The following is a 118,660-nucleotide window of genomic DNA, read 5'->3' on the forward strand; positions in this document are numbered from 1 at the left end:
GCCATATCTAAGGAATTCATTTTTTCAGTGTAATAGTATAATTTTATACCAAAAGAGTGAACCACCGCGCTAGTCTAAAACCGTCGGTTCTTGCAGGAATCGCGGCATATCCGCAACCGGAGGTCTCGCGGTGATGGTGGTGGTGGGCACCAAAAAAAAAAGAAAAAACCAGGTACGACTTAAGCTTAAGACGTTCACCCACTCACGTGCGCATGTCAACTGCGATGCCAAAAGTGAACGGAATTTTACTTCTTCGCGGTTTTCTGCTGACAGTTTCGCTTTGGAGTGCGACAGATCGTCAATAATAAGCGACGTACGTGTGGGAAAAAGTGACGGCTATGGGGAAATAGTTTGACTTATCCGTTGACGTAACGTTATTATAGTACGATCCGGGCCAAGTTTCACTTTTTTTTTCATAAATTAAAAAGTGATGTGCGAAATTATGATTTTTCAAGTGTAGATTTTAATGTTGTGGATATTTTAATAGAAATTATTAGGTAAGTTGACCTGTGTGCTTTCTTTTTATATCTAGGCCACCCTGTATAATTTCAGCATGAACTACACAGAACTGTATTTAAAATAAGATGTACAGGGTGTTTCTTTATGATTTTATCGAAACTAGAGGATAACTTTGAGGCGCTTAAATATTATTACATGAAATTTTATGAAATTTATAGGGTCACATTAGACTGGGCCAAAAAATCAGACTATTTTTTTTTTAAAGATCTCTCAAAAATATGGTCAAGGTGATAAAAAAAAATATCGTGAAAGTTTTCGATTTTTTATATGTTTTCATTTTTGCGGCAAAGCTGTCAAACTATCGAGGTAAAAAAATGTGCTGTACATATATTACGTGAGTATTTATACATTTATGTAACATTTACTTTTTCCCTTTTGTACATGATATCATCACATTGTTCAAAATATCAATGTTTAAAAATTGAGTGCCAGCTCACTTTGCTGTACAAGTATAGGAGGATTTTTCAAATTATAGCAGTATTTGAAATCATTCAAAACAAGTGTCAAATTTTTAATCAAGTCTGCAGAAATCATGCGCGACGTTTAAATCAGTATATTCAGGTTGAAGGGAGAAATTTTGAACAATTATTGTGATTATATCATGTACAAATGGTAAAAATTAAACGCATTAAATCCTATTTAGGCAATTTATTGTTCTTTTACATTTAAACGCGTCTTAGGGCACTAGTGCCGTAGTCACACTTTTCCGGAAAATGGGTCCCTATACTCAAATGTTTTCAAATATTCAATCAACGATGTTGTATATTTATGAAATATCTATCTATAGGTCAGAAAATGACAGTGGTCTACATTTTAAATGTGCAAGAGATATGGAATTTTTTGCATTAATTTACGTTGACGACTTACTTATTTTAAGAACTGATGTAAAAAAAAAGTAGAAAACTTAAAAATAACATAAAAAAAGAATCTACTCAAATAAGTCAACAAGCTTTTTTTAAATTTGTTTTAAAACCATTTGTTATATAAATCTGTGAGTACTCAAATAGATGTTAGTGCTGAAATTAATTTTAAAAATTGATACTAAGCTATGATTAATTGGTAGTCTAATGTATGCGGTTCAGGGTTCAAGACCAGATCCTTATCAGGGTGTGAGTCTGTTAAGTAGGTACCGGAATAAGGCCAACTCCAATCTAGTAATTGCTCTTAGAATAAAGCTGAGGTATGTAAAAGGTACTAAAATTACCTTGACACTCCAGCTAATTTTATATGTGGGTTTGTAGATTTTGATTGGGGTGGAGATATTCAGGATAGGAAGTCTACAATGAACTATACATTTAAAGTGTTAGATGGTAGAATATCATGGCTAAGCGAAGAAGCAAGGATATATTTCAATTTGTTTAAAAAAATAGAGTATCTGCTTTTAAGCTTATCCGTGACTTAAGTTGTTAGGTAAAGAAGTTAAAGTCCAGTGCAACGATATATTAAAATGGTCACCCATCAAAACACCAGCATTTTACTTCTCAAACAATGTAAATAGAAGGTGGATGACATTGTTTGGTAGGTGGAATGCTGGTTTTTTGACGGGTGACCATTCTAATATATCGTTGCACTGGACTTTCATTAATGATCCATTCATAAAATTATTCGAAGATAGCCAATCAGTTAATAGGATCGCATATAACCCTGAAAATAATAAAATATTTAAGCATTATACCGACAATAATGTAGGTAGTAACATAAACGGTTCGAGGATAACAAAAGAGAAGATCTTTGAGCAGATAGTTAAACTTCCCTCGAAGCTTTCTCTACCTAACTATTTTTTAAAGCAATGTGTTTGCACAACTACCTTGCCATTGTATGTTCTCTTTAAATAAATCATTGGAAATTTCAGCGTTTCCTGATAAGACAAAGAGATAAAGACAAAATTAATAATTATTGCAGCGTCTGTATTCAGTCAGCCGTTCCTAAGCTTTTTAATTCTCTAGTTGCTCAAAAGCTTTGCTAAAAACAAATCTACTCTTACAAATTTGATTACAATCAAATGCATTAATTGATAGAGTATAGTATAAATAGAGTATAGTTAAAAAGAGTATAGATGGGCATGATCTGCTAGACTATATTATCTATATTGACGTCTCTAAGGCATTCGACCGGTTTAACCTTTGTATCATATTGGGGAAGTTGGTGGAACTGGGTTGTTATTGGCAATTAAGGTTGATCACTTAAATCCTCTAATGTTCTCAGAAACTATTAAAAACCCTTAAAAATGTGGGCTTCAATCCAGGCAGTTGATTTTGTAAACCTTCTGAACTTCTTAGAAACTATCAAGAAACTTTGGCTTTAACTGCTTGGAAGAATATTGTTTTTATTACATGTAAACCTTATGATCTTTGCAGAAACTATTAAAAAACTTTAGGTTTATCTACCTGAAAAAATTTCGTCTTTATTCCAAGCAGCTGATCGATCAAATCTTCTGATCTTCTCAGAAACTATTAGAAAATCTTGGCTTTAACTGCCTGGAAGAATTTTTTTCTTTATTCCAGGCAGTTGTTCATCTAACCCTTCGGATATCCTTAGAAAATATTAAGAAACCTTGACTCTAATTGCTTGGAAAAATTTTGTCTTTATTCCAGGCAGTTGATCGACTAAATCTTCTCAGAAACTATTAGAAAATCTTGGCTACAACTGCCTGGAAAAAAGTTTTTTCATAATTCCAGGCATTTGTTAATCTAACCAAGTTCAAGATTAAATAACAGACATTTTCGCCAAGCCTACAATAAATAAAGTATTGGATACCAAAACTAAGCTTTTTTCCTTCATTTCTTTTAGGAAAATATTTATAAAAATATGTAATTAAGTATATTATTATAATATAGCAATTTTTTTGCTTATTCGATCACAAAATTCCGCAAAAATAATGTATGCAAAAATGAAGATAGTGTCTGGTCAATATCCAGCAATCAAAGTCGATAACGCAGCATATGGAGTTTGTCAGCAACATATGTATAGTCCGCGTCCACTTTTATTTAATCAATATAATGCCTGTATCTCCTGAAATTGCAAAGGAGTTTTAATAATTTTCTGTCTAGATATTAACAATGAATGACTAAATCGGTTTATAGTGGGTATGAACCTCGACAAACTAAGGATTTTTTGCGAAAATTAATTAAAAGGTTAACTTTTAACGGAATCGAATTAAACTTTTTTCTATAATATATAATAAATATCTAAACGGATTTGAGAAGATTGCAAATTTCTACACAAGATTTGTTAAGTTGTTAGATATTATAAACGGCCATAACTGCCAAAGGATATGGATAAAACTTTTCTTTATAGCCGTTAGGACTTATAGCCCTTTATAATTTTTAACACCTAACAATTCAATAATGTTTTGCCAAAAAACTTTTGTTTGTAGAGGTTTGCAATCACATCAGATGCGTTTAGATATTTATTATACAGGGTGTTTTTTATATATTGCGACAAAATTCAGGAACGTGTTCTTTGGACAAAAATTCGCAAAAAAGGTCCTATAAACATAGGTCCTAAACCTTTTGGATTTTGAGCTACAGGGTGGTAAAGTTTTAACAAAAAAATACTCCTGTAGATATTTGTGCAAAGATTGGTATGCAGGGTCTGTGTATCCAGAGCCAACATACTTTTAACTTTTTATGTTCTCCAGTGGCGTGTGTGCGGGTTTTGCGCTAAATACTTTTATAAAGAAAAATGGTACGCCACTGGTTTTTCTTGTATTAAAAAATATTTTTAAATTCCCCGTTTTATTTGAAACATTATTGATCCCTTGGACTTTGTCCGTTAGATGCACGGTTTTCGCACAAAAAATTAAAAACCATGGACATGTGGCTCAGATTTGATTAGACTTTCTTTATTCTAGTAATTATTCGTTTTTTTTTAGTTTATTGCAATTTTAATAATAAATAATAAAATTTTTAATAATTAATTTAGTACAAAAGCCAGCCCAATTTAATAAAATTGTAATTGAGGATTTAAAACTTTTGCTTCTACAATCTTTAATTTAAAATACAAGTTTTTAAGTGATAAAAAATATTTAATTTTTTATTATTTATTTAAGTAATATTTCTATTTTTACAAAAGTTGTTCAAAGTGGGCTCCTCCAACATCAATACAAGCATCTAATCGACGTCGCATTGATTGGCGGACGCGTTCAAAAATTCCTGGTGTCTGCCTAATTATGTCACAAGACGTTATAATGCGATTACGCAATTCCTCCACATTATCAATAGGATTTCTACAAACCAGTGATTTAAGGTGGCCCCACAAAAAAAATCCAGCGGATTTAAGTCGGGAGACCGTGGGGGCCAAGGGTGAATACTTCCCCGACCTATCCAACGATTTGGATACGTAATATCCAAATACTGCCGAGCCACTAAACTAAAATGGGCTGGAGCACCGTCATGTAAAAAAAACATTTGCTGTCTCAGCTGAATGGGGACATCTTCTAGCATCGCTGGTAATTCATTTTCAAGAAATTTTTGATACACTTGTCCAGTCAACCTTGCTGGTCAAAAAAATGGACCGATGAGAAAGTTTTCAATAATGCCGACCCATACATTAAGTGAAAACTGGTGCTGATGACGGTTTTCTGCCACAGCATGTGGGTTCTCATAATGCCATATATGTGGTTATTGTGGAAGTTCATAATTGCGTCCCTGGAGAAATTAGCCTCATCGGTGAAAAGTATTTTTCTTATAAACGGTGCATCTTGCCTTATGCGTTCTTGCATCAATAGACACAAAGCCGTTCTTTTCGGAAAATCGCCTGGCAAAAGTGCCTGCATCCGCTGAATATGATACGGGTATAAAAGGTTTCTTTTAAGAATATTCCAAACTGTAAAGTTACTAATGTGTACCGTCTGAGCAATTTTCCTAGTGCTTGTGGTGGGATCTTCCTCGAATTCATTGAGCACCTGTTCTTCAATTTAAGGAGTAAATGTTTGGGGATGTCCGTTTTCAGCGGTGAGTTTTTTAAAGCTGCCGGTTTCACTTAGACGTTGGTGTAAACGCGTAAACATGGAGTGATGAGGAATAACACGATTCGGGTAACGATAACGATAGGGCTTCTCGTGCGTTTCCGTTAGCCAGTGCATAAATGAAGTGCATATCGCACATTTCATTATTTGTGTAATTGTTAGCCATTTTTTTAACAAAGTAATTTTGTCAACTGGCGGACAGTAATAGTATATGATTTAGAATTTAGTAGACTATATGATTTAAAATTTAAAATATCACAAAATCTTGCAAATGTCAAGTTTATCGTGGGCAGAAGAAGAATGTGGGAAAAAGATTAAACTCTTAAACAAGAATGTGAATATCGTCGCGGCGGCGTTGTCCGTAGTTACGTTAAAAAAAATTATGTTCACAGGCTACTTCGCGATTTTGGAAGCGTTAAATATTAACACATTACTCATATGTCACTTTTTTTAACATATTAAATAAAGTGACTATATATTATGATTATGAACTACAATGAAATTTTAAATAAAATTTAAAAAAAAACTTACTTTTTATAACGATCATAGAAAAAATAAATTTTAGCGATCAATCAAAGTAGAAAAATGTTTTCTAATTTTTTGTGCAAAAACCGTGCATCTAACGGACAAAGTCCAAGGGATCAAAAATGTTGCAAATAAAACTGGAAAACATAAAAATGTTAAAAGTATGTTGGTAAATGGCTCTGGATACACAGACCCTGCATACCAATCTTTGGACAAATATCTACAGGGATATTTAAGTTATCGAAAAAAAATCATTTTTTGTTAAAACTTTACCACCCTGTAGCTCAAAATCTAAAAGGTTTAGGACCTTTGTTTATAAGAACTTTTTTGCGAATTTTTGTCCAAAGAACACGTTCCTGAATTTTGTCGCAATATATAAAAAAACACCCTGTATATTTAAAAAAAAGGATTAATTCAAATCCTTTGGAAGCCTTTTTCATTTCTTTAACATTCAACTTTAATTAATTTTCACAAAAAAGAAAGTTTGTAGAGGTTTATAACCACTATAAATCAATTAGATATTGATTGTTAATATCTGGACAAAAAATTAATAAAATTCCTTGGAAATATCAGGAGATACGGGCATTATATCGATTAAATAACAGCGGGCAACATCGGATACTTGTATTGTAAACATAGAGGTATTCTATGTTGCCAAGTTGCTTTTTTTTATTAACTTTTTTGTTAAGAATCTTTTTTTGTTCTGAAAAATTTGATGAGTACTCTCAAAGTATATATTAGTTAGCAAATAAACGAAACTTTTAAAGAGTGCATTTTTTACTTGTTACAAATTAAAACACATTAGAAAATGTTGAGTGTATTAAGAAAAATATATATTAAATGAAAAATTGGAAAGTTGATTTAACATTATTGTCCGAGAGATGGTGAACTCAAACAACCTGGCCTGTAGTTTGCAGCTAAGGCTTACTCTAGGCATTCAATGTTCTAAGGCTTTATGCAAAATAAGAAATTATCCATTTATATCACAATTTTATCATTGAAATATTATTTCATTTTTTATGTTGTTGGTCCTTCCACCATTTTGTCATTAAAAAACATTTACAGGCGGATATGAGCTATACTCAAAATAAGAAATTATCCATTTCTTTTACCATTTTGTCATTAAAACGAGGTTAAACCTTAAACACAAAATTGTTAACTCCGAAACTATTTATCATCCAGGTTTGAAATTTTGTACACAGATTCTTTCACTGAATTCATTAAACACCTGTTTCACCATTTATTTTTAAATTAATAAAAAAAATATTTTTGAGGCAGATATTTTTTTAATAGGAAATTTATAAAATGCTCATAGCACTGAAATTATCCAACAAATAGATTTGAGAACTTGGACAAATATTCTTTATTTAAATTTATTGGCTCTTATGTTATATTTCATTTTTTTTTAAATTAATAAAAGAACTTATCTAGACTTACATTAAAAAATAAATAGATTTGGATAGGAAATGAGTCTTTTAGATCTGAACAACTATGGTTAAAATGTCCTGAAGATTTCTCTAATTAGTAAGCAAAATGTCGGCATTAGGATGGATTTTAAGACTTTTAGATATTTACTGAAAATTAGATTTTTTCCGGAACGAGAAAATGTCCTGAGGATGACTGTAATTAAGAAATCTAATAGTACAGTGAATGCAACATGAATAACATTTTAGAGAATGGTTTTATAGATTTAAAAAAAAAATTATAATGCGACTAAATAATAAATTTTGCTTAACGCCACACTTATGTACCAAGATACTTATTGCATTATAAAAATATTTTATTAAACTGTTACATGCAACTTTGCTATAAAATATTATTTCTAAAATTAATGGTTCTATTAGTTTGAATAATTCTTGTAATGAACATTTTTTTAAATATCATCATGCTTTTTGTTTAATGGGAATACTTCTATATTTTCTTTTTTAAATAAGTCTTGATGGAGTGGCCACTTTCAAGTTAAATTTACCATATTCATAAATGATTTTTTTTTAATATTTACAGAAAAAAAATACAAAATAGTTTTCTAAATGCTAGTTTATTTTAATAAATGTGATACGTATCATAAAAAAAACATTTTGGATGGGCTACATGATCTAAAAGTGTTTTTTTGTATGATATATTTCAAAACAGGGAACTATACAAAGTGCTACATCACAAGTTGGACACATATATCTTGATTCGCGTCTTCTTTTATTTTTTGTACAAACGACACATCGTTTTGTAGTGGACTTCTTTTGGGCAGTGGATGGAATGAAATTTGCAAAATGTCTTTCAGTTAGACGTAATTCCGAGTTTTCATCTAAAACTCTGCGACCTACCGTACGAGTGAAAACTGGTGTGAAATTTCGCGATAATTTGTTCATCAGTATCAGTATATTTGTTAATCAGCATTAGATGAAAATATTCAATTGATACATAATGCACGGTATTGCATTTATATAATTGGTAGGCATTTAAAACCGTGCAATCTAATAATTAGAAAATTCTTTTTTGTACCATTTCACTGATTTGCGAACGGAATCTACAGAAGAAAGGAGCATATCTGATTTATCGACGGCACCCATGTGTTGATTATAATCAACAATGCAGCTGGGTTTCATGATCCTTCTTCCTGTTTGATGGTCTGTCTTTCCTGTCTCCTCGACGTCAGATTTATGGCAACTTGACAACATGTTAACTTCCCTTTTATCTTGCCATCTTACTGCTTTCATCTCACCCTTTTGTAACTTCTCTGTGAATTTTGGCATGTTTTTCCTAGTTTTCTTCACAGTACCACAAGCGGTTGTCTTGCTTTTATACAACGACTCAAACAAATTGGGGCTAGTGTACCAGTTATCCACGAATAAGGTGTGACCCTTTTCTAGGTAAGGCTCAAGTCCTATCTTTATTTTAATTTAGCAAAAGATGAAATTGTAGGCTGGGAGGATATTGGAAAAAATGACAATAATAATATCATAGCATAAAATGTTGCTGCTATTATGGTTCGCGGACTTTTTCATAACTGGAAGCAACCACTGGCTTATTTTTTTGTAAACTCCCAACTTAAAGCTTCAGATATTTTAAAAATATTAACTGAATGCGTTAAAAAATTATCAGCTGCTGGTTTATTTATCCAAGGCATAGTGTTGCGAGTGGAATGAATACATATATGACTTTAGGAGCACTTCCTGTAGATGCTTTACCTACAATTGAAATTATAGATAAATTTAATACTTTGTTTGATTTGTTTAATTCTACAGATACGTCCCACCCGAATAAATTTAAAAATGCATATCAGGATCTTGATTATCAAGTTGAGTTTTAAATCACATGTGGCTATTTTTGAAAAACCTTGAAATATGCAATAATAAGGAAAAAATTTGACAAAAAAGTGTAAATTTCGTTTATGTTGGATGATATCGATGTATGGATTGAATTTGTTTTTAGCCATTACATAAAAGGGAGACATTTTGTGAAATTTTTACTTGAACTTGTTTGAAACTGAAACGATAATCGTAGAGAATATTCTTGGAAATGTTATACTTTTTGTTTAGTAAAAATAGTCCCTTAAGATTTTGAGATATAAGAATTTGAATGGAGTAATCACTTTTAAGTTGATAGATTGTTTTTAGACAAAATTACTAAAAAAGAGTAAAATTCTTACTTGGACTTGTTTTAAACTTTATAGATCGGAGATCGGATTATTTAAATAAAAGCCGTTAAGTAAGATAACTAATATAAAATAATTTTGTTCAGTAGTAGATTTTATGTGCTACTTAGGCTTAAAAGGAAAAAATTGCATTCACAACCATCTATGAAACGTTTTAATGAGGTAAAACTACTAAAAAATCACTCCATTCACATTAAGCCTTATGGTCCTAGACTTAAAATATTCCTTAATTCTATTATAGAGGGCGACATGCAACATTCTGATACTCATCTGACTGGTATCATGAACTTTCAAAATGGCGAACATATACTATCTTGGTAAAAACTAATTAAAAACACAATGACGGCTTTTGAAACTATTTTGAAGTAATCAGATATTTTCCAAATTGACGCTCAGCCACCATTTGGAAAAGTGTGTTAAATTTTATTTAAAAAATGTGCCTGAAATTGGCAGTGGGTATGGAGTATAACTTTAAAAAAACTTTTTTAATAATTTGGCTTAAAAAGTGGTAATTTTTCACTAATTATATCTGGAAAACTATTTTCCCAAAACATAGGAAATTTTTTTTCCCAAATTTAATGGAATTTCACGTAGAATTCAAAAATGATTAAACTAAAGTAATTGTGTGGTAGGTAAATTTTGATTTGATGTAAAAATGTCAGTTTGAACTTTAAAAATGACGGTCATATACCATTTTGAGTGCCCCGGGAGGCGGGGGGGAGCTGATGGGGATTCTTGACGATGGATGAACGCGATATTTTGCAGGAAGACGACATGCGTAGCGCCCTGGTTGATGATAATTTTATCGGGATTAATAATTTTGTTGCTGCTCATTTGAACGTAAGGTCCTTAAGCACAGGCCTTGATGAATTTAAAAATTATGTATTTTCTTATGCGTTTGATATTCTAGGCCTTTCGGAAACTTGGTTGTCTTCAAATTGTGATAGTAATTTTTATAATATACCGGGCTATAATTTCGTGAGAGAGGATAGAGTTGGCAATTGGCATTGGAGGGGGAGTTGGATTTTATATAAAAAAATCTTTACAATTTTCTCGAATAATATTCGACAATGTCAATTCTCCAGATTTTGAACATATGAGTGTTGGGTTTGAAGTGAGTGGTAAGCGGGTTTTGGCCCTTACTATATATAGACCACCTTCTGGAAATACCGTCACTTTTTTTGATACGTTAGAAAATGTACTGGCGCAAGCAATGACGCTTTGCGATTATATTTTGTTACTTGGTGATATAAATATTAATTTACTAAATGAAAATGTGAATACAAGAAACCTTAAAAATGTTTTAAATGTCTTCAACTTAAAACACCATACCTTACACACCATAATTTATTGACAAATAGGTCAAGTCTTATTGATGTGATTATTTCAAGTTAAGAACTTGAAGTGATAAAAGCCGTTTCTACACCTGTGTCAAGAAGCTTAACCGACCACAATTTAGTATACGCCATATTAAATTTTCCAAAAATACAAAACAAAGTAAAACATTTAAATTACCGTAATTATAAAAACATTAGTCCTGAGGATTTTCGCAGAGATGCTGAGCAAATAGAGTGGAACGGAATTTATTTCACAAACAATATTGATACAAAATTAGATATTTTTAATACAAATATATTAAATTTAATAAATAAATACGCTCCACTTCAACAAAAATTAGTTAAAAATGTTATGCCCTGGATAACTGATAGCATAAAACTTTTAATGCGTTTAAGGGATAAGGCACACAAGAAATATTTAAAAAACAAAACTTTGGGTAACTTAGAATATTATAGACAGTTAAGAAATTTGCTATTACACGGGAGAAAACTACTTATTTTAACCAATTTTCTTCAAAAAAAGAAAAAAAATTATGGGACAATGCTAAAAAATTAAATATATCATCCAATAAGACAGTTGAAATTCCCAATGAATTATGTGATCCAGAACAGATTTGCAACTTTTTTTCATCTACTTTTCAAGCTCCTAACTCTGCGTCAGATGACAAAATCTTTTTTTATTGTTCAAATGTCCATCCCAATGTTAATATCAAACTAAATTTTACGCTTATAGACGAGAATTCCCTGTTAAAGATTCTGAATCGTATATCCACTGGGGCAATTGGCGATTATGGTATATCAGTGAGGGATATTAAACTTTGCTTGCCATACTGCATTCCACCCTTATTAAATAAATTAAATAAATTCCTGTATTTTAGAAAGTTATTTTCCATTTTCATGGAAAAAAGCAATCGTGAAACCGCTAGCTAAAAATACGAATCCTAAAGGACTAAAGGATATAAGACCGATCAGTATTCTTTCGGTAGTTTCTAAACTTCTTGAAAAACATATTAATAAACAATTGTACGACTTCCCAAACACACAAATTTTATCCCATCGTGCCGGTCAGGATTCCGATCTGGTTACAGCACCTCTACTTGTTTAGTTTATCTTTTAAATGATGTTCGTCACAGTGAAGATAACAAACTAATAACTTGCCTAGCATTTCTCGATTTCAGCAAAGCATTCGATACGATTAGCCACAATATGCTATTAGCCAAGCTTCATTACTATGGACTTTCTGATAATTCTGTAAAATTTTTCGAACAATATTTAATAGATAGATCCTTTTGTGTGGAAATTGTGAGAGATTTTCAAAGCGTTCGATCTGAATTTGTACCAATTGCCACAGGTGTGCCTCAAGGCTCAATTTTGGGCCCTCTGTTGTTTTCCATATATGTTGCAGATATGAGCAATTCTATGGAAAACTCGAAAATTCAACAATATGCTGATGATTCTCAAATATACACTTAATTTTCTTTAGATTATGTAAACGAAAATATTGACAAATTTAACACGGACTTGAATAATTTAAAAAAAATCTCCGATGATCATAATTTAAAACTAAACTCCTCTAAATCCTATTTTTTAATGCTAAATATCAGATTGAGAGAATTAGGCAATTATTTGTTCTACAAATAGATAATATGCCTTTGGCCTCAGTTTCAGAGGTGAAAAATTTGGGTATACTTTTTGATGATTCGCTAACATTTCAAGCACATATTCATAATAAATTAAAAATTGCTTATATAAGTTTGAAAAAACTTAATTATTTAAAAAAATGGCTACCATGCTAAATAAAGTATCAATTATGTGACAGTTTAATATTATCGCTATTCGACTACGGTGATGTGGTTTATGGTTCATCTTTGACGATGAAATTAGCACACCAAATACAAAACAGCTGTATGCGTTTTTCTTACAATATTCCATTTAGAGAACATATTAAAAGAACATATTAAACCTCATTTAAATAATAAAAATATCCTTAACATGAGTTACCGTAGAAAACTTCATTTTTATACTTTTTTACATAGAATCTTAAAAACTGGACAAGCCTTATACCTTGCAGCGTTATTTAATCCATTTTCACATCAGCATCATACAAGATTTGTTAATAAATACGGGGTACCTCTACATCGCACTGCAGCTTTTCAGAAATCTTTTACATTTATAGGGATTAAATTGTGGAATGATTTACCAGATGAAGTAAAGAAATTTACTTATAAAAGATTCCTAAAATACGCTAAGCAATTTCTTATTAATGGGCAAAAATAACCTACATTTATCCAAACCATGCGTGCTGTGCTGTTGTCAAATTTTTCCGCAAAAATAAAATAAAATAAGATAGGATAACCCACAGATGTAAATAGCTCCGCACAGATGTAAATAGTGCGGAGCTATTTACATCTGTGGGATAACCTGTAAAATTAATACATTTACTGTTAGCTTCTCTTGTTTTGTCTCGCGCACGCCTTTCGCCCTTTTTTTTCTGCCATTTGCTGTTCCATTGAAAATCTTATTATTTACTTATTTATGTATAGTTTACGTGATACAGGGTTACCGCGCACAAATTCACATGATTTGTGTATTTTGTGTTATCGGCCACTATGGTCGCGCTGTAGTCCTTTTTGTCCTCGGGCTATATAGTATATAGTTGTAAAATTGATTGTGTATAATTTGTATATGTATATATTGGGCAAATAAAGAACTTTGATTTGATTTGATTTTGTAAAATCTTTGTAAATTTAAATCAAAATTTTTTTCAAGATGGCGCCCACCTCCCATTTTGAAAATTCGTAAATTTTAGTTAGTGTGGAGGACAATTTTAAAAACACTTTTTTTTTTAATAATTTGGCTTGAAAAATGGTAATTTTTTACTAATTATATCTGGAAAGCTTTGTTCCCAAAGTATAGCTTGTGACCCATCAAAGTTTATAGAATGCCAAGGAAATTTTTAAATTGTAACTAAATTATAAATTTTAAGATTTCTAAGTTGTGGGGGGTGGTAGGTAAATTTTCGTTTAACGTAAAAAATTATACTTTAAATTTTTAAAATGGCGGCCATCATATAAATTCAAATTTAGAACAAAATGGCGGCTTTTAAATATTCTAAAAAAATACTTTTTTTTAATTATTTGGCTTAAAAAGTTATTATTTTTAACTGATTATGTTTGAAAGACTATTATCCCAAAAAATGGCTTATGACCTATCAAATTTCACAGAGATCCCAAAAATGTGACTGATTTTTTTTCAGAAAGAAATGTGTGATTTTTTATAAATTTGGGCGTGGCAGGTTAATTTCAGTTTGATGTAAAAAGGACAGTTCAAACTTTTAAAATAACGCAAAAATGCCATATTGGCAAAAATCTAACTTTAAAAAAAGGGCGTAAAGTATATAGCGCAAATTTTAAAAAAATACTTTCTGTTTAAATAATTTGGCTCGAAAAATGGTAATTTTTAACTGAATATATAATCTGAAAAACTATTTTCCCAAAGTATAGCATATAACCCATCCAACTTCATGAAATTTCACCTAGAATCTAAAAATAAATCTAAATTCTAAATTTGCAGATTTTTTTTTTAATTTGGGCCTGGCAGGCAAAATTTTCGTTGCAGGTAAGAGTGTTAAACTTAAACTTTTAAAATGGCGAACAAATGCTATCTTGTTACAATCTAATTCACATCAAAATTTGACGCCTTTTTGAAATTATAGTTTTTTTTTGACGCTCATCCATTATTTTGAAAATTCGAAAATTTTAGTTAAAAAAATGTTTCTGAAGTTAGAAGGGGATTTGAAGGAGAATAAAAATATATTTTTTTTTAATATTTGGTTTGAAAAGTTTATCCAAAAATGTAATAGTATACAAGGTGTCTTATTAAACATAACGAAGTTTGGCACAGTAAAATAAAAAGAATGTGCACCAAACGCTTCACTACTCGCATTCAAACCAAAAATGACGCCTAAAAGTTATTTCCAAGAAACGGAAACGAATTAATGTAATGGGGTTGAATTAGGGCTCATTATATACTTCTCCATATACGTAAATCACTAAATATAATACAATAACCCACGCCGTAACAAAATTAAAAATATATTTAGTTCCTCGTTATGTAAATAAGCTTTCACGTCAATTAAGTAGTTGGGTCACGTCGTTACGGGGTAATAATGGGAAACAAATGAATGGGTACTGTTTGTTTCAGGAAACGCTTGTACCAGAAGTCTTTGACTGTAAAACGACGCTTTTTACACTGTTTTTTGTTAAATTAAAAAAAGAATCAAAAAATAAATTATATTTGGCTTCAAATTATGTATATTAGTACCACGCAAGGGATAATCATAAAATGCGCATCACATGATCTCAAAGGAATCTATAAACACCTGGACGTGAAACAATATCAACTTAATGACCGCTCGAGTAATACGAAAACTGACCTAAAAAACCGATGCACCGTAAGCACAACACAACACAGATTTTATACGAGGATCGTACACGGGCTTTCGACACCGTTATGTAGGTTTAATTTTATATAATCATAATTGTTACGATGATCTCGAGGCAACATTCTTTCAAAGCATCATTCATCGTTCGAAATAACCGTTGTGTATTATTAATAATGTTTTTTTTGTGTGGTTATGTATACGTTTTGGTGTAATATAATATATTCTTCAAGTGTTATTTATACAGTGTGGTGACTTTAACTGGAATAAATTCAGTTAAAACTAATCAAAATTTATCTCGCAAAATTCCTGAGACCCGTCGATTTTTGTTTATTTTTTTTCACATTTCAAGATAGTTTTTGTATTTTTTCACCTACAGAGGGAGTCCAAAATAACCCCAACTTTTTTTTTCTAATGGAAAGCCACTTTTTTTAAACTCTCATTGAAAAGAGCCTTTTTTCTTGATTATATTGCCCTATTTACTTTTCTGATTATCTAAAGGAGAAATTCGAAAAAAAAAATAAAAACCATTAAATTATTAAAAGTTGCATTTAATGTATAAGATGCTCAAAATGAGCACTACTTACTTATTGGCAAAGCCCAAGACGGTAATAAAATTTGTTTCTGACATTTTCTAACATTTCTGGAGATATTTGTCGGATTTCTTGCCTAATACGTTCTTTGAGTTCGTCTTGGTTTCCTGGTTTGCTCATATAAATTTGACTTTTCAAATGTCCCCACAGAAAAAAATCAAGTGGGGTGAGATCGGGAAAACGTGCCGGACACTCGATTGCACCCCTTCTACCAATCCATCTGTTTGAAAAATTGTCATCTAAATACTGGCGTACATTACGGGCATAATGTGGGAGAGCACCATCTTGTTGCATCCAGATTCTTTCATCATACAAATCTGGATTGAACTGACTCGGATATAAGGCACGTAAGACTGGAACTAGTTCATGTTCAAGAAATTCTAGATATCTTTCCCCAGTTAAAGTATCATTGAAGAATATGGGCCCTATAACTTGCCTGCCAATTATGCCAGCCCAAGCATTAGTTTTCTGGGGATATTGTGTATTAGTTTCCCTTACCCAGTGTGGGTTCTCGTCAGTACCGACAGTTCTGCTTATTAACATGGCCATTTAGGGTGAATGTAGCCTCATCAGAAAAAAGGATCCACTCCGAAGATATGCGATTTTCGTCAATGGCGTTCATCATTAATTCACAGAACTGAACTCTGCGATCTGGATCGTCTTCCAATAACTCTTGAACGGGTTGCATTTTATAACGTCGTTTGTTTGCACTTTTTAACATTTTTAGCACAGATTTATGATGAATAGAGTTTTCGCGAGCTACTCTTCTGGCTGCAGTTACCAGATTTTCTTCCATCGCTAACAATACATTTAATTGGGTGTTTTCATCGATTTTAGAAGAACTTTGTCTTGAAACATCCCCCACGTGCCCAACTTCTCGAAATCTGCTTTCGATTTTACTAACCGTACCTTGGTTAATAGGTGGCAAATCTGGATATTTCTGCCTGAATAAGTGGACAACCTCTAGCTGAGTACGACTTCTGTCCCCATAACCAATCATCATTAAGATTTCAATTTTTTCAATATAAGTTAACTTATTTAACAACTGGTTGAAATTCACTTTAACAGTGACACTACAACAATGTCAGGAAATGTCTCGATACCAATAAAATAAACAAATACGCCAAAAATTTACCAACACAAAATATTTCGAGACTTTCAATAATTTAATGGTTTTTTTTTCGCAATTCTCCTTTAGATAATCACAAAAGTAAATAGGGCAATTTAATCAGGAAAAAGGGCTCTTTTCAATGAGAGTTTAAAAAAAGTGGCTTTCCATTTGAAAAAAAAAGTTTAGGTTAATTTGGACTCCCCCTGTAGGTGAAAAAATGCAAAAACTATCTTGAAATGTGAAAAAAAATAAACAAAAATCGACGGGTCTCAGGAATTTTGCGAGATAAAATTTGATTAGTTTTAACTGAGTTTATTCCAGTTACTACACTTTATATATCTTAGACAACTGGGAATGGGAAAAAAGTAGACAAAAGTGATAAACTGATGTGGAAGCTAATACGGTTAAAAATGTTGATTTTGGGCATCTAAATGTCCGATCACTGTTTACAGGCTTTGATCATCTTGTAAACTTAATTACGTTAACCAATACTGACATGTGTATTTCTGAAAGCTGGCTGAGCGATTCTGAGGCTGCTAATTTTCTGATACCGAACTACAAATTATTTGTAAAAAATCAACGTGGTAGGGATGGGGGCGTGGCTGTCTATGTACGACAGATTTTTGAAAGCTCTTTGGTTTTTACTGGCATTGACTTTTCTGATGATTTAGAGTATTTATTTATTAAAGTAAATAGAGGCAAAATAATTATTCTTGTTGGAACAGTCTATAGACCACCAAGGTCAGATTTAGGGCGTTGTGTTAAATGTTTTGATGATATATTATCACATGCATGTCTACAGTATGAGAATATTATTATCCTGGGTAATGTTAATGTTAATCATTTAACAAATAATATTTTACTTGATTGTCTTACAGCTTATTATTTTACTCAGTTAATAAATGAGCCTACTCGTATTGCTGGTATGGCACAAACACTCATTGATGTTATCTATTTTAATAAACCCTCAAATGTTACAAGTACAGCAGTACTTAACGCTGATTTAATTAGTGACCATCAAGCTATATTCTGTAGTATCGACATTGAGGCACAGAGTAGGGAGATAAAAACGAAACTCTATCGTAATTTTAAACATTTTATTAAAGATGATTTTTAAAGGACCTGAATAAAGTTGTGTGGGATAATGTGTACTATATCAATAGACAATAATCTAGACGAAAAAATTCAGTATCTTACTATAATATTTCTTATTATTTGATAGACATGCACCCTTTGCGACGATAAAATTCCTTATACCCGGTGGATAACCGCAAATGTGCAGCTTTTTATAAAAGAAAAAAATAAGGCATTGTCAAGTTTTAAAAAGTCTAAAAATTTGGCGAATTGGGCATATTATAGAGAGATGCGTAATCTTGTGGTGGGAATGATTAGGCGAGAAAAAAGAAATTAGCTGCAATTTCATCAGAACATCAGAGATAGTAAGCAGTTATGGAGAGCTATTAATAATCTAAGTCTAAAAAAATTCTCTAATCGTTCTATTCCTTTAAATCTCCGAGATCCAAACAAAATTAATGACTATTTTGCTTCAATTTATAGCCCGTTAGGTAGTTGCCCGGAAGAAGTTGCTAATTTTCAAAATAAGCAATTTAAGCACGATCTAAATTTTTCATTTCGATTAGCCAAAGTTGAGGAAATGTCTAAAATAGTCTTAAACCTAAAATCAAATGCACACGGTTGTGATTCATTCTCAGCGTCAATTTTGCAACACTGTATTCCAAAGCTCTGCACATATTACAAATCTCCACATATTACGTATATTATAAACTGTTGCCTAGAAACTGGGTATTTCCCTGGTATGTGGAAAACTTCTCTCTTAACACTGTTGGCTAAAGTTAATAATCCAACTAATTTCTGCGACCTTAAACTAATTTCAATTATCCCGGTCATCGCTAAAGTTTTGGAAAAGTTTATACAGCCGCAAATTTATGACTTTCTCACCTCCAATAATATTATTCCGCTTAAACAATCTGGGTTTAGAAAACAACATAGCGCGACATCTGTCTTACTAAACGTTACCCAAGAGATAATTTCTGCAATGGATAAATGACTCCACAGCACTTATAATGCTTGACTTTTCCAAAGCATTTGACACCTTGGATCATCATTTGCTTTTAGCAAAATTGGCTTATTATGACTTTGATAATGTTTCTCAAATGTTTTTTAAATGCTACTTATCCAACAGAAGGCAAATGGTGGTCTTGGAAGATCAGACTTTTTCAAATACCAAATATATAACATCAGGAGTACCTCAGGGATCTGTTTTGGGACCAGTCTTATTTCTGATGTATGTTTCTGATTTGTTTAAAGTTGTAAAATACTGCTAGATCCAGAGGTTCGCAGATGATATGCATATTTATCATTCTTTTAAAGCTGAATCTGTATTAGAGGCATCAAATAAAATAAACGACGATCTTTCTAGAATTTCCTTCTTTTCCTCTCAAAATAATTTAAAAACTCAATCCTTCAAAGTGTTGTGTTATGTGCTTTACCTCTAAGAACAAAAAAAGATTTGCATTGGACGGTTTAAAGCTTTTTGTGGGAGGTAATCAGCTCAGTATGGTTAAATGTGCAAAAAATCTTGGATTGCTTTTGGATTATGAATTGCGCTTTAAGTTACACGTTTCTAATGTCATTAAGAGGCCATACTATTCTTTAAAGCCATTGTATGCAAACAGAGATATAATTAATTTTAAAGTAAAGAAAAAACTGTGTGAGTCTTTAGTACTACTTATTATGAATTACTGCAATTGTTTATTTTCCATGTTTAGACAAAATCACTGCGTACAGTTTGCAAAAGCTGCAAAATCAATGCTGCAGATTTATTTATGAGAAAATGGACTGAGAAAGTATGATAGAGTTTCTGCAAGGCTATGTGAACTTTGGCGGTTTTTGTGCATAGACTGCTAGCGTCTTCTACTCCTCCCTACCTTCGCAAAAAACTTGCTTTTCGGAAAAATTTACATGAAGCAAATCTAAGATTTATAAATAAGTTGTCAATTCCTAGATATCAAACAGCATTCTTTCGTCGTAGTTTTTTGTATAATGCTGTGGCAATTTACAATGACTTTGTTCCGAATCCTATAAAAGAAATGTCAGTAGCGGGTTTCAAGAAAAAACTAAAGCTGCATTTTTTAACGAAACAGAATAGCTAAATTGTCAGTAGGTATTTCCTATTTTATAATTTTTGATTTTTATGGACCAATGGGTGTATATTTCTTTATTTTTATATTACTATTAGTGTTACCATTATTTTTTTTTTGCTTACATTTTTTAATTAGCCTTTGGCTAGACTTCGCCTATGTACACTATTGAAAAGTACAAATAAAGCCATTATTTATTTATTTATTTATTTATTTAAAATTGGAGTAGAAACAGCGGTGGCCGACTTAAGAATGGCGGGGAATGAGCTGGGAAGGGTAGTTGCATGTTCAGTGTACTTTTCTCTTATTGAGTCCCATCTTCGTTATGGCTTGCCTTTTTGGGTTTTAAGCAACAAGGGATTATTAAACATAATTTTTGTGATTCAAAAAAAGGCAGTTAGATACCTATGTTCCGCTGGGTTAAGAGATTCTTGTAAACCTCTTTTTATATCTCAAAAAATCCTAACTCTTTTTTCTCTTTTTATCTTAGAAACAGCTACTCTTATTCATAAATGTCCTAAACCTCTCTCTAACACAGATCATATGACTCGCCAGGTTAACGATTTTCCCTTACCAATCCCTACATCCTCCCTCACCAAGAACTCACTTATATACCTTAGCAAAAAAATTTACAACCATGGTCCTCTATGTATCAGACAAATTTTAGAAGTTAAGAAATTCAAAAAGAAATTAAAATCACTTTTATTATCCAGGGCATATTATAGCCTTGACGATTTTTTTAATGATACCTTTTGATCTGTGTTAAATTCTGTTTTATTGACAGCTTTACTTATTTTTTAATCAAATTTATCTAAAGGATGCTTTTTTTTAATTTTTCAATCTGTTTTGTTATAATTAATTTTGGTAATGTGTGTAAATTTTATAGTAATGTGTTTTATATGTTATGTTTGTTTGAAATTTGAAACTTAAAGTGAATTTGGAATTTTTTAGTTTTTAGGATGCTTGTACACAAAATTTTGTTTTATCTTACGTAATATAGCAAATTTTCTTTCTTTCTCTATAATATCCAAAAATAGAGATCAAGAATGAAAAACAGACAAAGGATTTTTAATGAATTTTTAATTGATATTTAATGTTGTGGTATTTGATGTAAATGGCTTTAAAGAATTAGGCTTTAAAAGCCCCAATTAAACCCGTTGCAGCAATATTCCTGTTTATGTATATGGTAAATCATACAACAAATCTTTACATTAGAAAATATTTGAGATAGATTATGAATAGTTACAAAATATATAGGTCTTATAATTAGTTCTCTTTTAATTAAATGTTCTTGGAATATGCCCTTTAGAATGACTATAAATAATTTAAGAATGTTTATATTATGCTTTTGTACCAAAATACCTTTATTTATCTGTGGTATCTATAAATAGACTCATCTAGTTTGACTAAAGAATCAAATTATTCTTCTTTCTTATTTTTTTTACGTTTATTTGTAATATTAAATGTAACGAAAAGTTGTAGATAATAAAAATATAATAAACACAGGAAAAAATCGAAAATTAGGAAATCGTATCAAGCATTCGCCACTATTCTTCTGATATAAAATAATTAATTAACAGAAATGCATGATGTGTTCCTTCTAACCTTGCAAAATATCTATTCAGTCATAAATTACACCATTATGCTTTTACCATTTACAAGAAAAGAAAATAAGATCGGATGAGTAATTTGTTATTACACAACTTAATGAGTAAATGACGATTTGTGAGGAAAGGTAATGTAAAGCATACAGAACCTTACCCTTTCGAAAAACTTAAACTAATGATTATTAGGCTAATTAGATGAAGACAAATTGTAAAATTATTTAAAAGAAAGCGAAATTACATTTAATATGGTATTTGGAATTTAAACCAGAGACATGTAATTTATTTTACATTATAAAGAATCACTTTCGAATCACAAATTACTGTAATTTGATTTAATGATATTTTTGAATAGTTTTAGGTCTAAAATTGTCTTTTGAAGATCCTATATTGATCAATGGCTTATATTTCCCAGATATTTATACAGTAATGCCCGGATTGCACGAGGCTAGTTTTTCAAGCTAGGATAGCAACCTAGATATCCCGGTGTCCTAGCCTGAGTTACTGTCCTGGCTTGGCGCATGCTAGAACGGTTTACATGTGGCTAGAAATTTTAAGCCATTAGCTAGTACTATTGCGAGATCAACCGAGCAACAAATTCACACATTCATTGAAAATGGTAAATATTTCTAAAAAAAACAATGTTCGTTCAGTTACTTCGAAAACTGTGTCAAATTGCACTGGATGAATTAACAGAAGTTTTATTGGAAAAACGCGTTTGGACAAGACCATTGATTTTAAGAAGGAATGAACGTGGATCATCCGCACTGGTTTTAGAAGAACTTCGCAATGAAGACTTAAAAGAGTATATCAGTATTTTACGAATGGTGCCAGGTGTGTTTGATATTCTGTTGAGTCTTGTGATGCCAAAAATTCAACGACAGCATACTATTATGAGAGAGGCTTTACCAGCAAGAGTAAAGTTGGAGATCACTTTAGATTTTCTTTCATCCGGCATTAGTTACAGAAGACTGAGTTACTTTTATCGGGTTTTAAGGTGTTCCATATCTAAATTCATACCAGAGGTATATAAAGGAATCTTCAAGGCATTGAAAGAAAACATAAAGGTTAGTACTAATAATAACTTTATATTTGTATTTATCATAATATTACAAATACCTAAGGTAATAAAAAAATTATGCATTGCGGAATGCTATAGCAATAGGATTCTCATTGTCTTGGCGTAAAAAATCTAAATTAATCTCGTCGATTGGATTTTGTCATTGTTAATTATTAGCTTCATTTTCTGTAATTATTGACCAATCCGACTCTCTGATGTAAGTGGTAATGGTACAGTATTAATTGTTGTGTATGAATCTGAAGAGCAATGACTACTAGGCGTCTGGTATGTAAATGTTGTGTTTACGCAGTTCAGATCTTCCATGCGAGACTGAGATAATATGGATTGATTTTGTCCCGAGCAGTAGCATAGCTCGTGCAGTAGATAACATTTTCAGTTGGCTACTCACAAAAGTTCCAAAAATATCATGCTCATTTTTTGTGCTGTAGAATGCTCACCGGTATATGTACTATTTAAATTATCCTTTATCGACTTTATTTCCTTAACCAAAGATGCCACTTCTGCAATTTTTCTCTTTTTCGGAGTTGGAGCTGACATTTTATAATTTGATTTACTAGTAGTTTTCGCAGTTGGCGTCGCAGACTCGTTGCGTTGTGGTTTATTATCTGTCTCAGATGTAGAGGGCCGTGATGAACAATTTTCAGAATTTGAAACGTCTTCACTGTCATCACTATTGTCATTGCAGCTGTTATTAATATTATTTTCTTTGCTAGTTTCAATGTTGGCTTGGCTCACTTGGCTGTTATCTTGCTCTTCATCTATTGCTGATTCTTGACTGTCCTACAACAACAAAAAAAGAAACACTTTAGTAATAATTATTATAATAAATGGGTATATTATTATTTTTTGCAGATACCAAATAATGCTGAAGAATGGGCGGAAATAGAAAATGGATTTAGAAAGAGATGGAACTTTCCTTTGTGCTATGGTGCCATTGATGGAAAACATATTCAAATAATTGCTCCTGCTAATAGTGGAAGTATGTACTTCAATTATAAAAAAGTATTTAGTATTATTCTTATGGCGTTAGTAAATGATGACTATTGCTTTCGTTATGTTGATGTTGGGGCTTGTGGAATGGCATCAGATGGAAGTGTATTTAAAAATTGCTCCATAGATAATAAACTAGAGAATAATCTTTAACCAGAGGGTGGAGTGATTGTTGCGGATGCCGCATTTCCATTAAAAAGTTATATTATGAAGCCTTACCCTGGTGGCAATTTAACACTGGAACAGAAAGTTTACAACTACCGACTATCCAGAGCGAGATGAATAGTGGAAAATGCCTTTGGTATATTGGTAAGTCGATTTCGTGTATTCCAGAAACCAATTGCAACCAATGTAGAAACAGTCGACAAAATTGTATTTAATCAGAAGTGATGTCGACCGGAAAGATATTGATGCAGGAAACACCTCCCATGGCTCTTGGAGAACAGAAACTGCAGGACTTGAAGGTTTATGTGTCAACAAGGGAGTAATCATTCTTCCATGTCAGCAATGGCGAGAAGAGAGACTTTTAAAACCTACTTTAACAATGATGGTGCGGTGCCTTGGCAATTAAAAATGATTTCTTGACTGTTTATTTACGTGCGCGCCGCAGAGAAAACGCGCTTCTTTTCAAAGTTTCCCTGTGTGTTGACACCCATTATCGTTATTATAAATAAATAAATAATGCAATCTTACTTGCCATTGTTTTCCTTTTCATTGGTACACATTTAATAATGTGAATTTCATCGCACCAGTTTAATTTTGACTTATACTCGTCCTTAGAACCTGCTCCAGACAGTTCTAAGACAGTATTAAGTTGATTTTTCAATTTTTGACAGTTCCTGACAGTAAGTGGCTCGTAAATTTTTTATCTTCATTTTTATGTCTTTGATAGATATTTCTATGCCGAGTTCTAATAATTTACCACTTATTTTTTGTAGGGCTGAATCACGAATAGACTTATCTTTATATGATGGAATAGTGGCGTTCCACAGACATTCTTCCTCACGATACATTTGTACAAACTTTAAATTAATCTCGGCACTTAATTTTGGCATGTTAGTTTTAGAAGCACGCGGTTATCTCTTTCTATCTATTTCGCACTTACCTTCGAAAACCATTCTAAAAATTTCGCACTTACCGTTCGAAAACACTAGCTTTGCCGGCCAGACGAGGGTGGTACAGAAGCCAGGATGTAAAACCAGTAGAGGAAGACGCTAGTAGCTTAACAAAATAGAACTCCATGCTATTAAACTATCCTAGCTTAAGACACTGGCGTACTGTTTTTCTCACTAACTTACTAGCCTACACGCGAAACTAGTTTTGTATACATGAAGCTAGTAATACTAACTTGCTAGTTTAAAAGCGCTAGCTTGAAAAACTAGCCTCGTATAATCCGGTCATTCGGAGTGAATGTTCATCCAAACTTCTTTCCTTTTGACATGAATATACCAAGCACATTTGACTAAAGCAGTAAAATTAATTTCTTACAGGCAGTTGAATATAGTTTAAAATGGGAAAAAAAAGTATATTTTTTAGGGAGTTAAATCTACTTTAACATAGAAGGTTTCTTTGCTGATATGTCCTCAAAACATACCAGGAAAGACGAAGAAATAACTTCAAGTAACTGCCAGAAAAACAAATTTGCTTATCCACTCATACTTTGTCTGCCATAAATTATCTTTTACAGGTCTTTACGTACACACTTAAAAAACTACTGGAGGCAATTTTTCCGCAAAATCGCTACAATTCAAGCAAAATTGTTATTTAAAATTTTGACCCAATTTCGACAACTTTCTCAAATCTCAAGGGGGTTTGAAAAGAAGACGTCAACAGGTAATTAGGTGACTAACCCACCCGGAGCATTAACGTTATGTCAAGGCAACGAAAACGACAAAATCTTAAAATATTATTACGAAACGTATTGATGAGTAAGAAATTATCTGTGCCAATATAACCTTTACAGTTTGAATTTTACTTAATTTACATAACATGTCTTCAACTGAATGTAAAAATAAATATCAAACGCATTTCTAAGGAACGTCATAATACCCGTAACCTAACCGGTAATTAAAGTTAAAAAGATCACAATCTTAATAAAACTTAATCATTATTTAATAACCTTGTAGAGTAGATCCATCTTCGGATGCCATATTAATATTAAAATGGGATATGTGGCAATATAGTTTTTTTCTGTTTATTATATTCAAGGTATAACTTACATCCTGTATGTATTTATTAAGATGATAATAGTACAAAACTAGCTTACGAGTGACAAATTTAATTTTAATAAATAGGCACGATTTGGGGCTTACTATATATACTTAAATTTTTTTTTTTATTATTTTAAGATTTACCAAATATATTTAATACACTAAAATGTAAGTTTTACTAAACCTGTCTACTCGCCGTCCTAATAATATTCATGATTTTTTGTAAAATACTTGGAATTTTGTAATATTTCCACAAGATATTAAAAATTCCACTGAACTTTGACTTTTTTGCACACAAGCTATACTAATAACCAAATATTATTTAAATTTATTGCCAAATTATGTATAGCATGTTTGAGCTTAGAAATTATTACAAATCATTGTTGGCTCACAATACATAAACTATCAAAAGATTAATGGGAATTTAATAATTTTCTCATCAACAAAATCATAAATAAATAATTAAATTTGTTGTTAATTCAAGAAGAACATTTGAAACAATGGGTGAACAATTTTTTGTTATTCTCGGTAATTTTGATGGTCTGATTCACACGACGCAACTTTAAGTTCGAAAACTGGTTCATTTAGTTAAGACATTGTCATATTGTAATAATAATTTATGATTCAAAATACTTATAGGCTGAGGATACGTGTGAACAGAAACATACAATTTTTGTAAAAAAATATTCGTAAATTGAATGGACACAAATTCTCAGTTTTACTAAATTAGTGCATAATTTAAGTGAATGCGATGGTTATTTATTTATTACGCGTTCGTAATCAGGGCACTTTTTATGGTTATATTGAATATAGAATTAAATTTAGCAAGCTTTGAAGTCTTATATTTTTTTGGTGCTAACGTTTTGGTCAATATTTAGCATTCTCAGGATTGTACAATTATTTTATTTTATTTTATTTATTTACTTACATCACTCAACAGAGAAACTCCAATAATAGAGTGGAAACGATGTATATAAACATGAAATCCTCTTATCAAAATAAAATTAATATTACAGATATGATAAATTATTAATAAATATATAAAAAGAAGAAAACAAGATACACCAAGAGACTTTTCGGTCATTTGACCTATTTTACCAGTGTAAATCTGGAATTGATATACGTATTCTGAATTTTCGGAACGAATCCAAACTTTATAACCACGTTTTACTGGTTTCTTTGGCATATACTGTTTTAGGGAGCTTCGTCCTTTGAATCGGATCATCGACTCATCAATAGCTTGATATTGACTTGGTTTCAAAGCATTTTTATATGTATCAGATAATACATCTAACAAAGGCCGTAATTTGTAAAGCTTATCAAAGTTTTGGTGATCACGGCCAGGCTGTAAAGAGTTGTCGTTTAGGTGCAGGTTGGCTAACATCCATGAAAACCTGTCTCTTGAAATTATTGAACTTATGAATAGATCTCTCATTTCTAATCGTGAGGACCAGTAATCCTTGTAGCTGGGTAGCTTTTTTATGCCCATTATCAAATTTATTGCAATAAAACCCTTTATTTACTTTACATTAGTAGGCGTAAATGCATGACTATTACCTCCGTTTCTTTGCAAGGCATATAAGTTAGTTTGAAAAGGTATGTGGTCTAACAGATGCTCAGGGAATCTATGCAAAAACATGTCGGTAGGGGTTTCTATATCGGTGGGAATGTTTGGTCTTATTTCTTCTCCAAATTCTTTAAAATTTCGAACACAGTGTGAGTTGGAGTTAGTCCATATAGTTTTTTTGGGCTCGTATTAGTGACAAAGGTAGCTCATCCTCACTGCTCCATTCGGCTAAGTCAGCATCAGCGTCTTGGGACAAAGTATCATTCCCAAATATAATAGGCATATTTTCTATGTCAAACAAATCAATTGCTGGCGACGCCGCTGCCGTTGGGCCTACTATTTCTGCGTCCCCTTCAATCTCATCTTCACTAACATCTCCTAACTCGCTAATGTTGTCACAAGGAATTTCTTCCAAATAATCATACAGGTCATTGGAGTTGACATTTATAAGCTTGTTATAAAATTTATCTGTAAATAAAAATAAAATCCTATAAAAAAACCGTTAAAATGAAATTTTGAGAAAATTATTTGCCTAAGAGACTGGTGTTACCGCCCTGAGCACACCATATATTTTCTATAAAACTAATACTTTTTTCTCAAAATTGCATTCTAGCGATAACATAAATATCATCCTAGATATTTTATTTCTAATATAAAACCAAATGTTACCACCCATGGTCCCAAAAACTGCTCTAACAAACAAAAAACAGGCAAACTTGTTACCACAACAATACCACGTGCGAAAATTAATATGCAAACTGTCCAAATAATACTCGACTCTTATTGGCGCTTAAATTTAGAGGAGCGACACGCTTCCGCATACGTTATCAATGATATCTTCGCTGTAAGCACACCAGGACCGTCAGTAAAAATTAATTTGTAAGTGTCCTCCCCGCAGACACACTAGCACACAAAGGGTTAATTTAATTTTTAGCTTAGAACTGTTTGGAAAAATTTTAAATATAAAAAATTTTTCTAAATTATTATATATATATTATCAGGTGTAAAGGTACATGTTTCGATCCTCAAAGAACATCATCAGACCAACCAGAAATGACATTTTTTTTTGGTAACTTTTGGCTAAGTTAGTGCATAATTTAAATGTATAGGATTATTATTAACGTATTACGTGTCTGTAATCAAGCCAACTATTATTGTCTTACAAATATAAAGTTAAAATGTCGCCATTTCGTCATATTTAACCATCCTCAGGACTTATTTTAACATTTTAACAGAATGAGACTTCTCTGTAGTTGAAAAATTTAATCTCTGCTTTATAAAATGAATGAGTAGAAACACGTAATAGAGAGAGATATTCAATTTTTTATACTTTTAATTTTTTTGGTATTTTTTTATAAAAATTATGCACAATTTAAATGAGTTTTGGTAAACGTTTGTATATTAATCGCAAAATGAAAATATTTATCATAAGCTAAGATCATACATGTTTTGGCCCTTTAGGAACATAGTCGAATCAACAACAAACAAAAATTATATATTTTGCAATTTTTACTAAATTAGTGGCTAAAATAAACGTTTTCTTATTTTTCATTTAAAGTGAAAATGTAATTTTTTTTTAATTTACGTGTTTCTACCAAAAGTGTCTTAAGACCAACTAAAAATAAACTATAAATTAATTAACAATAGGATAGATAATATGATGAAGAGTATTTAAATTGTTAGAAGTAAATTGAAATAAAAAAAAAAACATTTAAATTTAGCAAAGGGAAAATATTTATTATTATATTTTTAACAATAATATGATAAGCCAGTAAATAACTTTTCGGTCTATATTAGACCCTGTTCAGAAAGGCAGATTGTGATAATTGTTTATTATTGCTAAAAATTCCAAAAAAAAATATTTAAATTTTACAATTTAACATATTTCTTAGTTCTTTTAAGAAAAAGTCGTTTTCTACATATGGCTGCATGCAGTAGGTCAATAAACTGTTGGTATTTATTTATTAAAAATCTCTTGAATTTATTATTTTTTCTTGCAAACTTTGAAAGACAAACTTAATAACCCAAAGCAGGAAGAGAAAAAGAGAGAAAAGAGGAATGTAAAATCAACGATCAACGCCTTCGAGTATTAGCCAACAGGAGTGGCTTAAGCACAAACTACGTAATTATCTTGTTTGTATCGAATCGTTTCAACAAATTCTTGTATATTAAGACAATAATAGTTTAACATACTTAACGGATTTTGCAAACATTTTTCCTGCTCACTGACGTTTCGAATCTAATAAAGTCCATCCTCGCAGCTCACCAAATAGAGCAAAAAAGTTGGCAATAGCGTAAACTAAATTGCAACACCTTTTTAGATATAAAAGGTATTTTAAAGCTTAAATATCGAAAATATCTGTTAAGTATGTTCAGCCAATGCCTTTAAGGTGGGGCAACTAGCAACTAGAGTGAGTTTCCTTGAAAGAATTGCAAGAATAAGACCAGTCACGTTTTGGTCCGGTTACTTTTCTTTGTTGTCTCGTAATACCAAAGCATGTGTGCACGAAGGGGGAAATTTAAAACAATATCAGTATTTTCATATAATTTATTATGGTTATTTAATAGCTTGGTTCTCGGTTATAACAATTTTCGATAATATCTCTCTTTATCCTTCGTGATCTATAATCTTCATACAAGTATTATTTATTATGTTTCCTAATTATCGTATTTCTTTGTTTCCTTATTCTACTATGTAGTTTATATCTCTCACTATTTATTGCTTCTATCAACTTCTTTCTCCTCATTTTTTAGAAATGAATTTCTATAAAAAGCTCTATTTCTATAAAGTGACCGTCATTATAGTTTTGTGCTATTTTTACTTTTCTTATATCCCATTCTATTTAATTGCCTATTTCTGTTGTTTGGTCATCATTGTTTCTTCTTCATTTCTATCTTTTATGTCAATTTTATTATTATCGATTATTCAATGGTATCATTATCCTTATTTGATCCAATCAAGTTTCTATTGAACTTTCTAGCATTTCTCTTTTTCGAGGTATCTTTTTCATGTATCTCCATTTCAATCAGGATGAAACATGAACGATGGCTATAAAATGACGGTTCTTGTCTAAAAAGAGAATTACGACATAAGAAAAATAAATTGTTCAGGTGATTTAGGAGTGAAGAAATTGACTGAATTTTAAATAAGTGGGAAATTCAAATTCACTCACTCTCTTTGTCTTACTTTAGATCTTAATGCCTTCTTTCTTCATCTAAACTTCTTAGGCGTAAATAGAAATAAATTGTACACCAAATCCTTGACTTCTGCTGGCGGTTGTGGTTAATTCTTTATCCAGATTTTTCTGCTTAGCTTTTTAGAGTTTCCTATATTTTTCTTTTTTATTACAAATCAAATATTGAACAAATCAATTTGACTTAATAACTGCTAACTTAACCAATATAAATATGAAACACAACATTATTGCTAACAGCAGTGAAAGTAGGTTACTTTGCCATAGACATTTCGTTTGGTTGTTTGGTTATACCACATTTACCAGCTGGTGCGTAATGGTGGTATTCGTGACAAGAACTGATGTCTGGTTGGCTTGTTTCTTTTTTTGTTTTATCGATGAAGAAGTATTATGCAATTTTGGGCGTTTTTCTATCTTTGATCTTTTTTTTTTCATTAATTAGTTTTAATAATTAACAACAAATTATTACAGTACATTATATATGGTGGTAATTTAATAACGCATAAGTTTTTTTTAAGAACTACTCGTCAATTTTATTTTTGGATTGGGCATATTTTGACATCAAATGTGAATATGCAGGGAATCGCAAAAAAGTATAAGTAAGAGATTTTTTTTTAATCTAATGTATAATATTTTATACCTTTATTTAATTGTTCACTAAATAATGATGCTTAAATAATAATTATTATATTTACCGTAAAAAGAGTTGATAAAATAAACCTAACGCGAAAATTTCAAAAAGGCGTTACAACATTTTTTTTTTATTTTCTTATTGTTGAATCTCGAAAAAACAAAATATATATCAATTCTTGGATCTTAAAATTTCAATTTTTAGGATATTTTATTGAGAGGTGAAAATTAGGATTGGTAGACATAAAAAATCAGTGACTAATAAACTAATAAACTTGTGTATGAATAAAATGGGAGAAATTATGCAATTTTTCTTCAGCTCACTAAAATCTATTTAAAAAAATCTAATTAAATTTAGCGTGTTATTTAAAAAAAAATAATAATGTATGTTGATTTAGAAGGATCAGTTGCTATAATATATACTTTTTTTATTTAATCAATACACGGGATCAACCCCTTTACAAAAATTATAAATATTTCTGAAAAAGAAATAAAAGCTAGACTGCCTAACCACTAATTATTAATTAACAATAATTATCAGACTTAATCTTAATACCAAGGATAATTAAACTATTTTACAAGTAGTAATAATAATCTCTCAAAATCTGAACAATTAATAATGCAAAATTAGCTAAGAAAAAACAAAAAATATTATTATCAATGACAATGATCAAATGTACTTCAAATTATTTATCATGGAGCAAAATTATTTCCAAAAACAAAATCCTACAAATTCTTAATAATTAAAATTTTAATTAATAAATGATTTAGCCCAGCCCTTATGATTTCCAACAAGTTTTATAAAAATCAATTTTTCTCAAATGTAGATCTTTTGAAATACTTAAATATAATATCTTTTTTTTTCGAAAATTTCATAATTTTGCATACCTCTAGTTATTTTTTTTTAATTAGATTTTTTTCCTCGCTTTCCTATAAAAATAGAAAATTTTATTAAACCTTTTTTCATTGCACCTTTATGCTTGATACATGCCAAAAAAAATGCTTGGAACCCGCCAACTTGTAAAAGCACAATTTTTAAAGTATAGAGTCATGTACCAAGAATTGCACAAAATAATTAGTAAAACTTTCTTCACTCATAATTCATTCTGCGTACCATTTAAAAAGTAGGTTTTCTAATAACACTTTAAAATGTACAATAATTAGCCCGATCGTTGCCATGGTTTCTTTTTTAGAAGCATTAATAGTTGTACAAAAAACAGCTTTAGAGCGGCATAAAGTCATGTATCGAGACTTTACAAATGTACAATAATTCGGTTGTTCCTTACCATTGTTTTTTTTTCAAGAAGCAGTAAAAATTGTACAAAAAGCGACTAAGGCCTTGAAAATGTACAATCGTTTCCTTGTTCGTTGCCACTATTTCGTTTTTTTATAAGCATTTAAAATCATACAAAAAGCAACTTTAGAAAAGCATAAGGCTTATGGACTTGAATTGTACAACAATGTACCGAAAAATTTACAATAATCGACTTATACATTTTTAGTGCAACACATTACCAACACATTAAACTTTCCTTCAAAAAATGAACAACAGTCGGCTTTCTATTAAAATCTTATTTTTCTATTAAAAAAGTTTGGATTATAAGTATAGAATCATATTTTAAAAATTATTTACAACATTAAATATAAATTATACCAAGAATCGTATAAAAAATTCAACAAATTTAGCAAAAATGTACTAAAATAACTTGTAAATTATTCAAGGAAACCAGTATACTCTACAGGTTTTATGATGAGTAATTTTGTATAAAAGTTTGAAAATTTTTTATAAGCATTTAAAATGGTACAAAAACCAACTTTAGAAAAATGTAACTAGGTACAAGAATATAGTACGAAAATGTACGCAAAAATGTATTACAGTTTTATTGTTTTGTGCATTTATACTGGAACACACGACAAACATAGTATTCACTTACAAAAATGTACAAAATATTGTTCGAAAGTCCGGTTTTATTAAAGTGTTATTATTTTATTAAAAGGACAATTTTAAGTATAGGTATATGTACTAAAAATTGTAGAATCATATAATTCATAAATGTAAAATTTTATAAATCGGTTCGCTGACCAAACCCTTGAAATTGTACAGAATGCAACTTTAGAGCAGCATAAAGTCATATACCATGCCTTTAAAAATGTACAATAATTCAGTTGTTCCTTACCATTGCTTTTTTTTCTAGAAGCATTAAAAATTGTACAAAATGTGACTAAGGCCATGAAAATCTACATTTCATGGCCACACATCATTTCCTTGTTCGTTGCCACTAGGTCGTTTTTTTATAAGCATTTAGAATTATACAAAAAGCAACTTTAGAACAACATAAGGTTTATAGACTTGAATTGTACAAAAATGTACCGAAAAATTTACAAATTCGACTTATACATTTTTAGTGGAATACATTACCAACACACTAAACTTTCCTTCACAAAAATGAACAAAAATCGGCCTTCTATTAAAATTTTATTTTTCTATTAAAAAAGTTCGATTATAAGTATAGAATCATAAAAATTATTTACAACTTTAAATATAGATTGTACAAAAATAGTAAAAATTTACTAAAATAACTTGTAAATTATTAAAGGAAACCAGTATACCAAACAGGCTTTATAATAAGTCATTTTGTATAAAACTTTGAAAGTTTTTTTTTGAAGCATTTAAAATGCTACAAAAAGCAACTTTAGAAAAATATAAAAGGTACAAGAATATTGTACAAAAATGTACGCAAAAACTTTTAATAGTTTCATTGTTTTGTGCATTTAAACTGGAACACACGACAAACATAGTATTCGTTCACAAAAATGTACAAAACATTTTACGAAAGTCCGGTTTTATTAAAGTGTTATTATTTTATTGAAAAAGAAAAATTTTAAGTATAGGTATATGTTCCAAAAATTGTAGCATCATATAATTCATAAATATAAAATGTTATAAATCGGTTTGTTGACCAAACCCTTGAAATTGTACGGAAAGCAACTTTAGAGCAGCATAAAGTCATGTACCGAGTCTTAAAAAATGTACAATAATTAAGTTCTTCATCGTTCCCTTGTTCGTTGCCACTATTTCGTTTTTTTATAAGCATTTAAAAGTATACGAAAAGCAACTTTACAACAACATGGACTTGAATTGTACAAAAATGTAGCGTAAAATTTACAAAAATCGACTTATACATTTTTAGTGGAACACATTATCAATACTACCAACACACTAAATTTTTCTTTACAAATATTGACAAAAATTGGCTTTTTATCAACATTTTATTTTTCTATTAAAAAAGTTTGATTATAAGTATAAAATTATATTTTAAAAATTATTTACCACTTTAAATATACATTGTGAGTCATTTTGTGTAAAAGTTTTTAGTTTTTTTTTGAAGCATTTAAAATGGTACAAAAAGCATACTTTAGAAAAATATAACTAATTTTTTTCTGCCATTTGCTATTCCATTAGAAATCTTATTGAATAATTTATATATAATTTAGGTTATACGATACCCCTGTTACCATGCACAAATACACATGATTTGTGTATTTTGTATAATCGGCCACTATGGTCGCGCTGTAGTCCTTTTTGTCCTCGAGTTATATAGTATATAGTTGTAAAATTGATTGTGTATAATTTGTATATTTATAAATTGGCCAAATAAATAAATTTTAAAATTTGTAGGTACAAGAATATAATACGAAAATGTACGCAAAAATGTATAACAGCTTTATTGTTTTGTGCATTTCTACTGGAACACACGACATACAAAGTATTCGTTTACATAGATGAACAAAACATTATACGAAAGTTCGGTTTAATTAAAGTGTTATTATTTTATTACCAAAAAATTATTATTTTAGTACCAAAAATTGTAGCATCGGTTTGCTGATCAAACCCTTGAAATTGTACAGAAATCAACTTTAGAGCAGCATAAAGTCATGTATATGTACAAAATAACAGCATAAAGTCATATATATGTACCAAAAATTATATACCCATATAACTCATAAATGTAAAATTTTATAAATCGGTTTGCTGACCAAACCTTTAAAATTGTACAGAAAGCAACTTTAGAACAGCATACGATCATGGACCAATGTACAAACATTTTTAGTGGACCACACTACACTAACAAAGTTTTTCTTCCAAACATGTACAAAACATTATACAAAGATCGACCGTTTAGAGTTTTATTATTCTATTAAGAAAGTGCATGTAAAATGTACAATAAGCGATTTGTACTTTTTCGGCCTAATAGACTATACCAACATACTTTTGGGTTAAAAAAATTAACTTTTTTTACAATTTTATTTTTCTATTAAAAAAGTACATAATAATGTTATGAGTAATGGTGCAACCTATAGTTATACATATGTGTAAGTATAGGTTGCACCAAGAATTATATAAAATTTAGGATAATTTAGCCTTTTAAAATGTACAATAATTAACTTGTTCAATACCCCTTTTCGTTCGTTTTTTTTATCAAAAATATCAAAATTGTACAATAAGTATAGTGTTATGCAAAACGGATTGTGCATAAATGTTCACAAAAATGTACAAGATTCAACTAGTTCCAACATAGTTCTCTTCTACTAAAAGATTATGTATCAAGAAATCACGCTTTTTACTTTGATTTGAATTATTCTGTTAATAAATTAAATTTTATTATGATTTTTATTTGAGGTAATTAATTATGATTGATTGTCCAACCTTCTACTACTGTAAGAAAAACTCTTTGTAATTAAAAATAATTTTCTACTTTTTACCTCGATTAGCCATAAAAGCGTGTTTTTCTTAGTTTTTTTTAACTATTATTTATTTAATTCATATTCGTTTATTGTACTTTAATCAATAAAACTGTATGTATTAAAAAATATTGTGATCACGATAAATTCCTTATTTACTTGTCAAATTTTGTTCCGTAAAATAATTTCGAAATTTATGTTCTGCTTATTTTGTTGTAATTAATAAGAAGCCTTTGTAAATCACGGTTATTATATTACATCTTATATAAATATTAATTAAAATAACCTGCGTTTATGAGACTTAATAGTACCCACACATGTGTAAGGAATAAACAAGGTGAGAATGTAACTACCCTAAAGACATTTTGGTCTTCGTTGTGCAGGCATGCGTAGAACATGCGCTAGCTCTATCTCTCTTACTTTCCTACAGAAGATCTAAAAAAAAGAAATTATTAATCCTGGCAGTTCTAATAAGGATAATGGGCAACTGTTATTAAATTATTGCACTATCATCCATCTCTGATACGTCTGCAAAGTTTCAAGTTGATCAGACTTTTAGAAACCAGTGAAAATTAGTTTTCCTTAATGTCCCCTCCCCCCTTATTTTTTGAACGGATCAATTCAAAATATTTAAACTTGAGGTAATACAATTGATGAATGAATACTATGTTTTAAAGCAAAATTGACAGATCAAAATTTCAAGATGGCTGCTGGGCGCCATCTTGGAATAACAAATTAAATGGAAAAAGTGGTCTTGTGGTACATCATTTTTAAGCTCCTAATGAGTACTTTATAATATCTACTTTATAATACTCCTAGAATATAAATTCAATACCTTTACCTACTACAAAATGGTGGTACATTTAATAATTACCTGAATACATTAACATTTAACTTGATATATCAAATAAATACATTGAGTTTAATCGAGAAGATGCTGGAAATGGTTGCCTTGAACTTCTTGACACAAGAACAGTCGGTCCAAAATTTTGGCACCGAACATTTTTTAATACACTAACCTCGATATTTCTACAAATATTTTTTATTGTCTATCGTAAATCCAATACTGAAGCAGGTTCAGTTTCGTACACCTTTTCCCTCAAATAGCCCCATAAAAAAAGTCTAGAGGTGTCAAATCCACACCTCGACGGGCAATCCAACGACCGGGAAATTGTTCCGATCTAAATAGCTCCGAACTTATTTGGAGTAGTGTGGTGGTGCTCCATCTTGCTGGAATACAATATCCATATCATTAGGATTCGTTTCAATTGAACTTTTGAATGTATTTATTCGATATAACATGTTAAATGTTAATGTATTCAGGTAATTATTAAATGAACCACCATTTTGTATTAAAGATATTGAAGTAAAGATAAATATATTGAATTTATATTCTAGACTTATAAAGTACTCGTTAGGAGCAAATTGATGTGCCACAAGACCACCCTTTCCATTAATTTTTTTTCCAAGATGGCGCGCAGCAGCCATCTTGAAATTTTCAGATGTCAATTTTGCTTTAAAATATAGTATTCATTCATCAATTACATTACCTCAAGTTTCAATATTTTTAATTGATCCGTTCAAAAAAGACTGATCAACCTGACGGACCTCAGATTTTAGGAACAAAAAGTCAATTTTACTCTTAAAACCAAAGGACGTCGTTTTATCTCTAAATATTAAAGAAAACATTGAGGGAGCAATACCTGAAGATGATATGTCGTGAACCGATGTGCCAAAAAAGCGCCTAAAACTCCATAATTTTGCAACTGATAATTAAAAAATCGTGAATGAAGACGATATACATTAACATCGTTACTCAGCACCGTTCGTCTCATGGTACCGTTAACTCGAATTAGGAAAAAATGGTGCAACAACGTGATCTTCCACTAATAAAACATTTAATTTGACTTTGACGACGAAAACGAGAGTAACTGTGCATCGAAAAATTCGGTTTCTTTTGCGGGAGTGATGAACTCGGTATTTTTCAATTTTAAGGTTGATGCACCCATGATTTATGAGGATGACCGAACACAATTGCTTTTTGTGCATTTATTTCATCAATCCGGAAACCTTAGAAAATTAATATTCAATAGGGCATCTGATAGGGGATACGCTTAACATATTCCCAATTGTCTTGCCACATTGCTAATGTATCTCCTTACCAGATCTTTAACAAGAGTACTGAGAATCTTTTGCAAAAGAGAAATCGAGATGCATTGTGATCGATCGTTTCATAATGGCGACGTTTACAATTGCTTCTTTTTTAAATGAGAATAGTCGGCTAATTGATGCAGTAGGAGGAGAAAATGAAGATCCGATAAATTTCTTAAATAAATCTTTTTTTTTTGTTAAATTACAGACATGACAGCGAACATACGAAACGACGCGAGCTACAGCGACGACAATTTTTCTGACGACGAAAGTTCTCCACTCACGGAAAACATCTATGGAGGAAGGTAAGTTTTCTTGACAGTACCAAACGTATGCCGATGACACCTGTCTTCAACGTATTTAGAATCAGTACTCACAGGCTGTTCGTTGAATAATTATAAACTATCCCAAGTGTTCTTTAGTATTATGATAATAATATAAGTACTATTCTTACTTGCTTCTGGTTAAGATCCAAGTGCTTTTTTAGGCGCTTCTCTTTGCTGATGACAGGCAGTTGCCGAATGCATTTGGTAGAGTAGAAGTTGTTCATATATGTACATCAACTTCTATGGAGAAGCCATTGCATGGATATATAGAAGTTCTCAGTTAATTTAATCAGTCATTCCAAATTCTCGTGCAGACTCTCTAGTAATTAAAATCATTCATATCTGACCTGCCAACAAATACTGCTGTGTAGTTCTATAACTAATTCTATATTACTAAGGCAAATATTTGATCTAAAAAATCAGCTGTAGCATTACGGGTGCTGCTGTTTTTTCATATTGGTCTATAATGTTTGATCCTACTAGTTATAAAGTATATTTTTATGGAGTCTGGCTATTTATATTAAAATCAATTTAAAATATAGTATACTTGACGTTGAATGAGGTTTAGAAAAATAAGAATAACACTGTGAAATAACTGGTATTCTGCTTAAGGATTATCCAGTTTAACTTATCACTCCTTACCATAAACTAAATGAAAAAAAAAATATATGTATAAATCTACAATAACTACTGAAGATTTTGATGTTCATTTCAATGAAAGATATGGAGAAGTTCTTTCAAAGTCTCGGCATTTAAGACAGTTGACTTACAGTTCCTCACTGCAATTGGCAGGCGCAAAGTTATTTAGACTCTCTTACAGGATCTTCAATACTAATCCAGTAACTAAAATAAGTCGTACCATTCCTAATTGCTATTGACTACTGATCAATGCCTCAAAATCATCTTATTCACGTTCATGATCAAATTCAGTCTATTTTCAATAATTCCTCAATAACTTGGAAGAGTTCAATCTAAATATAACTCTTCTTCTCTTCATCTTCTCTCACTATTAAAGATATAATATAATAGAATAACAAATGTTTGCTTAAACAGAAAGTTCTAGGCTATGTCTCAGGCCAAAAGGTTCACATCTAGAACACGTCGATATTAATGAATTAGATTAATGATTAGACTCTTGGATAACTATATCCAGAAATAAAAGTTTTTTCGTAGAAAACTTGAAACTCACGGATAGACAAATAAATGGTGCAGATATAGATACCAAAATGGGGATTCCAATTCACACAACTTTGGAATCAATGTCTGAATACAACTTTCAGTTCCTGAAATTGTCAAGAAGTCATTCAACAATTAGAAAATCTGGTTTTAATATGGCTTCGAGTGTCTTTAATGAAATCATTACTAAATCATTTTCTGTTTTTTTCTCTTTTTTTCTTTTTCCTTCTCTTCTTTTACTCCCTCTTTTTCCTTTTTTTTCTCTTCTTCGTCTTCTTCTTCCCATACAAAAAAAAAGAAGTTTCAATTTGTCTAATATTTTCTGGTCGGAATGTTTGCAGTCTTTACTTGTTTTAAGTCACTTTTTTTCTCTTTTTCCTCCTCTTCTTTTATTCCCTCTTTTTCCTTTTTCTTTCTCTTCTGCGTCTTCTTCTTCCTATACAAAAAAAAGAAACTTCAATTTGTCTAATAGCCTTTGGTGTTATAATTCCTTTTTGCTAGTAAGCTTCTTGGCGTTCCTGGAATATACATTTCAATAGAGAGTGTCCATAAGATGAGGAGGAGAATAAGAAGAAGTATTCTATATGATTGTACATAAGACATTCAGGATATTCCTGATAACTGTCTCTCAAGAAGTGACTTATATGAGCAAGGCACATATTCTGCTTTCTGAAGGAAAAAGATCACAACGCCTCTTCTCTATCTTACTCCTACTCATTCATTTTACTATGATGATTCCTTGGTAGCTGTTCTGGTTTCCCTTGGTGGATCTGTCATGAGAAAATTAATATTTTCTTAGGTTGCATCAACTATATTAACCCACTTTTTTATTATCAGTAATTTTACAAAAAAGTTTGGCCTGGAGCTTTCTAGTTATACGATTACACTTAAAGTCAGTTTTATTCTTAAGTACGTAAATGTAGTTTTAAGTCACTGACTTAGAATTTGAATAGCGACAAAAGTCATTCAGGCTGTTCTTAGTTACCCTATCATAATGAGTAATTTAACTGTTCTTACTTGTTTTACTTGGTCAAGAGCCTGTACATTCTTAAACGATTCGCTTTGCTGATGACACATAGTTTCTCAATGCATTTGTTAGAGTAGAGGTTTAAGAGCTTTTATAGGCAAACCATTGCAGACATTTCTAGAAGTTCTCAGTCAATCCAAGGAAAATTATTCTAGATTTTCTTACAGGCTCTCCAGTTATCGAAATCAGTCATATCTAGTTTAACTGCAATTAGGTTGAGCTTCAGATATTTCTTTTGCTTGTGACACGCAATTCCTTACTGCAATTTATAGGCAAACTCTTGCAGACTTCCTTACAGACCGTTTATACCCATTTTAACTGCTATTGACTACTGATCAACGCCTCAGGATAATCTTATTCTCCTCCAGGATCAGATACAATATGTTGATATAAGCCATTTTTTCTCTTTTTTCTTCTTCGTCTGCTTCACACACAAAAAGAACAAATTTCAAAATGTCTCTAGTTCTACTAGTGACCTATTGAAAGTGTTATATCTGTCCTTCTTGCTTGTAATTTTTCCCTGGTCCCTGGAATATTTTCTGTAATATGTCATTAAAGTATCTTAGTTTTTAAGTAGATTAACTTGAGACGGCTTTCTGGAAATCGAGATCCAGTAAGCCATCCAGAAGGTGAACACATTACTTTACTGAAGGGAGTCTAAGTGGTTTCTCTGGTCAGGATCCAAAAATTTGATCATTAGATCATGAATTTTAGTCGGCTGTCGAGAAGTGATTCTGTTCTTGATTATTTTATCTACCAGGATCTTTAGTGTTATATCAACAATGTTCTAAGTATCGTTCTTACTTGCTTTACTTGGTCAAGAGTTTGGCGGTTTCTTAGGCGTTTCTCTTCGGTCATAATACTACAATAGAAATAGTTGATATATACACAATCTTATGCCTATATTTGTAAAGGCTCGCAGTCAATTCAGTGAAAGTAAATTCAGATTTTCTTACAGGCTTCATCCAATACTGTTACAGTAACTAACATTTTTCATATTTAGTCTAACTTCTATTAGCTCTTGACAAACTTTCAATGCTTTAGACATTTGTTTTTCCGATGATTCCTCACAGTAATTAAAGGTTTTTTAGACTTTCTTAGTCAGGACCATTTTAGTCACTGGAAACGCTCGTACTTGTTCTAACTACTATTGACTCCTGATTAACGCCCTAAGATCATCTTATTCCCTTTCAGGATGAAATACAGTCTATTTTTATGTTCCTTGATAACTTGAAAGGATTCAACCTAATATAACTCCCCTCCTCTTTTCTGAAAAGTTAACCAAATATAACTCTTGGAAAATTCACGAATAATTGTTTGTTTAGATAGAAGGTTCTAGGCTATGTCTTAGTGGAAAAAGAAAGGTCCAAAAGGTTCACATCTAGAACACGTCGATATTAAAGAATTAAACTCTTGAATATCTGTATCCAGAAATAAAAGTTTTTGGTAGGAAACTCATGGGTAGACAAATAAATGGTGCAGATATAGATACCAAAATGGGGATTCCATTTCATACAACTTTGGAATCAATGTCTTGATACAACTTTCAGTTTCTGCAATTGTCAAGAAGTCATTCAACAATTAGAAAATCTGGTTCTAATATGGCTTCGAGTGTCTTTAATGAAGTCATCATCAATCGGAATCTTTGAAGTCTTTATTTGTTTTAAGTTACTTTTCTTTCTCTTTTTCCTCCTCTTCTTTTACTCCCTCTTTTTCCTTTTTCTTTCTCTTCTTCGTCTTCTTCTTCCCATACAAAAAAGTAACTTATATGAGCAAGGTCCATATGCTGCTTTCTGAAGGAAAAAGAGCGTTCTTCTCTATCTTGCTCCAACTCATTCATTTTACTATGATGATCCCTTGGTAGCTGTTCTGGTTCCCTTGGTGGATCTGTGATGAGAAAACTAGCATTATCTCAGGTTGCATCAACACATTAACCCACTTTTTTATTATTAGTAATTTTACAAAAAAGTTTGGCCTGGAGCTTTCTAGTTATACGATTACACTTAATGTCAGTTTTATTCTTAAGTACGTAAATGTAGTTTTAAGTCACTGACCTAGAATTTGAATAGCGACAAAAGTCGTTTAGGCTGTTCTCAGTTACCCTATCATAATGAGTAATGTAACTGTTCTTACTTGTTTTATTTGGTCAAGACCCTGTACTTTCCTAAACGATTCTCTTTGTTGATGACACATAGTTTCTCAATGCATTTGTTAGAGTAGAGGTTGTTCATATAGCCACATAAGCTTTTATAGGCAAACCACTGCAAGGATTTATAGGAAATCTCAATCAATCAAAGGAAAATTATTCTAGACTTTCTTACAGGCTCTCCAGTTATCGAAATAAGTTATATCTAGTTTAACTGCAATCAGGTCGAGATTCAGATATTCCTTTTGTTTATGATACGCAATTCCTTATTGCAATTTATAGGCAAACTTTCTTACAGACCGTTTATATTCATTTTAACTGCTATTGACTACTGATCAACGCCTCAGGATAATCTTATTCTCCTCCAGGATCAGATACAATATGTTGATAAAAGCCATTCTTTCTCTTTTTTCTTCTTTGTCTGCTTCACATACAAAAAGAACAAATTTCAGAATGTCTCTAGTTCTACTAGTGACATATTGAAAGTGTTACATCTGTACTTCTTGCTTGTAAATTTTTTAGTGTCCCTGGAATATTTTCTGTTACGTGTCATTAAAGTGTCTAAGTTTTTAAGTAAATTAAATTGAGACAGCTTTCTGGAAACCGAGATCCAGTAAGCCATCCAGAAAGTGAACACATTACTCTACTGAAGGGACTCTAAGTGATTTTTCTGGTCAGGATCCAAAAATTTTATCATTAGATCTTGAAGTGATTCTATTCTTAATTATTTTATCTACCAGGATCTTCAGTGTTATATCAACACTGTTCTAAGTATCGTTCTTACTTGCTTTACTTGGTCAAGAGTTTGGTGGTTTCTTAGGCGTTTCTCTTCGGTGATAACACTCAGTTCCTCTATGTATTTGGTAAAGTAGAAATTGCTGATATATACACAATCTTATGCCTATATTTGTAAAGGCTCGGAGTCAATCCAGTTAAAGTAAATTCAGATTTTCTTACAGGCTCTATCCAATACTTTTACAGTAACCAACATTTTTCATATCTGGTCTAACTTCTATTAGCTCTTGACAAACATTCAATGCTTTAGACATTTATTTTCCGATGATTCCTCACAGTAATTAAAGGTTTTTTAGACTTTCTTAGTCAGGACCATTTTAGTCACTGGAAACGCTCGTACTTGTTCTAACTACTATTGACTCCTGATTAACGCCTTAAGATCATCTTATTCCCTTTCAGGATGAAATACAGTCTATTTTTATGTTCCTTGATAACTTCAAAAGATTCAACCCAATATAACTCCCCTTCTCTTTCTGAAAAGTTAACCAAATATATCTCTTGGAAAATTCACGAATAATTGTTTGTTTAGATAGAAGGTTCTAGGCTAGTGTCAGTGGCTCAGTGGAAAAAGAAAGGACCAAAAGGTTCACATCTAGAACAAGTCGATATTAAAGAATTAGACTCTTGGATAACTGTATCAAGAAATAAAAGTTTTTTCGTATGAAACTTGAAACTCACGGGTATACAAATAAATGGTGCAGATATAGATACCAAAATAGGGATTTCAATTCACACAACTTTGGAATCAATGTCTAAATACAACTTTTAGTTTCTGCAATTGTCAAGAAGTCATTCAACAGTTAGAAGATCTGGTTCTAATATGGCTTCAAGTGTCTTTAATGAAGTCATCACTAAATCATTTTCTGGTCGAAATGTTTGCAGTCTTTGTAGATTACTTATTTTACTTATTTTACTATTACAGTACTTATTTTAAGTCACTTTTTTCTCCTCTTCTTTTATTCCCCTTTTTTTTTCCTTTTTCTTGGCGTTCCTTGAATATACATCTCAATAGATGAGTGTCCATCAGATGAGGAGGATGATAAGAAGTATTCTATATGATTGTACATAAGACATTCAGGGTATTCTTGATTACTGACTCTCAGGAAGTGACTTGTATGAGCAAGGCACATATTCTGCTTTCTGAAGGAAAAAGATCACAACGCCTCTTCTCTAACTCTTTTGCTCCAACTCATTCATTTTACTATGATGATCCTATGATATCCTTCTATGGGAGATCTGTGATGAGAAAACTTACATTTTCTGAGGTTTCATCAAGTTTATTAACCCACTTGTTTATTATCAGTAACTTTACAAAAAAGTTTGACCTGGAGCTTTCTAGTTAAGCACTTAAAGTCAGTCTTATTTCTAAGTACGTAAATGTCATTTAAAATCACTGAACTCACTGAACTAGAACTTGAATAACAACAAAAGTCATTTAGGCTGTTCTCAATTACTCTATCTACAGGGATCTTCAGTATTATATCAAGTAATGACACTGTTCTTACTTGTTTTACTTGGTCAAGAACGTGATTCTATTTGTTGATAACACACAGTTCATCAATGGCACTATTAGGGTAGATACACATTGCAGGGATTTGTGGAAGTTCTCAGTCAATCCATTGAAAGGTATTTCTGATTTTCTTATAGGCTTTCCAGTACTGTTGCAGTTACTCAGATTTTTCATATCTAGTCTAATTGCTATTAGCTATTGATTTGCGCTCGATGCTTCAGACATTTTTTGCTGATGACTCGCAATTCTTCGCAGTAATTGGCAAGCAAAGTTATTTTAGACCTGTTTACAGGATCTTTAGGACTATTTTAGTAACTGGCACCGTTCGTATATATTCTCACATCTATGGACTCCTAATCAATGCCTCAAAATCATATTATACTCTTTCAAGATTAAATACTGTCTATTTTTGTTAGTTGCTTGATAACCTGGAAAGATTGGATCCCAATAGTTAGAGATTTACCAAAGATAACTCTTAAAAAATTACGGAACAGCTGTTTCTTTAGACAGGTTATGTCCCAGTGGAAAATAATAGGGGTAGATATTATATTAGTAGGAAATTATTCAGAGACAATAGTTCACCAGACTTTGAAGTCTATATCTGGATTCAACTTTAAGTTTCTGGAAACAATTGTCAGGAAGTCATTTAATAGTTGGGCGATCTAGCATTTAGTACCGATATGGCTTTAATTAACCTTGCTGGAGTTTCTCAATAAATTCGTCAGTAAATAATTATCCGGTCAAGAACTTTGCAGTCTTTATTTGATATGAGCAATTTCTTTCTTTACTTTCTCGTTTTCTTTTTTCTTCGTCTTCTTCTTTCTCATAACAAACATTCAAAAACAAACTTCAATTTGTCTAATAGTAACTGTTATATCTGTTCTTGTTCCTTGTGAGGTTCTTGAATAGAATATCTTGAGACAGCTTTATAGAAATCGAGATCCAGCTTTAAGTGAATAAATTTTCGGGTCAGAAACTGTATTTCTTGAGTTTCCTAAAGTAGATCAGATTCCTAAGGTTAGGTTATTTATAACTATTGAGACTGTTCTTGGTTACTTTATCCCGTAAGACAAATATTAAAAATACGTAATCTGCTTTCTGAAGAAATATCATAATGCCTTTATCCAGCTTGCTCCTACATTTCATTGTGATGACCTTAATAGCTGACCTGATACTCCTTGGTGATTTCATGAAAATCTAAAGAAAATTGTCTATTTTCTTAGGGTTTATCACATGGATTAACCAAAACTTCTTTATCATCTAAAATTCTACAAAAAAAAAGTTTGGCCTCCAGTTATACAATTGCACTTAAAGTCACTTTTTCACACTGAAGCACATAAATGTCGTTTTAAATCACGTATATTTAATTTGAATGGCAGCGTTTAATGGCCTCTTAAAAACCCTTAAACCATGAGTAGTCTAATTGAATTCTACCTCTCTCGAACAAACAGTGGATGACCTTTAAATGGGTCCATTTGGGTGGGTAACGACCTTGATAACAATAAGTTGCGGGGTAATACCACTTTATCGGGTCCTTCAGTGGTGCTTGATCGGTACCACCTTCTAAAAGGTTCTCATTGAAATCAGGATGTATTCGCGAATCTGCGAAAGGCTTTTGACTTTTTAAGAGTCCGGAACCCGATGAGGGTTTTACAGTTTAAGATTTAAATAAAAGGAGTGAAAAGAATCAAGATACGATTTTTCATTGGCGTGGGTAATTTCATATCTCGCGATAACATTGTTAATTAAACGTGGTACCTGGTCGTTGCTCAATTGTTGTTTAATGTACGACCGCGTGCGCCAAGGACGTCGTGTGTTCTGTGAAAGTTGAAAATTATTAAAATTGGATTAGCGTAATTGGTTTGTCGATATAGAGACGTTTTAAGACGGGCTTTTTATCGTCGATTTTATGCATTATAAGCCATTTCAGATCCAAATGTCATTGTGAATTACAATAAAATGATTCTGTTTATACGAGGTTTTGATCAGTCATTTTGTCAAGACAGTTGAATTGTTCTTCTTCTTCCTCATGCTAATCTACAAATAATTAAAAAATGTAGATCAGTTTCTTAGTTATTTCATTCAGAGAGTTAAAGTCATTTCTCTTTTTTTAGCTTCTTTTTCTTTTTTGTTTTTTTGCTCTTTTGCTCCTTTTTATTATATATTTTATTTTTCATTTAATTTAATATTCTTTTCCTCCTTCTAATTAAAATTATTTTGTATTTATTTCGCCCAGGCAGTTAAATTAATTTCTCTTCGTATTTTCCCCTTTCCTCTTTCTGCTTCTTTTCTTGTCCCTTTTCTCTTTCTAGTCGTTGTGTTCAGTTTCAGTTCACTCTTTCTTTATCGTATTCTTTACCTTATCCTTTTTCTTCTTCTCTCATTTGTCTTCATCTCGTCATCTCATTCTCATAGATAAGAATGAGTAAAACTAAACCCTATGAAACTTTAATCAAAAAATGCAAAAAATTGTTTTATTGATTTTAAAACTTGTACATCCAGTCAGGAATTGATTAAATAAATCTTGATCAGCTAAGAATTGATTATATAATTATCTTATTGCCTATATAATTTTTTTGCCAGAAATAGGTAAAATCATGTTTATGATTTAGGTAAGCTGGTAATGAATTAAATAATAATATTATTAATGAAAAAAATTTATTAATCTGGAATAAAGAAACCATTTACTTTGACTGAAATAAGTTTCGTTTAGATGAGAATTGATTAGGTCATTATCTTATTGATTACCTCAGTTCTTTGATCAAAAATGGGTGAAAGCATGTATATAATTTAGGTAAGCCCTGGTAAACCTGGAATTGATTAAAACATTTGTTATTATTAAATAAAAGGTTCTTTGTACAGATTAAGATTTGCGTAAACCCTGGTAAGCATGTAACTTATGGGCTTTATTGATTATGAAGGTAAGCAATAAAATAAAAGCATTGATCAACTACGCGTTCATAGCATAATCAACTTAGTGATTTTAATTGATTAAATAAATTGATTGTCATAATAAACATTGATCAGCTATTGCTTATTCTTTTCTCACCTTTTACATGTTTTTCACCTTGTTCTTTTTCGTTTCATCCTCACCAAAAAAATCTTTATTTTTTTTTATTATTATTTTTTTTTAATTACTATTTTTTTTTCTTTTAATTTTTTTCTTTTTCTGTTTTATCTTATCACTCTTATTTCTTTTGTTATTCTTCTTTATCTTTATCTCGTCATCAGATGAAACTTACCAAATGCGAAAAATCCTTTTATTGATTTTAAAATTTTTACGACCATCACAAGACCAGCCAGAAATTAATTAAATAAATCTCGATTGGGTGATTATTATAATTTTCATGATTTAGGTAAGCCTAGAAGTGGTTAAATAATAATTTAACTCATGAAGAGATTCATTAATCTAGAATGAACAAATTGGTTGCTTTATTTGTGATAAGCGTCATTCAGCTGAGAATTGATTAAATCATCATTTTATTCAGTTTACAATTCTTTGATCAGGGAGAGATAAAAGCATATTTATGATTTAGATAAGTCTTGGTAAGCCTAGAAGTAATTAAGCAATGATTTTTTTAAAGAAAGGCTCATGAAAAGAAAGAAAGGTTTTGTTATTATTGAATGAGAAGTTCTTTGGTCAGTTAGTAGGATTTGGGTAAATCATAGTAAACATATAATTGACGAAATAATCATTTTATTGATTATAAAGGTAAGCGATAAAATGAAAGCATTGAATATAAATAGATTGTTTGCCAAACATTGATCGGGATTGATCGGGTAGAACTTTTTTAAAAATATGAATGAATGCAAAAATCATTGCGATGGTCATTTGTCCATCAGTCTTCAAATCATCATCAATCATTTTGTCCAGGCAGTTAATGTCATTATTCGTCTTCGTCGTTTTTCTCATTCTAATTAAAATTATAGTTTAATTCTTCATTCACTTTTTCCAGGTAGTTAAACTCATTTCTCTACTTTTTTTTTGTTTTTCTTCTTCTTCTTCCTGTTTGTCTCCTCCTCATACTCATCTACAAATAACAAAAAGACGTAGTTTAGAATATCAATAATTTTTTTTAATTAACAATTAAAATCATTATTTTTGTTCCTTCTGTCCTTCTGAATATTAAGTTATTCCTCGTCTTCTCTTGTTCTTTGAAAAAATGCAGTTTACTCTTCTTCTATTCTCTCCTTTTTTTTTCACCAAAAAATTTCTTTTCTTCTTTTTTCTTCTGTTTTTTCTCTTCCTTCTTGTCACTCTTATTTCATTTCCCGTTCTTCTTTTTATCCTTTTTTCTCCATTATATCCATCTCGTCATGTCATTCTTATGGATGAAATAGAGTTAAACTAAACCATATGAACCTTTTATCAATTGTGAAAAATTCTTTTAGTGATTTTAAAAGTTTTATGACCGTTACCAGTCAGGAATTAATAAAATAAATCTTGACCAGCCGAGAATTGATTAAATAGTTGTCTTATTGACTACCTATCTTTTTTGACCAGGAATAGAATAGGTAAAATCATTTTTATGATTTAGCCTATAATTAATTACTTTTATTGTAATAAGCCTCGTTTAGTTGGGAATTTATTAAAGCAATATTTTATTGATTAAATAAGTTTTTTGACCACGAATTTTTATTAAAAAGCCTTGGATAAACAGCAAATTGAAAGCATTGATCAACTCCGAGTTATGAAGATTAAACAAGATAATCATTTTAATTATTTAAATAAATTGATTGTCATAATTAACGTTGACCAGATAGCCCTTTTTTTGAATATGAATGAATGAAGAAATGATTGCGATGATTTAGAAGAGCCTGGAATTAAAAAAAAATAATTCATTAAAAATTGACTAAATAAATTGATTATCACTGATGAAGTGCGAATTGCAGGTAAATAGATGAATAATTTATTGTGATGAGTTTATCAAGTCCTTATAAGCCTGGACGAAATCATTATTGTGAATCAGTTGTCTGGAATTGATAAAATATTCATTTGATTGATTACAAAAATAAAGTCCAAAAACTTAATACGGAAATTTTTATGGATTATAAGTCATTTTATATCCAAACATCCTTTTAAAATCAATAAAAATTCTTTTATTGATTTTAAAAGGTTCACGGCCAAAATCAGTCAGGAATTATGGGTAAACCCTATGGGTCATCCCTGGTAAGCCTGTAATTGATGAATGATTCATTTTATGGAATTTGAAGATAAGCAGCAAAATGAAAGCATTGATCAACTTTGAGTTATCAAGATTAAACAAGATAATCATCTTACTGATTTCAATTGATTAAATAAATTGATTATCATAATTACCATTGATCTTATATGCCTGGACGATATCATTATTGTGATTCAGATGCCTGGAATTGATAAAATATTCATTTGACTGATTACAAAAATTAAGTCCGAAAACTTAGTACGGAAATTTCTATGGATTATAATATCCAAACATCCTTTAAAATCAATAAAAATCGTTTTATTGATTTTAAAAGTTCCACGGCCAAAATCAGTCAGGAATTATGGGTAAACCCTGGTAAGCCTGTAATTGATGAATGAATAATTTTATAGAATTTGAAGATAAGCAGCAAAATGAAAGCATTGATCAACTCTAATTTATCAAGATTAAACAAGATAATCATCTTAGTGATTTCAATTGATTAAATAAACTGATTGTCACAATTAACATTGATCAGATAGAACTTTTTTTGGATATGAATGGATGTAGAAATCATTGCGATGATTCAGGTGCGCCTAGAATTTAAAAAAAATATTCATTAAGAATTGATTATCATTGATCAAAGCTTCTTTCTATATGAACAGATAAATAACTTAAAACAATAATTTTGAGTATTTTCGTCCAGGAAGTTGATGTCAGTATTCTTCTTCTTCTTCTTTGTTTTTTTATAGTTTTTTACCTTCTAGTTAAAATTGCCGTTCAATTTTTTATTTATTTGAATGGCATGAATGGATATAGAAATCATTGCGATGATTCAGGTGAGCCTAGAATTTAAATAAATTATTCATTAAGAATTGATTATCATTGATCAAAGCTTCTTTCTATATGAACAGATGAATAACTTAAGGCAATAGTTTTCAGTCTTTTCGTCCAGGCAATTGATGCCAGTATTCTTCTTCTTCTTTGTTTTTTCTCGTTTTTCCCCTTCTAGTTAAAATTGCAGTTTATTTTTTTATTTATTTCGCGCAGTCAGTTAAAGTCATTCTTCTTATTCTTTTTCTTCCTATACTGATCTGCAAATAACAAAAAATATAGGTTACCTTGTCAGTCATTTCTTCTAGACAGTTGATATTATTTTTATTTTCCTTCTTCTTTCTGTTCTCCCTCCTTCTCGTGTTTATATTAAGTTATTCATCTTCTTTTCTTGTATTTTCTTTCTTTTTCTGATCTTTTTTCTCTTTCTAGTTTGTATAAAGAAATAATAAAAAATGCAGTCTAGTCTTCTTCTATTTCCTCCTTTTTTTGTGTTTTTCACCTTGTCTTTTTTCGACTCATCATCACTAACCTACTATAAGCCATTTTATATTTAAACATCCTTTAAAATCAATAAAAATTCTTTTATTGATTTTAAAAGTTCCACGGCCAAAATCAGTCAGGAATTATAGGTAAACCCTATGGGTCATCCCTGGTAAGCCTGTAATTGGTAAATGATTCATTTTATGGAAAAGCGGCAAAATGAAAGCATTGATCAACTTTGAGTTATCAAGATTAAACAAGATAATCATCTTACTGACTTCAATTGATTAAATAAATTGATTGTCATAATTACCATTGATTTTATATGCCTGGACGAAATCACTATTGTGATTCAGATGCCTGGAATTGATAAAATATTCATTTGACTGATTACAAAAATAAAGTTCGAAAACTTAATATGAAAATTTTTATGGATTATAAGCCATTTTATATCCAAACATCCTTTTAAAATCAATAAAAATTCTTTTATTGATTTTAAAAGTTCTGCGGCCAAAATCAGTCAGGAATTAAACCCTGGTAAGCTTGTATGTAATTGATGAATGAATTATTTTATTGAATTTGAAGATAAGCAACAAAATAAAATCATTGATTAACTTCGAGTTATCAAGATTTAACAAGATAATTATATTACTGATTTCAATTGATTAAATAAATTGATTTTTACAATTAACTGATCAGATAGAACTTTTTTTGGATATGAATGAATGTAGAAATCATTGCGATGATTCTGGTAAGCCTAGAATTTAAAAAAATTATTCATTAAGAACTGATTATCATTGATCAAAGCTTCTTTCTATATGAACAGATAAATAACTTAAGGCAATAATTTTGACTATTTTCGTCCAGGAAGTTGATGTCAATATTCTTCTTCTTCTTTGTTTTTTTCTCGTTATTTCTTTATTTATTTTGTGCAAGCAGTTGAAGACATTCTTCTTATTCTTTTTATTATTTTTTTCTTCTTATACTGATCTGAAAATAACAAACAATATTAGTTACATACATTTGATATTATTTTTATTTTCCTTTTTCCTTCTTTCTGTTCTCCCTTCTCCTCGTGTTTATATTAAATTATTCTTCTTCTTTTTTTTTTCTAATCTTTCTTCTCCTTCTAGTTTCTATAAGAAAATAATAAAAAAATGCAGTCTAGTCTTCTTCTATTTCCTCCTGTTTTTGTATTTTTCACCTTGTCTTTTTTCGACTCATCATCACCAACATCTTCTCTTCTGTCACTTTTTCTTTTTTTATGCTTATTATTTTTTTTTGTTTCTTCTTGCCACTTTTATTTTATTTCTTGTTCTTCCCTTCATCCTTCTTCTCTTCTTCATCTCGATCATTTACTTTTGTAAATGAGAATGAGTAAAACTAAACTCAATGGAACTTAATATTTGCGAAAAATCGTTATATTGATCTTAAAAGTTCGGTGACTAGTACCAGTCAGGAATTGATTAAATAATTGTCTTATTGACCAGAAATAGGTAAAATCATGTTTATGATTTAGGTACGCCTGGAAGTGATTAAATAATAATTTTACTAATAAAAAGGTTCTCGTTTGCTTTAATTGTGATAAGCCTCGATCAACTAAGAATTGATTAAACGGTTATTATAATTGAATGATAAGTTTTTTGGTTAAATTGTGATTTGGATAAACTCTGGTAAGCCTGTAATGAGGCAAATACTTTATTGATTATTAGAATGAGCAACAAAATGAAAGCATTGATCAACTGCGATTTCATAGGATAATCGTCTTTACTGATTTTATTTGATTAAATAAATTGATTGTCATTAATTAAGTGTAAACTCTTTTCTATATGAGGAGATGAATAATTTATTATGGCGATTTTAGTAAGTTTTGATATGCTTAAACAAAATAATTATTGAGATTTAGATGAGCTTGGATTTGATGAAATATTCATCTGCTCGATTATAAAAGTAAACAGGGAAAAATTCATTGAAAAGAAACATATTCTTTTATGCTAATTACTTAAGGTGCGGTCCGAAAACTAAGTAGAGAAATTTTCGTGGACTATAAACCATTTCAGACCCAAATATCACTAAGGATTGTAATAAAATTATTCTGGTCGTACGTAGTGAGAAAAACTACATATAAGAAATACAAAAAAAGTACGACAAACACACAAAAGCTCAAGATACACCCCATAAAGACCCATAAACCATTATAAAAAAAAAATCACAAATTTATTACACTGACACATACACGGTGTACCAATCTACGAATCATTTATTTTCTATTGCGCCTTATGGGAACGTTTGCAAAAATTCACCACGTATCAAATGTGATTATTTATGGTAGAGATACTTGAGAAGATACGCATGTATGTACTTATGTACCTCGTTTATCCACCCACTGATTATACACGTAGGGATTTTTTTTCAGTTTGTCGGATATCAGTAACGAACCTTGACATACCGGAATATATTCGCTTTATACGACCGACTCAGTGAATCATACAATACAAATTTATAATGCCCTAACCTTATAAAACTATTCAATTTATTTTAAGCACAATAATGTGTTGACCTTTTCTTTCATTTTTTTTAATCCAATTTGTCTTAGCACGCCCAGCATTACACACCTACATTGGAACGGTACAGCATTACTTACTGAATGATACTGAAACGACCAAATTTAGCATATTTTTACTTTGATGTCAGGTCATTGTAAAATATTAATTAATTTTACCCAATGTAGTAATTCAAATAATTATTACTATATGACTTAATATATGTAATGATCTATAACGTTTTGAAACAAATCAATTAAATCATTATAATTATTAACTCTGAAATAGTGTTTTTCTTGCCAAGGGTGTTGGCAAAGAAAATTAATAAAACTTGTTACGCAAATCCACCCAATAATAGTTGTCCAGAACAGTGAAAGTTATAACCAGTCATTTTCAACGCATTCATAAGCTAGAAACCTTCTTAGGATATATCTTAATAAAATTATATCACAGGCAAGGTCACAATATAAAAGTGAACGTAATTCGCCTTAAATTCTATTAAACGATCCTTGGTTTGCAAAAAAAAAATTACTTCGTCTTCTCAATTTAATTTATGACAACTATGATAAATTTTAGTTCATATTCCTGATTACAAAACATCATATCCGCTTTTAAGACAGTTCATTGGTCAGGGCACCCAGATCGCCTTGGCATTTGCTTGCAAATGCTTTATTCTCGAGTGAATTTATTCTGTCTGCACAGACTTTGTTTTGTTTTCGGTTTAAACTGGTTTGATTTTTTTTTAATATTTTGTGCTAGTAATAAATAATTAAAAATTTCATTGGGTCCAAGTAGATGTTGACAAAAATTGGTTAAAATTTAGGGTTTTTAAAATATCAGTCTTTTTGAGGAGTCAAGTCTAATCGCTGCTTGTGACTTAAACAATAAAATTAATTTTCTTAAAAACTACTTAAGCAATTATAATGAAAAATATAGGAGAATATTAGGAAAAGTATTTTCTTTAAATTAAATTCAATGTTTAAAGCATTTTAATTAAATGTTTTTAACAAATCAGGCTTTTTGAGGCGTCATCGAAGTCAATTTCAAAAACAACTTGGACAATTTTAGTGAAATTTATGAAAAAATATTTTCTTAATTTGATTTACGGTTTAAAACGTTTTAATTTTAAAAGGTTTTAATATATCAGCCTTTTTACGGTGTCAGGTTTAATGGACATGTATCACAGCTTATGACTGACTATATGAATTCAATTTTCTCAAAAACTGCTCGGATAATTTTAGTGAAATTTATGAAAAAAACAGTAAAAAAAAGTTTTCTATAAATTTTATTTAAAACGTTTTAATCCGAAGGTTTTAACATATCAGGTTTTTGAGCGTCAAGTCTAATGGACATGTATTGCAGCTCACGAATTATTTTGAGTTCATTTTTCTCAAAAACTACTTGGACAATTTTAGTGAAACTTATAAAAAATATTAAAAAGAAAGTTTTCTATAAATTTTATTCAAGGTTTAAAATATTTTAATCCAAAGACTCATCACTTTTTTTGGCGCATCAGATCTAATAGACATGTATCGCACCTCATCAATTATTTTGAGTTCAATTTTCTCCAAAACTACTTGCAGAATTTTAGTAAAATTTATAAAAAAAGATTCAAAAAGAGTTTTCTACCAACTTAATTTAAGGTTTAAAACGCTTTAATAAAAAGGCTTCAATATATCAGTCTTTTTACGTGTCAGGTTTAATGGACATGTATCGCATCATGACTTACTATGAATACAATTTTATCAAAAACTGCTTGGACAATTTTAGTAAAACTTATGGGAAAATATTTAAAAAAGTGTTTTCTACAAACTTCATTTAAAGTTTAAAACGTTTTAATCAAAAAAAGTCTCGATATATGAGCCTTTCTAGGACGTCAGGTCTGACGGACATGTATCGCACCTCAAGGTTTATTATGAATTCATTTTTCTCAAAAGCTACCTACTTGGAACATTTTATTGAAACATATAGGCAAATGTTAGGAAGAATGTTTTTAGCAGGTTTTCTTTTTCGTTTTATTTTTCAATATTTGCTAAATTTTGCAAACAAATGTTTATTAAGTGGGTTTCAATGAAATATAATACTACTAATCAAAATATATAGATAGTACAATTATTAATTATTATCCAGGTGTATAAATATACAACATTTCTCCGTTAAATGAAAAATGTATCGCATATATAACATACCCTAAAATTTATTTAGATGTATCTATTTGTTTTTTTTTGTAAATATTTCGAGAGAAACAAAAATAATAAACATGTCGATAAAACGACGTTCGAGTGTAAATTTTTATCAGCGATTTGGAACAGTTTTAACAGTTTAAGTTATAGTCATTGTCAATCCCATTTTTAATTTTTTTATTGATTTTTCCATAACTTTGATCTACTAAGAAAGGAACCTTGATTTTACAATTTATGTTTTTTTTTCTATCCATTAAAATGAAGTTACTTATGATGTGTGCTTAACATATATGGAGATATTGAAATATATATATATGTATATATATATACAGGGTGTCTCACGACGAATAGACGCGATCGATATTTCGGAAACTAATTTTTCAAAAATTTTGAAAATTTGGCAACATGGCACAGTCGATGGGGGCTACACAACTAAAATATTTTGACAGTTGTGACGTTTCCGGTTATACCGGAAGTAGGTGTCAACTTCGTTATTTTAAATGGAACACCCTGTATATTTTTACTTTTTTGGCTTTTACGTGAAATTCTAAGTATATTTTGTGTATAATGTCCTATACCTAAGTGTAACCGTTTTTGACATATTTTTAATTTCATGTGAAAAACTATGTTTATAAGCCCTAACATAATTACCGATTACTCCCTTTTAGTAGCCTTTATTTATTGGTTAGTTTTGGTTTTATTTTAGAGGAAGGACCATTTTAAAAGACTATTTTAAAATTTGGCTAAAAAAAAGATACAGGGTGGTCAAAAACTAGCATTAAAAATTAAAATGAAAAAATCATTAAAAGTCAATTTTTTTAAATGGAAACCCCCTATTTTTATAATTTTTTCATAAAGATAATTAAAAATAAGGTTAACTTTGTATAAGGTTATCTAGTCCGAAAATTGATAGTTTCCGAAATATTGGCAGTTTAAATTTGGCCTAATATTAAAAGCCGTATAATAACACGGCTCAAGGATTGTTGATTAGTTGGGCATGACGGTTGTCATAGTAACCGCTAGAAGCGGCAGTAAGACAATGGATTATATGCATTAAATTTATAAGTTACTTGCTATTTAAGTTTTCTTCGTAGTGTAATTTAATTAAAAAGTGTACATTTCTGTTATAATCCATTATCTTACTGCCGCTTCTAGCGGTTACTATGACAACCGTCATGCCCAACTAATCAACAATCCTTGAGCCGTGTTATTATACGGCTTTTAATATTAGGCCAAATTTAAACTGCCAATATTTCGGAAACTATCAATTTTCGGACTAGATAACCTTATACAAAGTTAACCTTATTTTTAATTATCTTTATGAAAAAATTATAAAAATAGGGGGTTTCCATTTAAAAAAATTGACTTTTAATGATTTTTTCATTTTAATTTTTAATGCTAGTTTTTGACCACCCTGTATCTTTTTTTTAGCCAAATTTTAAAATAGTCTTTTAAAATGGTCCTTCCTCTAAAATAAAACCAAAACTAACCAATAAATAAAGGCTACTAAAAGGGAGTAATCGGTAATTATGTTAGGGCTTATAAACATAGTTTTTCACATGAAATTAAAAATATGTCAAAAACGGTTACACTTAGGTATAGGACATTATACACAAAATATACTTAGAATTTCACGTAAAAGCCAAAAAAGTAAAAATATACAGGGTGTTCCATTTAAAATAACGAAGTTGACACCTACTTCCGGTATAACCGGAAACGTCACAACTGTCAAAATATTTTAGTTGTGTAGCCCCCATCGACTGTGCCATGTTGCCAAATTTTCAAAATTTTTGAAAAATTAGTTTCCGAAATATCGATCGCGTCTATTCGTCGTGAGACACCCTGTATATGTATATATATACATATATACATATATACATATATATAGATGTATATATATTTATCAAACACAAATTCCTGTATGTTTTACTCTGTTATAGTAAATTACTTTTTGTTATATTTTATCAATATTGCAAATTCAATGTAAATTGAATTGTCGAACAGTGGGCTGCCAAGGCAGTTGTGCATATAGGTCTCCTGATGGACCCGTCATGCCCCACCGGGGTTTACCAGAGCCCAACGGCCTTAGAGAAACCGATAAGGCTCTCTGGTCTGAAGGATTTAAAGCCACTCGGTACACTGAAAGTGTTACCCTTGAACGTAGTATTTGAACCTGGCGCGCGTGAGTGCTGCATACTCCCCGACTACATGGTCAACGGTTTCATCCTCCTCACAGCACCATCGGCATTCCGGGTTGTCCGCAATACCGATAGTATGGAGATGGCTTCTTAAGGGCCAGTGACCGGTCAAAAGACCTGTCACTAAATTGAAGCAGCTGAATTTCGCGTCTTTTTAGGCGTAGTAGAATTTTGGTGAGACAGGCAGAGGGCCCACCTATGTGCGCTTTGGCCTGTCTCATACCAGGGGACTCAGTCCATCTTCGGTGGGTCCACTTGTCCAGCAGACCCTTCATTGACGCGACCGCAACGCATTTGGCGATACCAACTATGGGTTCTGGCCCCATCGGTACATTCGCGGATCTCAGTCTGGCAAGAGAGTCCGCTTCCTCATTACCTACATAGCCTGCGTGGCCAGGTATCCAGACGAGCTGGACCCTGCAGCCAACCTGTACCAGTTTTTTCAGGACTTTTATGCACTCTAGTACAAGCTTGGAGCTTACCTTTGCGGCCGTGATAGCCTTAATGGCAGCTCTGCTGTCCGAGCATATTGATACGACTGTATTGCGGTGTCCGCAGCTTAGGATGTTCTGTCCGCATTTTAATACAGCGAATACTTCGGCCTGGAAGACAGTGGCGTGCTCCCCCATCAGAAGGAGAGGACATTCCTGTATGGCCCGTGATTCAATGTAAAATTAATATAAAATATAGCAGCAATATAAATGAAAGATATATTACGTGAGTATTATTACAATACAGCACATACATTAATGCAATATTACAGTTACATACCCCATGAAATATTGCTATAATGTTTCAGCAGTGTTGCGGATGCAATGAAAAAAGCGGACATATTAATGCAATATGACTGTAATGAACTAGTAATATATGTGCAATATTTCTGCAAGATGCAATATTGCAGATGTAATATTTCTGAAATATAATTTGCCGACAGGGAGAGCATTAGGCTCACCAGCAGATTTCTTTTGTTGCTTTAAAGCTATATGCCATTTTTCCAAATTTCAAACTGACTCATTCAGCTTTACTACGTCCAGTTATTTCCTTTAGTTTAGAGTGCCTCTTTTTGTTTCTCAATAGGTCCAGGAAATAACTCATTTACATGTTTCTATAAATACATTTTTATCATTATAGCGTTATTATTATATTACTTTTCTTTAAATAGAATCAGATATTTAACAGGACCGTAATATAATAAAAATATTGCCTCTGATTATTTTACTAACTCTCCTTAAGATTATAACTATTCAACTATCTAATAAAACTTAAAAAAGATTCCATCTAGGCAATAAAAATATTAACTCTGTCAAAGCCTTTGACAGAGTTAATATTTTTATTGCCTAGATTAAATCAACTTGGTAGACACTACTTGATATCTCCAAAGATAATAGAGGGAATGTGGAAACTCTCACTTAATTAAATAGAGGATTTGAAGTTGCTTGGATTGGGTTGGTTGGAAAGCAATCAACTTTCCTCTTTTATAAGTGATATTTAAGTCGTGAGCATCAAGAGAAGAAAGCACTAAAGAAGACCATTGAAAAATTATTGTCGAAATTTTGAGAATTGTGATTACTTCTTCCAGGAAGTTGAGTACATTCCACTAGCTATAGAGTTAATAGGCTAATAGGGAGCACTAGGCTTTATCAGCAATCTGGAAGAGCGTTTTTATGTCTTTCAACAATCTGGGAGAGTTTTTATTTCTTGCAGGTAATTGAGTGTCTTCTATCTGCTGACATAGAGTATAGAGAGCAGTTTCGAAATCAGCTGAGTGGAAGAATGTTTTTGTTCCTTCCAGGCAATTGAGTGCATCAGTTTATAACTCAACTGATTCATAGAATCTTTTTGTAATTTCTTAATAGCTAAGTATTTTCTACTGGCTGATAAAAAGGTGATAGAGCACCAAATTCTAACTCAACTGCTTGGAATTTCTTCCAGGCAACTAAGTCCGTTCTACAAGCTAATACAGAGCATTGGGCTCTAACTCACTAGCAGATTTCTCGTTGTTGCTTTAGAGCTTTATGCTATTTTTTTCAAATTACCAACTGACGATTTTTAGCTCTATTACATACAATTATTTCCTTCAGTTTCGCAGTATTTTTTTTGTTTCTTAATAGAAAGCAACTCATCTAAGCGATTTTAGTAATGTATGTCAAAAGCTTTGAAAAAGTCAGTTGCTTTATAGACTATCTGTAAAGAAGATGAAAGGAAAGAGGATTGCGTTGGTCCGAAAGCATTCAACTTTCATCTTCTATAAATGACACCTAGCTCATGAAAATCAAGAACCTGATGGATTGTGTGATCAAGAACTGTACTGCGATGATTTTCAGCTGATTACTTAAAGAGTCCATTGTAAGCTCCATATAGACCATCGTGCATCGAAGTTTTAAACAAAAAATGTTAAATTTTGACCAAAAAGTAAGTGCATACTAAAAGTTCATAAAAATGCATTCTACCGTTACTAAACGTTAAACGTCATTATCTCTAGAGGAGTGTTTTCATTCCTTCCAGTCAATTTAGTGCTTTCTACCAACATTCAATGAAGTTATAAGTAAATCAATAGTATCTAACTCAACTGACTGGAAGAATGCTTTTGATTCTTCCAAATAATTAAATGTATTCTACTAGACTTTCATTATAATGAAAAAATTGAATAATGTTAGGCAATGTGTTTCCGATAAACTTTACTAAAATCTTATGGACATGTAACGGACCTTATGTTTCAATAAAAATTTAATTTTCTCAAGAACTATTTGGACCATTTTAGTAAAACTTGTGAAAATTTGAGAATTCACTATGCATAGGGTGCAATATTTCAGCTAAATCAAAAATCCCACGGCTTACAAATGCACCGGACTTAACCCTCCTTGACCATCAAGGCCGTTCTTCAACCTTGCAGCGAACAGAAACCGGTCAGAAAGATATTTTTAGTTCTTTTACATCAAGTAATTTTAGGTCTTCTTGGAACTTTTGGCGGATATTGGTGAACCGTTAAATCCGAATATGCTGTGACTAAATTTGTGAATAATTGGCATTTCCGCCGATTCTTTTTTCGTCAACACCTTTATCAATTTACTGATGCGGTTTTTCTACCTAAAATTTCTTTCACAGCTTGCAACGTCGATCATTATGTAAAACTATGCGGCGTTGCCAAAATGCATAAAATATTCAAACTCTTAAATACTTTTTTCTTTCATTTCAGTGTTAGGACAGTCCAGGAAACAAAAGGATGGGACGTTTTCCGAGACCCTCCGATCAAGGAGGAGTCCGGTTCCATGGCAAACCAAAAATGTCTGGAAATTACCGTAAAAATACTAAAAATCGTGGCATATTTGGTGACCTTTATAATTGTACTTGGATCTGGAGTGATATCGAAGGGCACGTTATTATTTATGACCTCACAACTTAGGGAAAATAAGATCGTACCCTATTGCAATAGGGACTTAGGTAAATTACTGAACTAAGGGTAATCCGGAAAAAAGAAATCTTGGATTACAAGATTTATTATGTCAATCCTCTCGGAATTTTTGTATACTCGTAGGTAGAGAAAAACAATTCATAGTGAAACTCCCAACGCAAGAGCGAGTGGCCTGGATGTGGTGCATCTTTTTCGCCTTCTGTGTGCCACAGTTGGGCGCACTCTTCCGTTCCACCAGGATGTGCTACTTTAAATCGTCCAAACGACCTCCCTTTTCCCATTTCTTGATGATAGTGATTCCAGAGACCGCCCACACCATTGGACTCGCCCTAATGGCGTTCTACATCCTGCCAGATATCGATGTGGTAAAAGGAGCCATGTTGACCAACTGTTTATGCTTTGTTCCAGGAGTTCTAGGTAAGAAATACCTTTAAAAACCCCACATTGGAAACTTAAAATGTTCAATTTTTCAGGTCTACTTTCAAGAAACAACAAGGAATCGGGACGTTTTATTAAAGTAATCATGGATCTCATTGCGATATCGGCGCAAGCTACTGGATTCATCGTATGGCCAATCATAGAGAATCGAGCGGACCTCTGGATCATCCCCGTCACTATCTTTCTTATTTCCATGGGCTGGTGGGAGAACTATATCTCCAAGAACTCACCACTGCCGTTTATCAAGAAAATTGGGAAAATGAGGGAAAGTTTTGACAAGACCAGATACTTCACTTACATGTTCGTTTCCATTTGGAAGATGCTGATCTTCTTCTTGACGATATTGGTCGTATTACTTATAAGGGAAGGGGAAACTGCTTTCTTTTTCACGGAGTTTTCTGAAAGCTTTAATGTTCATCCTATAACTGTTATAGAGGTAAGTCAGTTATTTATTAGCTAAAAGTTTCTCTACATAGATAATCAATTGCTTATGATCTTCTCTAGTTTTCATGTGGACCTATATTTTTCTTAACAAGGATGTTTCCATCTGTCTTCATCATCCTAAAAATTATTTTGGTGTCATGGATCTCTGAGAATGCCCTTCTGCCCAAGAACAAGAGTTTTTGTTGTCCAGGGATTTCCATTTTCTGGACGGCTTTGCAGGAGCCATTACAAAACAGCTTCCATAGATTGAGTCTAGTTTCCATCATGCTTGATCATGGTCACTTTGTTCTTCACTCACTCCTCTGGTGGCCTTATGGATTGCGGATAATAATCCTTTACTCTAGAAAAAGGATTTTTGGTCTCCTTTCCAGGCGTTCCTATACTCTGCAAAAGCCATTCATCCATGAGATAATCACACTTTGTCATCTTGCCTCTTTCTATTCATTGGTATCATTGTCTCAATACTTGTTGTATAGGGTGTCCCAAATTCGAGGGTGACCATTGGGATCTTGGAAACCGTAAATTTGACCGTGAATTTGATAGGGTCATTGGGCTATGGTTATTATCTTTGCCCAACAGGAAGAAGTTTTTGCTCCTCTTTCTTGGCATTCTCCTACTTAATCCCATTTTATCATATGACCTTTATCAGGATAGAAGTCTTGAACTTCGGATCAAAATATCCATGTTCATTGTTACCACATCTGATGTACCATTGACTAACCTTCACACATTTCCAGATAAAACCAGTACTAGGCGGCACAGTTCTCCCGGACATCTCCGAGATTATCCCAACAGGTGACGACACCGTAATCCAATCGAACGACTGGAGTCCGATCTACGTGATGCTCATCAACATCATCGCCTCGTACTTGGCTTACATCTTCGGCAAGTTCGCCTGCAAAATCATGATCCAGGGATTCTCGTACGCTTTCCCGGTGAACCTCACTATTCCCGTGACCGTGTCCTTACTAATAGCCGCCTGTGGACTCAGGAATGGCGATCCATGCTTTTTCCATGAAACGCTACCGGATTATTTGTTCTTCGAGATTCCGAACATCAGTTTCTTGAACGATTTCATTTCGCATCAGCACGCGTGGATTTGGTTGTTGTGGTTGCTGTCGCAGACCTGGGTGACTTTGCACATCTGGACGCCCAAGTGTGAACGTCTGGCGAGGACCGAGAAACTCTTTGTGGTCCCGATGTATGATGGGTTGTTGATTGATCAGAGCCTGGGGATGAATAGGTGAGAAGGGTTCTTTCGTTCGTATAGTCGATGACTTAAGTCATATTTTGTAGACGTCGTGATGATGAAGCAGACGTGAAAACCGAAGACCTGGATGAGATCCAGAAGGAAAAAGCTGATGAGTACTACGAAACCATTTCAAACCACACAGATGGATCTTCACCGAAAGTAATTAAGAGCTCTGATAACATCACCAGGATCTACGCCTGTGCTACCATGTGGCACGAGAACAAGGAAGAAATGATTGAGTTCTTAAAATCGATCTTGAGGCTTGATGAAGATCAATCGGCCAGGAGGGTGGCCCAGAAGTATCTCAGAGTAGTTGATCCAGATTATTACGAATTTGAAAGTAAGAGATATTGATTATAAGCATTATCAAATATCATTAACTTACTTCTTTTAGCGCATATTTTCTTCGATGACGCATTTGAAATTGCCGATCATAACGACGACGATACTCAGGTGAACCGATTCGTGAAACTCCTCATTGCTACCATTGATGAGGCGGCCTCCGATGTCCATCAGACTCACATTAGGGTCAGACCACCTAAGAAGATACCCACTCCTTATGGAGGTAAGTGAATAAGATTGATTTCTGTCAATAGAAGGAGTAGCAAAACTAGAAGTACAGGAATAGCAATGAAATGAAGAAGGAAAAGAACTAGTGAAGTATTTAGAGTCTTCAGAGAAAATAAGACACCAAGTGACGTTTTTTTAAAACGAGAAACCCTTATGAGTTATATGGAAAAGGAAAAAAATAAGCATCCGTTCTTGCAAATGAATCAGAGAAAGAAGAACATCTGGCAAGATCAGTAAGATGATCAAATATAATTTGGTCTTACGATGGATCTCTAGTTACTCCTAATGCCAGGGAGTGACAATGCATCTAACCTACTCAAATTCCAAGAGAAGAAACTTGAGCACCATCTGGAGAACATGAAGTGCTGAGATGCATAAAGAGCTTTAGGTGTTTAAACCTGATGGAGCCCTAAAAGATTGACATTAGTCACAATAGATACCTGAACACAGTGGAAACTATATACTAAAACAATATGTCTTTTTTAGGTCGATTAATATGGCAACTACCAGGAAAAACGAAAATGATCGCCCACTTGAAGGACAAAATGAAGATCCGTCACAGGAAACGTTGGTCACAAGTGATGTACATGTATTACCTTCTTGGACATAGACTGATGGAGCTACCAATATCTGTGGATCGAAAAGAAACAATTGCTGAAAACACTTATCTATTAACTCTGGATGGGGATATTGATTTCCAACCTTCAGCTGTACTGCTCCTGATAGATTTGATGAAAAAGAACAAAAATCTTGGTAACAAGTCTCTTTATTAATCTCCCATCAAATTGTCATCTTTTTATGTGTCGTGTAGGTGCTGCTTGTGGACGTATTCATCCAGTAGGTTCTGGACCAATGGTGTGGTACCAACTATTCGAATACGCTATTGGTCATTGGCTCCAAAAGGCCACCGAGCACGTTATTGGTTGCGTACTGTGTAGTCCCGGATGTTTTTCACTTTTTAGAGGAAAAGCCCTTATGGACGACAATGTTATGAAGAAATATACTACATGGTAAGAACTGAAACTAGAAGTGAAACAACTGCTGTACTAAAAACCCTTAAATCTTACAGTTCTGCCGAAGCAAGACACTACGTCCAGTACGATCAAGGAGAAGATAGATGGCTCTGCACTCTACTGCTCCAGCGAGGCTACCGAGTAGAATATTCAGCTGCCTCTGATGCCTACACTCACGCCCCAGAAGGTTTCAATGAGTTTTACAATCAGAGACGTAGATGGGTAAGATTCATTGAAAGCCTTGTAGAATTAAATGCTTACTGGGACATTATATAGGTTCCCTCGACTATCGCCAACATCATGGACTTGCTAATGGACTCTAAAAGGACCATAGAAGTAAACGACAACATTTCTATGCCCTACATCGGCTACCAGATCTTACTTATGGGCGGTACCATCTTGGGACCTGGAACTATATTTCTTATGTTGGTGGGTGCCTTCGTGGCCGCCTTTCAAATCGACAACTGGACCAGCTTTTACTATAATTTGTACCCCATTATGTTCTTCATGCTTGTGTGTTTTACTTGCAAATCCAATATCCAGGTAAGTTGCATTTTACGACGCTCTGGTCGCCTTATTTAATAGTAAATATTTGCAGCTGATAGTGGCTCAGATCCTCTCCACTTGCTATGCACTTATAATGATGGCCGTGATCGTGGGTACTGCCCTTCAGTTAAGGGAGGACGGCGTGGGTTCTCCCTCTGCCATTTTCCTAATTGCCATGACCGGATCTTTCTTTATAGCGGCCTGTTTGCATCCCCAAGAGTTCTGGTGTATTGTGCCAGGGATGATTTACCTACTCTCAATACCTTCTATGTACCTGCTGCTGATCCTGTATTCGATTATTAACTTGAATAACGTCTCTTGGGGGACGCGAGAAGTAGCTGTGAAAAAAACCAAAAAGGTAAACGTTCAGCAGATCATCCGCAAATTTTTCAATTCCAGTAAAATGATGGTGTTGACACAGCTTCTCTGGTTAAGTCATTTTTTTCAACTTCATCTATATTTAATAAAAATGAAGATTCAGTAAGATTTCTTGCTACAGTGGAAGTCTGATAACATCATCTATCAAGATTAGAATCTGCATCTAACAAGACTCCCTGGAAGCTGGACTTATATTTCCTTTTCTCTGCTAGGAACTAGAAGAAGAGAAGAAACAAGCAGAAGCAGCAAAGAAAAAAGTCAAAAACAAATCCCTACTAGGTTTCCTACAAAGCGGAGGAACAAGTGACGACGACGAGGGCAGTATCGAGATTTCATTGGCTGGACTATTCAAATGTATGCTCTGCACCCACCAGAAGGCCGGAGATGAAAAAGCCCAATTGATTCATATCGGGGAATCACTGGATACACTGCAAAAGAGACTGGATCACATTGAAAAGTAAGCGTTAGAGTCATGACGATATAAAGAACTTAACTATTTTCTTCTAGAGTGGTAGATCCTTCTGGACATGCCTCAAGAAAACGCAGCATGTCAGCCTCCTCACGCCACGGTGGCCACGGTTCCGATCTTCATCACTTGAGTGCAGTCAATGAAGATGCTAACGAAGATGCTTCTTCTGAATCAGACTCAGAAAGCACCAGTACAGTGCCTCAGAATAAGAGAGATGAGTTGGTAAAGTTTTAAATGTGATCCTAAGACAGTTATTTTTTAATATGATGTTTAATGCAGGTGAATCCCTACTGGATAGAAGATCCGGACGTCGGCAAGGGAGAGGTAGAATACCTTAGCAGCACCGAAATGCAATTCTGGAAGGATCTGTTGGCGAAATATCTGTATCCTTTAGATGAAAATAAGGAGGAAAAGGTAATGGTTTAAGGAGACCAATTAAAGAAATTCGATAATGTAAATTAGTCCTCGAATTTATGGTCCTTTTCAGAGACACTGAGAAAGAGTATTGAGCATAAATATTGTATAACGAAGAGTACACGTCCAGGGAGCAAACTAGTGCGTTTTCTGGATCTAAGCACATATTTAAAAGTCTTAAGGACTGTAATTTGTCAAATTTTTCTGGGATAGCCTAAAGACCTCCACTTAAAAAACCCTTCCATCCATACTTGTCTAAAAAGACTTCTTTCTGCTGCTCGATTTAGGGCTAGAATTAAATAGTTTCTCTGGAACATACATCTTGGTTTTTCTTTGAATCTCTGGGAACGATTTCCCTTTTATCTCTTATAGGTCCAGAGTAGGTATTTCTTCAATCAAGACAGGATATACTCTTTCTTCAATCAAGACAGGATATATTATTCTGCTCTTTGTAACGTTATGAACAGATGCGTAGAATTTTAACTTTTTCTTTTTGTTGAAGAAAGAAACTTAGAAAGTTGATTTAATCAACTTTATAAGGAGCTAAAAAAAGATAGACAATATCTGCTTTGGCTGTACATTCTAGCATATCCAGTAGATTGCTCTTTGCCAATCATAATTTTATATAAGTCAATTGCATATTTCCTTCCTTGTCTGTTCTCGGAAAGCACCACCAAACCAGTCTTGAGCTTTGGATGGTCTAGATAGCTACTAGTTTAAATAATTAATTTTCTTTTAATTGGATCTTCTATTAGTGCCTTGGATATAATATTTTTCATTGCAATCCCTTTGAGCTTTATCAAATTTGCAGATCTTCTGGAAAGTTCCGTCCTACTTCATTTTAATTTAATAAAAATAATATTTGATAAGATTTCTTGGACTGGAAGGATACTGAATCTACCAAGAGTTCCCGGAAGAGAAAAAGATTTGTACATTTTCATTTGCTAGACATAAAGGCATGAAATCAAAGGGAGGCCTCTATAAAGTGGAAGGCTAATACTTTTGATTGTATGGTCTGTTTCCAGTTTTCTTAAACCATCTTTGAATTGCTGCTGAGCTCGGACCACTCTTTCATGGAAGTGTTGAGATCTGTATCAAGCTCAGTTTGGACGTGTACAATTCATATAACTAGTAGTGAATGTAGTACTTTTGACCGCTCCCTAACCCATTTTTTGCCACCTAACCATTCTAGGCCAGGATAGCGTCAGACTTAAAAGAACTGAGGGACCAATCGGTGTTCGCCTTTTTCATGCTGAACGCCTTATTCGTACTAATCGTGTTCTTACTGACCCTGAAAAAGGACTATCTGCACATCAAATGGCCGTTTGGAGTAAAAGCGAACATTACTTACGATGGTCAAGAGGTAATTTTAATGGGACCGATTTGGTCATTTTGACGTGTATACAGGGTACAGGAACCGTCAAGGTACCAATAAGGTCCCAACCAGGCAAACAAACCTAACGGAAAATTTCGTTTTCTTACAGGATCGCGTCGCAAAGGATCTGATCGAACTGCGAAACAAATCCGTGTTTGCATTTTTCATGTTTAACGCTCTTTTCGTGTTGGTCGTATTCTTGTTGCAACTCAATAAAGATCAGATCCACGTGAAGTGGCCTTTGGGGATCAAAACCAATATCACGTATATTGAGGAGACCTCAGAGGTATTTAGTGAGGAGTTACTATATTTGAATGCCGTTACTTCTTCTGTTTATATGGTCTTGTCTACTAATATGAGGTGGCGATGTTTTTTATACTTATACGGGCGTAATGGAAGGCAAGGAAATTAGAATGAAAATGAAATGTTTACAGTCACACCGGATTCTTTGCAGCATAAAAATTAGACTTTTTTGTCTCTCTATAGGAAAGACATGCATTTTTGATTAATGATTCTGCCATAGTTAAGGCGTCCGGGCAAAAGGGTGTCCAGAGCATTTAGTGTATTGATTAATATACTGTGCCTGCGGTTAAAACTGTACAGGAAACGGCATCGAATCACTAAGATTTTTTTTTAATTTGTACTAAAAACGACTTATGACTTACCTTATTCTTACTGAGTGAAACCAAGTATTTTTTCTGCAACTCTTTAATATTATCATTATTTGATTATGGTGATGTAATCTATAATAATGCAATTACTTCAGCAGTTTCATCTTCTTTTCAAAAAGTGCAAAATTCTGATCAAAATGTGTTTTTCCTTCAATATTTGCTACAGAAGTCATATTACCCCATATCTTAATAATCATTTTATTCTTTCAATGTCAAATAGACGCAAATATCACATGTACTCTTTCATATACAGAATTTTAAAGTCGGGAAACCCACCATATCTAAGAAAACTTTTCAATGTGCATGAACACAACCATAACACCAGACGGTTTAATATTTTTAGGGTTCCTCAGCATACAACAGCAGCTTTTCAAAAATCATTTAGTTACGTTGCAGTTCATTTGTGGAACAATTTGCCTCATAGATTATTCTTTTTATAAGTAAAAGAAATACATAAGAAATATGCTTATGCAGACACAGTATGATGCCTAATATTTAAATATGTATTGAGATGAATGTCAATTGGATTTTTTCCAGTCTCTTTTCATTCAGGTTGTGTCATATTCATATAGCTGTACTGGGCAAAGTCTACACTTACATTTTCGTTTCGCATTTAACAAGATATACCTATAGCATATTATTTATATTCATATATATTGGATGTGTTTCCTCTCCTGCGCTTCCCTGATTCAGTCGCTGCCTACCCCAGCCCTGTGTACATAAATGTAGGCTTTTTCTTGTTATCTAGGGGTTTCAATTAAAAAAAAAAGCACTAAATCCTTTACTTAAAACTAAGTTTATTGTCAATGGAATAGTTAAAAAACAAAAACACTGGTTCACAGGTAAGAATTTCCGGTAAGTATGGCACTAAGGTATAAACTTCTTTAATTAAACGTTTTAAGTTCTTTAAATAACATATGAGAAAAATTACGTCTTTGGTTAGCTTTTGGTACGTCTTTTAATAAAAAAAAATTCGCCGAATCGTCGGCAAAAAAGTTTAATATTTCTTTATATATAAAGTGAATATATGTTTTTACATTATTATTGGTTATTAAATAATTAAATCCCACATAAATATAAATAAATTGTATTTTTTTAATTTTGTTTCAAGCTCTCACTACCAAAATGTAACGAAAAGATATTCTTACGTAAGGTTTTTTTTTGTTTTCTTGTTATTTTGTTTCCTTTTTTATTGCTTTTTCTTGAGAAAGTATCACTTAAAAGTCCCTCTTGCAGAGGTACTTTTGAGAAACGGTTTTTATAATCGAGATGCATTCCTATTTGCTAACTTCACTTACATCATAAATAAGTACAACTGTTTTGTAATTTTTGATATTGGCAAATAAACGATTTTAATTTGAAATTTGAATTTATGCGTGGCCAGGAGTTTGCATAGCACTAAGAAGTATTAATATATTAAAACTGTGTGGTACTGTTTTCCATTGATACTGAACAAGTCAGTTTCTTGTACAATTTTTTACAAATATTATTGTAAATTTCCATACGACTCTTGATTACCTAAATGCTTTTAATTATGCGCGAAACAGCTTCTGGGCAGCGTCAATAAGAATGTTTGATACAAAAAAAGAATGTCGATTTAAATATATTTTCATGTCAGTTTTTGTACATGATGCCTTTAGTAGATGAAACCTATGTTGACACAATTTTATTCTTGTAGATTTATGTATAATACAAATGAGAGTTTGGGTGCAAAACAGGATATATCCACTTTTCACCGAAAATCGTTTTTTGACGGTTTTTGGTTCTTTGTTATCATTTCTATAAGTTCATATATTTGTTTGGAAGCAAAACTGAATAAATCTCATTTAACTACGTTAACTAAACTTCGACATTTGCAGCAAAACCGGATATATCCAAATTTTGATTTGAACAAAAGCGGATATACTCAAATTAACAAGTTGTGCGTATTCTATTGCACTTTTCATTATCTATTCTAGTAGTTGTTGTTTGGACGTTGAGTTGTGTTTCCACGCGCTTTTAACTCCTGTAAAACCAGTCAAATGAAACTGTTCTTTTAGTGTTTTAAGTTTATAAGACATCCATTAAGACATCCAGTCATTACAACAATAGAAAAATACGTTGAAATATATTCGGAAGTGGGTTTGGTAAAAACACTGGGCCTTTACTGGCACATGTATATAAAAATAAAGGGAGCATTTTGGGGATGATTGGCGAAACAGGGACGATTTTTTGTGATACAAAAACCTATTACCTAGTAACAATACTGAAGCCAATGTGGATACTTCGGTAAATTTTGAAACCCAAGAAGAAAATGAGCTATGTGATTGCCTGCACGAAGAAAATGCAATACATATTTAATTTTCCTTTTGTCAAATACTACTTAATCCAGTTTCTTTAAAGGGAAATAAATATGAATTTTTTATTTTTGCTCACTATGACTCATTTGTGTGCAAAAACTGATATACATAAACTTTTATTGCTAATAATGACGAATTGTTTTTTTTTTTGTTTCTTTTTATGTTAATAAATTGGTCAACCCCGCTTAATTAAAGCTATTTCCTTTAAATATTACAATTTTTAAATATAAACACACAGGGTGTTTTTCGTCTTTCCTTAAGATTTTCTGAAAGTGGATATATCCGGTTATGCACGCGAACTCCTCAAATGGTCTATAAACATATGCTTTTCCAACGTTTTTTTTTGTACAATTTTCGAATAATTGTAACACAGAAATACGCAACAAACTATTGGTTAATTATTGTACATTTTTAGGGGCTTGTACAGCAAATCTACGTTTAAATTTTACACAGAATAACTTATTTAATAGAAACTCCATGGTAGATACTGTTTCACAAATGTATGTTATGTTTGTGCAACTTTTGGTACATATCAACCTTAACCTAAAATTTTACTTCTCTGATATGGAGAACAATATTTTTAGTAGAAAATAGATTTTCGTACAATGCTTTGTTTATTTTTGTCAAGAAAAACTATGTTGGTAGTGTTTGAGTACATTTTCGTACAATTCGTCTGTTTGTTTCCAGTTTCCCTAGAACATCTTTGAACTGCTACTGAGTTCTACAAAATGTACGAGTGGATTGTTGTACATTTTTGCGAACATTTTTCTACAATAACATTCCGCTAAAATTCAATTTTTGTATTATGTGTTGTTCATTTTTGTGAAGGAAAAGCATGTTGATTTTTCGAGTTTTTGTTTGTAGATTATTGCTTTTATATTCCTTCAATTTGAACATTTTTACGAAAATTTCCATAATTGTGCAACAATTAGTACTTGAACTTATTAGTACTTGTTCTTTTTAATAAAATCATAAGATTTTAATGGAAAGTCGGTTTTGTACATTTGTTGAAGGAAAACTATATATATTTAATTAACTATATTGCACGAAAAATGTACGAGCCATTTGATGTGCCTTTTCTCGAACATTTTTATACGTCTGTGACGTAAAATGTTTTAATGTTGCTTTTTGAACAATTTTTATTGCTTAAAAAAAAGACATAGTGGCAACAAATTATTATTACAGATTTTCAAGGGTTTGGTCAGCAAACTTACTTTTTAAATTAAATACAGAGTTTTCTGAATGACGAAAATTACCCTAATTTTTTGTACAATTATAAGTACTTGATTAACCTAGAATTAAATTATTTTTTTTTAATAAAATAGTAAAATATTAATACAAAGTCGATTTTTGTATGGTTGTACAGTCCTTGATCTATGACAGTATACTTTTCTGTAAAGTTGCTTTTTGTACAATTTTAAATAGTTCTTCAACAGTACTGGCCACGAATAGGAAAGCTGTCGATAGTGTGGTCTGGTTGCAATGTACAACATATTTTTCTTACATTTTTGTACAAGAATCCAGAATCCTATATTTTTCTTAAGTTGTTTTGGTACAATTTTGAATGTTTCTAAAAAAACAAAGAGTGGCAACGAATATTTGAATTATAGTACATCAATAAGGCTTTGATTGGCAAACCTTTTTAAAAATATACGCAGAATTATTTATGATAGAAAATTGTCGAGTCCCTTTTTCCTTGATAATGTATAAGGAAATTTTGTACATTAATACTAAAATTCAGTATATTTTTGTATAAATCTTGATACATCTAAAATAGTACATTTTTGATAAAATAATACAATTTTAATAGCGAAAGTAAATGTTTGTGCAATGTGATTTACAATACTGGGTATTCGACTGAAAAGGTAATTGTTGTACACTTTTACAAACATTTTCGTACAATCTTTAGTCCATATATAGCTATAGAATACGAATATAAAGAAAAATTGGATTGCAATCACAACTTATCTGGGTGGCTGTAAAAATGTAATTTTCGTTTCTGATTTCTTCCATTATGTCTTTTACGTGCATTTTTTTGTTTTTTTCTCTACAAAAGTGATTAATCCAGCTATACTACCACCAGAAGGAGTTTTCTTGGGGTTTTCTGATTTTTATTAATCAGTCCATCTTGGTTCTTGGTTATTAACAGCTGATCGATGAATGAAATAATCATTTTTCCTTATTGCACAAAACTGTATATGTTACACTGGAATTAAGGTTTAACCGCTGTGGAATAATGTGTTAACTCTCTTACACCTACACACTTCATATACCTTCCATCTCACGTATATCAAAATTCAAAAAAATAAATCATTCATTTCATACAAAATTTACAATTAATAAACCAAAATTCTTCTTTATTAATTATTTGTTCTTTTTTGTCTTCGATAATTCGTTTGTTTGTCCTTTCATGATTTTTGCACTCTTGTGTTAACAACAATTAATTAAAGAATTAATTATAATGAGAAGGTATGATATGCAGTGAGAACTCGTCAGTGTATACACACAATACAAATACGTTCTAATATGGTTAATGTAAATGCACACAATGTATCCATTTATATACATATGTGGAGGGTTATATGGAATATTATTAGAAAATTTCCAATTAATATGAAAAGATCAAAAAATTATTTAACTTCATATGTACACTCTCAACTCCTACTGCATGTTGTACATAAACATTACATAATACTAATCTACATCCTTACTATGCAATTTGTCTTGTCCCCAGCTGGTAATCACCAAGGAATACCTCCAACTGGAACCCATCGGTCTGGTATTCGTATTCTTCTTCGCCTTAATTCTGGTCATCCAGTTCGTCGCTATGTTGTTCCATAGATTCGGAACTATTGCCCATATTTTGGCCTCAACTGATCTCAACCTATGCAGCAAAAAGGTAAGAAATCTAGCAATAAACGTCCAATTTTTACAATTTTACTCCGCCCATAGAAAGAGGAAATGTCTCCTAACGCCTTATTGGACAAGCAAGCGGTCGAGATAGTAAAACAATTGCAAAAACTCCAAGGAATTGACGATGGGGATTACGATAACGATTCAGGATCGGGTCCGGACCGAATTGGGCGCAGAAAAACCATTCATAACATCCAGAGGGCGGCTCAGAAGAAGCGGCAAATTGGTACCCTGGATGTAGCTTTTAAGAAGAGATTCGCCAAACTTAATGCCAATCCAAATGGCGGTAAGTTTATCCAGAGTATTTCCAATTAATTGGTACTCACTTCAAGTATACTTTAGGTACCCCAGTACTATCCAGGCGTATGACCATGGGCAGAGAAACCATGAAAGCTCTCGAGGTGCGCGTCAATTCCGTTATGGCGGAACGAAGAAAGTCCCACATGCAAACCCTGGGAGCGAAAAACGATTTTTCCAATAATACTGTGACCAATAACAACGTGAATAATTTAACAAGAAATCACAGGAGCAGCGTTGCAAGTTCTATTGCTGCTAAGGATATTTTTGAAAATGGGCATGTAAATAAGGCGTATGAGGAGGAGAGCACTTATGGCAGCAGGAACTCTTTGGCAATGGCGCAAAGAGGGCAACAATGGAAAGGGAGTAATAGTAGAATGTAAATAGAAAATTAAATAAGTGAGGGTTTATTGATAAGTGAACGTATTTTGCTTGAGGATCAAATTACGATGATATTGGATAAGTTGGTGTAACGTCAGTCAGATTTGTAAATAATTTACACGATATTTACTGTCGTTTTGCTCAATTTACAAATCTGATGATTACATTGATTGTGTTGTAATTATTTACTTGTGCACTGTATAAAGAAATTACTCATATCACTGCCTAAAATACTCCAATAATACTCAAGTTTCTATAATTCTTTAAACTTTACTGCCAATGGTTGTATATTTTTTGTTTTCTCTTTATTGCCATTTATATTAGTTTCTTTTTTTATATACTTTACAAGACTTGAAATTGTGAGAACTAGCTCAAATTTTGCCTTTTTTCTGCACTCTTTTGTGGAAAAAAGCAACAATTTTTTTTTAAGTTTGTATTTATATTAGTTTATTTTAATTAAGATGCTTCGAATTTGTGATAAGAATAAAATAAAATATTTTATTTTAATTATAATGTTTTTTTCTTTGAAAAATATAAGATATTTTTTGACGGTGAAAGAATGTTTTTCTGGATATTATAGCGGATTTACTAAAGATACGTGGAATCTTATACCATCCATTTAAATCCAGTTCTCAATCATAAATTATGTTCTGGAATAGGTATGTGTTTTGCTGATATTTTTAATTATACATCTTTAATGCTATTAATTATCAGAACACTAAGTTGATAGAAATTAATCCGAGATAGCATAGACCTTCCAGTGGATATCCATGAAATATCCAAATATATTACAGACTGTAAGGTAACCAATATGGATATCCAGTGGATTTACCAGTTTCGACATGGTTAAAGCTATTGTATGTTAACCAGGTATCTCCATATATGAATACGTCATTTTAAAATCAAAATTTATGTGTAAATCATTTATGAATATTACCAAACCAAAGCGCAAAAAAGAAAATGGACGTTTGAGATGAACGTTTTATGAAACTACTTACAATTAGTACAAATAGGCCGTCCTTAAGGAACAATTAATTTGGTAGTGGTCGAGAGACAAAATCAATGTATGAAATAATCATATATTCCAAATTCGGCTTGATCTAAAAATGATGTCAATTAGGTGCCCTTGTGGTATCCAACAAGATTTACGGGATTATGTGCCTGCTTTATACATTCAATATAAAATGTGAAATATATGAACCATTTCCACTACCGAGCAAAAACAATATCAGTAAGTCATGCATCCATAATTGAAGTATATCAGGTCCAAAAGGATCTACATGAATGTGTCACTCGTAGTATCTATTAGATATCCAGTGGATACTTGCTGTCCTTCTATCCAAAACCTGATATCCACTGGATAGATTTGTGCTATCTGGGAGGCTAGCTTGACTCAGTGGTTTCTGAGCTTAGATCTGAGGTCCAAGATCTCAAGTATGAGTTGGATCAATTGAAATCTTAAGGGATGAGTAAGGCTAACTTGACTGCCAAGCAAACCCCTATGGAGACTTATATAAGAAAATGCACGATACAACTTCTAGAACCAGAAATGTTATTTTTTGTGATATCCCTGAGAATAATACTGAAGAATATAACATTCGTTTAGATCACGACAAAAAAAATGTTACTGAGTGCTTCCTAAAACTAAATATTATCTATGCAAGTTTTAAAGCCTATCGTCTAAAAAAAAATGCTTTATTGTTATTAACAAAGAAAAATTGTTCTAAACAAAGCTACCTTAAATTACTACCACTAAACTTAACCACTACACCCCATACACACTCGAGTTCCAAAACAAACATCAGAAAACAATACATAAGGACAGCAGAAAAAAAATACATAAAAAGTAAATTAAATTCCATAATTATCCCCTCAAGTATAAGACAGCAAAGCATTCAAACCATACAAACAAATCAAATAAAATTCAAATACTGTAAACTTACACTTAGGGAAAATTAGAATGTGTCGACGTAGTATTCATCCAGTGAATAGTAACATTTTTCAGTCAAAAGTATTTTCAATTTACGTTGCCTCCCTGATTCCACCTGGTAAACGATTGAAAATTTTGATTCCCTCGTAGAAAATAGATTTTTTAGTTAATGTGGAGGAGGGGATTGGAAGATTTAGATCGGTCACTTGGCGCGTTAAGTATCTTGGATTTGGGGTTATAAATTTAAAGCGATTTGCAAAAAGTAAGCAGGCCACTTTCTGAATGTAGAGGGAGAAGACAGTGTGTATGCCCAGCCTAATAAATAATGGGCGACAGGAATCTCTTGGTTTAGCCCCACAGATGTAACGTACAGCACGCTTCTGTAAAATAAGCAGCATTTGTAGAAGGTAGGTAGCTGCATTACCCCAGAAGCAAATGGCATACCTAAGGTGGGATTCAATTAATGAAAAATATACAGATCTTCCAAACTGCATGCCAAGCTCCAGGGTAGCCGCTCTGACTGCAAAACAACCTGCAGACCCCTTTTTGCAAGTACCGAGGATATGCTCTTCAAATCTGAGTTCTCTGTCAATGAATATACCCAAAAATTTTGTATTATCAAACTGCTGAACTACTGAATTAGAAAAAGGCACGTGGTCTAGAGCACACTTAAAACACAATAATTTGGTTTTTTGAGGATTTAGTGACAGCAAGTTTGATTCAAACCAGAAATGTACTGCCTGAAGATCAGTTGCTAATGTAGTTCGCAGAGTATCTGTGTCTGGGCTGTGCCAAAGAAGTGTGGTATCATCGGCAAATAGAGTAAATTTCCCCCGTACATTAAGATTGGTAAGATCATTTATGTATAGGAGAAAAAGTATAGGCCCCAAAACTGAACCCTGAGGAACTCCCAAGGTGATAGGGTGGTAATCAGAGTACTTAGATCCTACAAGCACTCGTTGTTGCCGATCTTGTAGATAGGAAGCAAACCAAGAAGATGAAACTCCCCGAAATCCATAATGATGAAGCTTTCGCAGCAGAATCTTGTGGCAGACACAATCGAAAGCCTTCGACAAATCACAAATAACTGCCGCCGAAACTCCACCAGCATTTATCTGGAAGTAAAGCTCATGAAAAAAATTAAACATGGCATCATTGGTACTGGTATTTTCACGGAAGCCAAATTGAAGTCTGGTGAGGATGTTTTTGGACTTTAAAAAGGACATTATTCGAATTTTAACCAGTTTTTCGATTACCTTTGATAGCGTAGACAAGAAAGAGATGGGACGAAAGTTGGAAGGATTATCAAGAGCTCCACCCTTGTGAATTGGGATAACTTTAGCTGATTTTAGGCAAGATGGAAATATCCCCTTGCTCCAAGAAAGGTTAATTGCGTCAACTAGTGGCTTTAGCGCCGTTTCTGGAAGGTTGAGAAAAATCTTAGCTGAAAGGTTGTCTTCTCCAGTTGAATTTTTATTTTTTTCAGTATACAGAATATCCTTGAACTCGTTTAGGTTTGTAGGTATAAAGAAGAAGGAATTTGGAACATGAATGGCTGGCATAAATGAAAGAGGATCCACAGAAGGGTTCAAATTTTTCTGAAGTTGTAGAGCAATATCAGAAAAAAATTGTTAAAATCATTGGGAGAGACAGGGCATTGTCTTGACTGCTTACCACAATTGTGACGAATATCATTAATAATTTTCCAACTCTCCTTACATTTGTTAGATGAACCACTTAAACGGTTGGAGTAGTAAGTTTGCTTAGATGAACCACTTAAACGGTTGGAGTAGTAAGTTTGCTTAGGGATTCTTATCAGACGACGATACAAGGCTCGGTAAGAATTGAAATATTTATGAAAAACTGGAGAGTCAGTGAACTTTCTTATTGTGTGAAGAGATCTCAGATTTCTTGAAGATACTTTCAAACCCCTCGTGAACCAAGATTTTATAGGTTTGGATTTCGGTTTGATTTTATTCATTGGGAAGGAAGCATCAAAGAGCTTAACAATTTTTGTGTGAAAGGAAGATAAATCGAAAAAATAGAATTCCAGGACTCAAGAGCTGAAAGTTGACGAAACTTATTAAAGTTATTAATACCAAAAATTCGACCATATCGCTGTGCAGATACACTACATTTCTTTTGTATATTTGCTATTTTACATGGTATAAACTCATGGTCTGATAAAGCAGAATTTGCGACTGTACACTCCACGGAGTCATATGAAAAATGAGAACAAATATGGTCAATAGTGGAGCTTGTTGACTGTGTTATACGAGTGGAATCTTTTACATGCATATGTATATTAAATGCCCACATTAGATGATCGAGGCGCAGAGTAAAGACAGAATTTTTATCATTAAAGTTGATATTAAAGTCTCCTGTAAGAACTACGTAAGCCGCCGATGGAATTTCAAATAAAAGTGCCTCTAATTTTAAAAAGAATTCGCTGCAGTCTCCTAGAGGAGATCTATAAATACAAATTACATATAAGTTTATGGATTTGAAGTAAATTACAGTAAATTCAAAAGTCATTTCCTTTAGGAGATGGTTAAATTTATCTACCTGTTGAAAAGAGTTGTGTTCTAAAAAGTTTTTACATAATAATATCATACATCCACCATGAGAAGACAAAATCCGACAAAAACTAGACAAAATAAGATAATTTGGTAGATCAAAAAGCTCACCCGGTTTAAGCCAGTGCTCAGTAAGTAATAAAATACTAGGATAGTTTAAGTCATGCAAAAAAAGTGAAAGTTCACTAGTTTTATGTCGCAGAGATTGAATATTTACAACATTAAAGTTAGTTGGCTAGGTAAAACATTAGATTGAATGTGTTTTACATTTACATGATTGTTACTAGCTTGTATGTCAACAGTAGAAAGTTTACTATTCCCAAATGTTACATTGGACTGAGATGTTGACAGTCTTGGTGAAAATTCAATTTAATATTATTTAATTGACAGAAATCAATGAGATAATGTACCATGCGCTCCTTATTTATGTAATCGCCAACAATGGGTAGAAGCTTAGTTCCATTTAGGGATTCAATGCATTTTGAGATTTCGCGATGTTGTGACGTTATAAATGAATTAAGTATGGGCCTATTTTTAAACAGAGAAGGTCCTATTAAAACTACGTTTGTATTATCCATGTTTCTAAGTCTTTTTTGAATATCCCTAATGCTGCATCGTTTCCTGAGCACTGATTCAAGTGAACCAAGAAACACAAAAACGAAGTCCGATTTAGTAAACCGTTCGGAGAATTGGAGAGTCTCCTGAAGCAGGTCTTCAGTCAGCAAATTAGATGTCTTTTGGCAGTTTAGTGGCATTCCCAATCCCAAGGTTGTCCAATAAAAGAGGAATAATACAGGTGGTTTGCAAACTAAAATTGTATGAAATGTAAATAGTTGCATACATGATATTTTAATTTTAATAGTCTTATTAGCTTAATGAGGATTTTCTGGACTCGGAGTTACATTTCACTCACTTCAAGATTTGTCGTGAGGATCAAGATTACATGATTATAAGGGTAATGGCACTATTACGTATTATTTTCGTCCTAGCCTTTTTTATTGTTTGCAATTTTTTTATATAAAAAACGATTCCACAATTATAAATGAAAATAGATTCCACAATTTTATTAAACTTGGAAGAATATATAGAAATAAGAAATCATTTAAGGAGAGGTTAGCAGCAACAAAAATCAATCTCGCCAATTTAATGGCATCTGTAAATCCTCAAGCCTATAATTTTATATTGTGTCAAATAAGAACACAAAGGCAAAATCCTAAAGCCAGAAAATTTTAAATTGACGAAAACTGTATTATCCTTATTTAGTATATTGTATTCTTTAGATCTGTTATTTAATTCAGTATATTCTGTATATCTTGTGTGCTTATTATGAAATCTTTTTATTGCTTGTATTTTATTATTTTTATCTTGTTTATATGCTTCTTTTACATAATTTTTATTATATTAATTCAACATAAGTATGCCAGTTATTGATCTGAAATTCTAGAAAACAACATGTAATGCCAGTGTGTTTAATACATAAACTGTTCACATTTATTTTTATTCTGAAAAATTATTGCTAACTTTTGATTGTTTAAAATAAGAAGTTCATCAAATCAATGGTTATTTTTTTATGGCACTAAACCTAGAAGTTGCACAATAATTGGAGCATTAATATTTTAAGCATTGCAGGTATTATTTATTGTAGAAGGGATATGTTTTCTGTCCCTCATCTATCACTGGAACAATCAGAGAGACCTTAAACAACCTCTTCTTAGTTTGTCTCTCTCTAACACATAATCTTATAAAAATTCAGTTAGATGATATATATAATATATTTATTTATTTATGAAGTCACATTAAATAGTTTAAATAAATTTCTAATATAAGAGTATATTATAGTATACAAAGAGCTTAAACAGGAATTGTATCTAGAAGCCTTTAAAACAATTTGAGGCAATTTTCACATTAACTGACCAATGTATTCAGCTCTTTTCAACTTACTTTTAAGACTAGGCCATTGCACAATAAAATTATCCGCTATATAAGTTAAAATCTTACCAGTTAGCGAAAATGTTTCAGTTCTACAAAAACTCTCGATAAAAACAATTTTTGATTGAGTGATAAATGCACATTTTAACAGGAAGCTTAGAACACAAATTGGAATACAAGTTCCTGGTCCATTACATAAAATGAGATCAGGCCTTAAACTTACAACTATAGGAACTGAATATAAAATAGAAACTAATGTAGTTAACACTGAACTTATGTATGATTGTCCTACAGACCTGCTTCTTGGTATCCTTATTATAAAATAATCTTTATTCACTTTGGCATTTCTGCTTTCTTCAAAAGTGGTAACTTTAATAAGACTAGTTGTATCACTTTTCGCCATAACATAATATCTAGGAGTATAGTTGTGGAAGTTTAAATGTTTTATGAGGGTAAGCATTTCTGTTGTGTGGCCTCCAGACCCAATACATATTACAGTTTTACTTGGTTTGGTTCTTTTAGGATCAACTCTGCTATATCCAGTGGTGATTTTGTGTATAAGGAACGTGATTCTCACCAAAATCAACAGTAACACCATAAATCCAAATTCTACTAAGAATTGTACTGTAAATGTGTTTTGGTTAATAAAAAAGGGAGTTTTATTGGTAATTATGTACTTACTGTCCATTATAACTTCAGTCTTAGCTTTTAAACATTTCGTTTCGTTATCTTATGCTTATGTGGTAGAAAAACATAAAAAAAGACATGAAAATTCATATTTACATAAAAATAAAATATTAAAACATAACCTCAGTTATGTTATACTAGTATATCTGTCACTGTCAAAAGTGTCAAAGTCACTCCCTATGATAGTGACATCTGACAAATTACTAAGTTACTTCAACCAAAGACGTCCAAGCGGACACGATTGGTTATATTATAAATATTATAAAGGGACTGTTCAAGGTAAACCAAGGGCTTAACAGCGGTTAAAACCGATAGATCGCTTGGAATCGGTTAATATTTACTATTAATATTTAGACACTGACAGCTGTTAGACATGACGTCATTCGAGCGCAAACCATTTACGATGACGTAACGCTTAAGACATTGTTAGGCAACCGAGTAAGAGGCTTATTCGCTAAAATATGGCTTTATATTGTGGCTGTTGCGGCGAGCAATTAAGGCACACAGTTTTTTTTCTTTTAGGAAAACTATTTATTTATCCTAAACATACAAACTAAACTAGCAAAGATTATCATTCGTCAAGTGGAGTAAATTGGGCGCGAAGAAGTGAGTGACTATTGACGGCCTTGACGTTGACAGTTCATTCCGGTCGCCGTGTTGCCGCATTTCTTCCGGAGCTGTGAACTGGTTGAACATGTTTGTAGCGGATGGTTGCAACATGCGCGTCCGCCACAATACTAATATACTTGTCACTGTCAAGTGGACTGTCAAAAGTTCAAAAGTGTCAAAGTCACTCCTCCTGTCAATAAACCAAAATAAAATAAAAATATAAACAAAAACTCAAAATTGTTTGAAATCGAAAATTCTTGTTTATTGGTGCATTGTGTGCCCCCAAAATTGAGCTAAAGGTGTGTTAACTTTATTTTTATTGCTTGAAAGATTACAATGTCAACACTTCTTTTTGAAATTATAACGGTTTTTACAATACAACACTATGTAGCATCCATAGGGCAGGTTTTGTGGTGTTTCCTGTTTTACTGCTTGGTAGTTATCCGAAAATGCTTTATTTGCGGAGAGAGAGCTGTTATAGATAGATTTTAACAGTAGTTCAATGGTTTTCAAGAGCTATCAATTAAAGGAACAATTAAATATGGCTCCTTGCAAACTACTTTTATTGTCAGTTTATATCAGCTGAAAAGTATAAAAATAGAATGCTAATGCTTGCATTTTCTCTCAAAGATGCAGTCTCATCTGGCCGCAGCTCTCTTAGGGCAAAACTCTAGTGCTCCTAGTCATTTAGATGATGACGAGAATAACAGCTTTCGGGAGGAGGATACTGAGGTGGAACCAGAAGATTTTGATGAGGTTCTTGTCTTTTTTTCACTTTTTCTGTAGTGCTTTTTAGTGTATTTCCTATTATTATTTGTACATAAAAAATTGTAATTTTTTTGTACATTAAAGTAAGTATATCTTTAATAGCATGTCTTAGTGGTACCTACCTACTAGTTTATATCTTCCTTCTTTTTATTGTATTAGTTATTAAATCTTTCACTTTTAGTAAAGTTAATAAACTTCAATAAGCCATGTTGGTGTAGTACACACTTGGATACATAAGTCTTCCTTAATTTTAGTTTCATAGTAATCTAAATTTAGTTTTTTTTGAGGAACTACAATTATATTTTTATCAATGAAATATTTTAGGAAACCGGGAGTGAAACTCCACCAGAAAATCCAATTGAAAATGGTACAGAAAAACCTCCTGAAGTGCGCCAAGTGGTCGGAAAAGACCCCAGTAATAGAACTGTTACTTTGCAGATGCTTTTGTCTGCTGGCATTTTAAAGCCTGGTGCTGGAGCTATGACTATTGAATATTTGGTAAGATTTTTTTTCAATTTTATTACAAACTGGATAAGAACCTTCATTTACCTTGCATTACATATCCTATAAAAGAAATCATCAACTTAAAACAATAAGCTTTTAAGTACAAGAGATTAGCCAATGTTTTTTCTAGTGTATTCAATGTTCTAAGGTAAAACATAATGGCAATACTATAACTGTCACTGTCACTGCCATAAATAAAAATGTCGCTGTCATTTATTAAATCATTGTGACATTTTCATAGCTAGCTAAGTAATTTACAAATTAAAAATGTTTAAAATTAATTAAATTAAATTTCATGAAAATAAGTATTTATTGACAAATGAGAAAATCAGGCAATTGTTGTAATTTTTAGAGGATTTGTTGTATTTTTCAAGCACATACAGGTACTGCGTACCTAGGTGCTAATATTTATATAGCTTTTCTATTTTGTTAAAATTCGATGTAAATTACTTTATGTTTCTGTTTAAATATTAAATAAATAAATAAAATATTAAATAAATAAATAAATAAATAAAAAATTTCTAAAATGCGGTTACTTATGTGTAGGAATGTGTTATATTAAGTTTTTTTATTATCTATTAGAAAGGTATTTTAATTATCAATTATCAATTAATTATCAATATAAGGGCATTCCATTTAAAAAAATTCACCTTTTGCCATTTTAGTTATTTTATTTTTTATTTAATTTTTGACGACCCTGTATAATCCTGATTAAATTGGGCTATAGGAAGTTAATCAAGATGGTCTCTTAAAGTGATGTTTAGAACTTAGCTTTTTAGGAACTTAAATAACTGAGAAATAAGCAATCAGTTATCCCGTCGTTTTTAGCAAAAAACACGCGAACTAATTTTTTTGATATCTCTTTTTTGCCTATACAATTGATCTGTTTCAATTAATAAACCATATCTCTGTTTCAACCTTTAGAACTAAATAACAAACCTTTTTGATAAATCTCAAAATGACAAAGAGTACAACTTTCAATTAGATTTGTGTGGTGAATTCAAGCCAAATGTAGAGTATGTAGAATTTTATTATAATTTTAAGCTTGCAGATTATGATGGCATTAATAATTACTTGTCTGGAATTGACTGGACCACAATACTGAATACGACTGATATTAACATAGCTGTCTCTCAATTCTATCACATTTTAAACATGGCAATAGCCCTTTTTGTTCCTCTCAAAAGATATAAGACATCTGATTTTCGCAAATGGTTCTCGGGTGAACTTAAATATCTAGTTACACAGAAGAAGATTGCTCAATCTGATTATGTACTATTTCTAATCTCAGGGCGAGGTGGAAAAGTTTAACAAATATTTGCTACCGTGATTATATTTCAAATTTAGACCGATTACTGTGTGCTGACCCTAAAAGTTTTTGGTATCACCTCAACATTAGGAAGGCAGTAAATAAAATTCCAAATTTAGTGTATTATGGTGATAATGAATTTTCTGGTTGCGAACAGATAGTGGAGGGTTTTGCCCAGTTGTTTTCAACTGTCTACAATACTAATATAAATAAAAATAACAATTATTATATGGGTCAACAGGTGGGAGAAAATATGACAATTCCTAATCCCCAACTGTCTGTTGGTTTGATTTTTGATAAAATTTTAAAATTAAAGCCCAAAGTTAGTTCAGGTCCTGATGGGATACCAAACTATTTTTTACAAAAATGTGTCTGTACTGTTTCTCGCCCTCTATTTTTCCTTTTTCAGAAATCCCTTGGCTCAGCACTCTTTCCGTCATTATGGAAGCATAGTTTTGTGGTACCAATATTTAAATCAGATGATAATGACCAAATAGGCAACTATAGGGGCGTTTGCATCCAGTCGGCCATTCCAAAACTGTTGGACAGTCTTATCTACGACCAAATTTATTTCTATTGCAAGGAGCTGTTGCTCAATCAGCAGCATGGGTTTAGTTCGGGCAGATCTACGATCACTAACTTGTTGATCTATCAGCAGGATCTGTTGGATGCCTTGGAGAGGGGATGTCATATGGATGTGATTTATACAGACTTCTCCAAGGCTTTTGATAGAGTCGATCACAGAATCTTGCAGGAGAAACTTAGAGTGTTTGGTTTCTCCAATCATATAGTTGCCTGGTTTACAAGCTTCTTGTCAGGCCGGACTCAGCAGGTTAGATTGGGTAGTGCTAGATCCAGCAATATCAATGTATGTTCTGGTGTACCTCAGGGTGGACACTGCTCACCATTGCTCTTTAACATTTTCATTAATGATATAGCTACATGTTTTGAAAATAGTGCCTTTTTATTGTTTGCAGATGACCTGAAATTTTATAGAGTAATCCAGACTCCCAAAGACCAAATTTTGTTACAGAATGACCTGAATAGGCTAAATGATTGGTGTGTTAACAATATCTTATTGTTAAATATAAAGAAATGTAATTATATTAGTTTTCACAAAAGAAGTAAAAAAGTTGTAACATCATACAATATAGAGGGAAGCCCTGTTCAGTATTCTGATACAATCAAGGATCTTGGCATTTATTTTGACGATCATTTAAATTTTAATATACACATAAATAATATAGTGGTTAGGTCCTCCAGGGTTCTGGGTTTTGTCCTGCGTAACTGTAGAGAGCTATCAGTCGAGACCTGTAAGAGAGTGTATTACAGTATACAGTATGTCTTTGGTGGTTTCTTTATTGGAGTATGGCTCAATGATATGGTCCCCCTATTACATGAACATCTGTCTGGCCCTTGAAAGGATTCAGAATAAGTTTTTAAGATTTTATCTATTTAAATTAAATTTGGAAATACCGAACGATCATGTTTATGATGATGCACGGGAAGTGCTATGACAACATTGAGAGAAAGACGTATTCGTGGTGATTTAACCTTTGTATTTAAGCTTCTTAATTGTCTGATTGTATGCCCCGACCTTCTCGGTAGCATTAGCTTCAATGTCCCCTCAAGACTCTTGAGACGAAACCGACTATTTGCTTTGCCTTTTCACAGTACCAACTATGCCACTCACTCCCCTATCGAAAGAACCTTAAATATTATCAACCATGAGGATATTGAAATTGTGGGCATTGTTTTTTCTAGTTTTAGGAATCAAATTAGAGAGATTGTGTAAACTCTTCTGTTGATTTTGTTATTTGCCTGTGAAAAGATATTTGTATTTTAGCTATTATATATTTAAGTTATGGTTAGGTGTAACTATTGAACTTTGAATTATTGTTTTTTTTGTAATGTCTATTAAATAAATAAATAAATATAAATTTTTGCTACTTGTCAATGACCAGTAATTTTGTACTTAATATAACTGTAAACATATTTTCTTAAATTCTATTAACTTTTTGAAATTGTGTTGTTTTGGGTAGTATGGAAGAACGCTCTGCGAATACTAGTCCTGTTATATACACATTTTGTTGAATATTTCATAACATAATTTATTATTATTATTGTTACTTAAGGGTCAAAAATTCGTTGGAGACCTTCTCGAAGACGGGAAAATCCGAAGCCAAGAGACCGACATTATATTCGCATCTCCTAGTGCTTGGGCCATCGCTTGTAAGCGTTTTATTAATCCCGATAAAAAATCCGGGTGCGGTTGGGCTTCTGTAAAGTACAACGGCAAGAAACTGGACGCTTATAAGAACGTTTGGTATAAGAAAAAAAAGGACGAGGAAAAGGAGCTAGAAAAGCAACTGGAAAAGGAGTGTATGTGCTTCTGTTTTTTTTTTTGGTATTCTTGTATTTATCGTGAAAGCTATTTTCAGTGGCAGCAGCAAATACTTTAAACTTGGAGCAACTTTTGAAGACTTCTACTTCAGTGCCAGCTACTTCCAGCAGTACAACTACTACTCCCGCCATGTTTCACAGATTTGTTGTCAAACATAACACTATTACTAATAGAACCCTTACACAGTAAGCAGTAAAATGTTAAAGTAGTCTTTTATGAAGTTCCAAAGTGTAATTACCAATGTTTTGCTTAAATTTGTGTCAAAAAACTTAATTTTACAGTGACAATAACTATTTTATGTACAAATATAACTTAAAAAGTTATAAATAAGTATAACGTTTTCTTTTCAGTGACGCAAACACAATGATAGACTGCGTGCCATTTTCAAATCTAGGAAAAATCCAACCGTTTTTGGTGTCTTTGCACACAAACGCCGCGATGCTAATGGATTTCCACTGTCACTTGACAAAATCCGAAGTTTCCGGTTACTTGGCCGGACATTGGGAGGTCAATTCTCATAGTAAGTAAATAATTTCCCGGGGTAATTTTAATATTTCCATGTCCATTTCTTTTAGATCTTCAAATAACGCACGCGTTCCCGTGTAGAAACACAAAATCGGATCGCACTAATGCCCCCCAAGTAGAGGCGGAAATCGCGAAATGTATCGAAAATGAAAAATTAACTTTGGTGGGTTGGTACCATTCTCACCCTTATGCCGCCGCCGCGCCCACCCTTAGGGACGTAGACGCCCAGCTAGAGTATCAAATTAAGATGAGAGGCACCCACGATAACAGCTATACACCTTGTATTGGAATTATTATATGTAAGTTGTTTTTATTATAGTCTATTCGGCATATAATACGCCCCTTATACAGTGCATTCACGGTAAAAGGAACAAATTCATTTAAAATTCAGGTATTTTTTTCTTCTTTTATTTTTTGGACACATCGATTATGTAGTATTATTTGATTATTAGTATGGTCACTTGCGCCTTTTTTGAAATAAAAAAATTCTATACAAGATGCCTCAAGTCGGAACTATGGCATTAACATTCATTTTTTTAAATAGAACACCCTGTATATTATGACGTTTTACAATTTTATGATATATTCCGAATACTTTCTGTATAGTAAACCATATGCTCAAAGTCAATGGTTTGTTAAATATGACGTAACAGACTAATGAAACATAGATAGGTAACATATTTTATTGTTCAAGAACTACAACATATGAAGACTTGAAATAAATAATGTGCCAAAATTATTATTTCGAGATAAACAATGGTTTTTATACTACAATCAATGTATAACAAAAAACTCTCTGAAAATTAAACATAGGTTTATTCAAGTAAGTATTTTTCTGTGTACATAATATAAAAGTATATAGATTTCAACAAGTAGAATCACTTCTTTGATCGCCTCAAAATGCCGCCTTTTTTTTATAAGCGGTCGTAAATCACTTGTAAACTACGCCGGCACCCCTCGCATGACAGGATACAAGTTCGTCCACAAAGTTCACATTAGAAATGCGTTTACGGGGGGCAATAAGGAAAGTATTAAGTTTAATAATATTATTGGGCAAAATCAAGTTTTTTTTATTTTAAAATATTTTGATGAGTTTTGACGCTTATTCATTGTGACACATTAAATAAACAACAACTAGGTAATAGGTAATATATTTATGTATGCATCCAGTCGCCATTCTTTCTTTGCTTTTATTTCTTTTTATAATACTAATAAAACGCTTAAATTTGAGTCAAAACCTTAGGAATGTTGTTAAGAAAACTAGAATCCCCTAAAAACCCTTTAATCTTAATAAAGGCGTACCTAATATAAAGGGTGTAAACCTAAATGTATACCTTAATTGCCAACTAGTTAAGTTGAATTTATACAGACAAATAGAATAAAATAAGGCCTTATTTGATATTTATGCATTTAAACAGCAAAATAAAATAAAATAAGAAATAAGGAATTACCAATCACATGCCAGGTATATTTCAAGAAATTGACCAATTACATACCAGGTAAATTTTAACCCTTTGTCTTTTAATGGGTTTTCTGACCAAAACGCCGTGCGTAGTTTCGTTTTCAAATAAAAATAAAATATTAGTTGCATTTTGGTCAACTTCCTATTTTATTTTGCTGTATAAATGCCTTATGGGGGTTTGTGTAAATTGAACTCTTATTTTAGTCTTATTTTATTCAATCCAGCATTATTATTGTCAATAATAAAAACGTAGGGTTGTACCGATTATCTTTATTTTTTTGATTGACCTGGTTACTTAAGAGGAATCATTTGGTTCAGACACTTAATTTAGACACCCTTTATTTAATCCTTTACTTGTTTGGGGATTTTCCCAAAATCCAATTTACCTACTATGTAGGTGTGTACAAACCTGGACGTTTATTTCTAGATGTTTATTTCTACTTGGATGTTTACTACCATTTATTATTAAATGAAATATTAATTTGTTGAATCACAGTTGGCTGATCAAAACACATGTAATAAGTGGGAAACTGCAAAAAAGAAAATAATTTAAAAAAAAACACTTGATTTATATGTAGGTATATGCATATATTTCTTATTTATTAATAATCGTAATTGCATTACAATGCACACTATTCTATTACACAGTAAAAAATATTAAATTATAAACAATACATATTTATTTAGAGGAACTATGTACGAGTATAATTTTGTAGTTAGTATTGTCCGTGAGAAGCCATTACCAAACAACTACTATTAATATAAATTATATTAAAGTAAAAGTCCGTAAAACTAGCACTAAATGACAGAATATTAAATTCACAAAAACAAAAAATATTGGCTCACTCGGTAAACGTCGAAAATAAACTGAACCGAGTCAACCCTATAACCACATTTCGTCGAAGAACCGGTATAAATCCCCCGCATGCGGGGGATCGATAAACTCCGATAGGCTAGAGGGGCGGCGTCGGCAGGTACAAAAATATAAATATTGTGGTAAGTAAATAACGAAAAAACACAAAAAATGTATCTTCTAATTAATGTTAGGACTCAATAGATCCTCATAAAATTGTCTGTTTTCTTCCTTCAAATAAGGAATCATTGTAAGCAGATTTTGTTTTTTCTCTTCAGAAATTCTACTCTGGCAGGTTAGGTTTGGCAGAGTCATGTCTGCGATAGCTTCAATTGTAACATTTTTCTTCAAAACCTTTGTTGCTTTCCAAGACTCTATTTCGTTCAGGGTTTCTCGGATTCTGACAAATACTGGATTTTCTCGGCTAATATTAATCCATTGAGCTTTCGAAATTTGAAGCTTAGATGTATAAGCTTCTTAGATGTATAAGAAAACACCGAGTTTTAATTAAATTATGATTTAATAAAACGAAAAATCTTAAAATAAAACAGAACAAATTTCTCTTCAGAAATAATGCTGTCAATAATCTGTATGCTGAAATAATCTGTCTAAAATTCGAATATTCCCTTTTCTTTTTAATAGCAAAACTCTTACTTAAAACTTAAAACTAACACAAACACTCCGCATCCATAAATCGTCATCATAAAGTGTCCCATAATGTCAAATAAATAAAGGTAATGGCTCGGGTGACGATTTCATGAAGAGGGCCCTATTGAGTTTCGAATCTAGCTGGTCTGGCACGGAATATATTCTCACATATACATGTAAGAAGGAGCAATAAATAAAATAAAAAAAATAAACTGCTTCACCAACGATCTATTTTAAAAAGAAGATTATACAAGCCAACTTGCTAATGCGTACAATACGACGTACCGTCTCAATCTGATTTTTCTTAATCTACCATGCCTTAAACTTAAAAGTCCCTATATCATATTACAGACTAAACATAAACAAAGACATCTAAAGCTAAAAGGTCGAAAACTATAAATCTTTCAATAAAAGTTCGTCAGCACATCACTTGAATACCCACTAGAAAATCCAAATAGAGGTTCTTTTGTCGTTTCTTTTGCCTGCTTGACGCCCAAATTCTATGAAATGCTCACACGGCCAGACTGACAGAAAATTCGCTCTCGAGTTTTCCCTCATTTCTAGCAACATTGCCAGAATGAGAGACCTGTAAACCTCGCCTTGAACATTAGACTTCAACATCTGTAAAAGAAAAGATTTCCGCACAGCTAATGTTATAACAAGCACAAGGAAAAACAATGTTTGGCGCATAGCAATAGAATTACCAAACTATTTTAGCATAATATAGCGATTTGACATACCAAAATAAAATTTTTAGCACCCAGCAATAAAAAAAATATTTGCACACAGCAAAAATAAAATTTAGCACACAGCAATAAATAAAAAAATAATTGCACTCAGCAAAAATAAAAATTTGGCACGCAATAATAAAAAAAAATATTTGCACACAGCAAAAATAAAATTTAGCACACAGCAATAAATAAAAAAATAATTGCACTCAGCAAAAATAAAAATTTGGCACACAGCAATAAGAAAAGATATTTGCACACAGCAAAAATAAAAATTTGGCACGCAGCAATAAAAAAAAATATTTGCACACAGCAAAAATAAAATTTAGCACACAGCAATAAATAAAAAAATAATTGCACTCAGCAAAATAAAATTTTAGTCCACAGCAAATTAAAAAAAATATATTTGCACACAGCAATAAAAAAAATATTTGCACACAACAAAAATAAAATTTAGCACACAGCAATAAATAAAAATAATTGCACTCAGCAAAATAAAATTTTAGCACACAGCAATAAAAATATTGGCACACAGCAAAAATAAAATTTAGCACACAGCAATAAATAAAAAAACGTTTGTTGTTACTCTAGTACAAATAAATAAATGCTCACACAGAACATCTGACTAAACTTACGATTAACAGTTAACAGCAGTCGTATCTTCCGAGAATTCACCAGGCCAAATACGAATCATGTCGATCGCCACAACTCTTTTCTTATTAGTTGCTAAGTTTTTTAATTCAAATCGTTCGTTTGGAAGAACTGCCGTTACTTCAAATGGACCATCATATTTTGCATCCAATTTAGCCAGGTGAGAGTTACCAGAAGGATGGTAAACAAAATCGCCAACCTTTATTTCTTTAGCGCATTTTCGTTTTTTATCAAATAACTTCTTTAAGTACTCAGCCTGTTGCTTCATATGTTCGTATGCCAGTTTTCTGTCTCTCTCCAATGCGGAGTTATTTTCAGCCCTTACGGTAAAATGTTCTGTTATAGCCTTTATGTTTTTATCGTCGCCGTTTTCACCCGTCAATAAATAAAATGGAGAAAACCCAGTACTTTTTTGTTTAGTTGAATTTAAAGTATGCTGCAGTTTTGCAATAACGTTTGGCCATTCTGCCTTATTTTCAATTTCAGTTCGTATTAGATTTAAAACGGTTGAAACATACCTCTCAACCTGACCATTACCGCGAGGGGCACTTTTAGCAATAAGATGTTGATTTATTTTTAAGTCTGATAATAACCCTTTTACCGACCGATCTGTAAAATTTGTGCCCCGATCAGAAATAAATCTGCTAGTATTTCCAAAAATATTTAAATAGATCTTTAACTGGCAGCACATTTCCGCTCCAGAGAGGGACTTAAGCGGGACAAGAAAAATGTATTTTGTAAAAGCGTCAATTAGGAGTAAAAGGTACTTATACCCTTCAATTGATTCTGGGAATGGCCCAACACAATCGGCATGCACGGTGTGAAAAGGAACAGGGAGTTTATTAATGGGATGCAACTGCCCTTGTTTTGGGCCAGAATATTGTTTACTTGCGATACATTTTAAGCAGTGATTGCAATATTTTCTTACAAATTTTGCCATCCCAGGAAACCAAAAATAATGATTGACTTTCGCAAAAGTTTTGTCAATTCCAATATGACATTGCTCGTCATGGAATAATCGTAACAAACCAAGGCGGCTTCCTTTTGGAACAAAAGCTCTATAGATGGGGGGATTTTGCCCTGGATTAATTTTTCGAAACAAAATGTCGTTTTGGCAAAAGTATTCGGTAGTTAGTTGTCCTTGCCTTAACTTTTCTATAATTTCTTGGGTCTCTGGGTCCTTACTTTGATTTATTTTAAGCCAATTATCTGTGGAAATTGTTATAACATTATGGACTTTCGGTGATATTGGATTTCTGCTAAGATAGTCGACATGAGGAATATGCCTACCCTTCCTATATTCTATTTGAAAATCAAATGTTTGAAGAAAACACCACCATCGCGCGATGCGCGGAAGAAGATCTTTCTTACTTTGTGTTAGTTTTAAGGAATTACAATCCGTCACTATTTTAAAAGGAATCCCTGTCAGATAAATTCTAAAGTGTTTAACGGAATAAAACACAGCAAGCGTTTCGAGCTCGTACGAGTGGTAATTTGACTCATCCTTGGAAGCACGCTTAGAAAAATATGAAACAACTTTTAGCTCTTTCCCATGACGTTGAAATAAAATTGCTCCATAACCTATTGAACTAGCATCTGTGTGTAGCTCTGTTTCCAACTCCGTATTAAAAACTGCTAAGAGAGGTCTCTGACTAAGAAAGGCACAAACATAGCTTTTTGCTACTTCCTGTTCTACCCCCCAATTAAATTTTACATTATTTTTTGTCAAATTTGTAATACAGGCTGTACGAGATGCAAATTCTGGGATGTATTTCCTAAAATATCCAGCTAGGCCCATAAATTGCCTTACTTGCTTTACATTCTTAGGGTCAGGGGCATTTAAAAGTGCATTGACCTTATGTTGCCCTGGTCGGACACCACTAGCCGATATTTCTTGACCTAAATAATCAATAGATGTTTCAAGAAAACGACATTTTTTGATGTTTAAAGAGAAACCAGCAGTTGCTAAGGCTGTTAAAACTCGCTCTAGCTTTATTAATCCTTCCTCAATCGTAAGAGAAGTAATTAAAATATCATCTAAATAAATTAAGCAGTCTTTATCCCGCAATTTTCCTAAAGCATTACAAATGGCTCGCTGAAACACAGCGGGTGCATTCGAAAGGCCAAAAGGGACCCTCAGGTACTCATAGTGGCCATCTGGGGTAATAAACGCGGTTTTCTCGATAGAGCCCTTGGCCACCGGAATTTGGTGGAACCCAGAAGCCATATCAAGTGTAGTAAAATACTTATTTTGACCTAGCCTGTCAAGTTGTTCATCGATTCTGGGTAAGGGCCACTTATCTTTTATTGTAATTTTATTCAGAGCTCGATAATCACAGCACAATCGGGAACTACCATCCTTTTTATGGACTAAAATAACAGGGCTGGCATAAGGGGAATTGCTTTCACGAATAATTTTATTTTTTAATAAATCGTCTATTATAGTCTTAAGTATCTCCCTTTCAGAAAGAGGCATACGATAAGGACGATAACAGATTATTTTGTTCTCAGAAAGCTTGATTTCAAATTCGGCAGTTTTTACTGCAGAAACAGAGTTCCCGGTTGTAATATTTACTGCAAATTTTGTAAGCATTTTCTTTAGGTCTTCTAAATAATTACCTTGCAAAGGCGACAAAATATTGTCAGAAAAATTTGCAAATGAATTTATTGAAATCGAATCGGCTTTACAGGTAGGACTTTCCAAATAAATTCTGGTACCGCTAGAATCGGTGCAAATTTTTACGCCCTTATAATTTAAAAGATCCCTACCTAAAATAGCGTCAAAAGATATGTCGGTGTCATCAACTATACAAAATGTTATTTTAAAGGCAGTCCCATTATTTTCAATATTTATTGTAGTTTTTGCTAGAGATGAAACAAAGCTACCTCCAATTCCCTTTAATAAAGTAAAATTTGTCTCCATGTGGCAACTTAATTTACCAGCAATCTTTTTAGAAAGTAAACTACACTCAGCCCCGGTATCAATTAGACAATTTACTTCAAAATCTTGAATTTTAAATTTTGTACAAAATTTGTCATCTAGCTCAATACAAAAATTATTGATATTAAAGCCTTTCTGCTTTTCTTGTTTAAGTTTTTGAAAACATTTATCAGCGGTATGGCCAAGTTTATTGCAAAAATTACATTTTATTTTAGAGATAAACGAGCTATCAGCTTCTTTCTGTATAAAATTTGATTTTGCATTTTCCGGACACTGCCTTTGTAAATGACCAGGCTTACGACAAAAGTAACACAATTTTACACTGGGTCCACTCGTCATACTGTCAGTGTTCGGAAAACGCCGTTTCAATCGATTGTTAAAATTACTGGTTGTAGGTTGAGCAACTTCATATGATGCAAGTAAAGTCAATAAGCTTGAAATTGAATCTAGTCTACTATTAAAAGCAGCAGTCTTAACGTGAATATCATCTAAGTCGCCTATAACCAGTTCCAACAATTGTTTTTTTGTTAAATCAAAATTAAGGGCTTGAATTAAAGAAATTTTTGTTCTGGCATACTCACAATATGAGGTGGCGCTTCGGCTGGTATACAGGCTGGCCTTACGAAACTTTTCGTTTAGATTCCTCTTTGGAGGATAAAAACTACAAATCTCCTCCCTAAAACTTTCCCATGATTTTTCAATTGGCTGCCACTTGTTATACCACTGTCTCGCTTCTCCCTGAAGTCCAGAAGCTGCTCTCGTTAATTGTTCAAGGGACGACCACTTAAATGTATCACCAAGCTTTTCAATTTGTTCACACCACTTGCTAGCTCCATCGCTATCACTTGGACAAAATTTCGGAATTTCGATAGCGGTCACAGGACTCGAATTACGACACGACACGTCTCTTAGTTCTTTAAGTGTAGCCGCCAACACTTCCGTTAATTGCTCCATTCTCGTAATTATGGTTTAATATAATAAAATTTCAAGTATTTTTCGCGGCCTCTTTATACTTGCGGATTAATACGCGAATTCTATCCCACTTCTGATGTAAGAAGGAGCAATAAATAAAATAAAAAAAATAAACTGCTTCACCAACGATCTATTTTAAAAAGAAGATTATACAAGCCAACTTGCTAATGCGTACAATACGACGTACCGTCTCAATCTGATTTTTCTTAATCTACCATGCCTTAAACTTAAAAGTCCCTATATCATATTACAGACTAAACATAAACAAAGACATCTAAAGCTAAAAGGTCGAAAACTATAAATCTTTCAATAAAAGTTCGTCAGCACATCACTTGAATACCCACTAGAAAATCCAAATAGAGGTTCTTTTGTCGTTTCTTTTGCCTGCTTGACGCCCAAATTCTATGAAATGCTCACATACATATGTGGGAACGGTGGTTTTCTTTGTTGATATATTATGTAATATTATGTATATAAGAGGAATCAACTATTTTTAAGTTCTAGAATATATTTTTTATGGACCACCCGATCCACTGTGGTTGAAATAATTAACTACTTAAAACTTTATTCCAGGCCAAATTTCCCCTTCTATGTCATAAGTTTTTTCATAGATTTTCTCCCACTGTATGGAAATACAAATTAAACTATATTGATTGTATATTATATTATATTATATTATATAATATTATATTGATTGTACTTTCAGAAACAATTTTAAAATCGAAAAAGTCCTCACGGTTCATTATTGTAACCAGAAATGGGTTTTTTTTCACTGCTGCTGTCATCATTTTCACTAAATCCATAGGTACCTCACATTTTTCTTGCCTTTTTCGCTTTTCAATTTGAGCGAAATCCCTGTCGCAGCTCATAAACGAATGATCCGACACTAGATACTTATGATTGATCTCATCGAAATGCCCCTTGGCAACTAAATAAATCCATAAAAATAATAACATTTTGTTTTTATTTTGTCCAGCGCAGTTGTCACTCCAGATTGTTAACTTCCGCTTCTGTGTGCGTATATTAGTGAAAGCTTTCAGTACACACGACGCAATTTCGTTCCCTCCACGTCCTGTTTTACCTTCATGCCACAAAAACATGAAGCCAGTGTTATTGTCCCCTAGTTGAACACAAAGGTTGTAGTTAGAGAGCTGTCGCATGTAATACATCTGACTATGAGATAAAGTTGGCAATGATAAGACCTGCTCTAAGTCCATTGAGACTGTCATGCTGTCACTGGTGGGTTGCTGGCAGTTTTGATGGACTTTTCTCATTGCTTTTACAGCTGCTTTAGCTTTCCTGTGGTGGAGTTCTAATTTAATTTTAGCATCTGCATTTGTGGGATCTTTTGTTTGCATGTGCAGTAAATCACAGGTAGCACAGGTATCAGTTCTAGGCTTGCGAAAACTTAACTTGGGAAAATCAACTCACTGTTGAATCAGGATGAGCAACCTTAAACGCAGAGTAAAGTCTATTTATATTAAGATCGGAGCTCAGATACTGCTTCTCGCTTTTTGAACGGTTGTAATGTCCTAAGTCTCTGGTAAATTCGTTTATATGACCAATAACCAGTGCTTTATCTTCCGGCGTGAACTTACGATACAGCTGTTTATTACCTCTTCTTTCTTTGTAAACTGAATCTCCCCGTTTTTTCAACTTAGCCAAGGTTTCAATTTGTCTCGGAGTTAATCCAAACACCGCGCAAAAGGTCCTCCTACACACCTGTAAAATGTTGCCCTCCCCATTGGGCAAGGTAAAGGAAAATGTAGCCTGTCTCCTACTTGCTTATGGGCGCTTATAGTTTCCATGCCTTCTTCTTTTGTTAGCACATACGTGTATAAGACTCATTGCATAGGTTTTTTGCTTTAAGTTGTCATTCAGACCGTAAAATTCATGAAAAAGCTTAAATTTTTGTTCATGCAATATCTTTTGACAGTTTAACTTGCATTTGCACAATATCTAAAACAAAGTAAATAAAATTGCAAAATCACTGTCAAAAAATAAAAACAATGCTCGACTAACCTTGTTTTCAGAAGGCTGCTTAGCAGCAACTTTCTTATTATTTTTTCTTGTTAAATATTCTCCACCACTTCTTTTTTTCTGTCGCTTTTGCTTACTGCCCCGTCTAGTAGTAGTATCAGTATTAGTATTCATTCTTGTATTATCGTGAAACTATACAGAACCAGAACGAGAAAAAAATAACAAACACACCACCAAAACAGCGTAGAAATTTCCGCCTGCAGCACAGAAAACAAGATTATATTTATTGGCTCATTTTTTACCGGCGGCGTTTCGGCGTTTGACAACGACGCACTCTGTTGGGATTTTTTAAAGTACAATTTAATAGTCATGGCACTTAGCGCTTTTTATATGTTGTTGGTTATGGCACCTAGAACATTTTACAAGTATAAAATGGAAAACTGATTTTTTGGCACTTAGCACATTATTTATTTCAAGTCTTCATATATAATTCTTATTAACAAATCCTAAAAGACAATATTAAGTTCTATAAGATATACAAAAAAATTTCCTAGAACTCACAAGGATAAGAACATTAAACAATGACAGAAATATTTTACTAATACAATTGTTGGTCAAATTACAGAATCGTAAAAGCCTAATAGAGACTGACTAGATGCTACTCAAGATTAAATAAAAGACATTCATCAACGGAATAAAACGCATGGTCAATTAAAAGGTTTTTGCACTTATGTCGAAACATTTTCAAATTCTTAGTACAACGAACACTCAAGGGCAAGTGATTATACATTTTAATGCCTATATAAATAATGGAGTCCTTAATATAACTAAAGTGAGGAATAGACAAACATAAATCATGTTCCTGGGGTGGTTGATCATTTGAGAAACTAGAAAGATGTTTGTGCACAATATAATATAATATAATACGGCAAGAGGGAAAACTTCCCCTAGCAAAAGTTAACGGCATGTGCCAGTGCAGAAAGAGAATTTTCAGGAAGCTCTTTTAGGATTTTTATGGAAATACCATTGTACCTTAGACCATTTTGATTTTTCACTCCACTGAGAACCTAACAAATTGCAATTGAGTTGGTGGGTTGAAAGGAGAATGCAAATGGTTACTTACATTGACTAGGTAGTGGAGAGCATCCTTTTTAGTGCGAATAGTCTTAGATAGGTTGTCAGCTATAAAACAGTAAAAGTTGTTAAGATCATTTGGATCCAAATCCTGCGAGTTTTGGCTTATTCTACCTGATAATTCATTCACAATTTGCCAGGATGTACGGAATTTGTTACTTGATTTTTTTAGTTTAGAAGAATAGAATTGTTGTTGGGCACTTTGCAGTAGCTTTCTATATGTCCTACGATATTCAGGAAAGTGGGTTTTTAAGAAAATCCTTATGCTTATTACTAAAATGTTTACGAACGAATTGAGACAGCGGAGATTTTTTGCAGATGTGTGGATACCCATAGTTATCCATAATTTGGAATTTGGCTTTATTATTATATTTCTCAGAGGAAAACATTTGTCTACTAGAGTGCATAAAATCGAATGGTAAAAAGATAAGGTCCGAAAAAAAATCTGATTTCAATTTTATCTATTGCATTCGTTGCAAAATCTAACATAATTGCTACGAATGAAGATCCGTTTACGACCAGTGTGAATTACTTTTCTAATTTTGAAGTTAACTAAAAAAGATGCAACGATGGCACAGTGGTCGGAGATACCAGTATCAACTAAATCACACTATAATCTCATATAAATTAGAACAGATGTAATCAATAATAGTAGTAGCAGAATGCTCAGTGATACGAGTAGAGGAATTCACATGCATATAGTGAGGTTGAATGAGCGTACCAGATTTGCAATCATGGTTGTTGCGTCAGAGTCGCTATCAGGGTGTTTCAAGTACTATAATGCCAACATTAATTTTTTCTACTACCGTGCATAAAGTACTCACTTTACACACTTCTCAGGGTTTATATAAAGTTTCACTTCAAGAATACCACGCGCAGCGCTCTCAAAAAATTAATGTGTGGCCAGGTATTGTGAAAATCGAATCCTTGGACCCTCTTTTTTCTAAACCAACATTAAACGGAGAGCGCTACTTGGAAAACTTGGAAACTTTCTACAGTTTGAACTCAGCCCTGCTTTAGTTGTTTTATTCCCTGATCCGCAAGAGGCTAATACACCTAGTAACGATATATGGTTTCAACAAGACGGGGCGCCTCCTCACTTTGCCACCGCCATTCGACAATTTATTGATGCAACTTATTCGAACTAATGTATTGGATGTATTCTCTTATGGGGCTACTTGTCCCATAAGAGAGTCCAAAATTTATGTGAATAGATCAAATAATGTTCATGATTTAAAGCAAAATATTCGACAAGAAATTAGACTAATCGATCCCAAAATGATTGAAAATGTGTAATTGGAAGTTATTTATTGACTTTAAAAACGCATTGATGTAAATGGACAACAAATTGAACATCAGTTGCAATATTTATTGTATAATTTTTAATTTTTTAATGGTTATGTGTTTCATTAGTCTATTACGTCAAAATCTGACAAATTGCTGACTTTAGACATATGGTATGCTATACAAAAAGTAATGGGAATATAGATATATAGATTATAATCTTTAGGTACTCTATATAGAAAATCTTTATCGCAAAAAATGCGTAAGTGATAATGCTAATCGACGTGTCCGAAAAATAAAAGTAGAAAAAGATACCTAAATTTTAAATAAATTTGTTCTTTTCATCGTGAATGCACTGTATAAATATTGTGCATGTTCTCAGTGATTTTTTTTTATTTAAATCTCTCTAAATATGCCCAATCTTCAAGTGGTCTTGGACTTTCATAAAAAAAATTGCTCCTACCTCAAAAGTTTTTTTAAGTTACAACAATCGTTCTTTTATGAAACTTTTTATGAGTAAGAGAAACTATTTTTTTGCTTAAAACTCTTTAAGAATATTCTTATTATTTCATTAACTCAATGTTTGCGGTTAATTTCAAATTACTTAAACTTCTTTCATTTCAGCTCCGTATAACTACGAAAACGTCAGTCTAGAGTCCTCCATCATGGCCTACTGGGTGATTCCCCCGCCAGAAACAAAACCCAACGAATACGGCCGGCCCATGTTGATGTCATACAGTGTAGTCCAAGATCCGTCGCTCACATCCCATGTAAAAACCGAATTCAACCGATGCATAGACTACTACCAAAAAGAACACGACTACGTGAATTTCAGCGAGAAGTTCCTGGGAAACACCTTCTACATAGAAAAGTTAAAAAGCAGTTTAGTGAGTAAATTCCCGAGGGAAGAAAGTGAGAACGAGGTATGGCGGTTCATAAGGGAAAGCCTCAAATGTTCCGTCGAAGAAAAGGAGAGCAATAGTCCCAAAACGGCCCCGTTATTGCCCACTTTACAACCACCCACTTCCGGGTTGGGCATGTTAAGTTCTGACATATCCAGTTTGTTGTTTAACGCCGGGAAGTATTCTACTCCAAGCAGTTTGCTTGGACTACCTGATCCGATGGCCCACAGCACTCTGGCCGCCAACAATATGTTTTTACAAACGAATTTGTTTAAGATGCAAGAGCTTCTAAAGCCGTTTTCTTCTTCTACTGCTTCCCCTTCTTCGTCAGCAAAAACTTCCGCGAAAAGTTTTCACTATGAACGATCATCCCCGTCAAAAACCTCCAAGGAAACCAAACTCCCTGCCACCGATTTTTCCATGGATCTTATGAACAAAATGAACTTTTTATCTCCAGATATGAGTTTACTGAAAAAAGACTCTTTTGCAGCGGAATATTTGGCTAATCTAGCAAAGTCTTCTAAGTCGGACTTTTATATGCCCAATATAAGTATTACTAAGACTTCAAGTCCTAGCACTGCCAGCATTTACAACGATTACTCTTTAAATCTTAAACATTCATATGATGATGAAAAGCCCGCAAAAGTCCCCAAAATCGATTATAACATGGCGGGAATGTTGGATTTGAGCTATAGTAAGGCTAGCGTAAATACGAGTACGGCTTCAGATACCGCTAGTGAGGCCCCCACTGATCTAAGTATGCCCGAGAATAGCGTGAGTGAAAGTGAGGCCCCTCTTAACTTAGCGACGGATTAATTCAAGTGTTTTGCTGGTAAAAGTGTCGTAGGGTAAAATGTCTCGTGAAAATCATGTTTTTTTTTCACTATGAATTTTGTCAAAATAAAGTAGTAAGGTAAATAACCAATTATTGACAGTACAAGGGGGGTATATTATGTAATGTAATATTTTTTATATAACATTTTGCAGTAAAATTTTGCTACAACATATAGTTTAATGTTTCCTTTAAGCAATTAATACAACGAAACGCTTTAAGAATATAAATATGCGTTGCAAAAAATATTATAAATAAGTTTTGTCAAAATACCTGTTATTGACTTCATCATAATATCCAAAAAAACCAATGATTGACAGCCAGTAGTAGACACTAATAAAAGACCAGTTAAAAGTACTGTGATATTGTATATTTTGGAAATATACTACAAAAGCTTCATTTAAACATACTGAAATACAAACATCTATGCACATGCATACAATGACATGCATTGGCCTTGATATATTATTTTGTTTTAGTACTTAAGCTTCAAAAACATCCACAAGTAATTTGAATTCATATTTAATTCGCTTATCAGAAGATAATAAATCAGGGGTAGACAACACACCAATAACACTATTTTTTTTATATATGACACATCATTTTCATCACACACAAACATTTTTTTGTCTCCACCCAAAGATTTCATTGACATTACCCTAATGTCATCATTGTCAACTAGTTCCTGCACAATACAAACATATCGGTATGTAATGTAGTCTTTTGCCGCCAAGAAACTTTACTAAAATAAAATTACCTATTTGAATGTCTCCATTACAAACTTGGCAAAATGATTTGTTTGGATCTTCAAAGGGGTCTACATCATCCGAACTATTTCCACTCTATCCAATCTTCTTCCTCAGCAGAACTCTCTTCTTGTGGCTTCTCTTTCTTCTTTAAAAGTTTTTGTTCCCTTTCAAATTTCCTGTTTTCTTTTTCTTCTATTTCTTTATTTTCTCGTTTTCTTTTTTGGCGTGATACCTTCGCCATGCGTCAGAGGTGACAACAGATGGAATTTCTTCCTTCATTTTCCTTTTTTTGTTTGAGGTTTTGGGTCGGGCCAAAATAACGCCTTCTTAAAAGGAGTTAAAACATTTGATATATCAAGGGTTTGAAAGGAGGTGCTTGGCTGGTCATGAGTGTTATTATAAGATGTGCTCGGCTGATCATCAGTTATTTTTGTTAGAGTGCAAAGATCTTCGGCAACAGAAGCAGGAGCAAGATTAGTGGGAGAATTGCTAAATCGATTATCTGCGATTGAGTCCATGGCCCCTTTTTCATGTGTTACTTCTGCATGTTGAACATCTAAACATGTTTCTAGTGTCCAATTTTTCCAAATTTCGAATAAATGCTTATCTTCCACTGAGCCATCCCAAGAATGTTGGTTTAAGGAGTTCCTGAATGTAGTTAGCTTTTCTTGGTCAATCCTGCTCTCAAAATTTTTCAAGGCAAGCAGACACTTATCTTTTTTAGCTTTTGAAGCCATAGCAGCTACAGGGATGTCACTTGAATCATCATTTTTGGTAGAAATTTTACTAAAATATACATTGGCAACATTAAAGGGGCATAAACCTGAAGATTTAAAACCATTTTGAATGGTTACTGGTTTAATGTATTCCAGGGCCTTTTTAAATACACCTCCAAAGTGCATCTTCTGAAGCCTATTGCCAAAGTTCTCCATCCTCCAATTCTGTACCTCATTTCTGTAGGCTAATTTAAGAAGGGCCTAAATACTGCAATGTCCATAGGCTGAAGGATGTGTGTAGAATTGGGATATAAAGCTATCAACTCAATGCCATTATCACTGCAGAATGTTGATAAATGGCGAGTTAAGTGGGACACATGGCCATCTACAAAAACAAGAACAGGTTTTTGAATCCCCCCTTTTATGAGCCATGGATTGAATACGGGGTGTCCAAGATAAGAATCCTAAGCATGGGGATCTCGGTACCTGTTGGAGATACAGCTTCGGTTAAATTAGGAAAAAGTTGTGCACTTTGAAGCGTATTTACATGCCGTTGAGAAACTTAAAAAATTTCCATGGCCTGCTGAGATATTTGGAAAAAACGGAAATTTGCCAATATCGATTTTATTTTTTCCTGGCTTTATTCTAAAAGATATCAAAAAACTATTGACACTTTCTCATTGACACTTTTGAAGTAGTACATGATGGCGCTTTTAAATTTTATATCCGACGTTTCGTTTCCGAGAAACCACCATCAACTTTATTTTTTTATATGGCGCGAAAAGAAAGTACACCCTGTATCTGATTCCATTTTTTTATTACAAATTCAACGATGTATCACATGTCACATTTTTTTTGTTAGTTAAAAGGAAAAATACAATTTTTCTTTTTTTTTAAACATATTATTAAGTAGGCTTTGGAAACAAATGCTTTGACACTTTGACGTAAATACCTTTTACCCTGTCACATATTTTTTATTAAATATTAATTGCCGTTGTTACCGTGATTGTCGAGGTGTTGTTTGTTGAGTAATTATTGTTATTATTATTTACTGTTGTCGTTATTATTGCTAAAATTGTGTTATTATCTTCAAATATGCCTGGTGGTCATTATAGTCATGAAGAGAAGTTTGACACGCTGTCGTGCTACATTTTGTGCTACAAAAATACTGTAAATACAGCAGCAATGTATCTTAATAAATTTCCAGATAGAAAGCAACCATGTAAATCCATTTTCTTAGAGTTGCCTCGAAATTTAAAAGAATATGGTTCGTTTAAAAAGCCTGTTTTATCTCGAAAAAAGGAATCTCTTGAAGAAACTCAAAATAATGTTTTACAAGCAGTTATTGAAAATCCCGAGATATCAACCAGGCAAATTGAAAAAAATGTAGGAGTGGCCAAATCTACAGCTCAGTTTTTTTTACGTAAAAACAGATATCACCCCTACAAATTTAGAATTTGCCAAGGACTTAAACCTGGGGATTTCGAACGACGTCGGCATTTTTGTGAGTGGTATACACGTGCCTGTGAAGAGGATTTTAATTTTCCATCAAAAATAATATGGTCCGACGAAAGTATGGTCACTAATAATGGTATCTTTAACCGCCGCAATAGTCATTACTGCGTCCAACAAAATCCGCGTGTTAAGAAAATATCTAGGCATCAACAACATTTTGGGTTTAATATGTGGTGTGGAATTTTAGGAACCAAAATACTAGGTCCATTTATTTACCATTATTCATTAACAGCAGAACAATATCTTAATTTATTGCAAAATGATTTAGAAGACTGCTTAGATGATTTACCTCTGGCACAAGTCAATAGCTGTTGGTTTCAACAAGACAGGGCTCCTGCACATAATTCTGGGCAAGTTCGGCAGTACCTTTCGCAGCGTTTTCCTGAAAAGTGGATTGAAACCTCCAGTGAAGTGTCTTGTCCAGCGCGATCCCCGGACTTAACCCCTTTGGACTTCTTCCTTTCGGGATTTATTAAAAACCGAGTCTATCAACATTCTTTTGGAACTGAGCACGAGAATGTGTGACGGCCGCTTTTCAAAGTATTACGCCAAATATATTGCGTGATGTTTTAACTGCTACTGTAAGAAGATCATATTTATGTCTAGAAAATAACGGAAACCTGTTTGAACACCTGTTTTAATTTAAATTTATAAAATGCGTTAATTTATTTGCTTTTTTCGTTATTTTTAAAATGTATTCATTATTTGTTGCATATCGTTAGAAAAATCATAAAACATTTGTCTATTACTGGTTACATTTTTTTATTTATAAGTAGTACAATGTACAATGCAAATCAGTGCTTCATTTAGCTTCATCACTCTCTAAATAGATATTAAGAAAATTGTGACAGACTCGGTAACAGATATTTACATACATTTTTCCTTTCAACTAACAAAAAAAATGTGACATGTGATACATCATTGAATTTGTAATAAAAAATGGAATCAGATACAGGGTGTACTTTCTTTTCGCGCCATATAAAAAAATAAAGTTGATGATGGTTTCTCGAAAACGAAACGTCGGATATAAAATTTAAAAGCGCCATCACGTACTACATCAAAAGTGTCAATGAGAAAGTGTCAATAGTTTTTTGATATCTTTTAAAATAAAGCCAGGAAAAAATAAAATCGATATTGGCAAATTTTCGTTTTTTCCAAATATCTCAGCAGGCCATCTCCAACAGGTACCGAGATCCCCATGCTTAGGATCCTTATCTTGGACACCCTGTATATTGGTGATATATTCATAAAAAGTGCTTGAACACATCCACCCATTTTCGGATGTACCCAATGCCCAATAAAATGTTTTTGTTTCCTTTTTTTGCTAACATTTTGGGGTCATCAGTTACTTGATAGAGATCATGGGACGTTAGATACTCCTTTATTTCCTGAAACCATCTACGAATTTGTCCTGAAGTTACACTTTCTCTGGATGTTGTCAAATTCTGTGATATTCTTTGTGAAATTTCCGGATGTCTCGGACGATTATTGTTAGTAAACGATTTTGCCCGTTCTGAATGACTCATGAATTTTTGAACTGAATCTAAAAGCTGCATTTTTGAAACGGGAAAATGTCTTTCAGATAGTTCAATAATCCATTTAACCAATAGGGATTCCTCATGCTTGCTAAGTATTGTTGAGGGCCCCATGGTACAAACAACTTCAGACTTTCCTTGCATTTTATGAAGTAGGGTTGTCCGTGGAACATGGTGGTTTCGAGCAGCCACTGCAACTGGTACACCATTTCTTACTTCCGCCAGTGCAGCTGTCATTTGGTCAAAGGTATAATTTCTTCTACGCGACATTTCTGAGAAAGCAGAAGGACTTAAGTATATTTAGTTTTGGCTCATCCAAATATTGTTATCATTAATTCATTCCCTACTTTGTTTGAAAAAAATTAAATATTGGCAACATTGTCTTGATACGTATTTCACACTCAAAATGTGATTGGTCAAAAGTATTTAAAACCAATAGTTGACAGTTGTGTCAATAACTGGTGAAAGGAATAGTCCTTTTCTACTTTTAACTTTTTAGACAAAAATAAACCACAGAAAATAACAATACATACTAATGCTAAATTTTTAAAATGGGTCACAAAAATTTACTTACCCTATTTTTTACACTAAGGAGCACAAAAAACACCAAAAATTTGGAACACCTGTTTACAACATGAACTGACCTGACAAAATGACTGACCAGAAAATTCTGGAAGTATGTTCAGGGTTGCCAGATTTACACAGGATTGCATAGGTTTCACATTTAATATGAAATTCAAATGCGTTTTCTTATTTTAGAGAAAATTGTAGAATGGTGTCAATGATTGGTGAAATGTCAATAACTGGTTGTTTACCTTAAGGGTTTTAGGTTTTTACATGCTAAAATTTAAACTTCTAGGGTCATAGATTAAAATTTGGGGTTTTAGGAACATAAAGGCGAGTAAAAATGATTTTTGGTTTATTTTTTTTTTTTTAAACACAACAGCGTTTTATAGAAGTCGCTCATTTGCTGCAACAACTTCATTACTCGGAAACCTTGGGTTTTCTGGTAGTACATTTGAAGTTTTATTAGTGATGCAATTTGTGAAATATTTAATAGCAAAACAATTAATTATCACAATTTGATCGAATGGTAATATCTGTGAACACTAGTGAATCTTTGACATTGTTACTGTCAATGTGAGTTCTATAGTGCGGCATAAGTAGAGTTATGACGTTATTGTTAGTTATTGTTGATATCAAAAAGTGTTATTAGCTAACATTTCTTCTTGTGACAGTTTTTTTTCTGGAAAAAAGATCTATCTAACAAGTTGTAAATCATTATAAGGTAAGTTAATGTTATAATAACAAATTCATCTATCACATACTTTATTTCTGTATTGTATCTATTCTTGTATTAAAATGCTATAAAAATGCATGTTACAATTACGTAAAATGAAGATTATAAAATTGCTCATAGAAACTTTTATAAAATTTAGGTATGTGATTTTTCTTAATTAATTCAAGCAGGTCTTGTTTGTTGGTTTTGAGTTATAAGGGTTTTTGTGTTAAATATCCTCGTCAGAGCAATATTTACCTTTTTCTTCCTAATGATTTTTGCTTCTCTATACTGGGTGTCCCCAAAAGGTCTGTTCGAAATCTTACTCTATATTCCTGAGATCAAAATATACCGATTTAAAGCAACTTACCTTAGTCTGAAATTGCTCCAATTCCTACAGGACGGTAGAGTTAAATATAAGATTTGATTTTTTGAAGTCGCGTAACGTGTTACTTTAAAAATTTGTGTCTAACGGTTTTTTGGTATGCGAGGACCAATATGCACACCCTTTCACTGTAGTGGTTTAAAAGACTTTTTTCTCAGTGTAGTTTTTTACTTTTTTGTTAAAAAAACCACTTCCTCATCAATTTTAAACAAAAAAGGCCCTTTTGGTAAAACCCGTTTAAGTTGGCCTTTTTCGCGATAATTCGGATTTTAGATGTTCGATATCACAAAGGTATATTCAAATATTTTAAATTAAAAAAAATGTTATTTTATTTAAGCACAAAATGGATTTAAAAAATAATATTCAAAATGTTCCTCATTTTCACAAATTCAAAAATTTACACGCCTAAAAAAATTAAAATTAACTTCTGAATTAGCTCGAAGATTATTTATTATTTATTTCCTGTAAACGTGTTTTAACTTTTTTTAATAGGACAACGGTATTTTTTTTTATAAAATTTAAGAGTAGTCGCATTTTATACCAAAATAATCATCCATTATTCTTCAAGAGACTTAGATATATGATAAAGGAAGAGGAAGCATACTCAAAATCAAAGTCTCACAAATCAAGCGTCTATTTAAAAGGTTACGCGTTGCGCCGCATTAGGGCGCAATCATCAGGCCTGGTGGTGTACCCCTCAAACGCTTATAATAATATTGTTTTTTTATTGTCTTTTTAATTTCCCTCAGCACTATCATATACGTTTCACGTTTCGCATAAGTTTTTGATATAAAGAAGGAAATGATAAAATTTACAGTAATATCCTATAAAACCTTTTTTCCTTATAGTCAGTTATGTAGTCTCTGGTAATACCCGCAATGGATGTGCTCGCGTCAATAAAATGTTTATTGGTATTCCTATGCGTCTAGTAACTCAATTTTTACAAGTTCCTCGCACCTTCCCTCAGAATATTATCAATTTTCTTTTTATTTACTATGTTTTCGTTTACAGTCCTCCTTTAGTAGTACAGTTTCAACTTCGTTTTTAACTAATAGAAAGGTCGTCAGAAAAGTCCTAATATAAAGTGAAAACTCTGCATGCTATCCTCTTCACTGAATTTTTCAGTAAATGGAGGTCCCATTTGTCTCAGCGTTTAGAATTTATTGTCTGTTGTGTACCTTCTTTTCCGTATTTCTGAGCTTCTTACTTATGTTCCTTAGCCAGGTGTTTTATCTTATTTCTGTTATACTTCATTTGTTTCTTGAGTAAAGGGTTGGACATTGAACAATCACTGGAAGCATTCTGAGTGCCGTCCGATAAAGAATAAATAGACATACATGTTGGAAAAGTTTCGACTTCAGTTATTCAGTTAGTCATTAGCATAGACATTTCTAAAGAAAAAAATTAAACGACACAGCTTTTCTGTATAGCATTAGAAACAACTCGCTGACGCAAATTTTATTTCCTTCCTTTCCTAACCTAATTGTCATATTCAAATCACTTACAGATAATGCCAAGTCAACTTAATTTCATTGATATACATAGAATAATTTTAGAATAACAGAAAATCTCCTGTTTTTTTTTTGCATCATTGTTATCTAACAGTTAACATTGAGAGGTACATGTACATGGAGTTAAAAATATTCATATTATCTTCGGAAGATGAACTTGAGCTTCATGAAGTACATGATCTTGAGCCAAGGAACTGATTGATAATACATTTCCTGAAAAGTTAATAGGTTATTAGACTGAACACCTTGCTACCACAAAAAATAGTTAGATACTATATGTATTGAAAAATCACATTGTAAATATTAACATACCACTTTTAATTAAGGATTCTTCCCTAAAGGTCGAATCTGTATTCACTGCTTAAAAAGAAGTTTTATGTTTTATCGGACGTTCTTCCGTATGTTCTACTAGGCTCTCAATACCATTAGCACCAATTTCGTATTGTAAAATCAAACTGTTTTTTAGTATAATTTAAGTCTTTTTTGAATAAATTTAGTAGGAATTTTGACCAGTTTTGAAGTTTTTCGAACAAGTCCCACATAACTGGAACTCAGAGGAAAAGAATACTGAATATCTTAATACTACAATAATATCTTAAAATATAATACCTCATTAAACACGATGTTCTGCAGGACCGTATTGACACCAAATAAGTCAACTATACATAATTCAAATTTTTTTATAACATCATATGAGGCGTTTAGTGCAATAATGGCCCAAGGTAAAAATTACAGTTTTTAGAAAATTGAGTTGAAAAAAATTGTAATTTTTTATTTTTATATTTTGATTTCTATTTTTTTATTATTTCGATTTTTTTGGTCAAAATGCTAAAAATGTTAAACTAGGATTTGAAAGGAAATTAAAAATGTTTTTTTTTTGTTTTTAAATAAGGTTTAGGCCACTTTTGCATCAACAAAAAATATACAACTTCATATGTTTATAGTATATTTTTAGTCATATTAAGTTATAACAAAAAAATTTTTTTCTTAAGTTTAATTAAGTTTTGAGCATGTTTATGTAAATTTTTGATTGAGCATCAATCAAAAATTAACATAATGAAACCAAAATGAATTCAAATAGGTACTTCGTTAGGTTAGGAAGTCAAAGGAGTATCTTCAACCGAGTACAGAACATTGTCGTATGTGTTATCTTCAATGTTATTATTTTGACATTATTAATGTCTTTAACTTTTAAATTGTTGTAAAAGGTATGTAAATAAGGAGGAACATACGCTAATAATTCTTGCAGATTGTTATACTTGGCCGCCTCAATTTCTCTACCTGCAGGATATAATAGAGGGAGGTCCCTTACATAAGTTTTAGTATTTCGTTTGGAAATATCAACTTTTTTAAAGAACACTTCTGGATGATTGGACTCTTTATAAAAGAAACGGTCGGGGTTAGCTAAGTTATAGCTGATCCATTGCTTTTATATATTTTTCTAGAGGGACTGTTGTTATAAAGTCTTGAGTCTGCATTTCAACTACTGTAAAAGGATTATGCTTTCTGGCAGTTTTAATCACTATGGACATCACTAGGAATCCAATCACTAGGAACATAAATTTCATTAAATCTCTTTTTATTTTTCTCCACCACCCCAAAGTCACGGTCACAAGCCAAGTAAGAATGACCCGATACTAAAAAATTGTGACCAATTTGCTGAACTGAAGAGATTTTGTTTTGTATTATGTAATTACAGATTAAGGACATTTTGTAATTTCTATTTTGCCCTCCACATTGATCACTGTACATAACTTGTTTAGACTATAATTTATTTAGTCGCCGCGCCAGCCGCATGATATAAATTTAATATTTTATTACAGGCGGCATATTAAGTTTTATAAACAGTCTTAGCTTTATAAACAGAGTTATTAGATTTAATTTCTTAAAACCACTTATTCAATTTCCTTACTAAAGCCGACAAATAGTACAAAGATCCTCCTATAATCAAAAATGCAACGTTTCATTATGTAAGCATTTTACACAGACACATTCTCCACTCCATCCATATTTTTATATACATTCACACTTTTAACTTTAGGCCAACAGGTCATTAAAACAGTTCATAACACAAGATTCGGTTAGAATCAAAATTTTACTTTGTAAAATTTTTATTTGTATATTTTATACAACAATAACAGAATTGTACGGTTAGTGCAGTGCTTTATTTCATTCTTCTAATTACACTTATTTACCGAAAAATTGGTGTTTTATTGAAGAAAAAATCACAACCCAGAATACCGTGTGTGGAAAAGCCCATACACAAAACATGGTCCTTCGAGCCGGATAGGCAGATTGGTGGATAGGCAGATTGGTGGACAGCAGATAGGTATACATACCTATATTAGGCAGAAGTCACAGGTACATCATACCAAGCAGTCGACAAGGTAAATTTTTTATATATCGCAACACACATCGCCAAGTTTCATGCAAAATTGTGAACGCAAGGAAACAAGCAGCATCCGAATCCAGAAAATTCGTCCTTTTTACCAAGCGAAAAAAGGAGATTTTTTTGATTTTGGTTTCAAGCATTTCGATCTTCTCTGGGGTACCAATTGGCAGGCATTGAGACACGCTTTCGACGACGCAGTGAATCTCCGGGTTTTTAGCCGCTCCAGAGGCAGACTAATTTAACGACATTAGGTACTTCACTTCGCTACAGGACTACTTGACGATTCTTCGGCCCACTTTCCGAGTTTAAGTCGTTAATCATTTTTAATTTTTTATTTACATTACCTTATTTAACTTTAGGATATATAGGTCAAGAGCGGGAAAAGGTTCATCGACGTCATATATCATAAAAGTTCGAGTAGCACATTATTTTTGAGTAGTACGTGTTGCTGGATAGTGTTACAATCTTTAGTTTATTTAGACTTTAATTATTTTTTTTTACACAGAAGCATAATTAATTGGTTTTATTTTTGCATTCAAACAATTTTATTGATTTATTTATTTCTTTTTTTTTTCTTTTAATTAACGTTGAATTAATTTATTTTTAACAAAATGCCTGAAACACAATCATCCTCATCAGAGGACTTAAACGTTAAAATTAGAGTTCTCTCTTTAGCACGAAATAGAATTTTTGATGCTCTTTCAAGATTTACAAATTTTGTAAATACATTTTCTGATCCAAATCAAATTGGCCAATTACAGGTCAGGTTAGAACGGCTACAATCATTATGGCCTGAATTTGTATCAGTTCAGGGTGATCTGGAATTATTTGATTCTAAGGATCACTCACAATTTAGGATTGACTTTGAGGATGAATTTTTTGAATCTTCAGGTTTGGCTAAAACTATCATTGATAAACATCTCAGAGATATTCATCAAGCAGATCAGGAATCCCAGATCGCAGAGTCGATTCCGCAAAATTTCCAAAACGCATCATTGCAATACCATTCAAACCTACCCAAAATTAAACTACCAGAATTTTATGGCTCCTATGAGCTTTGGCTACAATTTTCAGATAATTATAAATCTTTGATACACAATAGTGCATCACTAAGCAATATTGAAAAATTCTGGTACCTTAAATCATGTTTGAAAGGAGATGCTGCCAAACTTCTTCTCTCATTGGAGGTTATTGAGTCTAATTATTATGTTGCTTGGGATATTTTATGCAAGAGGTATGAAAACAAACGGGTCATAATTCAAGCCCATATGAAATCACTTTTTGAAATTCAGCCAATTAATAAAGAATCTCATATTTTACTCAGAGGTCTTCTTGATAATGCAAATCAACATCTTAGAGCTCTTAAGTCATTAGGCTTACCTGTTGATCAATGGGACTGTTTTATCATATTTCATATAAAATCTAAATTAGACCCTTCTACTAGACGTGAGTGGGAAGATATTTCTTTAAAAATTAATACAGACACGCCTACTACGGATGATTTATTTTCATTTTTAAATAAGCGTTGTCAAATACTAGAAAATATTGCATCTTCCTCAACCTCACATAAATCCGAATTCAAGCCTCAAAACCGCAGTTCAAATCATTCCATAGCTTCCTCAACTTGTTTAAACTGTAAAAAAGATCACTTTATTTTTTCATGTGGTGATTTTTTAAAACTCAGCATCCAAGATAGGTTAGGCAGAATTCGTGCACTTAAAGCTTGCACAAATTGTCTGAAACCAGGTCACTCTGGTAAGGAGTGCCGCAGTACTGCAACATGTAAAAAATGTTCTTTGAAACATAATACTTTGTTGCATTTTCCAAAACCATTTATAGGACATACACAAAATCCTAATAATATTTAAGTCGTTTCAGAGTGCAATATGCCTCGAGAGTCCGCTATTGAATCACAAAACCATGATTCCCAAGTTTTATCTGTCATTAATACATCTTTATCATCCAAAACTCAATCTCAATGCATCTTACTTCCTACAGCTTGTATTTTAATTCAAGATAAATACGGTAATGATCACTTTTGTCGAGCTTTGCTTGACAGTGGCTCTCAATTAAATTTTATTACAAGGAGCTTATTTCATAAACTTAAGCTACCAAGCTCAAATATAAGTCATTCAGTGGAAGGCTTTGGAAATAATGTGACAAATATACATAAAAGTGTGAATGTATATAAAAATATGGATGGAGTGGAGAATGTGGCTGTGTAAAATGCTTACATAATGAAACGTTGCATTTTTGATTATAGGAGGATCTTTGTACTATTTGTCGGCTTTAGTAAGGAAATTGAATAAGTGGTTTTAAGAAATTAAATCTAATAACTCTGTTTATAAAGCTAAGACTGTTTATAAAACTTAATATGCCGCCTGTAATAAAATATTAAATTTATATCATGCGGCTGGCGCGGCGACTAAATAAATTATAGTCTAAACATAACTAATTTGGAGCTTTTTACAACATTTTTTATGTGATGAATTAAGCAGGATCCGATCTCTTGAGGTCCTCTAGATGCTATGGCTTCGTGCCAATCGTACATGTGCGCCTGATTATTTGACAAGTTGTGTATCTCCAAACAGTACGTCCACATTTGCCTTTTGTAATAACAAACCCCAGTAGAAAGGTGTAGTGTAGGTAGTGTTGACATTAAGTCGAAATCAATAACAGTAACATCGTTATCCTCTATCTTACCCAATTCCGCATCTAAATTCATTCCACTTCGTGCACTTTCAGTCTTCCTCAGATGCAAAGTCTTTTCTACCTTTATTCTGTTTATTGTTTCTTCAGCTCCTCCAGCTTTAATTTTTTATTCAAACTCATCGCACTTCCTGCAACTATTAGATACAGGTGCATGCAAAGTTAATTTAAACTTTTTTTTTTAAATACATTTCTGAATACAAAAAGGGATACAGGTTCAACTATGTTATCATTAGATTTGTATAATGATGTATAATGAAACTACATTGTTAAATTTAGGGTAGGGGATAAGTAGCAACGGGTTTGGATTTTTTTTTCGCGAATAATGAGATTGATACTTTGGAAATTTGGAGATAAAATCTATGACTTTTTGAATTTTATCTTCACGGGTTTTATTGGCAGGTACGCATCTACCCCTTCTGTCCTTGCTTGGTGTGTTGCCTTGCTCTTTTTGACGAAGAGCACGTGTTAATCGTCCATCCGAAACTCTTAAATTTTTTTTGAAAAACTCTTTACAAACTGGAATGTCAACACCCCTGTCATTGGGCAGGTAATAGATTCTGGTGTATGTTCTAGTGTCACTATTAACTGTGTAAGTAGATTTACGAACTACCTTTATTTGGCCGCATAGGTATGCAGTCTGTAAATCGAAACTGGAAAGCTCATAAAAACTTTTAAATAGTTTCTCGCATTGTTTAAGGTCGGTAAGCTTATGACATTCTTTAACACATGGACAGTCTGAACTATCAAATGTTTTAGCAGGAACCACAGTACCTTTTACATTTGTATATTCGCAACCACTATTTCGTAACTTTTTTTTCATATTCCTTTTCCACAAACTTTTATCTGCATATTTTCTCCTAGGGCCTCGCTTTTTAGATCTGGGATTTTCTTGTTCGTGTATTTCATGTTCTATTTTAAAAGTAGGATTGTCTAGAATAAAAAAATAGTTAAAAATAAGTATTATTATTATAGTCATGCGATTTATCTAAGCGATTAATTATTAAGAAAAACACAAACCTAAATTATCATCTGTTGATCCTTTAGAATCCGACGGAGAATAGTTGGATCCAGAATCGGCAAAGGGTTCCTCAAAACTTTCACTTTTTTGTCTAGGTCTCAGGACGCTGCTTGTGGCTAAAACATAATGAGTATGCATAATAAGTATATATACCAATTTTCCTGACTAACAATATTTTTAACTTAATGATTAATTTTTTTGTATCCTATTATAAGGAACTAAAAACTTCCCTGATGTTGATGGTAAATCCATTTTTGCAATAAAAATAAAGAAATATCTCAAAAACCATACAAATGTAAACACACCGCAAGAAACAAACAACAAGTATACTTTAAGGTTAAAAGGGAAGCCAGTATTGCACAACAAATTTTTCGTCTGGCTGTTATTCACTAACGTTGGATCACTATTGCATTATCTTCTATTTCATTTCATATCTCATTTAGAGTATGCGAAAGCAGTATTGTCGCGCCATTTAGGGCCAGTTTAAAAAAAACAGATCGGCCACTAACGCACTTCATAGATTAACAGAAATAGAAACGATCTGTAATATTAATAGAATATTATTTTTTTTACTTGGGCCACTTTTGCCTCATATATTAAGATAGGGTCGCAACTATAAATGTATGAACTTCCTGGCGTTAACTGAAAACCCTCAATTTTTAAGTTACAAGTTGTTGCAGCAACCGAGCGAGCGAAGGGATGATCATAAAATAACTCATTGTACATTCATTTATATTTATAATTAGCTTTATTTTTATCTCTCTAACTCATAATAATACATTTAAATGTCCCATATTTCAAAGTTTATAACATATATAATTTTGTTTATTTATATTTCCTTAATATATTGTAAATTTTTTTCCAATAATGTATCGTATTGTCCGTGTATCTTGGATCTCAAAAACGGTTTAACTGTAGATATTTTTTTTATTTTTACATTTTATAGGGTAGTTTACGTAGTTTTATTGTAATATATTCCAATGTATTTACTTATTAATTAGTGCTTAATAAATCTTTGTATAATCCACTTTTTGTCCTTTTTTTTAAATTCAGGTTGTTATTGTTATATACATACTTTGACTGTTATTAAGTTGTGTTTCTTCTAGGCATTCCTAGAAGGCACGGTTAAGGTCGATTCAAACACATCAGTCACGCCACAGTTCCGGCGCCGAATCGGTACCGTTACGTCACAGAACTTTTTTGACTGATTCGTTTTGTCTATTCGTACACACACGGAATGTATTCGGTGTCGGTGACCAATCTGTTGCAAAGATGGCAAGTTTCACGGATGAAGAATTAGCAATAATTGCTATATGTTTGGACGAAGATCAAGAAGCGGAAGCAAGCCAAGCAAAAAAATGGAAATGGATCCATGATGCATGGAAAAAAAGAGGTATTGAAGGAGAATACGCGACACTGTATAAAGAACTGCTTCATGATGTCAAAT

General features: G+C 32.4%; 3 protein-coding genes across 6 annotated transcripts; 2 read left to right on the forward strand and 1 right to left on the reverse strand.

The window, feature by feature from the left end:
* Positions 1 to 259: 259 nt before the first annotated feature.
* Positions 260 to 76,280, forward strand: LOC126743151 (chitin synthase chs-2). Of its 3 annotated transcripts, none has more exons than XM_050450129.1 (20): positions 260 to 497; positions 38,687 to 38,783; positions 62,058 to 62,302; positions 62,397 to 62,690; positions 62,747 to 63,147; positions 63,893 to 64,398; positions 64,452 to 64,747; positions 64,802 to 64,972; positions 65,464 to 65,730; positions 65,789 to 65,987; positions 66,047 to 66,212; positions 66,267 to 66,533; positions 66,589 to 66,894; positions 67,127 to 67,371; positions 67,422 to 67,605; positions 67,663 to 67,797; positions 69,282 to 69,458; positions 74,917 to 75,081; positions 75,135 to 75,381; positions 75,438 to 76,280. In XM_050450129.1, exons 2-20 carry the CDS (start codon positions 38,689 to 38,691, stop codon positions 75,773 to 75,775), a joined length of 4,704 nt encoding a protein of 1,567 aa, XP_050306086.1. In that variant the 5' UTR covers positions 260 to 497; positions 38,687 to 38,688; the 3' UTR covers positions 75,776 to 76,280. The 3 variants fall into 3 exon arrangements, with proteins under 3 accessions (XP_050306086.1, XP_050306101.1, XP_050306093.1); XM_050450136.1 differs by lacking the exon at positions 69,282 to 69,458 and adding an exon at positions 68,990 to 69,160 and having other exon boundaries at positions 263 to 497; XM_050450144.1 differs by lacking the exon at positions 69,282 to 69,458 and having other exon boundaries at positions 261 to 497.
* Positions 76,281 to 82,032: 5,752 nt separating this feature from the next.
* On the reverse strand, positions 82,033 to 83,052 carry LOC126743187 (UDP-N-acetylglucosamine transferase subunit ALG14 homolog). The gene is made up of 2 exons (XM_050450171.1): positions 82,890 to 83,052; positions 82,033 to 82,832 (listed from the first exon to the last, which is right to left on the reverse strand). The coding sequence occupies exons 1-2, from the start codon at positions 82,894 to 82,896 to the stop codon at positions 82,180 to 82,182; spliced, it is 660 nt and encodes a 219-aa protein (XP_050306128.1). The 5' UTR covers positions 82,897 to 83,052; the 3' UTR covers positions 82,033 to 82,179.
* Positions 83,053 to 83,677: 625 nt separating this feature from the next.
* Positions 83,678 to 103,576, forward strand: LOC126743171 (MPN domain-containing protein CG4751-like). 2 transcript variants are annotated; one of them, XM_050450156.1, is made up of 8 exons: positions 83,678 to 83,803; positions 84,135 to 84,260; positions 84,597 to 84,770; positions 88,221 to 88,467; positions 88,527 to 88,674; positions 88,840 to 89,009; positions 89,065 to 89,313; positions 102,292 to 103,576. In XM_050450156.1, the coding sequence occupies exons 2-8, from the start codon at positions 84,135 to 84,137 to the stop codon at positions 103,383 to 103,385; spliced, it is 2,208 nt and encodes a 735-aa protein (XP_050306113.1). In that variant the 5' UTR covers positions 83,678 to 83,803; the 3' UTR covers positions 103,386 to 103,576. The 2 variants fall into 2 exon arrangements, with proteins under 2 accessions (XP_050306113.1, XP_050306119.1); XM_050450162.1 differs by lacking the exon at positions 84,135 to 84,260 and having other exon boundaries at positions 83,684 to 83,803.
* The last annotated feature ends 15,084 nt before the right edge of the window (positions 103,577 to 118,660 follow it).

The sequence above is a fragment of the Anthonomus grandis genome, chromosome 1 (assembly GCF_022605725.1).
Source record: "Anthonomus grandis grandis chromosome 1, icAntGran1.3, whole genome shotgun sequence".
Taxonomy (NCBI): domain Eukaryota; kingdom Metazoa; phylum Arthropoda; class Insecta; order Coleoptera; family Curculionidae; genus Anthonomus; species Anthonomus grandis.

Coding starts and splice junctions, on each gene's coding strand:
- LOC126743151 (XM_050450129.1), top strand. CDS start 38,689: ATGACAGCGAACATACGAAACGACGCGAGCTACAGCGACGACAATTTT. Junction 66,534..66,588: donor CTTGCAAATCCAATATCCAG/GTAAGTTGCATT, acceptor AAATATTTGCAG/CTGATAGTGGCTCAGATCCT. Junction 75,382..75,437: donor TAATGCCAATCCAAATGGCG/GTAAGTTTATCC, acceptor AGTATACTTTAG/GTACCCCAGTACTATCCAGG.
- LOC126743171 (XM_050450156.1), top strand. CDS start 84,135: ATGCAGTCTCATCTGGCCGCAGCTCTCTTAGGGCAAAACTCTAGTGCT. Junction 84,771..88,220: donor CTATGACTATTGAATATTTG/GTAAGATTTTTT, acceptor TTGTTACTTAAG/GGTCAAAAATTCGTTGGAGA. Junction 88,675..88,839: donor ACTAATAGAACCCTTACACA/GTAAGCAGTAAA, acceptor TTTTCTTTTCAG/TGACGCAAACACAATGATAG.